The sequence below is a fragment of the Maylandia zebra genome, linkage group LG11 (assembly GCF_041146795.1).
Source record: "Maylandia zebra isolate NMK-2024a linkage group LG11, Mzebra_GT3a, whole genome shotgun sequence".
In the NCBI taxonomy this organism is placed as follows: Eukaryota; Metazoa; Chordata; class Actinopteri; order Cichliformes; family Cichlidae; genus Maylandia; species Maylandia zebra.
In genome coordinates, this window is record NC_135177.1 from 35599230 (window position 1) to 35739058 (window position 139829).

At 40.5% G+C, this 139829-nt stretch overlaps 11 protein-coding genes and 2 long non-coding RNA genes across 21 annotated transcripts; 6 read left to right on the forward strand and 7 right to left on the reverse strand.

Annotated features, from left to right (window-relative positions):
• Window positions 1–434: 434 nt before the first annotated feature.
• Window positions 435–3410, forward strand: LOC143420976 (uncharacterized). The gene is made up of 3 exons (XR_013100714.1): window positions 435–607; window positions 1006–2058; window positions 2378–3410. It is a non-coding gene; the product is annotated as an uncharacterized LOC143420976 (long non-coding RNA).
• A 1050-nt stretch (window positions 3411–4460) lies between these two features.
• LOC143412452 (uncharacterized) lies at window positions 4461–8806 on the reverse strand. 2 transcript variants are annotated; one of them, XM_076890264.1, is made up of 7 exons: window positions 8682–8806; window positions 6939–7076; window positions 6756–6866; window positions 6591–6647; window positions 6102–6269; window positions 5894–6010; window positions 4461–5539 (listed from the first exon to the last, which is right to left on the reverse strand). In XM_076890264.1, exons 2-7 carry the CDS (start codon window positions 7047–7049, stop codon window positions 5468–5470), a joined length of 636 nt encoding a protein of 211 aa, XP_076746379.1. In that variant the 5' UTR covers window positions 7050–7076; window positions 8682–8806; the 3' UTR covers window positions 4461–5467. The 2 variants fall into 2 exon arrangements, with proteins under 2 accessions (XP_076746379.1, XP_076746380.1); XM_076890265.1 differs by having other exon boundaries at window positions 4461–5536; window positions 8682–8802.
• A 526-nt stretch (window positions 8807–9332) lies between these two features.
• LOC143421139 (membrane-spanning 4-domains subfamily A member 15-like) lies at window positions 9333–11993 on the reverse strand. Its single transcript, XM_076890266.1, has 5 exons — window positions 11797–11993; window positions 11603–11713; window positions 10916–10972; window positions 10579–10805; window positions 9333–9899 (listed from the first exon to the last, which is right to left on the reverse strand). Exons 1-5 carry the CDS (start codon window positions 11896–11898, stop codon window positions 9863–9865), a joined length of 534 nt encoding a protein of 177 aa, XP_076746381.1. The 5' UTR covers window positions 11899–11993; the 3' UTR covers window positions 9333–9862.
• Window positions 11994–15096: 3103 nt separating this feature from the next.
• LOC101487747 (membrane-spanning 4-domains subfamily A member 8) lies at window positions 15097–25602 on the forward strand. Of its 4 annotated transcripts, none has more exons than XM_076890260.1 (8): window positions 15097–15478; window positions 16733–17010; window positions 17881–18078; window positions 18881–18997; window positions 22509–22565; window positions 22861–22998; window positions 23274–23396; window positions 23556–25602. In XM_076890260.1, exons 2-8 carry the CDS (start codon window positions 16918–16920, stop codon window positions 23619–23621), a joined length of 792 nt encoding a protein of 263 aa, XP_076746375.1. In that variant the 5' UTR covers window positions 15097–15478; window positions 16733–16917; the 3' UTR covers window positions 23622–25602. The 4 variants fall into 4 exon arrangements, with proteins under 4 accessions (XP_076746375.1, XP_076746376.1, XP_024659945.1 ...); XM_076890261.1 differs by having other exon boundaries at window positions 15105–15478; window positions 16733–17726; XM_024804177.2 differs by having other exon boundaries at window positions 15105–15478; window positions 16733–17500.
• On the reverse strand, window positions 18259–20456 carry LOC143421136 (uncharacterized). The gene is made up of 2 exons (XR_013100895.1): window positions 20048–20456; window positions 18259–18714 (listed from the first exon to the last, which is right to left on the reverse strand). It is a non-coding gene; the product is annotated as an uncharacterized LOC143421136 (long non-coding RNA).
• A 3770-nt stretch (window positions 25603–29372) lies between the features above and the next one.
• LOC105940450 (transmembrane protein 176A) lies at window positions 29373–35216 on the forward strand. 2 transcript variants are annotated; one of them, XM_014412726.4, is made up of 7 exons: window positions 29373–29493; window positions 30906–31103; window positions 32538–32654; window positions 33212–33268; window positions 33521–33727; window positions 34634–34756; window positions 34953–35216. In XM_014412726.4, the coding sequence occupies exons 2-7, from the start codon at window positions 30927–30929 to the stop codon at window positions 34998–35000; spliced, it is 729 nt and encodes a 242-aa protein (XP_014268212.3). In that variant the 5' UTR covers window positions 29373–29493; window positions 30906–30926; the 3' UTR covers window positions 35001–35216. The 2 variants fall into 2 exon arrangements, with proteins under 2 accessions (XP_014268212.3, XP_076746377.1); XM_076890262.1 differs by lacking the exon at window positions 29373–29493 and adding an exon at window positions 29598–29883.
• Window positions 35217–46113: 10897 nt separating this feature from the next.
• Window positions 46114–53995, reverse strand: LOC143421137 (uncharacterized). Its single transcript, XM_076890263.1, has 7 exons — window positions 53887–53995; window positions 51964–52161; window positions 51737–51850; window positions 50700–50756; window positions 47936–48220; window positions 47693–47815; window positions 46114–46961 (listed from the first exon to the last, which is right to left on the reverse strand). Exons 2-7 carry the CDS (start codon window positions 52138–52140, stop codon window positions 46896–46898), a joined length of 822 nt encoding a protein of 273 aa, XP_076746378.1. The 5' UTR covers window positions 52141–52161; window positions 53887–53995; the 3' UTR covers window positions 46114–46895.
• Window positions 53996–58675: 4680 nt separating this feature from the next.
• On the reverse strand, window positions 58676–74390 carry LOC112430042 (uncharacterized). Its single transcript, XM_024804295.2, has 7 exons — window positions 74274–74390; window positions 69146–69352; window positions 68919–69032; window positions 65814–65870; window positions 61662–61907; window positions 61419–61541; window positions 58676–59068 (listed from the first exon to the last, which is right to left on the reverse strand). Exons 2-7 carry the CDS (start codon window positions 69329–69331, stop codon window positions 58994–58996), a joined length of 801 nt encoding a protein of 266 aa, XP_024660063.2. The 5' UTR covers window positions 69332–69352; window positions 74274–74390; the 3' UTR covers window positions 58676–58993.
• A 9490-nt stretch (window positions 74391–83880) lies between these two features.
• LOC101463824 (uncharacterized) lies at window positions 83881–92735 on the reverse strand. 4 transcript variants are annotated; one of them, XM_076890269.1, is made up of 8 exons: window positions 92635–92735; window positions 89602–89757; window positions 89560–89571; window positions 89333–89446; window positions 88680–88736; window positions 86575–86859; window positions 86332–86454; window positions 83881–85610 (listed from the first exon to the last, which is right to left on the reverse strand). In XM_076890269.1, exons 2-8 carry the CDS (start codon window positions 89734–89736, stop codon window positions 85545–85547), a joined length of 792 nt encoding a protein of 263 aa, XP_076746384.1. In that variant the 5' UTR covers window positions 89737–89757; window positions 92635–92735; the 3' UTR covers window positions 83881–85544. The 4 variants fall into 4 exon arrangements, with proteins under 4 accessions (XP_076746384.1, XP_076746382.1, XP_004573597.2 ...); XM_076890267.1 differs by adding an exon at window positions 89915–90692 and having other exon boundaries at window positions 89560–89757; window positions 92635–92726; XM_004573540.3 differs by having other exon boundaries at window positions 89560–89757.
• Window positions 92736–100658: 7923 nt separating this feature from the next.
• Window positions 100659–102051, reverse strand: LOC101464692 (1-phosphatidylinositol phosphodiesterase-like). The gene is made up of 3 exons (XM_004573541.2): window positions 101967–102051; window positions 101750–101822; window positions 100659–101657 (listed from the first exon to the last, which is right to left on the reverse strand). Exons 1-3 carry the CDS (start codon window positions 101995–101997, stop codon window positions 100811–100813), a joined length of 951 nt encoding a protein of 316 aa, XP_004573598.1. The 5' UTR covers window positions 101998–102051; the 3' UTR covers window positions 100659–100810.
• Window positions 102052–103959: 1908 nt separating this feature from the next.
• Window positions 103960–108110, forward strand: LOC143421141 (ragulator complex protein LAMTOR2). The gene is made up of 4 exons (XM_076890270.1): window positions 103960–104182; window positions 105504–105666; window positions 105811–105900; window positions 107567–108110. Exons 1-4 carry the CDS (start codon window positions 104115–104117, stop codon window positions 107621–107623), a joined length of 378 nt encoding a protein of 125 aa, XP_076746385.1. The 5' UTR covers window positions 103960–104114; the 3' UTR covers window positions 107624–108110.
• Window positions 108111–108473: 363 nt separating this feature from the next.
• LOC101465260 (ras-related protein Rab-25) lies at window positions 108474–121769 on the forward strand. The gene is made up of 6 exons (XM_004573544.6): window positions 108474–108584; window positions 108676–108778; window positions 116616–116811; window positions 118877–119070; window positions 119806–119886; window positions 121139–121769. The coding sequence occupies exons 2-6, from the start codon at window positions 108742–108744 to the stop codon at window positions 121252–121254; spliced, it is 624 nt and encodes a 207-aa protein (XP_004573601.1). The 5' UTR covers window positions 108474–108584; window positions 108676–108741; the 3' UTR covers window positions 121255–121769.
• A 3582-nt stretch (window positions 121770–125351) lies between these two features.
• LOC143421142 (ras-related protein Rab-11A-like) lies at window positions 125352–139024 on the forward strand. The gene is made up of 5 exons (XM_076890271.1): window positions 125352–125641; window positions 130599–130794; window positions 132607–132800; window positions 134620–134700; window positions 138615–139024. Exons 1-5 carry the CDS (start codon window positions 125602–125604, stop codon window positions 138752–138754), a joined length of 651 nt encoding a protein of 216 aa, XP_076746386.1. The 5' UTR covers window positions 125352–125601; the 3' UTR covers window positions 138755–139024.
• Window positions 139025–139829: the final 805 nt, after the last annotated feature.

Consider the following 139829-nt stretch of genomic DNA (forward strand, 5'->3'; position numbering starts at 1 on the left):
AGCACACCAATTCAATTCAGTTTTATTCAGTTTCAAATATAGTTGCCTGAAGGTGCTTTTTATTATAAGGTAAATACCCTACAATATAAGAGAGAAATCCCAACAATCAGGCAACCCCTGACAAGCAAGAACTTTGTGACAGTGAAATGAGAAAACCTCATTTTTAACCTCTATAGCTGAACCAGACTCAGGGAGGGAGGCAGGACAAAAGACACTATGGATGAGAGACAGTAATTAATGACTAAATACAGAGTGTTGTATAAACACAGAGTGAGAAGAGGTGAGTAAAGAATAAACATCCAATGCATCATGGAAAAACCCCAGCAGCCTAGATGTAACAGAGGGTGTGTTCAGGGTCACCTGGTCCAGCCCTAACTATATGCTTTACCTAAAAGGAAAGTTTGAAGCCTAATCTTGAAAGTAGAGATAGTGTCTGTCCCCTGAATCCAAACTGGAAGCTGGTTCCACAGAAGAGGGGCCTGAAAACTGAAGGCTCTGCCTCCCATTCTACTTTTAAATACGCTGGGAACGGAAGTAGCAGCAGCCTCAGAGTGACGTGCTCCTTTGGGGTGATTTGGTACTATGAGATCTTCAAGATAAGCCAAGTGTAAGCTCCACAATGCAAGAAGACAGTGTAATTGAAGTTGTGTACAATTTTCATAATTGCTTTCTAGTTCTTGCTTAAAAAAGGTTGGACATAAAGAGTAAAATGTTTGCGTATTTGAGTGATGTGTGTGCAGCCGAGTAAGACAGCCTTAGATACGCTTTTAAGTGTTTTTAGTTACTGGGTGACCATATAATTTTGATTGTTTAGAATTAAATGTTTTAGAAGTGAATTAAATCACCTGTCATACTTACGTTACTGTGCCAGCAGCACATCTGAGGTTAGTTTAGAAAAATTAAAATGGCTAAGTTAGTTCAGCAGAGAAAAAAGGGCCCATGCTTTCGTCTGGGCCGGGCTTTCAAAGTAAAAGTTAAACTGGACCAGAAAACTTCCTGTTTTAGATGCTCCATCGGTGAAGTCCTGCCCGAATCAATGACTGAACAAGCAGACTGGTGACAAGCCACAGAACACCTTGTCATATTGTAAGGTAAAGATTCTAAAGTATTACAATTATTCCATTCACATTCCACATCATTACACCCTGTATTTGCTTAAACATCATTGCCACTCATTTACAATTTGAGAGAAACCAAATGTGTCTAATAATAAATTAAATGCTGCACTGACTTTGCTTTTTTAGGCTTTTGCATTAAAGTTAAAAGCACCACTATAATTATTTTTATCTGACCTGAACACTAACTTAACATTTAAAAAGTCTGAGAAATCAAATAAGAACTCAGACAAAAAAATGTTCCCCCAGCTTCAGTGTAAAAGGCTCAGACTACATCTTTTAAAGAAATTGTGTCAAATTAATGTCATATATCACACATATCACATGTATCTTCCAGCTGTAAAGATGATCCAGCGTAACTCCTGCGTTTCTTAAAGCCTTCTGTGAATGACGCCAAATTAAACAGTCATAGTTCATAGCAGTAACTCATGATTCAGCTGTGGGTTGTTTATAAAATTTCCAACTGTATCAGCAGGTTATGGCTTGGACTGGAAAAGACACAGCTCATATTATGACTGCTAGGCAATGTGACGTTAGTCAGTTGAGAAACCTTCTGAAGCAAATTTGACCCTGTGATGAAAGCCTGTGTAAATTACTACCTTTGTTTTATACAGTTGTATCTGTGCAGTAGATAGTAAATGGTAAATGACCTGTATTTATATAGCGCTTTACTAGTCCCTAAGGACCCCAAAGCGCTTTACATATCCAGTCATCCACCCATTCACACACTGGTGATGAAGCTACATTGTAGCCACAGCCACCCTGGGGCGCACTGACAGAGGCGAGGCTGCCGGACACTGGCGCCACCGGGCCCTCTGACCACCACCAGTAGGCAACGGGTGAAGCGTCTTGCCCAAGGACACAACGACCGAGACTGTCCAAGCCGGGGCTCGAACCAGCAACCTTCCGATTACAAGGCGAACTCCCAACTCTTGAGCCACGAGTATGCTAATTTAATCTACATGTGATTTAATGATAATAATAAGTTTAAGAGTATTGTAGCAGGAATCATAGCAGAGAATAATTCTTTCTTTCTTTTCATTTTTGTGACAGTTTGATTGTGTATTAGTGCCACACAGTGGAAATTTGTGTTTTTATGTTTTATCAATCTGTGTATTGGTACATAGTGTTGATTTTATTGTGATATTTATATTGCATGTTTGTTTATTGATATTTATATTGCATGGTTTTATCCTCATATTTATATTATGTGTGTTAATGTTGTTGTACCATATTCCTTTAATCCACTGTGGACTAAACAGACAATTGTAGGCACCTGTGAGGTGGGGGCGTTCCCCAAGGTGGCCTATCAGCCGCCAGGTTGACCTGTTAAAGGGGATGGTGAGCGGAGAGAAAAAGAAGCGACGCATGAAAGGTGAGCAGGAGAAAAAGGAACGCGTGCAAGCCCACACGTGCGTTGAAGGAACTGCTGCCTGACTGTGGGGTGCCGCGAGTCGTTCGGCGATCCAGTCCCAACGGCAGGAACAGCAACAGCGGGTGGCGATGGCCGCAATTCACAACAGGGCAGGGATGCCCCTCTGCCTGCATCTGACGGTGAGACGAGGGAGGCCGTGTTCAGGTGTGGCGTGGGGCGGGACTGTGCGGCGACATGTTGTCAGGAGGAGACAGGTCTGCGATAGGAGCCTCCTCCCTGGTCTGCTGCTGGCGAGTTTTACCATACCGGAAGAGAAGTTCCCCTCCTGTCTCTTTCAGATAAGGACCATTCGCCCATGAGGCCTCACCAGCTGCTGTTTATCTGGGGCTTTGAAGGGGAGAGGGTGAGCTGCTTTAGATACCTGAGCGTCTACATGTCTGAGGACCTCACCTGGACACTGAACACCATACAGTTGGCCAAGAAGGCTCAGCAGCGGCTGTATTTTCTGAGGCGGGTGAGGAAATTTGGTATGTTGGTCAAGATCCTCAGCAGGTTCTGCAGCTACACTGTGGAGAGCACCGTGACCAGCTGCATCACTGCACGGTACAGCAGCACTACTGCTATGGACCGAAAACGCCTGCAGAGAGTGATAACACCTGCGGAGAACATCACCAGGACCCCGCTGACCTCTCTGCAGAGCATCTACCATCAGAGTCCAGAAGAGAGCTGCTGCATAAGTCTATTTAATACTTCAATTTTTTTGTCTCCGTTTATTTGTTCATACTATTTGTATTTTATCTATTTGTACGTATTAACCGGCATCTGTGTGTGGCCAGCAGAGAAAGAATTTCATTGTACAGAGAAATGCTTTTTCTTAGTACACATGACAATAAACTCTTTGAATCTTTGAATATTCATTACCTGTAAAGTGAAACGTTTCATGTATTTCATTTCGATTAAGGCTCACAAAAATCAGAGTGTGTGTGTGTGTGTGTTCTGGGCTAAGGAGTAAGAACTGAACTGCTGCTTTTTGCTACGAGTTCTGATTTTCAGATTAAAGCAAATTTTGCATTTAATTTAGAAATCGAGGTCTTAGCGTCTGGAGGAAGATTAGAGAGGATCAGGCGTCTTCACAGAATTTACAAACCAAAGCGATGCACTGTCACCTAGTGGGTGGCATCACAGCACACAACATGTAATCTAAAATGTGAGAACAGTTTAAATCAATCAATTCAGAGAATACATATTCTGATTATTCAAATGGGCTTTCAGGAGCCCTCTAGTGATGGTAAGTGACAGAAGGAAACATGGGCCCGCCCTTCTAGACAGAGCCTAGGTGCAGACGGCTTTTACTTTGGTAGCCTCAGACTCTCATCTCTGCTTTTTTTGTGGATGATGCGGTTCTGCTGTCTTCATCAGGTGGTAGAGTCCAGCTCTCACTCAAGCAGTTGCAGTCAAGTGTCAAGCAGCGTTTGGATATCTGACCAGGAGGCCTCCTGGGTAAGATGTACCAGGCATATCCTACCAGGCCTTGGTGTGTCTGGCCTTAGCTGGCCTGGGAATGCTTCCCTCAAATAGTAGGTGGCTGGGAAGAGGGAGATCTGGGCTTGTATGTTTAGGTTGCTGACACCCGTGGCCTGGCCCCAGATAAGCGGAAGAAAATAGATGTGTAAATGCTAATCACAGGTCAAGCAGCTGTGCATACTTGCTTGTTTAAAAAAAAAAGCTTTTCAGTGTCACAGCTTTCCACAAATCATATTCAAACATTCCTGACATTTTGCTAAGTTAAGACTTTGAGATATAACAGCTGTGTTCTCACCAAATTGTTCAGGATCAGCTCCACTTTGAGCTAACCTGATAGCGCTGGTTCACATTTTATTTCTTACAAAGCGTGTCCAGCATGTACGCTGAGACGCCTGCAGAAAAGCTGACTGAATATTATTACTGAAAAAACCCCACAGCGTAATATCACATCTTTTGCAATTTATTTAGGTTTTATTCAATAAATGTAGAAGATTATTTGCAGCCAGAAAACACACTTAACATTTTGAAATATACTGAAACGGGTATCAGAGTAAATACTGTCTTTACTGTGTAACTATTACATGATAGTTACACATGGGGACACTGTGTTAAATGTGAATAAAGTGAATACAACGATTTGCAAATCTCATAAACCCACATTTTATTCCGAGTAGAACAAAACATTTAAATGTTTAACCTCAGATTTTTACTGTTTCACTTAAAATAGTAGCTTATTTTGAATTTGATGGCAGCAATTAAACAAAAAAATGGTATGGGTGCAAGCTAATTAGGTTAATGAGCAACAGGTCGGTAGGATTACTGGATATAAAAAGGATCTCACACAGGCAGATTTTCTCAGAAACAGAGACAGTTGGAGGTTTTCTACTCCACAAAAACTGTCTACAAATTGTGGAACAATTTCAGAAAAATGTTCCTTAATGTAAAGTTACAAAAACGTTGAACATCTAATTATCTACTGTACAGACTGTCATCAAAACATTCAGACTCTGCACGACCGACAAGGCCAAAAATCAACACCAGATGCCTGTGATCTTCCTCAAGAGCCAATAAAAACAGGCATCATTTTAATGGAATCCGTGCATGGGCTCAGAAACACTTTCACAAATCACTGTCTGTGGACACAACTCACAATGACCTCCATGTTGTTGCTGCTATTAAATTGAAAATTACCTTTTTGTTTTTTTCCTGAAATTTACATTTTCTCAGTTCAAACATTTGACATCTATTTCTGTTCTACTGTGAATAAAATATGGGTTTCTGAGATTTACTCATTTTCACTGCATTTTAACTTTACACTTTACACAGAATCCCAGCTTCTTCAGAGTTGGGGTTGTACTTTTGATTACCTTTCACTAACGCATCTTATAGATTTACACAAGGTTTAAAAAGACATATCGCTTTTTCATGCATCCACATGTTAGGGTAGTTGATTTCAGGCACCAGGACACGTCATGAGGACTTCCTTCAATACAGGCTTGTAAATCTCAGCATGTCTGAGATCCTGCTGAGACAAAGCAGAGTAAAAAGTCAATTACAGATAATTGTACAGGCCGTATCTATTTTTCTTCATGTAGTTTTTAGTCAAGCTATATCAGCACATCCAGCAGCCCAGAGCAACTGATACCTGATAGGTCGTTACAAAGAATAGTACTATAAATATTATGGTCTGAGGAGGACCTCGACTCTTACACCTCGATGTGCCGTTGTTTTTGTGCTTTAGAAAATCAAGTCAGTAATTGATGACTTTAGCCAATTACAGTCTTACAAATACACCATCAACACAAGGTTATTCCTTTCATTATACCATAAAGAGAGAGAGTGTGTGTGTGTGTGTGTGTGTGTTTGTCTTAGTTCATACTTTTTCCTTCATCCTGTTACCCAGAGCCCTGATTCCCAGAACCGTGGCACTAATGCAGACGCACAGCTGGAGAACAGTGAGCACGATCAAAGTAATGTCCATGGCTGTCAGCAAACTCTGAAATAAAGGAATAATTAACAAAATACAATCAATGTGCACGATTAATGACAAAAATATGCTATTCTGTATGTTTTAAAAGCATATTTACCTGAGCAAAGAACGCCACATATTTGCAGTTATCGTTGAATTGAGCAGTGGACCAGTTCAAGTCACACATCCAGACAACAGAGGCTTCTGCCAGGTCTATAGCATACAGCACAATACCAGTGATGGCGAAGATGCAGCCAGCTATGTTCATAAACACAGCATACCATGTCTGAGAGGAGAGATTCAATCATTTACCTCACTGTGCTCCATAACAATGTACGTTTCCTTTTAACTTTAGTCTTTAAAGTAAAGTGTGCGTGTTAGTCCCCATAGGGAAATAGTTCCTCTGCATTTAACCCATTCACCCAGTGAAGCAGTGGGCAGCCACCAGTGCAGCGCCCGGGGAGCAGTGTGTAGGGACGGTACCTTGCTCAGGGTACCTCAGGGTAGCCGTTCAGTGGAGTCGGACCCCCGACGTCCGATCATGGGGCCACCACTCTACCTACTGAGCTATCCCTGCCCTCGAGTAGTAGTAGTAGTCTTTACTTACAAAGCACAAGCAGGGGCACTGGCCGATGATAATGGAAAGGATTCCAGCTGCGATGCACTGAACGGGGATCAACGACTCATTAAACAACTCATTAAAGTCAGAAATACTAAATGCATCATTTCTTATTTTGTTTTTATTCTTAAATCAACAGTTTTATTTTTTTACCACTGCACCCAGCCAGTAAGGAGCTCCCAAGCTGGTCAAATCTCCAGGATGTGTGCTTGTGCGTCCGGGACCAAGCCCAATGTTAAACAGCCCCACCATGATCTGTATGGTCTGTAAAAGAATAAATCACACAGTCATACCAATGAAAAATGAATTTTTTAAATGAATTTGAGTTCCCCTCACCCCAAGAACTGCAAATGCCCCATTAGGCATCGCCCCCCTGAACACTGGACAGCTGGTGAAAGCCTTGAGGGTTTGATGCAGTGGTGGAAATCTGCTCTTTTTTGTGGTCATCACAGTGACTATGGATAACTCTCACATCTGCAAAGTGGCAAAGAGATTTTAGGAGGCATGGTTCAACAGACACACTGAAATTATGAATCCCACTATGAAGCCAAAACAGTAAATCACAACTCAAACAACACAAGACTGACATATCGCTATGACTCAAATATATGCAGTGAGAGTGTGTAGTGACATGCTGCATAATGTAATCCTGCTGTGTCATATAATTTTACATAATGATATTTCACAGATAACTTGTCTCTATACACTTAAGCATTTGCACGTGTGACATATAAAGGAATATATAACTATGTTATAAACACCTGTTTCCAAAGAAATTGAGAAGAGATGTAAATAAAAACAATAAAAATATAATGATTTCTAAATCACTGAAACCCTGCTAATTAGATTCATTGGCAAAAGGTTGGCTGATAACATGATTATGGACAGAAGCACATCTGAGAGAAAGTGGATGCATTGGTAAAGGTAGTTTGTTTTTTGGTTTTGTTTGTTATTGTTGTTTTTAAATAACTGTTCTCAAAATAAAATTAGAAAAGAAAATGCATGGATGTCATCATCAATTTTATTGCTACTCTATAAGTACAAAATTTAAAAAGTAAAGAAGAGGTGGGAAAAAACACTCTTCAATCATGCTATGACTGTCCACCAGAGGGCGCTCTGCAACTTCGCTGTTTGCTGCTGTTGGAATGCCACAAAAAGAATAACCAGCAACCTTAGAGCACAAACAAACAAATAAACGGGAATAAAGGGAAAATTGTTCTCATTTTTCTAAAGAATATATATATATATATATATATATATATATATATATATATATATATATATATATATATATATATATATATATATATATATATATATATTAGTCGACATATTGGCATATCGCATTTTGAAATGACAAAATATGTGTATTTTTTAAAATCTTTATTTTTTTTTCTTTTAACAAAATAATAAGCACTGGATCGCCTTAATGTAGGTTTTTCTTTTGATTGTCGTTTGTTATCATAACTACCCAAAGTCCCCGAACTGTCAAATTATAAGTTGTTTGCTTTGTTTATGGCAGGTTGAGTGTAGGAACGCTTGGATTGTTGGTTGAAGAGAAGAAGACGTCAGTTTGCTCCGTGGGAAGTGTTAGTGGTCCTTTTCACTATCATATTACACTTCACAGCTACAAACGCTGGAATTTAATGTGATTGACATGCGTAATTTCAAAACAGGAAGCGCTGCTTGGTATTTGAAAGGGTAACTGTGATTGAATGCTTACGAACGGGTTTTGTCTCTCAGCAGATGAAGTTCTGAGAAATCTTTGCACTTCCTTCAGCCTATATTATAGCAAAGATATGTACTCAAATAAGAAATCAGGGTAATTGAAAGTGACCTTGAAAATCAATTATTAACCCAAAACAGCTAAAATAAAACAAAATCGAACAAAATTAAAACGAATAGGCTACATGATAAAAAAAATTAATGTATTCAAAGTTTAAGTTTAAATTATTCCTTGTCTATTCATTTCTTTTGCAAGCAGTGCAAACATTGAGAAAAATCCGCATCATACAGTCCGCGGCTTCACGTTAAGTATTATAAATGACTGCAAGTGTGCGTTTCGTGCAGATGACTTACCTGGCGAGCTGCCTCAATCCCTGTAACGCCAACAGTTTCGTTCGCTGGTGACAAACTCAGGTAAAAATAAAAGTGAAACTTCCTGTGTCACACTTTTCTTCAAAATAAAAGCCATTTAAAACTGAATGTGCAAAATCTATGACCAGGTTAAAGTTCAGCATTTCTGGAACATAATACAGTGATGCCACCTGGTACTCTGTAAATAATTACTCCCAGCTCTCTTTATTTTGTTCCTGCTGATTCGATACACAGTGGTAACGTAAAGTTTGTTTAACACAGAGACAGTTCTTTGTCTTTTATATAAAGGGACGATTTTCTGCACATGAAAAATATTATGTGCAGACTTTATCTTAACATTAGTTAACAAAAGAGCAGTGACACATCTAAAAAATAATAATATGGTCTATGAATAAAAATACATGTGACGAAGGTTTTTAGATTTTTTTTTAAATAATAAAATTGTCACGTGATGAAGGTATTCCAGAAAAAAATATGTTCTAGTGTTTTGTTTTCCTCTTCTTCTATCGTTTTAATATTAATCATATTAAAAAATGATAAGTGCTGTAACTGAAGAGTCATCATTGTTTTCATTATGCTTTTTAATTAAACGAGTAAGAACAATACATAAAGCTCATTATTTTATTTTTTTTTTATAGGTTGGTTCATTTTACAGTTTCATTTCTAATTCACTGTGTATTCTTTCTGTTGTCATATGCAGCCAAAAGCTAAAACAACATTTGGGCCCTTTTTCAAAACAAACAAACAAAAACGGGGAAAATAAGTGAAAATAACAGTGAAAATATTTATTAATTAAAATTATCATTTTGCAGTTTGCTCCATTCACTCAGTGAAGTTACAGTTTATTAAAAGAGCTAAAAATACGAGAAAAAACAGACAAACTAGTACTTCCATACCGTGCATTGATGTGCTTTGCTAATGTGCAACCGTGCCATTCAATTACTATTATATGTTTGTAGAATAGAAAATCTGCAAGTTAGAAAATGATTAGAATGAATTAATTGAGTTAAGAAACAGCTTTGCAGTAACAGTCATTAAACATTATTACTGCTGTAATGCAGTTTTGATTTGATTCTGCTAGTAGATCTTGAGGATTTATTTCAAGGATCCAAACATTAGAGTGAATCCTTTTTCAGCACCGGGACTCATCATGAGGACTTCCTTCAAAATTGGCTGGGAAATCTCAGTATCTTTGACACCCTGCAGACACAAAACACAGTGCACTTCAAGAACATTACATCATGATTTACTGATGAGTTATTTTTGTTCTGTGAGTTGTCAATTTTATATCTGCACAGGTGCATTCTTATCATTTATTGTACGTGTGTGTAGAACAGAGTCTTCTCATTTGTTTACACAATGACATCAGAAAATTAGCATAAAGAAATATTTCAAGTACTTCCCAACGGTGGAAAAAGCCAGAAATCCTATGAAACTGAAGAACAAAACAAATAGTTTTACTTCTTTTTTAAATTCAAGCATCAAAGAAATCATCTACAAGCAGATGAGGATTTACAGAGAGATACTGGGCGGGGTTATTGTCAATACTTTCTGCTGGAGTTCAGAGAAACAGAAGTAAATGTGCAGCTCATGCATTCATGTGTTCACGAGGTCAGTTTTCATTTCTGGGATGGATCAGGATGATCTCTTCCATGATTTGTGGCAACTGTTCCTCGACATCTTTGTCACCCTGTGGACACAGAGCTCTGATGCCCCAAATAGCATAACGAATATTGACAGCCAGCTGAAGAAGAGCCAGGATGATCAGTGTGATGTCCAAGGATTTCAGTAATTTCTGATGATTTTAGAACACAGTAAAATAAAGAAAAAACACAATTTATCTCAAAAATTGTCATATAGCACTGTCAGAGCAACTCACATGACAACTTTGCTGCAGTTATGGTACACTGTAAATGTGTGTTTAGGCTGGATTACTTGGGCAAAAAGCGCTACATTTCTGCAGTTGTCTTCATCAAGAACAGCATCATCGCTGCTGCGGTCACAAATCCAGAGGAGAGAGGTGTCTCTCAGGTCCATGCCATACAGCACAATGGCAGTAATGGCAAAGATCCCACCAGCAATATTCATGAAAACAGAGAAGCCCATCTGAGAGGAGACATTTAGAAAATTAAAACTTAGAAACAAGTTGTTTAACACATTTTTTATTGACAATCTTATTTACAGCACAGTCTTAAGTCCTTCATGAGTTTTCTTACCAAACAGGATGAACGGAGTTGTCCAGCCAAAATGGACACAATTCCACTAACAATGAACTGGTGAGAGGTCAGTAGACACGATGTTAGAGGTGATCATAAATTCAAGAAAAGTCCTTTTTTTTTAAAAGAAAAAGGTAATAGACCATTTAACAAATTGTTAATGTATTTATCGAAAAGTTATAGACTTTAGTTTCGGGTGATTTTACACCTTTGCTTAGCAGGTGAGTTCCAGCTGGAAACATAAATTCTTTTGAGATTGTATCAGGAAGGAGATCTGGTGTAAAACTCCACCAGAGCTACCTGCTTTGGTGACCCTTGTGACAAAGGGACAGCTTTGGTCATGTCAGGCAAACAGCCCCACCTCACTGCTGTAAAATCAATCAGCAGAAATTTGACACATAGGGAGAGGAGCTACAACACCAAGCCCAGCATGAGTTATGAAGTAATTGATCTGAGCTATTGTGAAGTCCAATTGAGAGCTGCCACGAAGTGTACAGTTGTAGGTTGAAGAATGACTCCCAACATTAAATATTTGGACCTACAAATGACAGGATAACTAACATGTGCATAAAAGACACGTTAATTTAAGAAAGGCCTTCTTTTTTCCTGCAGGTCAAAATAAAAAACTCTTCTACCACAAAAAATGCTAAATATGCAACAATAAAAGGAAAAAGAAGATTATTTTACCACAGCACCCAGCCAGTAAGCAGCTCCCAGGCTGCTGAGGTCCCCAGGATGTGTGCTTGTTCGTCCCGGCCCAAGTCCAATGTTAAACAGGCCCACTAAGATCTGTATAGTCTGTAAAGGATTCAGAACGATTAAAGTAAAAGCTTAAAATTATCTTTTAACAGCTGGATGATACATTTCTTTTACGTTCTCACCCCAATAGCTGCAGCATCAAAGACCTGCAGCAGATGCAAACAGCAGCAAATCTTTGGACTGCAGCAAAGAAACTTCAGGATGTGACACACTGATGGAAGCATCTTCTCACTATTTGCCAGCTTCCTTTTTTTGATGATGGACCGACACCTAAAACTTGAAAGACGTTTCTGTCCTTTTGTTCAGCAGTGGGAATGTGCCTCCCACCAAAGAAATGTGTCGTCTTGCTACTGACTAGAGGTTGGAGCTCACGCAGTTGGTCTCTCATTTTTGGTTCATGTGTGCATGTGAAGGGTGGGTATTTGCAGAGGACCCACATTTGAATGTGCCAAATTCTCAATGCTTAAAGCAAACAGAGTCACAATTATCAGTCAACAAACCTATCAAATCCAAACATGCAGGTGTATTAAAGCTGTGGGTGTGCTCTAAGGCAGTGAGATAATGCTTGTGTCCTTTGCCTGCCATTATTTATTTAGTAACTGTAAAATATGCAACAGAGGACAAAGTAAAGCTTGTTGTGTTTCTGTCTTTTCTGTCTTATTCTTTAATAATACATATTTTTATTAAATACATCTGCTTTTTTAATCTTCCATTCACCTGTGATATGTATATATTATTAAGTGCTGTATGATGCAATGGTGGCTTCAAGTGGGACTTGGGGAAAAGGTCAAAATGTGACATTTCTTCTGTTGCAGCTAATAAAAAAGATAACTTGAATGTTGTCATGGTTACTTGGATTATGTATATGTTCCTTAGCTGTTAGTTTCCTTTTGTGATTCCTGTCTCCCTGGTTGTGTCCTTGTGTTTGTCTGGTTTCTCTGTGTTCCCTCTCTTGTGTTGTTATTATATCTGTAGCCCTGCATCCTGTGTTTCTCCCTATCCTGGTCCCACATTCTCCTCTCTGTGTTTCATCTTTTTGTTTTTCCAGTCTTTCTGTTTTTCTTCACTCCCAGTGTCAAGCTTATGTGTCTGAGTCTCAGTGTGGATGTGTTACTTTCCTATTGTGTATATATTGTCTGTTTCTGCCACTGCTCTTTGTTACATGGTCGTCAATTTTTCCCTCATCCTGGCTGGCCTGTTCATTTAGAAGTTTCCTGTTTAGTTCCTTTTTATTTCTAAGTGTCAGCTTAGTGGTAGTGACAGACAAATGAAGCTTTCTGAAGCATCGGAACTTGTATCCATAAAGGGTTCATTACTCAAAGTCTTTCAACATAATCTTCTTTGGTAGCATCTGGTGGCCAAAAATATGAAGCAGGTTGAATCTACAACTTAAAAGGAACTGTTTCCTCATGGTTGCCCACACAAGAGAGCAGAGTTGACAGCTTCTGTTTAATAAAATGTAGCAGTTCTACCTGAAATCATTCTAATCATTCTAACATTGTGGAGTTTTGTACATGTTTCTTTTTAACAGTTCCAGTAGACTGAGTAGTAGTACAGGCTTTTTGATCTAAATCCAGGACAGCAAACTAACCTGTTCATCCTGCAGTAACCTGCAGAGCATTTTTAAGCAGCCTATAAATGACACAGGTGTTAGATTTGTATTGTTGATTGTCATTTATGCTTAGAAATATTTACTTATATATGCTTAGAGTTTTGTAATTAGTTGTAGATTGGTAGAGGTTTTGATCCTTGATAGTCTGCAAACTTTGTGTGTATTAGACAGCACTTTGGGAGCATGAGAGGTCATACCGTGTCTTATTGTTTTATGGTAGGATTAACGTAGTTGCGTCTGTTCTAGTCTAAGTGCTCTTTGTTTAGATGAACTGCAGGACTTCCTCACCGTGTTATCTAGGATGAACCATCTAGGGTGAGGGGGAGGCTACCCTCTTCCTGACCAAGGATGTTTGACCCTTTGATCAGCAGTCCACACACACACACACACACACACACACACACACACACACACACACACACACACACACATACACAGGCAAGGTACTCTTTGTGTATGTAGACGTCATATGTTAATGAACTTATGCATATTCATGTAACCTCAATAAAAGGACAGTGATACGGGAGAACGGACGAGAGCTACTGGGGTCAAGCGAAGGAACGGCGTTTGTCTGGTTCTCTCCCGTGCACGAGTACCATGAAGAACTTTGCCTATTTGTGTCTTGCTTAGCAGTGTAATTATATTGTCTTCAACGTTCCAGCGGATGGGTTCAAGCTACAAACCTAACAACAGGTAGTCTGCCTCAGTTTGATTTGTAGCACCTTTCACAATCTGAAGAAATATAATGTCACATGTAGCCTACAGACCCAAAAAACAATAACAATCCCCCCCCCCCCCACACACACACACACACACACACACTAAAAAGAAAGAAAGAAAGAAAGAAAGAAAGAAAGAAAGAAAGAAAGAAAGAAAGAAAGAAACACTCAAGTAAACTTCAGATGCCTGAAAATTCTACTTAAGTACAGTGACAAAGTATGTGTACTTCGTTACTTCCCACCTCTGCAATCACCACAAAACACGCAGCGCAAATCCCGTCAGTGATTCATTTTCTTGTAAACTTTTGGAGGATTGGCGCAGTTACGATTTTCTGTCACGTTCACCTGTGTCTTAAATTTTTAGCAATAACGCTGTTTCAAGCTTAATAACAATAGTAGTTATTTAATACTTAAATGCCATCCAAAATTAATTATAATTATGTTGTAATATAACACACTTCTTGGAGGTTTGCTGTGCTTCCACTAAAATCCTACGAACAGTCATTAATGTGCATTTCTACAACAATTTGCTGTTTCACTTAATGCCTAAATAAATAGATAAAAATCGGCGCTTTGATTATTATAATCTGTTTCCTTATCCTTAGGTTAATGTAGTGACACGTCTGATTTCATATGTGTGTCCACCAGAGAGCACCGTAATTCTTTTCAATAGTCCCAAATTTGATGAAGCCTCATAAAAACGTTTATTTGCTAGATTATTGTCAGAAATTATCATCATTTTAGCTAAACTTTTTAGAAAAATTGAAAAAAAAAAACAACACAATGTCAAAGTAATATAAAAAAGTTTTGCAGATGTTTATATAAATATTTATAATATATAGTTATAACCGGAGTTCATTTAAAATATTGCTAAATTAGTCCACCAACGTTTTCCACTGTGTTGTTCCTTTTTGCTAGTGAGGGTAATTCTTCTATATTGGATTATTTTCAATTATCAGTGTGTTTAACTGGACGTTGAGCAAAGGGTTAATTTGTTTATATCTTCCTTGTGGGCGGAAGAACAACGGGCAAAATTTCGCATCCAACAACAGCTGCGCAACAAACATACAACCAGATATTAATTTGATCTTGCTTGCTTTTCTTCTGCTCTGACAAGTAAATCGGTTTTTGTTTTATTTTGTATTGTAATTTAGGTCAATGTGACGTAATCATTGGTAAACAGGGGCTGGAGATCAAAGCGGGCCTGTAGGACTAACTTGGAAAGCTGCAATGCCCTCCCTGGTGCCAGTCACGGGTGGAGCTGTATTACTGTAATAGTTGAATTACGTCATACTGCGCCATATTATAGTGTCCAGAAAAAAGGCTGACCAAAAGCATAGCTCGATTTTCCGGAACAGTTGACGCAGTTTCGCTCCCTGCCGCTGGTAGCAGGGCAGTCACTTTCAAACATTTACAGGAGTAAAGTCGAGCTTCTTCCGCTTTACAGCAGATTAACGTCGAGTTTTCTCTCTGGTAGGTAACAGCACTTTCCTTATATGAGGATAAAAAAAACAAAAAACAAAGGCCAGACGATTTCAAAAATATCAACAAAGCTAATGAAAAGAGAATTAAGTTCAGAATTTTTCATGCAGCTTTACGCTGTTACTTAATTTCACAGGAAGATGGAATTACAGTACAATCTGTCTGATATTTGTTTCATGATTTCTCAGTCTCGGTTTCAGAAATACTCTCCAATGCCACTTTATCGAGTGCATGCTGCTAATAGGAGCCTTTGCCTTCAGAGCTGGTTTAATTCTGCTTGGCACAGATATGCTTGCGATTCTCAGCCTGTTGCTTCTACTCATTCAGACGTTCTATTCAGACTGCCTTGTCCCAGAGAAATGTCACCCTGATTTTAATTAGTTATGATGTGCATGTTTGCAAATCCTTCTGCAACTCAGCACGTCAGCCTCAATAATTCAATTCAATCATAGCACTGAATTGATGCTTTTGACCTTTATTATACAGAGTGCCAACTCTTAATGAGCACAACTGGAATGTGTATAAAAAAACACATAAAAACAACTTATTTAATCATTTTATTCCTAACACCTTTGTTAAAGCTCAAAGCAGTCTGGCCATTCTTCTCTGACCTCTATAATAAACAAGGTATTTTTCTCTCATAGACCTCACTGAATTTGTCATTATGGACATTTTTCTGTAAACCTTAGAAATCATTGTCTAAGTAGATCATCAGTTTCTGTAATATTCAGACCAGCCCATCTCTTACCGAAGACCACTTAAATCACCTTCCTTCACTTTAACCTCAGCAGGTCATCTTTCCAATATCTGCATGTTTAAATACTTTAAAGTGCTTTCATTAGATATTTCACTAACAAGCAGTTTAATGGTTAATAAAGTGACTGTGAGTGTTTTTCTTTAGTACTGTTATTCAGTTAATCATCATCTTTATCTAATATTTAAATGTATAGCACATGGACAGCAAATGTAAACATAACTGCATCACTTTATGTAGTAATTTATTTATATACAAGTTATTTTATTTAATTATAATTAACAGCCATTCAGTATAAGTTACCGTTAATAGAGCTCACCTTCATTATAAGGTGATTTTATAAGAATTAATATAAGACAATAGTGTGACAGGGTGTGGTTGGTAGCTCAGCTGCAGAGGAGGAGTGAAGCAGTGGGTTCAGGGTGTGGTGTCAGGGAAGGCTGGTGTTTACAGTCGACGAGCATCATCTAATCATGCCTTCCCTATTTCAGTAGTGGCCGGGCTGGAGAGGAGAAGAGCTGCTGGAGCAGAGCACTGGTGCAGATCTGGAGCCGAAGAAGTGTGCGCTGGAAAGTGCAAAAAGTGATATTGTAGCAAATAAACAAAGGCAAAACGCACGTTTCTGCATCATGTCGGTGTTTTGGGTTACAGTGGTGCTGAAACCCAAGCTCCCCAGATGACCCCCAAGCAATTCTGGAGGTGTTCCAGGCAACCACGGTCGCATACTAGTGGAAGCCCAGGTGGCGGCGCTGAGCCTTCTCACAACAGTGTACGTGTCCTTTCTGACGTTAGGAGAGCCATCGTGGACTGATTGGGGCCCTCCCCTGAGGACCATCAGCGCCCCTTCCAGATGGGATGGGAGGACTGGCCCTTGGCGTTCAGGAGGCTGCATGGCGCTGCAGCACTGTTTTGAGAGTGTTTTGCAGTTATGTTCTGCCATACAAATCTCATGAAGCATCACTTTGAAACGCAGGCTGGTGTGATGGTGTGTTCGCACCACTACATGTTACTTGAGCACGAAAGACAAATTGTGCAAAACGAACTGGCAGAAATGTTAAAGCTGGGAATAGTAGAAGAGTCGCACAGTGCTTGGTGTAGCCCCATAGTTAGGTCTATGTGGTTCTGTGTGAAGTATTGCAAGATGAACGAAGTGCCACCGTTTGATGCCTACCCAATGACCCAGGTCGACGAGCTCCTGTGTACATCATTGACTGCCCCATTGTGTACATCAGCTGAAAATTGTCGGAGCATGAGGCCAGGTACGGTACATTAGAAAAGGAGTGCCTGGCCATCTGGTGAGCGGTCAACTCCCTATTTCTGTAGCGGCAGGGCCGGAGATGAAGAGAGCTGCTGGAGCAGAGCACCGGTGCAGCTCCGGAGCTGGAGCAAAATTCGCTGGAACATGCAAAAAGTGCTATTGTACAAAGAAAAAAACGACAAAGCACAAGCTTCTGCGTTGTGTCAAATCCTTTGGGTTACAAATCGGTATTGAGGGAATTAGATTTTTTATTTTGTTATTTGCACAAGTTAAATAAATGTTTTGTCTTAACACTTCAATGAGTTCAGCCATTTCTCCACAGCTGGGGCCTTAATGTGATTCAGACTATGTTCATTTTTTTTCTACTCTTCTCTCTTTCAGTCTCCAGGATCTCAATTCAGGATGTCTGTCACTGTGTCCAAGGCTGATGGAGTCACTATACTCACCTTGACCTCTGACCCTAATAGCCCTTGGCCTCCTCTGTGCCAGATCCTCAAGAACCTTTGCAGCAGTCCAGTGTGCTGCAAAGTGTCTCAGCACCTGAGGCGCCTCAAAAGACCTTCTGAGATAGTGCTGGGGGTGAGCTACAACCTTTAAAGCTTCAGATAAGCCTCCAGATGTTCTATTAACTCATTCACTGCCAGCCATTGGCAGTGAATGGGTTAAACCCATTGACTCATGCACTGCAATTGACGGCTGTAGACGTCAATGGCAGTGAATGAGTTAAAAATGCAAATGAACTGCTAACTTAGTCTGATACACGTTTAGTTAATATTCTTTTAATGAGCTTCTTCTTTGCACCCACCACATACTTCTTTAAAGGCTTACAGACAAACTCACTCATCCACTTGTACATTTAAACATTCAGGAGATAAAACACTGTCAGAACTTTTGTTGCCTCCTATTAATGTCAGAAAGCCTTCCAAGAAGACAGAGTAAAGGTAAATTTTATGTGTCAGGGCTGGCTTTGTATCAGTGTCATGTTTCCTTACCCCACGTGAGTCTAACTCTCTCACTGACAAATTTATTGGACTTAAAAGTGAGACGCTTTTATCCACTGTGGTTTAAAAGAGGGCAGCACGATGGTTAGCGATGTTGCCTCCTCCTGACTTCACTTCCACCATCAGGCTGGGGTCTTTCCGTGTCGAGTCTGTCCAGGGTGTACTCTGCCTCTCGTCCTAAGACAGTTGGGATAGGCTCCAGCCCCCCCGCAACCTTGTAAAAGGATAAGCAGAAGAGAATGGATAGATGGTTTAAGAGTTTTCTCATCACACTACAGAAAAAGCCTGAGAGAAAGTGCTCCAGTATACAGCATATCCTATGACTGGTGTTGAACACCACATGATCACATGTTGTTCATTCTGTGCTTCTTCTTTCTCAGACTCTGCAGATTATGATTGGGCTTCTCAATGTTGTCCTCGGATCAATCCTTATAAGCCAACACGATGGATCATGGACCATGAGTTATACCGGCTATCCTTGTTGGATGGGAGGGTTGGTAAGCAAGCTAAGCAGCTTTTTCCTCATGTTTCTGAACTAAGATTGGATCCACATAAGTAAATACTACTCAAAGGAGCTGCTGGAGAAACATTTTGCAGCGTATTAGGTTAACTGGTAACAGGGCAGAAATATCTTCTCTGGGCCAAAGCTAATTTAAAAAGCAAAGTGTATAACTGTTCTGTGGTCAGACGAATCAAAATGTGGAAATAATATCCAAAAACATTTAATTTCTTCGAAGGAAGTACAGGAGAAATATCTGTTTTTTGAAAAGATTTCATTTGCTTTGGCAGCGCTGGACCTCTGTGAAAGCAGCCATGTGACTCGACAAATAACATGACCCTGAATTGGGCAATACAGTTTTATATCCCAACAATAACACATTACTATTATGACTTTCTTCTTCTGGAACTGACGTGGCAGTCCTGTTGTCACCCTTTGAATCTCCTTCCCCCGCTCACGTCTGTTCACATCCCTCATTATCTGCTCCTTTCCTGGAATGACACAGACAAAAAAAACCCTCCCTGCCTTGCTTTGATATTATCCTGATACCGATTTATTATCTAAGTTTGGGACATTCTGTTCGGACTCACTTGGCCCAGAAAATATCATCCTGACTGTTATTTGGTGTGATGAAAGACCCTCTGCGCTTTATGCCAATTCTCAATATTTCAGTCCAGACATGGCACTGACAGAGGCTCCCGACCCTCAAAAACACAGAGCGCCAACAAGTTTATGAGTACATGTGATATGTATATAAAAATATCAAAAAACAGATTTTGTCTGTGAAGAATTTAGCGAAGTCTTTGCAGGCCATGGTCGAATGAAGTTCAGCTGAAGTGAAGGCCAGTTGGTTTCAGAGATTTCAGCTCGCCGTGCCCTGCTTGTGATACGTCCTCCCCCTTCCAGGAGACATGATTTATGTCATGTTTATGTCAGAGTTTTATTTCTTGGTCACATTATCTGTGCTCCTTAGCTGTGTGCTAGCTTGCTCATCGCCATTGTTTTGAATCAATGGCGAGGTTGTTTCATTTCTACACAGTGCATTTACCTCCACGTTTACTTCTAAGCGATGAATTTTTGTCTCCAGTACTGCAATCTTCTGCAGGAGGCTGTGGTAGTCATCTGTGGAGAAGGGAGGCATCTTGTTGCCAGTTAGCCTAGCGGTTAGCACCTTTCACTTCACTGGATAACCGGTGTTCCCAGGTGTGCTGTCAGATCTAGGCAAACTCAAAAAGTCAGGCAGAAGCTCCAGGTGTTGTAGTTTGTACCCCAGTTCTTTGTGATGACGTTTGTAATTTTTGGGCTTCAACTTGTAATTTGTGGTCTGGATCTTGGATTCTTACTTGTCTTTCTTTTCCTCTTAGCATCCAATAGCACATTAGTGATGGGATTTCTGGCTCTTTTTAGCGAACCGACTCTTTTGGCTCGGCTCACTAAAAAGAGCCGGCTCTTTCGGTCGCACGACTCAAAGATCGGCTTAAAATGGGCCAAAAATCGCACAGTGTGAGCCCGGCATAAGAGCCGTTTCATTCACGATTGACACACCACTTTAGCACATATCTAAGGTTGTCATCACGTGCTCTCGCTTCTTGTCCATTTCCTTCCTCCTGATTTTCTCCCTTTTTTCGTCCATTCTGCTTGCTCATATTCTTCATTAGCTTGCTTCTCTATTTGGAATATGGTTGCACTCCTGGCTGTTGCCCCCACCCAAGACAAGATGCTATATATAGGAATAAGGACTCGCTTACTTGCAGGTCTAATTATTATTTATTTCCTTTACTTTGCTGATATGTTTTTTCTCTGTTATTCTTTGAAATTTCTTCATCAATTGCTAAGAATTAGACCTCTATTTGAAAATGATGACAATGCAATGTTTTTCTCTTTTCACAAAACTGCAAACTTCAACTGTAAAGAAAGTAATACTGAAATAAAACTGCAAATGTAATTATTCTAATTTAACGCAAGGAAAATCAAAGCAGTGCAACCCAGCTGGTAAAAAAATTCAAAAACAAACACACTGTACTAAACTAATAAAAGATGAAATCAACAATGTCAAAATGTAAGAATTAACTAAAAAAGAATCTGTATCAATACTTGATTAGAAATGAATCAAACAAAAATAAAAGTCAATTTAGCAATCGACTTAAGAGTAATTATCTTCAGAATCAAAACAAACAAAAATGAAAATTAATTTAGAAATTGACTCACACAATTAACTGTATATATGAATCCAAGAAAATCATATCTGACAAAAATTCATTATAGGATCAAATGCAAAAACACTTGTCATCAACTGATGACAGAAATTAATCCCAAGATCAAATCCAAGGATCAGAAAAAAACAGCAGTTACTCTAAGAGTGTTAACTGATAACTCAATTAAATGATGAAGATACAAAGTCCAGATGCAAAAACAAATAGCAGTTAACTCTACAGCAGTTTACTGATAACAACTAATGACAGATCATTTGTTTCACACTGTAAACTGTAAAGCTGCTACGTTGGTCATTTTGAACCGCTTCAAAGTCAGTTCAAAATTTCAATTGTAAATTTTTAGACTGTTATTAACCAGTTTTGCCTCAAAGTGTATATTTTACTCCTCTTACCTCAGTCTCAAATTGTACATATATTTATTCTTCTCATTCTTACTCTTCCTATATTTATTGTTGTTCTTTTGCACTGTATAGAACTGGAGCCTCTTCGTCTCATCTCTCTATATACTGAACTGTATATAGCAGAGGTGACAATAAAGTTTACTTTGAGTGGAATTGAAAGGTCAAACTGCAAAAACAAATACCAGTTAATGCTAAGTGATTGCCAAACAAAAATAAATGTCAATTTAATATTTATCGTCAGAAACATCTAATTGTTTATCAAACAAAACAAAGTCAATTTCGACTTTGTTCCTCATTATCTGCTCCTTTCCTGGAATGACAGAGATCATGACCACTACTCATGCTAGTTCCTTCATCTGGGTAGGAATCTTCTCCAGGACCCAGGTCAGGTTCTTTTCAAATATTTATCTATTGGTATTACATGCTGCATCGTCTCACTGCATGACTATTATGTAATATCTCCTTCGTCTTCTTCTGTTTTACTGGCAGTTGGCAACCCATTTAATTAGAGCAGGTAGTTGTACTGTCTTCTAGTGGAAGAGAATGTAATTGTTCTGCCCGTTACTCATGCCAGTTGCTTAGAGTACGAATTAGGTGGAACCAGATTATCTTCCACGGCACACCTGACCATTTCTCACAGCACACCTGTGTGCCACAGCACAGTGGTTGAGAAACCGGGGTTCAGAGTATGTAGAGTATCAGACTTGGTGTTTAAGAAAAATCAGGAGGATCTTATGAAATCAAATGTGTTTTATTACTGGAAATCTTAATCCCTTACTTCTATGGTTTTATTGATATATTGCAGTTTCTTGTTGTCACCTTAGACACATGATGTGTCTCCTCATTCAGTTGGAGGAATGTAACTTTATTGTCTTTGTTTTTTTGTCTTGTGTAGTTCATCATGTTTGGAATTGTCAGCATTTTGTCTGACAAGTATCCAAGTCCATGTCTGGTGAGTAGTTCAGATGTACCTTAGAAGGACAACTTGAATTTCGTGTGTCTTCTTTTTCCTGTTTAAGTTGAAGATATGAAAGTAGAAGTATACTATTCTATTTCAATATACAAGTTTACACCAGGTCTCATGTATGCACATCTATGTATATGTATTTATGTAGGATGGAGCTGCAGAGCTTTAATACCAACCATTGCAAGCTTTCCGGCACTGACTGACTGTAAAACTTTTAACCGACCAGCCTTCTAATGTCTAAAATTTTATTTTACACTAACTGACCCATCTTGTATTTCAGGTTATCGTCAATGTGATTCTGAATCTGACTGGCGTTGCTTTTGCCATTGCAGCTATTGTGCTGTATAGCATCAGTGTATCTAATCTATATTGGCCGGAAATGTGTTATGAATGCTACGGCGGCAAAACAGTAATTATGGTAAGTGTAGTTAAGGTTAGTTCAGGTTCAAATACCTAAGTGACAAGTGGAAAATATACGGTTTTAATTGTTTTGTAGATATAATCACAGGTTTCTGCTTCTGAAATCTGTGGATTTGCAGCTGGTAATCAGATAGGTTTTTGACTGTAGGAGGATGTTGCGATCACAGTCACGTCTGTACAGAAGTCTCCGCCCACTCTCCGGTCAAAGGGTCTGAGCCTCTGATCCTTTTATTACTGCAATAAAATTGAGCACTGTTGTTTGTATCCCAACAGATGCTCTACAGAAGCATCATTGCTGTGCTAATTGTGCTGTCAGTCCTGGAGCTCTGCGTCACCATCAGCTCAGTCGTCTTGGGGATCAAGAGTCTGAAGAGCAAAGAAAAGGGACAAACCAAGGTAACAGACTAGCGTCGCAGAAAATGTTGGCTGTAAATGTGGAGGGTTTTTTTGTTTTTGTTTTGAGTTCTTGTGTGGAAGTTTGTGAATATTTGGTGACTTGCTCAAAAGCCAAAAAGATTTAGTGTCATTTTACTTCACCAATCTTTTCTTTTTTAGAGCACTGATGACCCAGAGCTCTACAAACCACTTCTCGAGGAAGTTACCACTAAGCCTACAGTCTGAATGTAATTGTGCTGTGAGGAATTGTAAGCATGTGCCTTCATAGCTTTGACTCTGTACTACGACTATATTGGTCCATGTTACATAAAAATAACGGAATCTGTTGCACGTTTCATCAGCATTTGACTACAGACGTGAGGGCTGTAGGTCTTTAGTCATTGAAGCTGAGGCACTGAGGCAACACTGTCTATATACTTTTGGCAGTGATGTTATTATTTTAGTTGTGACCATCATGGATGCAATGTGTTTTAGTGGCGAAAGCAATCACTTCTAACATTATAACTATGCTTAAAAAAGTGATCACATTTTTAAGCATAGTTATATTTAGAATAAACTTATTTAAAATTTTATAATGATATCTAATTTGAAGCCATCTCTAAGCTTATGAGATCATGCATATACTGTATATAGATCCATGATGTCAAGAGATGGGTTATGAAGCCTTTTTGTGAAGCTGTGGGCTGAGTGTTTTCGTCATCGTAGTGTTTTGAAATGACTCGAGAGTTTTCAAATTTCGTCTCCTTTATTAGTGCTAGTACGACTGGACTGAGGACGATCTGCAGGGCAGTTTGGACAGATACTAGAACCTTTTTGAATGGTTTTGACAACTTCCCATGCTGTGGATTTTTGGATGACATGTATATCTATACCCCAAGTGGAGGAGTTTAAGTATCTCAGGGTCTTGTTCACAAGTAACGGGAGAAGGGAGCAGGAGATCGACAGACGGATTGGTGAAGCGGCCGCAGTACTGGTCTGTTGTGGTGAAGAGAGAGCTGAGTGTAAAAGGAAAGCTCTAAATTTACCGTTCGACCTATATCCTTACCCTCACCTATGGTCAAGAGCTGTGGGTAGTGACCGAAAGAACGAGATCGCGGATACAAGCAGCAGAAATGGGCTTCCTCCGTAGGGTGGCTGGCCTCTCCCTTAGAGATAAGGTGAGACGTTCAGCCATCCGGGAGGGGCTGCCTTCCGGATGAGGGGTCCCGGGCATGTCCCACCGAGAGGAGGCTCCAGGGCAGACCCAGGACACACTGGAGAGATTATATCTCTCTGCTGGCCTGGGTGTTCCCCCGGACAAGCTAGAGGAGGTGGCTGGAAAGAGGGAGGTCTGGCTTCTCTGCATGGGCTGCTGCCCCCGCGACTCAGCCCCGGATAAGCGGAAGAAGATGGATGGATGGATGGATGGATGGATGGATGGATGGATACCTATATACCTGCACTGAACGTCACCAGACGTTTTGCTCCAATGGATTACAACCAAAACATGTCTCTTAAAAAAACAGAAAGTGTGCAGCAAAAATAGTGAACAGATCACAATAAAATCACCTTAAGGATCATAACAGTACTATATAATCATATATACACACACTTTACCTACACTGAAGTGTTCATATATATATATATATTAGAATTAGCATTTTAAGCATTTAACCTATATATATGTGTGTATATATATATATATATAAAAATTGTATGTAACCAATATATTTAGGCCAAGTATTATCCACATCATAAATTTATGCATACTGCTTGTTTTGTGATTTAATAATCAGGATTAATGTCTGACATTTGACATGTTGTGGCCTATTGTGACAAAGCACAACAATGGTTTCTTTTTTTAAATTTATTGATTAGCATTCAAATGTATTCATTAAACGTGATCCATCTGAAGATGGCTCCTGGCCACACCCCTGACCTGCACCTGATCCTGCATCTGCTGTTTTTGGCTGGAGGACGAGTGGAAAGTTACCCAGTAGCAGGAGTGATTCCTGACCCCTATAAAAGATGGGTCAGCGGTCCACCAGGCTCTTTTCTGTCTCTCTTGGTGAGACTCTGCAGTCTGTGCTTATGGCTCTACACCCCAGGGTTTGCTTTGCTTCTTTCTATCTGTTGTTTTTCTATTCTGTCTTAATGTACTATCTTGCTGTTCACATGAGTCTGCTTATTAAATTGTGTTTCAAGAATGCCTGCTACTTCTTTCCAGAGGATTTTGTTTTTTTGAGTAATTTGATTTTCATTGGATTTAAAAAGTTGGATCTCCAAACCATTGGCTAGATAAGGTTATCATGTTGGCTTTAAAACCTGCGACCCAACACCTGTCCTGGAAAATCCAAAGAATTTCACTGGAGAAGATACTCTCAACAGTTATCATACAAGGATACATGAAAATGATTTGATATACCTTTATTAGTCCCACAAGGGGAAATTTCATAAGGCTGCCGACCTATTGCACACAATGGCGGCGCCATCTTACCCTCCGACCATACATACATTACACAAAAACATCACATGGGGAAGACAGGTCAGAGAGGTATAACAATGGAAAATGCACCACATGAGGAAAGATAAGGAGAAAAAATAACTCCCCCCAGACTGAGCTCCAACAGGGAGATCAATTTGAGACTGGAAAAAACACCTCTGCACATGAAAAACTCTTAATACACCAAAGAAACACATGACAAGCAACAGTGGTGGGTAAAGGGTGCAGCATCGGAAGGGAATAAGCGTCGAAGGCGTTTGGAAATGGAGGGGGGATGAGTGTGTGCATATCAGTGTATGTGTGTGCGTGTCCAGAGTTCAGCTGAGACAGTGTCGTTCGCCCTGCTAGGCTAAGTAAACAGTCTTCCAGCCAACCCAGGTGGCCTTGCATGGAATGGGAAGGAACAGACTAAACACAGACCGCCGCTGGCGCCAAAGGGGCTATCCACATGAAGTGATAATGTGGAAGTTGATACATTTTATTAGCCCATAGAACATGAAAGCAGTAAAGTCAGAGACACTGCACTCTCATTAGGAAAGCCTGGTTGTTAGCCAAGTATTATTCCTTGGATCATCCTACTTAACAACTTTTATAATAACCATAATTTACAAAATTAACTCTTTTTTTTCTCAATACAGTTTACATGAGCACACACACATCAAGGACAAACCAGGAGCGGATCTAGAGAAATATTCTTGGGGTGGCATGAAAATCAAATGGAAGAAAATCAAAGCTTTTTCTTTTTTCCAAACACATGCAGGTGGTTACTGCATTTGAATCCTTTTAAACATTTCAGTTACATAAAACAAGCACATTTGGATTTTTTGTACTGTATAGCCTATAAAATAAATAAATATGTAGCTCAATAAATACAAAATCCAGAAAATAACATGAATGGTTCATTTACAAACACAAGTCTAACGTAAGTTTCACACTGTTTTTCTGTTAGAAAAAAAATCAAATTGTTGCTTAAAGTTAAAAGTAAACGTCAGAAATCTGCCCTGTCGTGAATACAAATTTAAACCCATGTTTTCATGATTTTTTGGGTTAACCCTCTAAAGTCCAAAGTATAATTGGCTATTTTGGACTTATTCTTTTCAGCTCAACTTCACGTGTCTGAATTTGGTTGTTTTTTCATTGACATATTAACACAACTGATCTGAAATTACACAAAACACAAAATCCTAGTGGTAGTTTTTTGTTTTGGGGTTTTTTGGGGGGTTTTTTTACAAAAAAACTTCATAACTTGAAATGAAAATATAAACTGTAAATTTTGAAAACGTGTGCACAAATTCTGTAAACATATACAAATATATATTTAAAAATGCAGGCATTACATTGGAGGGTTTTTTTTTTTCATTTTGTGCAACCATTTAAAAACACTACTATAACTAAAATGAAAGAACAATCAGGTGTCACAATAAGATGCCCCACAAATTATTTGTGCCATTAAAAAACATATTTGTCCGCTACAAGACAATCCATTTCCAAAAACCTGTTGAAATCTCAAATGCCATAGCTGGGCTGGCCATCGGGCATACCAGGCATTTGCCCGGTGGGGATGACTTATTTATTTTTTTGTAACGCATGAACAATGAAAGGTGGTGGATTGACCAGATGCTGGCCATGTGTAAAAATAACTCAGTTGTTTGGTGGTGGCTGTGGCAGAGCTTCCACAGAGGCCAGCAGGTGGTGGTCTGAGTGTCAGGTGAACTGAACTTCAGGTAAGAAGTTATGACCTGCAGTCTATCTGGGTCAGATATAAACCAAGTTTAGGTGGAGTTTATTTTCGTTGTGCTAACTTTTTATAATCAGTTACAATAACTCGTACTGCGTACTATCTAGCATGATGGAGTTTCTATACAGCTGGGTGGGTGCTATGATGTTACTGATAGTGAACTTTATTTTATTCATAAGGTTAGTTAGTAGAGTTGCCAACGACTCCTTAAAAAATGGAATGGTTACTTTTACGTGTTTCGTATTGAGCTGAGAAGGGACGCAGTTTGTCCCGGACTTCAGCTAGAATGGAAAAAGGCACAAAGCTGGAGTTATTCTGTGTCTTTGCTGCACAGCTGCATCTTCTTCTGTTATTCTCTGCCCCCCTCCTGTCCTACTTCAATCATGAAACTGATCAATGATCAGCTGATCGGCTTTTCTCTCGTTTGTTTATCGCCCACTTTGCGCCAGAAAGAGGAAACCGGCGGATGTCGTGCTAAACAACAGCAGCATGTTTAAGGTTGATCAGCTGTTGTTATAATTTATTTAATATTAATTTCTAGCAGCTGATGTTTGCTGGAGCCTGTCAGTTTGGATATGTGGTGAGAGGGAAACATGTCCCCGTCCGGCCCTGTGAAATGCCCATGGTTGATTGAAATGTGCTCTGGCACAATCATAGGCATTACCACTGAAAACAAGAAAAAAAAGCGCTAAGGGCTGAACCAGTGCTGGACTGGGACAAAAAAAAATCGGCCCGGCATTTTGGCTGGAGACCGGCCCACCAGGTCTTATAGGAACGGCCATAAAGCCTTTGACAACAGGCATCTCCAAAAACGTTAGAGCACTTTTGCAAATATGTGATGGCTTGATAAATCGAGCAGGTATTTGAAGTTTACACAGCACCATTATCGCATGAAAATATCTTTAAATTTTATTTTGTGACCCAGAAAGAGTAATATTCCAAACTCTGCCACTCTGTGTTCCTCCGCCACTGCCTCCTTTGAGTTTTGGACGAAATGGATTCTGGGATATTGCATTTCGTCATTTCGAGCTGATTGGAGAGCAGAACAGCCAATCAGATTTTTTTGTATCCAAGTCTGTGATTGGCTGGTTTTGTGGCACAAATATAACGGTGTAGAGAAAGAGTTGAGCGCGCATGGGCAGAAATGTTGAGAGCGCGAGCAACACATTGCGAGCGAGCGCAAATGCAAAAACTGAGCTGGAGGGGCTGCTGGTGTGTGTATGTGGATAATAAAAACACTGAAATACATTTTTTGCACGCAGGAATGAATTTTGTTCACTCAAATTCAGCTTTTCTTCGCTCAAAATAAATTTCTCCTCAAAATTCAACACATGCACCTGCAAACTTTTTTTACGTGCGCTCAAATTTTTTTTACGTGTGCTCAGAATAGTGGCACAAAAATAACGCCATAGCTCTCGAGGCCTGGAGTTCCCCCACCCCTGACTTAACACAGTAACCCCAAGTCAATCACACTTCCAGTGAAAGCAAACTGTCCACTTAGGAAACAACCGAAATCCAAAATTCATTTACCTGGATTTCTACAACAATTTGCTGATTCACTTAATGCCTAAATAAATAGATCAAAATCAGTGCGTTGATTATTATAATCTGGTTATTAGTCCTAAATTAGTTTAGTTAAATTAGTCCACCAACGTTTTTCACTGTATTGTTCCGTTTTGCTAGTGAGGGTAATTCTTCCACATTTGATTTTTTTCAATTATCTTTGTGTGTAATTGGATGTTGAGCAAAGGGTTAATTTTTATATTGTCCTTATGGGCGGAGGAACAACTGGAAAATCTCATCCAGCAATAGCTGCGCAACAAACACACAACCAGATATTAATTTGGCTTTTGGTTGCTTTTCTTCTCCTCTGACAAGTAAGTTTGTTTGTTTTATTGATTTTGTATTGTAATTCAGGTTAATGTGACGTAATCATTGGTAAACAGGGGCTGTAGATCAAAGCGGGCCTGTAGGACTAACTTGGAAAGCTGCAATGCCCTTCGTGGTGCCAGTCACGGGTGGAGCTGTATTACTGTAATTGTTAAATTACGTCGTATTACTGTCGAGAACAAAGACTTTGATCAAATACTTTTTTACATACATGTTTGTTTTTGTGGTCGTGGCTCGATTTCCCGGAACAGTCGGCGCAGTTTCGCTCCCTGCTGCTGGTAGTGGCGCAGTCACTTAATTTTTTTGGACTTTCACTCACAGGAGTAAAGTCGAGTTTCGTCCGCTTTGCAGCACATGTCCGTCGAGTTTTCTCTCTGGTAGGTTACAGCACTTTCCTAATATGCGGAGGAGCCCAAAAAAAGTTTAGAGGATTGCAAAAATGTCAACAAAGCTAATGAAAAGAGAATTACGTTGTGAATTTTTCATACACCAGCTTTACTCTGTTACTTCGTTTATATTCGTTTCATGATTTCTCAGTTTCGGTTTCAGAAAAACTATCCAAAGCCACTTTATTGGGTCCAGCCAGGCTTTTGTTTACACTAAATTCTGACCTGCGTCCAAAATTTGCAACGAAGCTTCGACATGTTGAGCGTTCAGAGCGTTCTCTGCATACGTTGGTCGCGGTGAGTGATTATGGGAGTTAGTCTTGCTTCGTTTATTGTCAAAGCAGTCTGGCCATTTTCCTCTGACCTCTATAATCAACAAGGCATTTTCTGCAGGTCACTGAATTCTTTATTATGGACATTTTTCTGTAAACCTTAGAGATAGTTCTCTCATCATCAGTTTCTGTAATATTCAGACCAGCCCATCTGTCACCAAAGACCACGCCCCATTCAGAGTCATTTAAATCACCTTTCTTCACTTTATCTTTTCAATGTCCACATGCTTAAATACTTTAAAGTGATTTCATTAGATATTTCCACTAACAAGTAGTTTAATGGTTAATAAAGTGACTGTGAGTGTTTATCTTCAGTACTGTTATTCAGTTACTCATCATCTTTATCTAATATTGAAATGTATAGCATCTTGTTATAACTGCAAACACAACTGCATCACTTAATGTAGTTATTTATTTATATACAAGTTTTTTTTAAATTTCATTATAATTAACAGACAGTGTAAGTCACTGTTAATGGAGCTCGACATCATTATAAGGTGAGTTATAAGAGTTAATATAAGATAATAGGTATCGAGTGATTTGGATTTTTAATTTTGTTAGTTGCAGAAGTTAAATGAATATTTTGTTTCAATACTTCGATGAGTTCAGCCATTTCTCCACAGCTGGGGCCTTAATGTGATTCAGACTATGTTCATTTTTATGTACTCTTCTCTCTTTCAGTCTCCAGGATCTACAGACAGGATGTCTGTCACTGTGTCTAAGGCTGATGGGGTCACTGTGTTCACCTTGACCTCTGACCCTGATAGCTCTTGGCCTCCTCTGTGCCAGATCCTCAAGAACCTTTGCTACAGTCCAGTGTGCTGCACCGTGTCACAGCACCTGAGGCGCCTCAACAGAACCTCTCAGACAGTGCTGGGGGTGAGCTACAACCTTTAAGGATTCAAATACCTCGCTTCTGTCAGTCTGCCCCAGGGCAGCTGTGGCTACACCTGTAGTTTGCCTCCACCAGTGTGTGAATTAATAGTGGAATTGTAAAGCGCTTTGACGGTCTCGAAAACTTGTTGTTCCTAGAGTATTTAAAAGTAGAATGGGAGGCAGAGCCTTCAGTTTTCAGGCCCCTCTTCTGTGGAACCAGCTTCCAGTTTGGATTCGGGAGACAGACACTATCTCTACTTTCAAGATTAGGCTTAAAACTTTCCTTTTTGCTAAAGCATTTTCTCACCTTTCTCACTCACTATGTGTTAATAGACCTCTCTGCATCAAATCATACCTGTTATTGATCTCTTTCTCTCTTCCACAGCATGTCTTTATCCTATCTTCCTTTTCTCACCCCAACCAATCACAGCAGATGGCCCCGCCCCTCCCTGAGCCTGGTTCTGCTGAAGGTTTCTTCCTGTTAAAAGGGAGTTTTTCCTTCCCACTGTCATCAAAGTGCTTGCTCATAGGGTGTCATATGATTGTTGGGCTTTTCTCTTTGTCTATTATTGTACGATCTACTGTACATTATAAAGCGCCTTGAGGCGACTGTTGTTGTGATTTGGCGCTGTATAAGTCGAATTGAATATATATAGTTATATATAGCTTTTATAACACAGAATATAGTTTGTGTACTCCCCTTTACGCGTGTGTGTGTGTGTGTGTGTGTGTGTGTGTGTGTGTGTGTGTGCGTGCGCGCGCGCGTGTGTGTGTCGAGTAATTCAAATCATTTTAAACATTCAGGAGATAAAACACTGTCAGAACTATTGTTGCCTCCTATTAATGTCAGATAGCCTTCCAAGAAGACAGAGTAAAGGTAAATTTTATGTGTCAGGGATGCCACCGGCTTTGTATCAGTGTCATGTTTCCTTACCCCACGTGAGTCTAACTCTCACGTGAGTCTAACTCTCTCACTGACAAATTTATTGGACTTAAAAGTGAAGAAAAGTAAAAAGTTATCCACTGTGGTTTAAAACAGGGCAGCACAATGGTTAGCGATGTCCTCTTCGGCTTCCTCCCACAGTCCAAAGGCATGCGGTTAGTGGGGTTAGGTTAGGTCAGGTTAATTGGTAACTCTAAAATCGCTCTAAGGTGTGTATGTGGTTGTGAATGTTTGTCTGTCTCGATGTGTTTGCCCTGTGACAGACTGGCGATCTGTCTAGGGAGTACCCTACATCTCGCCCTCAGACAGCTGGGATAGGCTCCAGGCCCCCACAACCCTGAATAAGCAGAAGAGAATGGATGGATAGTTTAAGAGTTTTCTTATCACACTACAGAAAAAGACTTAGAGAAAGTGCTCCAGTATACAGCATATCCTATGACTGGTGTTAAACATCTACATCACCAGTTGTTAATTCTGTGCTTCTTCTTTGTCAGACTCTGCAGATTATGATTGGGCTTCTCAGTGTTGGACTCGGAACAATCCTTGTAAGCCGATATGTTGGATTATGGACCATACGTGAAACCGGCTACCCTTTTTGGATGGGAGGGTTGGTAAGCAAGCGAAGCAGCTTTTTCCTCAACTAGAATCCTCTGAGTCGGAAAAGAAAGGGACAACATTCCTCTTCCAAAAGTCCATCGGCTGCTCTCTACAGTTCCCAAATGTTTTGGGCTGTTGTTAAAAGAGGGGCGCTACACAGTAGTCAACATCAGATAAAAAAAATTCTCCTTTTTCTTTTTTGTAATTGCAAATTTTCTCAGTTTTACTGTAAAATAAATAAATAAATACATAAGGGCATATGAAGTTTACCAATCATCGCATTCTGTTTTCATTTACATTTTAAACCCATTTCAACTCTTCAGAATTGAGCCTGTAGTTCAGAGTATGTAGAGTATCAGAGTTGGCGCTTAAGACAAAGCTGGAGAATCTTATGAAATCAAATGTGTTTTATCAATTGAAATCTTAATCCCTTACTTCTGTGGTTTTATTGATAAGCTGCTGTTTCTTATTGTCACCTTAAACACATGATGTGTCTCCTCATTCAGTTAAATTACACATGGGAAGGAATTAAACTTTAATGTCTTTGTTTTTTTTTTTTTGTCTTGTGTAGTTCATCATGTTTGGAATCGTCAGCATTTTGTCTGACAAGTATCCAAGTCCATGTCTGGTGAGTAGTCCAGATATATCCTAGAAGGACGACTTGAATTTTGTTGTCTAAGTTGAAGATATAAAAGTAGACGTATAATATTTCAATATACACACTTGTGCCAGGTCTCATGTATGCACATCTATGTAGATGTAAGATTAATGCCAACCATTGCAAGCTTTCCTGCATTGATTGACTGTAAAACTGTTAACCAACCAGCCTTCTAATGTTGAAAATTTGATTTTACATTAACTGACCCATCTTGTATTTCAGGTTATCGTCAATGTGATTCTGAATCTGACTGCCGTTGCTTTTGCCATTGCAGCCATTGTGCTGTATAGCATCAGTGTATCTAATCTATATTTGTGGAACATTTGTGGGGAGCCCGACTACTGGTATGGCCGTCATACAACACCAAGTTCGTCTCCTGAACAGATGATACTACAGGAGAGATGCTTGGAGGCCAAAGCTTTAATTAAGGTAAGCGTTAGTTCAGCAGTTTACATACAAGTTAAATTACCTAACTGACAAGTGGAAAATAATTGTTTAAAGTCGAATAATTATTAAATTGTTTTGTAGATATAATCACAGGTTTTTGCTTCTGAAATCTATGGATTTGCAGCTGGTAATCAGATAATAGTATACAGTGGTCCCTCGCTAAAATGCGGTTCACCTTTCGTGGTCTCACTTTTCCGCAGATTTTTTTTGTGCAATTTTGCATGCTCTTCAGAAAAAAAATTTGACTCCTGTACAGAACGTCAAATTTACATAAATCTTTGATCGCTAGCAGTGTAACTCTGAAGTGCTGTACTATATGTTTGTAAGTTTTCTCTCCAACTGACACAACAATGTCAATGAAACGTTTGGCACCATCAAAGGAACCTGCGCTAGCACCCAAAAGGCAGAGGAAGATGCTAACCATTGCACAAAAACTTGGACTTCTGGACATGCTAAAGGAAGGTAGATGTTAACGTAGTTAATTACCACTATTGTGGTACCACTACCATAGAATTTACAGAAACAGTCAGATAAGTCAAACTTTACTCAGCTTCTTCTTGCTTCCTTTATTTCTACACCATTGATTCATTGATGTTGGATTTTCTGGCAGCTTCTCTATTCTCATGTTCTGGACCTGAAAACAGTGTTTGATCTTTGGTTTCATTCTATAATGCTGAAATTATTTTTCTACAAAGGTTTGAACTTTGAGAGCATTTTCAGAACGTTACTCCCATGATAAACGAGGGACCACTATATATAGGTTTTTGATCTTGCGATCACAGTCACGTCTGTACAGAAGTCTCCGCCCACTCTCCGGTCAAAGGGTCTGAGCCTCTGATCCTTTTATTACTGCAATAAAATTGAGCACTGTTGTTTGTATCCCAACAGATGCTCTACAGAAGCATCATTGCTGTGCTAATTGTGCTGTCAGTCCTGGAGCTCTGCGTCACCATCAGCTCAGTCGTCTTGGGGATCAAGAGTCTGAAGAGCAAAGAAAAGGGACAAACCAAGGTAACAGACTAGCGTCGCTTCAAGGTGAAACTGTTACTTAAGCAGAAAATGTTGGCCGAATATGTTTAGGGTTTTTTCTTTTGTTTTTGTTTTGTGTGAGTTCTTATGTGGAAGTTTATGAATATTTGGTGACTTGCTCAAAAGCCAAACCGATTTATTCAGTGTCATTTTACTTTACCAATCTTTTCTTTTTTAGAGCACTGATGACCCAGAGCTCTACACACCACTTCTAGAGGACCACTAAGCCTACAGTCTGAATGTAATTGTGCTGTGAGGAATTGTAACCATGTGCCTTCATAGCTTTCACCCTGTACTGCAACATTATCATGCACTTCTCTTGCACTTTTATATACTGCAAATTGAATGTATTTCTAAATCTCTACTTTTTCTCTTCAGTGTGCCTTCCTCCAGATAGTATGCCACATGCTTTGTTGTTGCTTTTCTTTCTTTCTTTCTTTCTTTCTTTCTTTTTTTTTTTTTTTTTTTTTTTTTTTTTTTTTTGACAATATTGGGCCATGATACATAAAAATAAAGAAATCTGTTGCACATTTCATCAGCATTTGAGGTCCTTTAAAAAATGTTTTCAAAGGTAATTGAGAAGTAAAAATTGTGTGGTAAAATCTGTGGAAAAAGTGTGGGGCTAATTCACTGCAGAACACTTTGTAATGTGCAGCTGTCGAGAACTCTAATCAATAATCAATGGCTGATTGGGATCTTTGATTATCTGCTGTTGTCACTGAATAGAATAGGATAGAATAGAATAGCCATTTATTATCATTTTCCCTGTACAATGACCAACCTTGCCGGAATAAAATATAAACAGTAGACAGCAGGAATAAATGACAAACAGGACAAGTTTATACAATCAAGACGGAAATATAGAAAACAAGAGAAATTTATACAAAACAAACAAATGGTGTTTATTTGCAAATGGACTGATTCTTATATAGTGCTTCTCTACTCTCCTGAAGCACTCAAAGCACTTAAGACAACATACTACATTAATTTTCTTCTATGCTGCTTAAGTACTTTCTATTTAAACATTCACACAAATTGATTCTCTGATGGATGCAACTTGCCCAAGAAAATTTAGCATGCGGACTGTGAAAGCCAGAGATTGAACCACCAACTTTCTGATAAGTAAGCGACCTGCTCTGCCTCCTGAGCTACAGCCATCACCACCGTCAGAGCTGTCTGAACGGTGAGTCTGGAGGTGTGGGAGCAGCAGCTTCTGGTCCAGTTTATTCTTCCTCAGGACTTGGAGGAAGTGCAGCCGCTCCTGGGCTGTTCCAAAACAGGGAGGAGACAAAGTAGACTGAGTCATCAACTAAGATGTTATTATAATGTGTTTGGTCAGTGAATAAATCTTTAGCTTTGAAATCAGCACAAATGAGTTTCAGTGTTATAAACTACATTTAAAGTAGCCTACACAGATACATAAGAAGACACACGTGCGATAAAACACATACAGTTAAAACCAGATATTTACATACAAAAAGACACGAATACCTTTTTTTCTCTTTTTCGTCAAACATCAAATCAGAGTAAACTTTTTGGTTTTAGATCAATAAATATTAACATATTTTTTGTATTTGTGAAACACTTTCATCAAAGTCAGAAGTATACATACACTAAGTTTATTGTGTCTTTAAACAAAAAGAAACCTTCATACGATTTTATGCTGAGCCTAAGAAGCTTCTTATAGGTTAATTGAGTCCATTTGAGTTAATTGGTGGCACACCTGTGAATGCTAATAAAGGCACACCCCAAACACAGAGACTCTTTCTACACTCCACATTAGTTGGTGGCGGTAATGCACCAATTTGTTGTTTGCCAACTGCCAATAAACAATATGAAGAAGGAGGAGGAGGAGGGCCTCTTTCTTTGACATCATGAGAAAATCAAAAGAAATCAATGAAGGCATCAGGAAAAGAATTGTGGACCTACACAAGTGTGGCTCATCCTTAGGTGCAATTTCCAGATGCCTGAAGGTCCCACATTCAGACAACAATATGCAAGTATAAAAAACATGGGGATGTGCAACCATCATGCCGCTCAGGAAGGAGACAGATCCCCAGAGAGGAATGTTTTTTGGTGTAAAATGTGTAAATCAACCAACAAGGACAACAGCATAAGATCTTGTGAAGATGCTGGTAAGACAGTGTGACTATTCACAGTAAAAATGAGTCCTGTAGCACCATGACCTCACAGGGTACTCTGGAGGAGAAAGCCATTACTTTAAAACCTCAATAAGCTGGACTACAGTTTACAACTGCACATGGGGACAAAAATCTCTATTTCTGGAGACATGTCGTGTGGTCTGACGAAACAACTGAACTGTTGGGCCATGATAAACCGTATATTTGGAGGAAAAAGGTGGCAGCTTTGAAGCCTCAGAGCACCATCCCAACTGTGAAGTATGGGGGTAACAGCATCATGTTGTGGGGCTGTTTTACCGCAGGAGGGACTGATGCACTTCACAAAATAGATGACATCATGAGAAAAGAAAATTATGTGGATATATTGAAGCAGCATCTGAAGGCATCAGCCAGGAAATTGAAGCTTGGGCCCAAATGGCTCTTCCAAATGATCAATGACCCAAGCATTCCTCCAAATTATTTACAAAGTGGCTTAAATACAACAAAGTCAAGGTATTGGAGTGATCTCAATCACAAAGGCCTGATCTCAATCTGATAGAAAACATGTGGGTGGCACTAAAAGGTGAGTGGGAGCAAGAAGGCCTGCAAGCCTGACCCAGGTACACCAGTTCTGTCAAGAGGACTGGTCCGTGATGCCCATCAACTACTGTAGAAAGCTGGTGGAAGGATACCTGAAACATTTGGCCCAAGTGAAACAGTGTCGGGGCAATTCTACCAAATACTAAGGAAGTGTATGTATGCTTCTGACTTTAATAAAAGCCATAAAAATACGTAACAGTTCTCTCTTTACTCTGACATTTCACAAATAGCCTACAAAAAATATGTTAATATTTATTGATCTAAAAGAAAGGTTTACTCTGATTTGATGTTTAATGGTAAGAATTTTTTGTTGTTTTTAAAGTGTAATATCTGGTTTTAACTGTATGTGTCAGTATTTATCTTTATTTTTATTCTTTTCTAACTTTTTTAATATTGTCATCATACATTGTGGAATAGCAAAGAAAATAACCCCATATTTCACAAGAATAAACACATTTTTACCAACAAACATAATTGAGTTTAAGGCACTTTTCTCAACTTAAATTTTAATCATTAGCACAACAATGAAATTATCAATCGATTCAATTTAGTATAATGTCTTCCTTTCAAGAAGCACTTAGGAAGACAAAGTCTTAATTATTATAAATCATCAAGACATCAAGTTAGTTGTAGGTCATAAAGGAACATGATTCCTGGTAACTGATAGAACAAAGACATTTAGGCTACAGCCTGTGCAGTGACTTCCTCCAGCAGTGGTTTGGTCAACTCTGAGTCATCAGTGCTCTACAAGAAGAAGAAAGAAATGGGAAAGTACGTGAAATGTGCTGACGATTACACAAAACTGAATGAACTGTGCTTTTGTGCTTTTGTGCTTCGTGCGGGGAGTTTTAGTCTGCGCTTCTGTAACCACTCTTTTCTTTTCGGGTAAATTATGAGCCTCAACACTGTCAGACTTTGCATCAACAAAAGTTCAAAAGAATCCTTCTTTCTGTTATACTGAGCCACGGTGCAGTCCCTGAGTTCATTCCCTGTCTGAACCGGCTGTTTTAGCCTCTTATCATTAAAGACAAATTTAATTTGATTTAATTGAATCTGATTGACTGAATTGAACTCAGTTAAGTTAAATTCAATTGAATGCCTGTTATAAGCAGACGATTTGAACAGCATGTGGGTGGGTCCAGTGTTCTTAGACTAAGCTGTTTTCCTGGGACAACTTAGGTCACTAAGGGTATCCTCTCCATGACATTACAAATAGCCAAGAGTTGAAAAATAAACTGTATGAAACAAAAGGTTTAGAGCCGTTTGCAGACCTATTGACCAACAGGGATTACTTTAACAACAGCAAACATTATATGAATCTCTGTTTGAAATTATGAGATTTGTTTTAAAACCATGTCTAATATGAACATGGGGACATGGAGACAGACACTATCTCTACTTTTAAGATTAGACTTAAAACTTTCCTTTTTGCTAAAGCATATAGTTAGGGCTGGACCAGGTGACCCTGAATCCTCCCTTAGTTATGCTGCAATAGACGTAGGCTGCCGGGGGATTCCCATGATGCATTGAGTTTTTCCTTTCCAGTCACCTTTCTCACTCACTATGTGTTAACAGACCTCTCTGCATTGAATCATATCTGTTATTAACCTCTGTCTCTCTTCCACAGCATGTCTTTATCCTGTCTTCCTTCTCTCACCCCAACCAGCAGATGGCCGCCCCTCCCTGAGCCTGGTTCTGCCGGAGGTTTCTTCCTGTTAAAAGGGAGTTTTTCCTTCCCACTGTCGCCAAAGTGCTTGCTCATAGGGGGTCATATGATTGTTGGGTTTTTCTCTGTACCTATGAAGCGCTTCGAGGCGACTTTTGTTGTGATTTGGCGCTACATAAATAAAGTTGAATTGAATTGAATTGAACATCCACCATCAGAGTTGGATGTATATAACACAAAGGGGAAACACAACATTTTCAAGAAAAAAAAAGAGAGAGAGATTTAAATTGACGATTTGAGAAGAAAAGAAAAAAAAGAAAAGAAAAGAAAACCTTTATGTTACCAGACAAATGTTTGGACACCACTACTCATTACATGAAGACAGAATCAAAACTATGACACATTCTTAAAAGTAATCTTTTAAGAACTCATATAAAACTACTGTCTACTCAACATTTACAGATTAATTAAGATGTTTATCAGACTGTGTTAGTTCATACTGTATATCTTGTACCTCATTTTTTCCCTTGTCCTTCCTCCTCAGAGATTTGATCCCCAGGATGGAAGAGCCGATGGTGATGCAGAGCTCGAGGACTGACAGGACAATCAGGACAACACTGATGCTTCTCAAGAGCATCTGGTGAGACAAACATCAATGCTGCATTTCAAAACAACAATGTCACCTCAAAAACTTCTGAAAATAGTTTATCTTTGTATCGATTTAATGAAGAATTTGTTCTTCATGATTTAAATTGTCTTCTTAGATGTCATATTTACACGTTTTTTGTTTGCTTATTTGGTCCAACCAAATAGTTCATTTGGTTATTAAGTTCAAATTCATCTTCTTTGCTATAACGAATGACTCCCTGCTTGTTTTGTCCAACCAACAGTTGGAAAAAAAACCTTTTAACTGTTGGCCTTTTTCAAACTTACCTTCACCACTGCTTGGCCCTCTAAGCATCTTTCCTTAATGATCATCTCCTCAGGAGATGGAACAACTGCGGTTGTTGTACGCATCCGGTACCAGTATGGATTGTAGTCATTATCACACTGCGATCCCCACCACAGGTATATGTTTGCTAAATGGATGCTGTAGAGCACAATGGCTGTGATTGCAAAAGCAACCCCGGCAACATTTAGAGTCACAGTGAGGATGAGCTGAAATAGGAAACATATCACTTGATGTACAACCAAAAAAATATCTCTGAATATAACCTACATACAATACAACTTTACCTTTTCACATTCTGTCACAACAAAACTGACTTTGCAATTTTTCGGCAGCTACAACTCTGTTAGTCTTGTAAGAAATGTTTCAGGCCCATTCTCAGCTGGTGTACATCCCCACTACTTGTTTTGCCGTCAGTCTGGATCCCTGATATTGAAGATTCCACAGGTCCCTCATCCTTTTTATGTAACCCCTTCCACTAGGATTACTTGCATAGTACCTTTCCAACAGCACAGTCCAATCATAATCTGCAGAGTCTGTGAAAAAGGAAGGACAGTATTGGTGATAAACATCTGTGGTGCAGTGATGCTGTACAGTGGACCACTTTGCCTTTTTGCTTTTCTAAATAAACACCTGAAGCGATTACATCCATGAGGAGTGACAGCAATATGAAAAAAAATCACTAATTATTTCATCAGCAGAAATGATTAACTCAAAGTTTAGGTTTAGAGTTCTGAAAAAAATCTAATACGTATATTAATGTATTAGTAATTATATGGAAACTATCTGTTCTATCTTTGATCTATCTTCTATCTTTGAATGTTGTAGCTCACCCCCAGCACTGTCTGAGAAGTTCTGTTGAGGCTCCTCAGGCGCTGAGTCACAGTGCAGCACACTGGGCTGTAGCAAAGGTTCTTGAGGATCTGGCACAGAGGAGGCCAAGAGCTATCAGGGTCAGAGGTCAAGGTGAATACAGTGACCCCATCAGCCTTGGACACAGTGACAGACATCCTGTCTGTAGACTGAAAGACAGAACAGAATGCATGAAATTAAAATGAAATTCTGGACCCAATCATCCTTTCACATCGAGGGTTAGGTTCATCTAACTAACAGTCTAAGCTAAGCCAACACCACAGTCTTTTGACTGTGAGAGGAAGCCAGAGAGAGAACTCACACAGACAAGGAACATGCAAACTTCACACAGAAAAGCTGCTGTCATATATACACATGCATTAACAAACCAAACTACTAAGTAATTAATATGATCTTATTCCTGCATTTCTGTATTTATTCCTCATTTCTCCATTTTTCCATCCAGAATTATCCAGTGTGTGTCACGATCCTGGGTCTTAGGACCCAGTGTTTTGAGTTTTAGTTCATTTTGATGTTTATAGTATGTTAAGCTCATCAGGTCTCCTATGTTCATTTGCTTATTAGTTCCCCCTTGTGTTTTCAACCCCTGTGAAGTCTCCCTTGCCCTTCGTGTGTTTCATGTCTGTTGTCTTATGTTGTCATGTCTGCCTCTCATGTTTCCTGTTTCATTTTGGAGAGATCTCGTGTTTTTATATTATGGATTATGTTTTGAGTCCTTTGTGGTACTGTTTCGTGTTTCCCTAGATCTCAGTTATTGTTATCTTAGGTTTTGCTCTTTGGCTTTGTCATATGGCTTCCCTGTGTTCCATGTTATGTCTCCCCTGTTGCTGTTAAGTTTGCATGTTTAGAATTCAGTCAGTGTGTTTCCTGTTTTACTTTGTAGGTCCATGCCTCATGTGAGTGTTTCTAGTTTTGCGTCTCTGTCTCGTCCAGCCTGATTACTCCCAGCTGTGCTCCCCTTCTGTGTCTCATTCCCTCGTTATCCCTCTGTGTATTTAAGCTCTGTGTTTCTCTTTGTCAGTGTCGTAGTCTCCATCATAGCTGTGTGATTTTTTTCCCTGTGGCTCCTTGTGCTTTAGTTTTCCCAGTTTAGTTTATTTTGTATTGTTTTTCGTGTCCCACTTCACGCCAGCAATAAAGCTGTGTTTTTTGAGTTTACCTTTTGTCTCTGTGAGTTTGCGTTTGGGTCCTCTCCTGCCTGCCACACAGCCGAATCATGACAGTGTGTAGTTACTTCCACATTGTTTCAACAATTCAAATAAATGCAACCTTTGTTGTTTAGGTTACATTTGCTCACCCAGATGTTGACTTCATAGGTCTCAACAGTGTTGGTCAAGCTACTTGAAAAAAGTAATCAGTAGCGCATCTGCGCTGCTATGTGTTTTTGGGGTCTTCTTTTGCGGCTCATTCAGTGAATTTTGGTCAGAATGTGGTGAAACTTGGTGTTTGGAGTCAGTAATAGCTCTGGAAGCTAACCAGCCTGTCTTTAGCCGGTTACATGAAGTTTGAAGAAGTTCTTGTTCCATTTGGTTTGTTTAGCGGTCTTCTGTGCATTTACATAACTGCTTATTTAACCATGGCTTGTTTTCGGTGTGTTTGGTGGTTGTAGAAATGGTTTATGTGACATTTTAGCTGAGATTCAGAGGGCTTTTTTTTTTCACTGTAAAAAGAAGTTTTCTTCCCACGCAGTGAACAGCGGACGCTAACGTTTTCGTCATTTTTTACAGCATCAAACTCAAACTAAGGTCAGTACTTCCACGCTTTAAATGCTGCACGCTCATACTCTCTCCCGCATTGTTGATCTGCACACAGCTGTTGCCATGATTGTTGCACTCGCTTACGTCATTGTCATGAGACGCTCTCGCAAAAAAATTCACGGTTTTAGTAACGCAGTAGCGCAGCATGCTTGCGGGAAAGTAACAGTAATCTAATTACCTTTTTTGCAATAGTAATCCCTTACTTTACTCATTACTTGAAAAAAGTAATCGGATTACGCATTACTGCCCATCTCTGGGTCTCAATCACTGGATCATTAACATGTTTTCATATCCAGTTGAATGTTGTGATAGCTTCCAAAATGTCCAAGGTGAGGCTACAGAGCAGTAATAAACTGTTATAGCTCATAATTAGGTGAATTCTGTTTTCCAAGAATCAAACAAATACCATTCCAAACTGGATTCATCCTGAGGTTTAACTCACTGTATTTACTGCAGCAAGTGAAGCAATCTAAAGTGACCTTTTGCTGTCAGAGTGAATGAAGTAAAGGCTGAATAACATAAAACAGTCAATTTTATCTGGACATGTGTTCAAAGTGCAAAAACATGAGGAAACTCAAAGCAAATACAAATGATGTATACTAGTGTATCTCAAGATTCAAAGTGTTTATTGTCATGTGTCACAAGAGAAAAGGCATTTCTTTGTGCAATGAAATTCTTTCTTTGCTGTCTACCCACAGATGCTGATTAATATATACAATAGTAATAGAACATATAAATACAAATAGTACAAATAAATAGCTGAAGACAGAAAAGGAGACAAAATATGGAGATTTGAACAGATGTGTACAAAAGAGCTACAGCTTATTATGCTGGCTTAATATGTAAGTGCATTCCAAAAAATATGAAAGTTCATTTGTCATGTAATTTATTTGTCATACCCAAGGTTCATGTACATTTAAAATAAACTTTTCACCTTTACCTTTTATTTTCTCACATATCTTTCTGCAAATCACTTTAGCATAAGCGTAGAATATTCATCATAAAATGGACATCATGGTACTAAATCGCCTAATCTGTAGTTACATAATGAATATCTCATATTTAATTAGGCTGTATAAACTGAATCATTTGAAAGTACCTCTCTGAGAAGAAGAAAAACGTAAACAAATCCTCTTGAGAAAAAAATCAGTCTGAATATTGGCTGCGAAGTCGGGAAACAAGCCTTTAGAGGAAGCACGAAGTACAAACAAACCTCTTAGCAAAAGTGCCTCCTCCCATTCAGAGCATACAAAGACCTTTACCCTTTACTTAACACAGAGTAAACACTGATTAAAAGTGAGCATAAAAAGTCAGGGCAGGATGTTAGCTGGAGAAAAGTATGTGGCAATATTGTTTAGAAATAAACAATATCTGTTTATTTAGATATTGTTTAGAAATAAATCTGTCCAACACAAATGAAATTCATGCTTCCAAATGTTTATTAAATCGTTTCATATTCACATGTTGCTTGTTTATTAGTCAGTTAATAGTTCTTTCTGTATTCATTTATCCTCCAGTAGGAGGATGTCATTGGATCCATGGGCCCACTTTTATATCAGCAACAGAGAACGGAAACAACTTTGTGTGAAAGTGATCTTTATCATTTATGTTATGTACAGACAGGTTTTGTAATCTCCATTTTATTATTTTACGCCTCTGAATTGAGTATGTGGAAGAGGAGTCACATGACCCATAAAACGCCCCTTTTTATGTGACCGTGAACGGATCCTGGAGCAGAGGGTCGCGCTTCCAACCAGCCCTTTTTCCCTATAGTGAGCCAGCTGAGCCAAAGAAAGCCGGCTGTGTTGAGCTTGGTTCGTAGTGTACCCTTTAGGTCTGGCTCTCGGTATTCTGCCCAGCGCCACGCTCCAGTCTGAGCTACATGTCAGTAACCAAGGATAGGGCAGATTAAATTCCATATAACCACTTTATTTTTTCACTTGAGGATTTCGATTCCTTGAAATTGTTCCAGAGATTATTCAATTTCGCTGCAGAAGTGCCTCCTCCCACTTGGCAGCTACATGTAGGAGGAATGTTTGGAGTTGGACTTGTCTAAATGTGGTCCACAGTCCATGTGAAAGTGGGAGGTTGATTGATTGATTGAGGGAAATTGTTTTAAGGGGCAGGAAATCAGAAGATTTAACCTGAATATTGTGCACAATATGCTTCAGAAGAGTTTAAACATAATTTTGTTTTGGACGATAGTTTTATAAACTGAAACGAATTCATTAAAAGTTTTTGAATGTGATATAGAGGGTTTTTTATTTTATTTTAGGGCAGTTCCACACAGATCCGTGTCTTCTACCCGTTCCTACCTTCTTTTTGGTTCTGATTTCTAAATTCCCCTGATCACACTTAAGATGAGTGAAAGGATGAATATCCGTGCTGCTTGGTGGAGAAATTGTGCAAAAGCATCAAATCCAAACTTCAGTTTTCTTCCTTCTTAACCACTTATCCAGTATACTTACAAACAATAACGCCATGTAACAGCTATAGATGGCATCATTTTTGTTCTACATGTTCCAAAATTAAATTATTTTTAATAAACAAACAAAAAAAACCCTCACTGGTAGCAATAAAGAAGAACACCAACAATGGTGGAAAACTGACTGTGTCAGAATCAGTAAATGCAAGGTTTGAAAAATACAAGCACACAGCAGGAATGCAGTCTTTAAGCAGCACTTCAAGAAGAAAACTTTGTATAACTCAGTGATGTTAAAGGACAGAGGCAACACATTTATGCTATAAGCTGTGCAGTGACTTTCTCCAGCAGGTCTTTGTAGCGCTGTCAATCATCAGTACTCTGAAAGTGAAAAACAGCATGGGTAAAGTGCATGAAAAGGTGCTGACACATTCAAACCATGAACAACAGCAGTGACCACTGCTCTAACTACTGCGACGACTGCACAGACTGACTAAGTGTGGTGTTTTAAACTGAGCAGACAGTGAGCAGGACAGTCACAGCTGATGCATAGAATCAGAGATCCACCTAATCATTCCTGCTTTTTCCATTTCACAATTTTTGCTGTTAACTATTTAAATATTAAAATAATTATGTGAGTGAAATTTAAATGGTTTCTATCCACTGAATATGAACCTCTCACTATCTCAGTTGACTGACATTGTATGTTTCCATGAATCTTCTAATGAGTTTGAACTTTAAACACAGCATGTAACTTTTAATAAAAAAGTCCTAAACTAAACCTAAACTCAGACTGGTTGCTTGCTGTGCAGTTTGGAAAACAGAAACCAGGAACTAAATGCAGACCTGTTACAATTAGTTCTTCCTCATATTTGGCAGAAGTGAGAATGTGGTTTGGTCTCCATCTGATTCACAATTACAAAATCTGAATAAACACACAACGCACAACAGCTGAACCTTTCATGTTTTATTCAACATGCCAAGAAATACAATACAATACAACTTTATTTGTATAGCACATTTAAAACCAGAGATACACCAAAGTGCTTCACAAAATCCATTAAAACAGTAGCAAAATACAAAAGCAGATACGCTAGCAAGTGGGAGGCATTGATTAACCAAGTATACAAGTATGCAGATAAGCAAGTAAGACTTAAAAATAAAACTGATAAAACAATATAAGCAAAACAGAGGAAAATGGGGAGGGCAAGGAAGTACACTTAAAGGGCATGCTTTAGGAAGCTGGGAAGGCTAAACTAAAAAGGTGGGATTTCAATCGAGCCTTGAAGGTCTGGATTGAGTCAGATGCGTGAATAGCATGAAGGAGGTTGTTCCAGAGGTTGGGTGCGACTGAAGCGAAAGCATTTACAGCACAGGCTGGGAAAAGTAAATTCTTGAGTTTCTTAACATTTCAAACCTCATTTAAAAGTAAAAACCTCCACCTGACATTCCCTGTTTACACATTAAAAAAGAAAGAAAAGAAAAGAGTTACCAGTTTGTATTTTGACTGAATAAACTTCAGGTTATTGCACAGCGTCTGAGCTCAGGACTCTGACTTATAACAATAATTTTGTTGTTTATCAATCACTTTTTACCAACCCGGTGCTGGGATCTAACTAAATATAAGATATATGTCACTACATTAACACACAGTCATAATTTGTATATTATCAGTTAGCTGTTAGTAAGAATGTGTGTAAATCGCAGACATTTCCAATCACAGAGCCAAGATGTTTATGCCACAGGCTGTGCAGTGACTTCCTCCAGCAGAGGTTTGTGGAGCTCTGGGTCATCAGTGCTCTAAAAGAGAAAAAAATATTTGTGAAGTGTTGACTCCCTCCAATCAAACAACCATGACTGCGCACACTTTGATGACAATTTCATGCAGGAATACAAAAAGGAATCAATGTTTAATGAAATATTTAATGTAAGTCAGCATTAAAAATAAAGTGCAATTACAATTTATTTTATTGTTATTAAAACAAACTGTGGTAAGCTGTTGTTGTCCACACTAACAGAAAGTTGGGCACAGCTGTTCAAACTTCCTCTGGTCTATTTTTTTATTAGTCCCAACAGCTCTTCTTCCTCATGGCTCTCTCTCTCTCTCTCTGCAGCAGTTCCACCATGAAGCTCTGATTCACACAGTCTCTCCCTAAAATCTGCAGCCTGAACTCTGGACTTGCTGTCCTGGGCCGGTCCACGTGGGAGCCAGTTTCTACAAAGAGTTTGAAGTTCCACAAATATTCTGGACTGACTGAGCTTCATGCCTTAAAGTCATGATGGGCTGTTGTTTTGTTTTATGTTGTCATCCTGCTCTCTGTCTGTACATCAGATATAAACTTTAACTGACTCACTCAAACTGGTAGAGAGCATGAGAACACTGCACAGACTCACTGTTACCTGGTTTCACTGATATTCAGACAAAACAAACAGAATTCCTGCAAGAACACTTCATGTGTTCAGCCAACATCTTCTACTATTTAACATGTTTATCAGAATGTGTTTGAACCATTGTGTTGTCCATTATCTACCTTGTTTTGTCCTTTTTCTTTGTTCCTCAGAGCCTTGATTCCCAGGACAGCAGAGCTTATCATAACACAGAGCTCCAGAACAGACAAGGTGATCATCACAGCATTGATGCTTCTCAGGAGCATCTGATGGGACGCAAACAACAGCGTTTCATCTACAGTCTCAAAATGTTATATACTGCAGTATATAAGATAGTATCATATAGTGTATATGTGCCATTTTTCTTTCTGCTTTCCCTAACTTACCACCAGCACTGCTCGGCCCTCCAAGCATTTCTCCTGAAGGAGTTTTTCCTCCAAAGATGGAGACCTTATTGTTTCCCTGCCATACCCGTAACCATTGTAGCCATTGTAACCATTGTAACCATTGTAGCCATTGTAACCATTGTAACCATTGTAACCATTGTAACCATTGTAGTATTCATAACAGTTCCACCAAGAACGAATGTCTCCTAAATTAATGCTGTACAGTGCAATGGCTGTAATGGCAAAAGCAACTCCAGCCAGATTCAGAATCACAGTAAGGATGACCTGAAAAACAAAAATGACCAGTTAATGTACAAGAAAATATCCAAACCATAAATGACACTTAGTGCATTCTTAGACTAAAGTATCATAGCCTCTGTGAGTACACATGTTTTCATAGTCATGTCTGGATTCCTCATTAATCTAAACGTTGGTTTCTGTCTAGTTGCTGCTTTAGGATATGATGGTTGTTATTTTCATGTTAAGTTTGGGGTTTCTGTTTTTGGTTTGTTAATGTTATTCTTCACTTCAGATTAATGAAGTATCTGATTCTGATGATTCTTCAGATTTGGAATCTCTGTCGTAGATGTCATGGTCCGGAATCTGGTGAGTCCATGTTTATGTTTTGTGTTTATCAATTTTTAGTTTTCTGATTTTTTGTTATTTTCTTCCAGTGTTTAGGTGTTCACTGTGCTCCCTTGTGTTCATGTCTTTTTACTTTGACGGTCCCTTGTCTCATGTCTGTGTCCCTAGCATTGTCTCCCCTTAGGCTACATCCACACTAGCCCGGATAGATTTGAAAATGGCGTTTTCATCTGAAAACTCTCTGCGTCCACACTAGCGCTTTCAGTCATTTTCACAGAATTGTGCGTCTACATTGAAACGGCCCAAAACGCATACGCTCCAGTCCTGCGCAAAAGCGAGTGAGAATTAAAGAACTTAAATAAAAGCTATCTGGAGCACGTACAAACTGATGTTAATCTTTTTTTAGGGCTGTCAAAATTTATACAGCAATCAAAACAACTGCTGTATAATGCACTCCGCTATCTTTGTTTAATTGGTCACATGACTGCATCACATGACTAAAATGCATCATCGTTTTAGAAAGTCTGCGTTTTCAAACATCCACACTGCAATGGGACAGCTCTGTTTGGAAATATATGCGATTTCAAGAGCGTTTTCAAAATGCTTTGGTGCAGTTGTGGATAGTTGTGGACTTTGCTGTTATTCTTTGTGATTTTTTTTTTTCTAATGTTTTTTGATTGTTTTGTTTTTTTGTCTGGCAGCTGACACAGTCTCTCAGAGGATGGGATTTTTCTTTTTAAGGGGGTTGACAGGAGGAGAGAAGCTGCAGAGACACATAATAAAACTGCAACTCTGCTTCCTGGTCCCAAGTCTAGATAATCACATTTGTGGAGGAGGGTTCATTAATTTGGCCAGATTTCTAAAAATTTGAGCTTCTTCAACGTGAATTATAATTTTACGGAAGTTACGTTTAAACTTAGGCAGCAGTTTTTTAACCTTAGCCAGCTAATCTGCCTCTTTTTCATTTTCCTCTTCCTTTATTCTTCTTGACATAATGAAATATAGAAACAGAACGAGTTCTGGATCACATCCCCTATTCAGTGTAATGTTCAGGAAATCTATTGTGACTGTTGTCTTCATGAATGCTCAATCATCCAGGCAAGGAAATCCCAGAAAGCTGGTTCAGTGGGAGAAACGTTTGGTCACTCATCCATCCTCTTCAGTCTCATTTGCATACTTACTGAAACTAGCACCACTGATGAACAATGGGCTGTGAGGTCAGTTTCTTGACCATTAGTATGCAAATTGTCACGACCGGTGATCTACAACTACTGATCAAAGACCATTGATCAGTGGCCATGAGTACCATTGAATATGAAAAGTTGCAGGTTAGCCTTCTTAGACTGTAAGATTTCCATCAGTAACGAGAGACATTTAAATGTTGATGTGTACCGTAAAACCACGCATACAGATCAGTATTTAAGGTTTGACTCTCACCATCCAGTGGAGCACAATCTGGGTATCACCAGTGCGCTACAACACAGAATGAACACCATCCCCACAGACAAAGTGGTCAGGGAAGCAGAAAAACATCACATCAAGAAGGCCCTGAGTTAATGTGGTTATCCCAGCTGGATGTTTGTCAAAGCTGGGAAGGCTCCTAAAGAAAGCTCCAACTGATCCAGGAGAGAAGGACAAGTGCTGCCTAAGTGAAAACCCTTTGTGATCCTGTATGTGTCATGAGCATCGGAACAATTAAGACTCATTTTTTCTAAACACCGTGTCTCTGTGGCTTTTAAAACCCTGAACATGTGCCGCTCTTCTGTGTTGCGCCGGATGGCACAACACAGAAGAGCTACCTCATCCGGTCAGGACTAATCACACCTACAGGCCAGTGGACAATCTTTCCATGATGAGGATGTAACATCCTGATTGTTGTTTGTAATATAAACTGTTTCAAGATGCAGTGCGAAAAGTTGGAGGTGGGGTCAGGAGTGGGAAATAATTTTTATCAAAGTATTTTATTTGCTAAAAATAATTTAGCAATTATATGTAGACTAGAGGGGTGTTAAGTCCTCCTTCAGCAAACTTCCCTCCAGTATTTATGTAAGTGTGTGTATGCTGTAGGACATACTGTACATGTTTAATATATTTATCATGAATGCAAATAAGAATAAGACATGACAACAAAAAGTCCTTTAGAGATCATATGAAAATGTTTTACAGCTGAAATACTCACCAAACATGGACTTGGATACTTCTCAGACAAAACGCACACAGTGCCGAACATGATGAACTAGACAAAAGACAAAATAAATAAATACATAAATAAAGTTCACGTCCATCTTTTTACTGAGTGCAACAGAGAAAACAGAGGGGTCTTTATGGACATTTTATCCCCTCTTCTTGCAGGATATGTTGTAAATAAAACTTTTCACCATGAGAGAGCAATTGTTTGTTTGTGTGAACTGCTATTTTGAACTATAGCTAATTTTTAATGTAACCTAGCAAAACTATGAATCTGTGTTTGTAAATGTGCACTGGTGTCATCACACTTAAAAAGATCTTGGACAAAACTTGGCAATTAAGCTTTCTGTCACATATTTAACTGTGGAAAGATATGTTTGACCCCCAAAATGATCTTCTCGTAAAGATTACTCAGTTGATTCCTATTCCATTACTGTGACAGGTTTGGTTTACATGGCTCTTTTTTGGCATTTCATTTCTCATCTTGTGTATCCAGTATGACCTGATGTGAAATGGAAAAACAAATCTGGTCATCTTTTTTTCATAACCAAATCTCACTAACAAGGGAGCAACACAGGTCACCCATTTATGACAAACAGACAACCACACACTCTCATTTCCACTCCTAAGGACAATTTAGAATTACAAGTTAACATGAAACACATCTTTGGGCTGTGGAGGAAACCGGATCACCCAGAAATAACTCGCACACAACTGACACCCAGTCCAGAACCTTGTTGCTATCAGGCAACAATAACAACCACTGTGCTGCTTATTAGACAATGTGTATATATATATATATATATATATATATATATATATAGATAGATAGATAGATAGATAGATAGATATAGATATATATATATATATATATATATATATATATAGATATATAGATATATCTATATATCTATATAGATATATATATATATATATATATATATAGATATATCTATATATATCTATATATCTATAGATTATAGATATATATATCTATATATATCTATATCTCCATCATTATTTACTTACCAATGCACCCAACCAAAATGGAAAGCCTAAGTAGTTTAAGTAAAGGGAGTTCCAAGTGCTATAGAGTATAGATCCCAATCCAATGTTGAGAAGCCCGATCATTATCTGCAGCGTCTGTGAAAAATGAAGTACAGTATGAACAGTGAACATTGTGCAGTTTAAGAAAAAACTACAAATTAAAAAATAGGCATAATATAAAATGTGATGTGTAGATGGTTGTAGCTCACCCCCAGCACTGTCTGAGAAGCTCTGTTGAGACTTCTCAGGTGCTGAGACACAGTGCAGCACACTGGACTGTAGCAAAGGTTCTTGAAGATCTGACACAGAGGAGGCCAAGGACTTTGGGGGTCAGTGGTCAGAGTGAGTACAGTGACCCCATCAGCCTTGGACACAGTCACTGACATCCTGTCTTGAGATCCTGGAGACTGAGAGACAAGAAAAAACTGAAATAAGAATCAGATTAAAGTCTTAGCAGCAAAAACAATTTGATCCACACACCTCACTTCCCTTCACTTTCCACCAAAGGAGCTTTAAACAGAATTTTAAAAGTAATTTGTTAATTTAATTAAACCGACTTGATGCTGGGACGCTGTAACATCACTGCACGCTCTCAAGTTGGCTTTAACAGGTGACACTGGTTCTTCATATGGATAACACTGTGCTGATACTAGTTTACAAGAATGTTTTACATGGAAAGGCAACCTCCAGGTGCTGAAAATGGAATCCCGCAGTGATGTACCCAGTCCCTTTACTGTGTCGGCTACAACAGCAGGTCACTGTATGTTGTATGTTTTATTGTAATATGTATTTATTTAGATTGTAAGCCCAACAAGGGACAATTGTTGAAAATTAGCAGTAGCTATAAACCTATGTGCAGTACATCAGTCTCATGTCTTGCACTTGAACTATGTTAAACTGCACTGTCCCTTTTAAATAAATAAATTCAAATTCAAACTTGTCATAAACTTCTATGTTAAAATTTTCACTTCACAGCAGAAAAAAGTTTGTCGTGTGCTACAAAAATGACTTTGGTCTCTATAGATAATTTCTGGCATAATAATAATAACAATTATATTCATAATAAAAGTGTGATGGTCTGTAGTAGGGTGACTCCATGTTTCGGTTTTTGTTTATTCAATGTTCTGGGTTTTTCATGATTTGTTTTTTTGTATTTTCTGTTCCTTAGTTTTTCTTTAGCACTGCTGTGATTTCCTTTAGGTTTTGTCTCTGTGCCTCCCTTGTGTTCCTTCTGTTGTGTCTTATTTTCCTGGTTCGATGTTTGTGTTATTTCCTGTTTTACTTTGACAGTCCCATGTCCAATGTCAGTGTGTCTAATTTTCTTCCCCTTGTCTTGTTATGTCTAATTAATCCCAGCTGTGTTTCCCTCCTACATCCCATTCCCTCATTATTCCCTTGTATATTTAAACCCTGTGTGTTCCTTTGCCTTTTGTCCTGTTGTACCTCCTCATGTGTGTAAGTCTCCCTGTGTTTCTGGTTTGGAGTTTTAGTTCTAGTTTTCTAGAACTAAAACTAGAGTCCTGTGTTTGCATCCCCTTCCTGCCTGCCTCTGCCTCACATGACAAAAAGTTGTCATTATAAATTTTTTAATCTTTCATTTCTGCTGAATTGTTTCTACTTCCTCCCTCAGTTGTTACATGAAAAATCTCTTTCTCAATAATCGTTGCCACATTTATATCAACAAAGCTAAATAAAAGAAACCTTTTCTATTTAATGCAACACATTTCAAAAACTCCAGAAATGTAGTTAAATCCACAGTTTTAGCAGATAAATGTGCAGCACATAGTGATGTCAGCACCATGCCCCAGCTTTATTTACTGCACGCTCTTGTTCAAGGAACAAGGAAGTCATGTTTTTGTGTTGTTTTCCACCCATAACCTGAAACCCCTGTACCAATCAATAAATATATGTACTATATTTTATATTTATTATTAGACTTCTTACTGTATAAGTTGTATTTTTGTCTTCCAGAAATCATAAAATCAGTTTCAACTTGATGTGTTTTCTGATGTTGTTAAAACTTACAACATGGAGATAAATGAACAACGATTAGATTAAACCACATTTTTTACATAAATACACAACTCTTAATTAGTCTGAATTACAAGCTGAATCAAACATGAAAGACTTACCTGTTAGTGAAGAACAAAAACTTAAACACCTCCGTTTGAAAAGCAAACAAGTCTGATCAAGTAAGCGGTACACTGGAAAGAGGAAACCAAGAGCTGGCCAAACCTGTTACCAATAGCACCTCCTCTTTATGCTCTCGGTTGTGAGAAAGGTGAGCATAAAAAATATGATGTATAAGGTAACACCTGCAGAAAAGGTAGCAGTGACATGAGAGGAGCCACAAGTTTATGTTCAGTTCATGTCAAGAGTTAAAGAAATATTTTCAGCAAACATGCCAAACTTAAACTTCAAACATTCATCAAATAAACTTGATCAGCAACTTTATAATAAAGATTTTTATTACAATTAATTAATTGGGACGTATGTCTGTGAAGGTTCTCAGTCATCCAGGTCATCGTAGTCAAAGGAGCTTGCAAAGAAAAGCGTCTGGACTTCTTTAATTAAGTTGCTTGAAAGCAACTTAAAGAAGTCCAGACGCTTTTCTTTGCAAGCTCCTTTGACAATTAATTGGGACAATCAGTCAAACATAATTAAAAGAATCACCTGTTAACAAACTTGGTGCGTTTGCTGCACAGTTTGGAAAAAGTAAACAGGAAAGAAATACAACAGCACTCTCTGGTGGTCACAGCAACACTCTTACTACACCTTTATTGTACAATTACAAGAAAAAGGTTATGAGCCGTGTCCACTTCTCCACAGGCAACCAGTGATGAATAACAGCGTTCTGCTTCTGTAATAAAACTGTTAGGGGCACACAACCATTTTGAGAACCGCGGCACCGTGTCATGCAGGACGCATCTCCCTTCGAGAAGTAATTGTGTAACAGAATAAAGTGTGAAATGGTGTACTGAGCAGGGTTTTGTCTTCCATCGGATGCCTATGAGAAATCAAAAGAACTCAGTGAAGTGTTGATATTCAACACTAATTACTATTTCTATCGTTACAATGTCGTTACCGTTACCAACAAGAAAATGCGGGGCGGTCGCGTTACAATTTTTCAACAACGGTTGAAGCTGTCTTCAGCTTACTGCACCTTACATCAGTTGCACAGACTTAGCTCTCTATGTAAGTAATCTGGGCGCTACAGCTTTAAGCAGCTGCGCGCGCTCCCGCAGACAGCAATCACTTTCTACCAGATGATCACTTTTTGGCACAACACCTGGAGCTCAGGGGGGGCAAAACAATTGCACGAGTGCTGCTGTTTGACTGAGGAAGAATAAAGTAGTCGTGGTAAGCCAATCACATGACCACTTCAAGATGACAAAGCAACAAGGTGATATATACCAGTTTTTAAATGGTGTTGATAGGCCACGTAAACCCAGAGTCATGATAAACAATATATACGCAGCGTTTTTTCCTGAATAGTTTCGTCACATTTACTGTCTAAAGACAGCGCTAGCAAGCACTCTCTGCTTATGAGCAAAAAATAAAAACAAAACAAAAAACAGCCCTTTTGTATTGGTGGAAAAATAATAATAATACATTTTATTTGAACGCACCTTTCAGAACACTCAAGGACACTGTACACGGTAGAATAATAACAGCAACATAAAAGCAAGCAGTTTACACAATCATAAAAGCAAAAGACATAAATCAAATTGAAAATAGCCGAGTGGAGAAGCTATGTTTGATAAGCTATTTTGAACAAATGAGTTTTGAGTTATGACTTAAAGAGAGAGAAGGAAGAGATATTTCTTAAATCAGGAGGAAGGGAATCCCAGAGTCGAGGAGCAGAGTAGCTGAAAGCCCTGCTACCCATGGTGGCAAGACGGGAGGAGGGGACAGAGAGAGAAAGGGAAGAAGAAGATCTAAGACACCGAGATGGGGCGGTGATCTGAACCAGATCAGAGAGATATGGAGGAGAGAGATGATGAATAGCCTTAAATTTGTGCAAGAGTATTTTGAAATTGATGCGATATTTGACCAGGAGCCAATGAAGCTGCTGCAGGACAGAAGTGATGTGGTGGACAGAAGGGGTCCTGGTGATAATACGGGCAGCAGAGTCCTGGACACGTTGGAGCTTGTGGGTGGATTTTTGAGTAAGACCAAAAAGAAGTGAATTACAATAATCAATCCGGGAAGTAACAAGGCTATGGACAAGAATGGCAGCGACATGTGGGGTGAGAAAAGGACGGAGATGATTAATGTTGTGCTACTCAAAATATTTGAATTCTAATTTTGCTGAAAATTTCATGTCATCTTGGTCTGATTCAATAATTCAGAGACAAGTTAAAAATATAATTAATAGGAATAAAAACAAAAAAAACCCCATATAAAACATTGCACGGCCATGATGTGCTAATTATATATTTAAAAAAATAAATGTAGAGGTAGGAATTGCAATTAATATAAATCTCAAAGTATTCACAACATTCCTGACCAGAAATAGGCCTCTGCACCTGGGGTGAGGGTGTGGCCATGAAAACAATGTGACATGCCATTGGATGTTGGGACACATAATAACATGAAGCTAAGCATTGGCCAATGGATGTGAACTAACAACCACAAGGTCGCGGGTATGGCTGCACTGTGGGAAAAAATCCTAATATGAAAGTATTTTATTGTTCATTTTACAGTTTTGTTCTGTTCTTCTAGAATATCATTAAAGTTACGTAAATAGACTGTGATTCCACATTTCAAATGTAAATTAACGTTAAATCACTGTAATGTAATAAAACATAATTTTCATGATTATTAAATGTATCTGTCTGTACATATGCATATTTAGATTGTTAAAATACATTCACAAATGTATCGTGATTTCACAAATATCTGTCCGTTATTTGAAAGATTGAACTGTTGAATTCAAATGTAATGCTATGGAAAAGTATATAACACGATTCCTATAAGCTTGTGTTACTTCACATAAGTATTATTATCATTGCTGTTTAGGGCGATCGTGGTTCAAGAGTAGGCAGTTCGCTTGTGATCAGAAGATTGCCGGTTCGAGCCCCGGCTCGGACACTCTCTGTATTGTGTCCGTGGTCAAGACTCTTCACCTGCTGCCTACTGGTGATGGCCAGAGGGGCGATATGGCAGCCTCGCCTCGCCTCGCCGGAAATTGGCGGGTCATTCCCCTCATCCCCAGACTCTGCTTCCTCCTCGGAAGACGTGTCAGTGGGATTAAGGAGGTCCTCGAAGTATTCCTTCCACCGCCTGACAATTTTCTCAGTCAACGTCAGCAGCGCTCCGCCAGCACTATACCTCCTCTCAATTTTAAATGCATGTAGACATTGAGGGTTCTGAGGAGGGCTCGTGCTACACCTGCTGCTCTCTGGCAGGAAGCACCATGCCCTCCCGTGTTTTAAATGCACTTTAGAACAACACGCAGCACACTACACATGAGCGGGAGGAGGGAGGTATGGGGTCTTCACACACTCCCGTTCTCTGTTAGCCATCGGGGCGGAGGGGCTGGGAGGAGATATTGGCTGTCCGACTGGGGTCTGGGATGTCTGCTTGCCTCCACCCGAAAGGAGAGGGCAACATCTCCTGGGTCTATGTGTGGTTTCACCCTCGGGGGGTGAGTTTACCTGGACATGGGGTATAGAGTATGTTTGGGGAGTATGATTGTGTGTACAGTGTCCATTAGTGTCTGCCTTTACATTGGGTGAGTGCTGAGTATTTGTATATGCGTCCATGGGGGGGAGGGGGGGGGGGGGGGGGAATGCATGTTTGTGTCTGTGTCTATATGTCAGGTCGGGTCTTAGACTCCACGTCTGGGAACATCTCAGGCCCTCCAGAGTATGGAAGCCTATCTCCTCTCACTACACTCCCTGCTGGTTGCTGATGCCCTCAGGTGTCGGTTGGTGGTTTTTGGGCTGGGCACTCAGGTATGTACCAGTTCACTCCTGGTGGCTCCTTGGAGGGGCCGGGCTTGGTCAGGTCTCCTCCGGGGGATGGAGGGCCCTCAGGCCTCTGGGCCTACGGTTTGGTTCACTTGGGCACAGCTGGCGGGAACGCCACTGCAGCCCCCTCTGGTTTCTGCTCCATGGCTGCTGGTTGGCCTCTTGTCTGGGGCTCTACTCAGTTATTCCCAGGAGGGTGGCAAGGATGCCCCTCCGATGGTCCTCCTTGGGCTCTTGGGGCCTCTGGATGTCTCGGGCCTGATCTCCTCAATGCCTGCTTCATGACCTGGGGGACGGGGCTATGGCTCCCCATACCCCCTAGAAGATGATTATATGGAGAAACCATTTGAATAATAACACGCTCATCCATACAGGTGTGCACACAGGTGTACACACGGGTGTTCACTGTTCATAGACACAAACCACACCTTTCTTGTGTTATGGAAATTTTAACAATAACCTTCAACACACCCAGTGAGCTTGAGTTGAAGTGGGTTTAATAAACACATTGCAATGTGGAGAGAGCATCCCAGTGAAACACCAGGACCATCTCTAAATTGTGGCCATCGCCCTTACATCTTATATACAGAGACACAGACAAAGAACATTCCACAAACTCTTACACGCTGGCCCCTCTCACGGGGGGACTATGACCTTGTTTTTTGCTTGGCCGTCACCTAAGGATTTACATCCTTTTTTTTTTTCTCTTTTTTTTTTTGCCTGTCCCGTTTGGCTCTTTTTCCATCAGAATTATTGTCTAAAGACGAGGGAAGATGCCCAACGGATTTACTTTACCACATTGACCATCCCAGCCTTACCGTAATGGTCTATTTGATTCACCTTTTATTGTTTTTCTTCCAAATGCAATGAGAATGTGTTTTGGTCTCGATCTGATTCACAATTACAGGCAAACAATCTGAATTTTTAAAAAAAAACGCACAACAGCTGAACTTTTCATGTTTTATTGAACATACCAAGAAATCCTTTACAGCACAGGCTGAGAAAAGTAAAAATTTGAGTTTCTTAAAATTTCAAACCTCATTTAAAAGTAACAACCTCCACCTGACATTCCCTGTTTAAACACTTCTGTAAAAAAAGAAAGAAAAGAAAAGACTTGTAACAATTATTTTTTACATACGCAGGTGCTGGGATCTAACTAAACATAAGATATACATCACTACATCAAAACACAGTAATAATTCGTATATTATCAGTAAGTTATTAGTAAGAATGTGTGTAAATCGCTGATATTTCGTGAACAGAGTCAGGCTGTTAATGCCACAGGCTGTACAGTGACTTCCTCCAGCATAGGTTTGTAGAGCTCTGGGTCGTCAGTGCTCTAAAAGAGAAAAATAATATTTGTGAAGTGTAAACTCCCTCCAGTCACAAACACGACTGTGCACACTTTGATGACATTTTCATGCAGGAATACACAAAGGAATCAACATTTAAGGTGACATTAAAAATAAAGTGCAATTACAATTTATTTTATTGTTATTAAAACAATAGCTCCGGAGTCAGCCGACAGGTATCGACAGGCGAAGCAGAATGCGGATCGGGCAGTGGCTGAAGCAAAAACTCGGGTGTTGGAGGAGTTCGGAGAGGCCATGGAAAAAGACTTTCGGACTGCCTCGAAGAGATTCTGGCAAACCGTCAGGCGTCTCAGGAGGGGAAAGCGGTGCTCTACCTGCACTGTGTATAGTGCTGGCAGAGCGCTGCTGACGTCGACTGAGAAAATTGTCAGGCGGTGGAAGGAATACTTCGAGGACCTCTTTAATCCCACTGACACAGCTTCCGAGGAGGGAGCAGAGTCTGGGGATGAGGGGAATGACCCGCCACTCTCCGGGGGCGAGGTCACTGAGGCAGTTAAACAGCTCCTTGGTGGCAGAGCCCCTGGTGTTGATGAGGTCCGCCCCGAGTTCCTGAAGGCTCTGGACGTTGTAGGGCTGTCCTGGTTGACACGCCTCTACAATGTTGTGTGGAGATCAGGGGCAGTACCCCTGGACTGGCAGACCGGGGTGATGGTCCCCATCTTTAAGAAGGGAGACCGGAGAGTGTGTTCCAACTACAGGGGGATCACGCTCCTCAGCCTCCCTGGGAAAGTCTATGCCAGGGTGCTGGAAAGGAGAGTTCGTCCGCTAGTCGAACCTCAGATACAAGAGGAACAATGCGGTTTTCGTCCTGGTCGCGGAACACTGGACCAGCTCTTTATCCTCTCGAGGATACTTGAGGGTGCATGGGAGTTTGCCCAACCAGTCTACATGTGTTTTGTGGACTTGGAGAAGGCATTCGACCATGTCCCTCGGGGTGTCCTGTGGGAGGTGTTGCGGGAGTATGGGGTGTCTGGCCCATTGTTACGGGCCATTCGATCCCTATACAACCGTTGCAAGAGCTTGGTTCGCATTGCCGGCAATAAGTCGGACTCGTTCCCGGTGGGTGATGGGCTCCGCCAGGGTTGCCCTTTGTAAACAGTTCTGTTCATAATTTTTATGGACAGGATTTCTAGGCGCAGCCAAGTGGCGGAGGGCTTTCACTCATTGTTCGCGAGTGATGGGAGAAGGGAGCCGGAGATCGACAGACGGATTGGGGCTGCGGCTGCAGTGATGCGGATGCTGCACCGGTCCGTCGTGGTGAAGAGGGAGCTGAGTGTAAAAGCGAAGCTCTCAATTTACCAGTCGATCTATGTCCCTACCCTCACCTATGGCCACGAGCTGTGGGCAGTGACCGAAAGAACGAGATCGCGGATACAAGCGGCAGAAATGAGCTTCCTCCGAAGGGTGGCTGGCCTCTCCCTTAGAGATAGGGTGAGACGTTCGGCCATCCAGGAGGGGCTCAGAGTAGAGCAGCTGCTGCTCCACATCGAAAGGAGCCAGCTGAGGTGGTTCGGGCATCTGACAAGGATGCCTCCTGGGTGCCTCCTGGGTGAGGTGTTTCAGGCATGTCCCACCGGGAGGAGGCCCCGGGGCAGACCCAGGAAATGCTGGATAGATTATATCTCTCAGCTGGCCTTGTAACGCCTTGGTGTTCCCCCGGATAAGCTTGAGGAGGTGGCTGGGTGGAGGAGGTGGCTGGGGAGAGGGAGATCTGGGTCTCTCTGCTTAGGCTGCAGCCCCCGCGACACGGCCTCGGATAAAGCGGATGAAGATGGATGGATGGATGGATCTTATTAAAACAAATTTTGGTAAGCTGTTGTTTTTCAAACTAACATAAAGTTGGGCACAGCTGTTCAAACTTCCTCTGGTCTATCTTTTTATTAGTCCCAACAGTTCTTCTTCCTCATGGATCTCTCTCTCTCTCTGCAGCAGTTCCACCACCAAGCTCTGATTCACACAGTCTCTCCCTAAAATCTGCAGCCTGAACTCTGGACTTGCTGTCCTGGGCCGGTCCATGTGGGAGCCAGACGTGGGACTGACTGAGCTTCATGCCTTAAAGTCATGATGGGCTGTTGTTTTGTTTTATGTTGTCATCCTGCTCTCTGTCTGTACATCAGATATAAACTTTAACTGACTCACTCAAACTGGTAGAGAGCATGAGAACACTGCACAGACTCACTGTTACCTGGTTTCACTGATATTCAGACAAAACAAACAGAATTCCTGCAAGAACACTTCATGTGTTCAGCCAACATCTTCTACTATTTAACATGTTTATCAGAATGTGCTTGAACCATTGTGTTGTCCATTATCTACCTTGTTTTGTCCTTTTTCTTTGTTACTCAGAGCCTCGATTCCCAGGACAGCAGAGCTTATCACAACACAGAGCTCCAGAACAGACAAGGTGATCATCACAGCACTGATGCTTCTCAGGAGCATCTGATGGGACACAAACAACAGTGTTTCATCTAAAGTCTCAAAATGTTATATACTGCAGTATATAAGATAGTATCATATAGTGTATATGTGCGATTTTTCTTTCTGCTTTCCCTAACTTACCACCAGCACTGCTCGGCCCTCCAAGCATTTCTCCTGAAGGAGTTTTTCGTCTAAAGATGGAGGCCTTATTGTTTTCCTTCCATACCCGTAACCATTGTAACCATTGTAGCCATTGTAGCCATTGTAACCATTGTAGCAATCATAGTTCCAACGAAAGCCAATGTCTTCTAAATAAACGCCGTACAGTGCACTGCCTGTCAGGGTAAAAGCACCTCCAGCCAGATTCAGAATCACAGTAAGGATGACCTGAAAAACAAAAATGACCAGTTAATGTACAAGAAAATATCCAAACCATAAATGACACTTAGTGCATTCTTAGACTAAAGTATCATAGCCTCTGTGAGTACACATGTTTACGTAGTCATGTCTGGATTCCTCATTAATCTAAATGTTGGTTTCTGTCTAGTTGCTGCTTTAGGATATGATGGTTGTGAATTTGGGTTTAGGGTTTCTGTTTTTGGTTTGTTAATGTTATTCTTCACTTCAGATTAATGAAGTATCTGATTCTGATGATTCTTCAGATTTGGAATCTCTGTCGTAGATGTCATGGTCCGGAATCTGGTGAGTCCATGTTTATGTTTTGTGTTTATCAATTTTTAGTTTTCTGATTTTTTGTTATTTTCTTCCAGTGTTTAGGTGTTCACTGTGCTCCCTTGTGTTCATGTCTTTTTACTTTGACGGTCCCTTGTCTCATGTCTGTGTCCCTAGCATTGTCTCCCCTTAGGCTACATCCACACTAGCCCGGATAGATTTGAAAATGGCGTTTTCATCTGAAAACTCTCTGCGTCCACACTAGCGCTTTCAGTCATTTTCACAGAATTGTGCATCCACATTGAAACGGCCCAAAACGCTTACGTTCCAGTCCTGCGCAAAAGCGAGTGAATTTGCGCAAATTAAAGAATTTGAATAAAAGCTATCTGGAGCACGTACAAACTGATGTTAATCTTTTTTTAGGGCTGTCAAAATTGAGACAAATCAAAACAGCTGCTGAATAATGCACTCCGCTATCTTTGTTTAATTGGTCACATGACTGCATCACATGACTAAAATGCATCATCGTTTTAGAAAGTCTGCGTTTTCAAACATCCACACTGCAATGGGACAGCTCTGTTTGGAAATATATGCGATTTCGAGAGCGCTTTCAAAACGCTTTGGTGCAGTTGTGGATAGTTGTGGACTTTGCTGTTATTCTTTGTGATTTTTTTTAAATGTTTTTGGATTGTTTGTTCTTTTTTTTTTATCTGGCAGCTGACACAGTCTCTCAGAGGATGGGATTTTTCTTTTTAAGGGGGGTGACAGGAGGAGAGAAGCTGCAGAGACACATAATAAAACTGCAACTCTGCTTCCTGGTCCCAAGTCTAGATAATCACATTTGTGGAGGGGGGTTCACTAATTTGGCCAGATTTCTAAAAAATGAGAGCTTCTTCGACGTGAATTATAATTGTACAGAAGTTACGTTTAAACTTAGGCAGCAGTTTTTTAACCTTAGCCAGCTAATCTGCCTCTTTTTCATTTTCCTCTTCCTTTATTCTTCTTGACATAATGAAATATAGAAACAGAACGAGTTCTGGATCACATCCCCTATTCAGTGTAATCTCTCAGGAAATCTATTGTGACTGTTGTCTTCATGAATGCTCAATCATCCAGGTAAGGAAATCCCAGAAAGCTGGTTCAGTGGGAGAAACGTTTGGTCACTCATCCATCCTCTTCAGTCTCATTTGCATACTTACTGAAACTAGCACCACTGATGAACAATGGGCTGTGAGGTCAGTTTCTTGACCATTAGTATGCAAATTGTCACGACCTCTGATCTACAACTACTGATCAAAGACCATTGATCAGTGGCCATGAGTACCATTGAATATGAAAAGTTGCAGGTTAGCCTTCTTAGACTGTAAGATTTCCATCAGTAACGAGAGACATTTAAATATTGATGTGTACCGTAAAACCACGCATACAGATCAGTATTTAAGGTTTGACTCTCACCATCCAGTGGAGCACAATCTGGGTGTTACCAGTGCGCTACAACACAGAATGAACACCATCCCCACAGACAAAGTGGTCAGGGAAGCAGAAGAACATCACATCAAGAAGGCCCTGAGTTAATGTGGTTATCCCAGCTGGACATTTGTGTTACGGCCTCTGGCCTTCCTCTATGGAAATCAAAGTGCTCCAGGACTCACGGGGGATTGGCTGGCCCGGACCTATGCTCGCCCCAACTTCATGCAGATCAGAGCGTGTCAGACCACTCACACCATTGGCTGCTGCAGGAGCCTTGAGTACGACAGACCAATGACACAGCTGCTTGCAATTATGACACAGCTGCCTGCAATTACCTGAGAATATAAAAGGCTGAGGATGCTTCATTCGAAGAGGGACTTGTTGACTCGAACAGGCTGTGTAGATTGTCCCTCCTTTTGCCTTCATTTGAGCCTTTGTTTTGAGTTGCCTCCCGTGAGATGTTTAGATGAATAGTGTTCTACTGGTGTTAGTAGTGTTACTTGAGTTGTTTGTTATGTTTGTCTAAAATCCCTCTATTGCCTAGTGAGCTGTTTCACTAACGGGTCAAAGGAGCTTGCAAAGAAAAGCGTCTGGACTTCTTTAAGTTGCTTGAAGACGTTTCACCTCTCATCCGAGAAGCTTCTTCAGTTCTAAGGTCAAATGGTGGAGAGTCCCAGATATAAACCTAGTGGGAGTTTCCCCCCACAGAGGGACAAAAGGACCCCTGATGATCCTCTAATCGCCTGAGCCAAGGTGTGAAACTGGGTGTGGGTCCCAATCAGCCAGAGTTTCGGGTGTGTTCATTGTGAAACCTGGCCCCACCTTGTCATGCGAATTCCTGAGGTCAGATGGCCCAGGATGTGAGTGGGCGTTAAGGCGTCTGGGAGGGATCTCAAAACTGGATTATAGATGGCAGAGAGTTGGTGTCGTAAACCCCGCCTCTGTTCAAAGATGGTCGCTCACAGTGGACTCCTCTTTCAAACCATCTGTCCTCTCTGTCCAAAATGTGAACATTGGCATCCTCGAAAGAGTGTCCTTTATCCTTAAGATGCAGATGGACCGCTGAGTCTTGTCCTGTGGAGGTGGCTCTTCTGTGTTGTGCCATGCGCTTGTGAAGTGGCTGTTTGGTCTCTCCAATGTAGAGGTCTGAGCATTCCTCGCTGCACTGTACAGCATACACCACGTTGTTAAGTTTGTGTTTTGGCGTTTTGTCTTTCGGGTGAACCAGTTTCTGTCTGAGTGTGTTGCTGGGTCTGAAATACACTGGGATGTCATGCTTGGAGAAAACTCTCCTGAGTTTTTCTGATACACCGGCTACATAGGGGATGACAATGTTGTTGCGTCTGTCCTTCTTATCCTCCTTCGCTGGTGTCTGGTCTTCTTTTCTGTGCCTCTCACTAACGGTTTTCAGTTGTGTTAATAAACCTCGTGTGTTTCTTTTTATCTAACCTCCTGGTCTCTGGGCTCATTTATGTTACATCCGCTGTCGCCTAGCAGCGCCGGGTCATAACAATTTGTCAAAGCTGGGAAGGCTCCTAAAGAAAGCTCCAACTGATCCAGGAGGGAAGGACAAGTGCTGCCTAAGTGAAAACCCTTTGTGTTCCTGTATGTGTCATGAGCATCGGAACAATTAAGACTCATTTTTTCTAAACACCGTGTCTCTGTGGCTTTTAAAACCCTGAACATGCGCCGCCAAAAATTGGGGAATCAGGGAAACCAAACAACCTTTGGAGAAATGGATGGCACCACACAGAAGAGCTACCTCATCAGGCCAGGACTCTGCAGTCTATTCACACCTACAGGCCAGTGGACAATCTTTCCATGATGAGGATGTAACATCCTGATTGTTGTTTGTAATATAAACTGTTTCAAGATGCAGTGCGAAAAGTTGGAGGTGGGGTCAGGAGTGGGAAATCATTTTTATCAAAGTATTTTATTTGCTAAAAATAATTTAGCAATTATATGTAGACTAGAGGGGTGTTAAGCCCTCTCTCCGCAAACTTCCCTCCAGTATTTATGTAAGTGTGTGTATGCTGTAGGACATACTGTACATGTTTAATATATTTATCATGAATGCAAATAAGAATAAGACATGACAACAAAAAGTCCTTTAGAGATCATATGAAAATGTTTTACAGCTGAAATACTCACCAAACATGGACTTGGATACTTCTCAGACAAAATGCACATAATACCGAAGATGATGAACTAGACAAAAGACAAAATAAATAAATACATAAATAAAGTTCACATCCATCTTTTTACTGAGTGCAACAGAGAAAACAGAGGGGTCTTTATGGACATTTTATCCCCTCTTCTTGCAGGATATGTTGTAAATAAACTTTTCGCCATGAGAGAACAATTGTACAGTTTAAGGAGGTTGGAAAGACTATATAATTTGTTTGTTTACAAAAACAAATTGTATGGTTTGTTTGTGTAAACTGGTATTTTGAACTATAACCAATTTTTATGTAACCTAGCAAAACTATGGTAAATGACCTGTATTTGTATAGTGCCTTACTAGTCCCTAAGGACCCTAAAGCGCTTTACACAACCAGTCATCCACCCATTCACACACACATTCACACACTGGTGATGGCAGCTACATTGTAGCCACAGCCACCCTGGGGCGCACTGACAGAGGCGAGGCTGCCGGACACTGGCGCCACCGGGCCCTCTGACCACCACCCGTAGACAACGGGTGAAGTGTCTTGCCCAAGGACACAACGACCGAGACTGTCCAAGCTGGGGCTCGAACCGGCAACCTTCCGATTACAAGGCGAACTCCCAACTCTTGAGCCACTATGAACTGGTGCGTGTAAATGTGCACTGGTGTCATCACACTTAGATAGATCTTGGACAAAACTTGGCAATTAAGCTTTCTGTCACATATTTAGGAAAGATATGTTTGACCCCCAAAATGATCTTCTCGTAAAGATTACTCAGTTGATTCCTATTCCATTACTGTGACAGGTTTGGTTTACATGGCCCTTTGTTGGCATTTCATTTCTCATCTTGTGTATCCAGTATGACCTGATGTGAAATGGAAAAACAAATCTGGTCATCTTTTTTTTCGTAACCAAATCTCACTAACAAGGGAGCAACACAGGTGACCAATTTATGACAAACAGACAACCACACACTCTCATTTCCACTCCTAAGGACAATTTAGAATTACAAGTTAACATGAAACACATCTTTGGGCTGTGGAGGAAACCGGATCACCCAGAAATAACTCGCACACAACTGACACCCAGTCCAGAACCTTGTTGCTATCAGGCAACAATAACAACCACTGTGCTGCTTATTAGACAATGTATGTATGCACATATATATATACGGTTCAATATCAATACGAATATCGTTGCACCCCTAATATATATATATATATATATATATATATATATATATATATATATATATATAGATATATATTAGGGGTGCAACGATATTCGTATCGATATTGAACCGCTCGATACAGTGCTTTCGGTTCGGTACGCATATGTATCGAACAATACAAAATTTGTAATTTATTTTATCAACTTTCCTTCTGACGATGCTGTCTGTGTTGAGCGCTCAGTGAATCTGCGTTCGACTACTCCGCCTAGGGTCGACAGTGCAGCCTAGGCGGAGTAGTCGAACGCAGATTCACTGAGCGCTCAACACAGACAGCATCGTCAGAAGGAAGAGCGCAGGGCAAGCTAGCGAGACAAAAGTTAAGCTCTCCTTACAACATGGACCTCCCCCACCCTCATTCAGATCTGGCGTTTGGAATTATTTTGGTTTTAATGTGACGTATGACCCTGAAGGTAAGCGAGTCATGGACTAAAGTAAAACAGTATGTTGGATGTGCCATGCAATGCTGAATTACATGGGTGAGAACTAGTGTGTTAGCGCAGTTAGCTCGTTAACGTGTTGGCCGTCTAGCCCCACGCACGGGGCGATCGGCGGTAGCTCGTTAACGGAGATTTGCCGTGTTGTGGCGTTAAGGTCATTTCAACGAGATTAACCTGACAGCACTAGTGGGAACACAACGAATATGACTGCACATTTACGCCGACATCATCCTAGTGCAAAGACAAGTGGAAGCAGAAAAAAAACAAGCAAGCATGCTACTAACTTTAGCCGAGTCATTTAGACAGCTGTTTAATATGCTGCTGAGAATATAGCCCGGAAGAAGCGGATAGTATAGCTTTTATTTTGGAAAGAGACATTTCTCTGTAATAAACTCTCTTTTCCAAAGATGAGTGATTCCTCAATCAGATACAGGGCTTGCAATATCGCTAGCCCGACGTCCCGAAGCTAGCGATTTTTTCAGTCGGGCTACCAAAATCTATCTCTTCCCTGCCCGTCGGGCTATTGTAGGAAGGAAAAATATATGTCAATGCTTTTGCATTCTTTCGGAAATGTAGCTGGGTAATTATGTCATTGGCATCGGTGAGCCACTGTCAATATGTGACATATTGAAGTCGCGTTTGAATTTGCGCTTGTTTTTTTGCTTTCACTTTGCAATGGCGCGAACTGTGTATAGAGAGCGACAGCACTGATCTGTGAGTGATGATAATTTGTGCACCAATTCCTCTGACATCATCTTATTAATTGTTAGCTTACTATGCAAACATGACAAGTGAAATCTCCCGCAGCAAGCTTAAACATGTGAGAGGTTGATCGCGCAGAGAATCGCTGAGCTTATGTGAGTGCGTGTTTAAAAGCAGCAGGATATATATTTGACTATGACCTGGATGACTGAGAACCTTCACAGACAGATATATATTTTAGTTCTGCTGAGCCAAATAAGACCGGTCAGGGTGAAGAAGTGACAGCCAAAGAAAAGCTTACCACAAAACGGAGAAGTTATGACAAATCAGACTATAAGGCAAAAATAAAGTGCAGCTTTATGGTTTCATGGACAAAAGAATTTCTGTGGCTGCAATATGATCAGATAAATAAACAGGGCTGCACATAAGTGGTCCGCAGGTGCGTATTCGCTGTCAAAATAAAAAACACGCACAAGGGTTAGGGTTAAATTTAAAAACTGTACTTTTGAGTTAAAATATATATTTATAATTTTAATAAATGACAAATTAAAAAGGCATGAACATTTTTTTTGTATCGAAAAAATATCGAACTGTGACACCAAAGTATCGAACCGAACCGAACCGTGAATTTTGTGTATCGTTGCACCCCTAATGTATATATATATATATATATATATATATATATATATATTCATTCATTCCATCATTATTTCCTTACCAATGCACCCAACCAAAATGGAAAGCCTAAGTAGTGTATGTAAAGGGAGGTCCAAGCGTTATAGAGTATAAGTCCAAATCCAATGTTGAGCAGCCCGATCATTATCTGCAGCGTCTGTGAAAAATGAAGTACAGTATGAACAGTGAACATTGTGCACTTTAAGAAAAAACTACAAATTAAAAAATAGGCATAATATAAAATGTGATGTGTAGATGGTTGTAGCTCACCCCCAGCACTGTCTGAGAAGCTCTGTTGAGACTTCTCAGGTGCTGAGACACAGTGCAGCACACTGGAATGTAGCAAAGGTTCTTGAAGATCTGACGCAGAGGAGGCCAAGGACTTTGGGGGTCAAGGGTCAGAGTGAATTCAGTGAACACAGTGACCCCATCAGCCTTGGACACAGTCACTGACATCCTGTCTTGAGATCCTGGAGACTGAGAGACAAGAAAAAAACTGAAATAAGAATCAGATTAAAGTCTTAGTGGAAAAACAATTAAACCCACACACCTCACTTCCCTTCACTTTCCACCAAAGGAGCTTTAAAAAGAATTTTAAAAGTAATCTTTTAATTAATTAAACCGACTTGATGCTGGGACACTGTCACATCACTGCACGCTCTCAAGTTGGCTTTAACAGGTGACACGGGTTCTTCATATGGATAACACTGTGCTGATACTAGTTTACAAGAATGTTTTACATGGAAAGGCAACCTCCAGGTGCTGAAAATGGAATCCCGCAGTGATGTACCCAGTCCCTTTACTGTGTCAGCTACAACAGCAGGTCACGTGTCATAAACTTCTATGTTAAAATTTTCACTTCACAGCAGAAAAAAGTTTGTCGTGTGCTACAAAAATGACTTTGGTCTCTATAGATAATTTCTGGCATAATAATAATAACAATTATATTCATAATAAAAGTGTGATGGTCTGTAGTAGGGTGACTCCATGTTTCGGTTTTTGTTTATTCAATGTTCTGGGTTTTTCATGATTTGTTTTTTTGTATTTTCTGTTCCTTAGTTTTTCTTTAGCACTGCTGTGATTTCCTTTAGGTTTTGTCTCTGTGCCTCCCTTGTGTTCCTTCTGTTGTGTCTTATTTTCCTGGTTCGATGTTTGTGTTATTTCCTGTTTTACTTTGACAGTCCCATGTCCAATGTCAGTGTGTCTAATTTTTCTTCCCCTTGTCTTGTTATGTCTAATTAATCCCAGCTGTGTTTCCCTCCTACATCCCATTCCCTCATTATTCCCTTGTATATTTAAACCCTGTGTGTTCCTTTGCCTTTTGTCCTGTTGTACCTCCTCATGTGTGTAAGTCTCCCTGTGTTTCTGGTTTGGAGTTTTAGTTCTAGTTTTCTAGAACTAAAACTAGAGTCCTGTGTTTGCATCCCCTTCCTGCCTGCCTCTGCCTCACATGACAAAAAGTTGTCATTATAAATTTTTTAATCTTTCATTTCTGCTGAATTGTTTCTACTTCCTCCCTCAGTTGTTACATGAAAAATCTCTTTCTCAATAATCGTTGCCACATTTATATCAACAAAGCTAAATAAAAGAAACCTTTTCTATTTAATGCAACACATTTCAAAAACCTCCTCCTCGAATCGCTACCTTATCGTGGTGGAGGGGTTTGTGTGTCCCAGGGATCCCAGGGGCTATGTTGTCTGGGGGCTTTTGCCCCCTGGTAGGGTCTCCCATGGCAAACTGGTCCTGGGTGAGGGACCAGACAAAGAGCGATTCAGAAGACCCCCATGAAAAGAATATCGAGGGAACAGTTTACCCTGCCCGGGATAGGGTTACCGGGGCCCCGCCCTGGAGCCAGGCCCGGGGAGGGTGCCCGAGGGCGAGCGTCTGGTGGCCGGGCCTTAGTCCATGGGGCCCGGCCGGGCACAGCCCGAAGAGGAGACATGGGCCCATCCTCCCGCAGGCCCACCACCCGCAGGAGGCGCCATAGGGGTCGGGTGCATTGTGAGCCGGGTGGCGGCCAGGAGCGGAGGCCCTGGCGGACCGACCCCCGGCTGCCAAGACTGGCAATAGGGACATGGAATGTCACCTCTCTGGTGGGGAAGGAGCCTGAGTTGGTGCGTGAGGTTGAGAGGTACCGGCTAGATATAGTTGGGCTCGCCTCTACGCATTGTCTGGGCTCTGGAACCAGTCTCCTGGAGAGGGGCTGGACTCTGTCTCAGTCTGGAGTTGCCCCTGGTGAGAGGCGGCGGGCTGGGGTGGGTATTCTTATATCCCCTCGGCTTGCTGCCGGTACGTTGGGGTTTTTCCCGGTGGACGAGAGGGTTTGTTCCCTGCGCCTTAGGGTCGGGGAACGGGTCCTGACTGTCATCTGCGCTTATGCGCCGAGTGGCAGTTCGGAGTACCCAGCCTTCTTAGAGTCCCTGGGGGGGGTGCTGGAAGGTGCTCCACCTGGAGACTCTGTTGTCCTGCTGGGAGACTTCAATGCTCACGTGGGTAACGACAGCGAGACCTGGAGGGGCGTGATTGGGAGGAACGGCCTCCCTGATCTGAACCCGAGCGGTGCTTTGTTATTGGACTTCTGTGCTAACCACAGTTTGGCCATAACGAACACCCTGTTCGAACATAAGAGTGTCCATAAGTGCACGTGGCACCAGGATGCTCTAGGCCGTAGGTCGATGATCGATTTTGTAATCGTATCACCAGACCTGCGACCATATGTTCTGGACACTCGGGTAAAGAGAGGGGCTGAGCTGTCAACTGATCACCACCTGGTGGTGAGTTGGATCAGGTGGCGGGGGAGGACGCTGGACAGACCTGGTGCACCTAAACGCGTAGTGAGGGTGTGCTGGGAACGTCTAGCAGAGGCCCCAGTCCGCGAGATCTTCAACGCACACCTCCGGCAGAGCTTCAACAGCATTCCGAGGGAGACTGGGGACATTGAGTCCGAATGGACCATGTTCAGCGTCTCCATTGCCGAAGCTGCTGCATTGAGCTGCGGCCGCAAGGTGGTTGGTGCCTGCCGTGGTGGTAATCCCCGAACCAAATGGTGGACACCAGAGGTGAAGGGAGCCACCAGGCTGAAGAAGGAGGCCTATCGGGCTTGGTTAGCCTGTGGGACTCCGGAGGCAGCCGACAGGTATCGACAGGCCAAGCGGAATGCGGCTCGGGCAGTGGCTGAAGCAAAAACTCGGGTGTGGGAGGAGTTCGGAGAGGCCATGGAAAAAGACTTTCGGACTGCCTCGAAGAGATTCTGGCAAACCGTCAGGCGTCTCAGGAGGGGAAAGCGGTGCTCTACCTGCACTGTGTATAGTGCTGGCGGAGCGCTGTTGACGTCGACTGAGAAAATTGTCGGGCGGTGGAAGGAATACTTCGAGGACCTCCTTAATCCCACTGACACGTCTTCCGGGGAGGAAGCAGAGTCTGGGGATGAGGGGTGTGACCCACCGATTTCCGGGGGCGAGGTCACTGAGGCAGTTAAACAACTCCTTGGTGGCAGAGCCCCTGGTGTCGATGAGGTCCGCCCCGAGTTCCTGAAGGCTCTGGACGTTGTAGGGCTGTCTTGGTTGACACGTCTCTGCAATGTTGCGTGGAGATCAGGGGCAGTACCTGTGGACTGGCAGACCGGGGTGGTGGTCCCCATCTTCAAGAAGGGGGACCGGAGGGTGTGTTCCAACTACAGGGGGATCACACTCCTCAGCCTCCCCGGGAAAGTCTATGCCAGGGTGCTGGAGAGGAGGGTTCGTCCGCTAGTCGAACCTCGGATACAGGAGGAACAATGCGGTTTTCGTCCTGGTCGCGGAACACTGGACCAGCTCTTTGTCCTCTCGAGGATACTTGAGGGTGCATGGGAGTTTGCCCAACCAGTCTACATGTGTTTTGTGGACCTGGAGAAGGCATTCGACCGTGTCCCTCGGGGCGTCCTGTGGGAGGTGTTGCGCGAGTATGGGGTGTCTGGCCCATTGCTACGGGCCATTCAATCCCTATACAACCGTTGCAAGAGCTTGGTTCGCATTGCCGGCAATAAGTCGGACTCGTTCCCGGTGGGTGATGGGCTCCGCCAAGGCTGCCCTTTGTCTCCGGTTCTGTTCATAATTTTTATGGACAGGATTTCTAGGCGCAGCCAAGTGGCGGAGGGCTTTCGCTTTGGTGGCCTCAGAATCTCATCTCTGATTTTTGCGGATGATGTGGTTCTGTTGGCTTCATCGGGTGAGGGCCTCCAGCTCGCACTGGAGCGGTTCGCAGCCGAGTGTAACGCAGCGGGAATGAGGATCAGCACCTCCAAATCTGAGGCCATGGTTCTCAGCCGGAAAAGGGTGGAGTGCCCACTCCGGGTCGGGGATGAGTTCCTGCCCCAAGTGGAGGAGTTCAAGTATCTCGGGGTCTTGTTCGCGAGTGATGGGAGAAGGGAGCTGGAGATCGACAGACGGATTGGGGCTGCGGCTGCAGTAATGCGGACGCTGCACCGGTCAGTCGTGGTGAAGAGGGAGCTGAGTGTAAAAGCGAAGCTCTCAATTTACCGGTCGATCTACGTCCCTACCCTCACCTATGGCCACGAGCTGTGGGTAGTGACCGAAAGAACGAGATCGCGGATACAAGCGGCGGAAATGAGCTTCCTCCGAAGGGTGGCTGGCCTCTCCCTTAGAGATAGGGTGAGAAGTTCGGCCATCCGGGAGGGGCTTAGAGTAGAGCAGCTGCTGCTCCACATCGAAAGGAGCCAGCTGAGGTGGTTCGGGCATCTGGTAAGGATGCCCCCTGGGCGCCTCCTGGGCGAGGTGTTCCAGGCATGTCCCACCGGGAGGAGGCCCCGGGGCAGACCCAGGACACGCTGGAGAGATTATATCTCTCGGCTGGCCTGGGAACGCCTTGGTATTCCCCCGGACAAGCTGGAGGAGGTGGCCGGGGAGAGGGAGGTCTGGACCTCTTTGCTTAGGCTGCTACCCCCGCGACCCGACCTCGGATAAGCGGATGAAGATGGATGGATGGATGGCATTTCAAAAACTCCAGAAATGTAGTTAAATCCACAGTTTTAGCAGATAAATGTGCAGCACATAGTGATGTCAGCACCATGCCCCAGCTTTATTTACTGCATGCTCTTGTTCAAGGAACAAAGAAGTCATGTTTTTGTGTTGTTTTCCACCCATAACCTGAAACCCCTGTACCAATCAATAAATATATGTACTATATTTTATATTTATTATTAGACTTCTTACTGTATAAGTTGTATTTTTGTCTTCCAGAAATCATAAAATCAGTTTCAACTTGATGTGTTTTCTGATGTTGTTAAAACTTACAACATGGAGATAAATGAACAACGATTAGATTAAACCACATTTTTTACATAAATACACAACTCTTAATTAGTCTGAATTACAAGCTGAATCAAACATGAAAGACTTACCTGTTAGTGAAGAACAAAAACTTAAACACCTCCGTTTGAAAAGCAAACAAGTCTGATCAAGTAAGCGGTACACTGGAAAGAGGAAACCAAGAGCTGGCCAAACCTGTTACCAATAGCACCTCCTCTTTATGCTCTCGGTTGTGAGAAAGGTGAGCATAAAAAATATGATGTATAAGGTAACACCTGCAGAAAAGGTAGCAGTGACATGAGAGGAGCCACAAGTTTATGTTCAGTTCATGTCAAGAGTTAAAGAAATATTTTCAGCAAACATGCCAAACTTGAACTTCAAACATTTGAAATAAACTTGATCAGCAACTTTATAATAAATATTTTTGTTATATTCCCTCTATGGTGTCAGTACACTATTAGGGCTTATACAGAGTCAGACTGATACACACAGTAGCTTGTTTACATGTTGACTTCTTCTCTTTATTAACATAACACAGAAGTTACACACACACATAACTGGGCGTGGTGCCCCCTACTGTTGATAGCTTGTACAGCATACCATAAATCTTGGTTCATACATAATATCTCAAACCCAAAATACAGGCAGTTGACTGGTGATGAGCGTGACGTTTATTTACAGAAGTGGCAGTGACAGAACAGGCAGTGAGGAATGACAGATGACTGGAGAAACCTAAACTGGGAGAACTAAATGACAAACCTGAGAGCAAAAGAAACAGGGTGCGGTGCAGAGAGACGCAGACAGAGGAACTGAACACAGATGAACCAGCAACAGGCAGGAGAACACACAGGGCTTAAATACACACAGCAGTAATCAGGGGACGAGAGACAGGAGGGCAACACACCTGTGAGAAATCAGAGCTGACGGGACAGGGGAAACGTAAAGTGAACACACTCACATGAGACGGGGACCTTCAGAATAAAACCGAAACTCAGACACCGAGAACCAGACAAGACACTGAACTAAACAGACAGATTCACAAACAGACAGTGTGACACCATAGACAGACAGAACACAGAAGTGGGACCAGGGCAGGCACAGCACACAAACCTAACAAATGGCAAATTATAAAAGAATATATACTCAGAATAAACAAAAGCATAAAGAAACACAAAACACTGAGTCTGCAGACTCAGGACCATGACAATGTGACCGTGGCACATGACGTTTCCACACTCCTTGTGCTCCCACATTCACCTTGTATGACACTGGCCCAGTCTTCTCCAGTACGACACCGTGCATCCACTTGTCCTCTCCCTTCCTATAGTCACACACACTAGGACAGGCTCGCCAACAGTGAACCATCTGTCCCTGGAGTGTTGCTGTCGACGCACTGCTCCGACCACACTGGGCTTCAGAAAATCCAGCCGAGAGCGCAGCTTGCGTCCAATGAACAAGATAGCTGGCGTTTCTCTAGTCATTGCATGGGGAGTGTTGCGATATGTCAAGAGGAACGCATCAAGGTGCTGCTGCACAGGTGCTGTACCCCTGGAAGCTTTCAATGCATGCTTGAATGTATGCACAAAACGCTCAGCAAAACCATTAGTGGCAGGATGGTATGGCACGGAGTGGATGTGTTTGACTCCATTAGCTTTCAGGAACACCCTGAATTCCTCAAAACAGAACTGCGGTCCATTATCACTCACCAGGACGTGAGGGATGCCATGGCGACTAAAGAGACCCTGTAGCACTTGTATGGTTTTACCAGCTGTGGTGCCATCCATAATATGCACCTCAGGCCACTTGGAATATGCGTCTACCACCACCAGGTACATGTGACCTTCGAATGGACGCGCAAAATCCACATGGATCCGTTCCCACGGACAGGAAGGCTACAGCCAAGGGTGCAAAGGTGCTAACCCAGGCTCTTTTTGCACACGCTGACAAGAGTAGCAGGCTTTAGCTTGAAGCTCAATTTGTGACTCAATGCCAGGCCACCAAACATAGCTGCGAGCTAAGTTCTTCATCCTTACTATCCCTGGATGTGCTGTGTGGAGCTCTTCAGGACACGAGAGCGCAGCTTAGGTGGCACAACCACCCTTACGCCCCACATGAGGTATCCCTGCTGTATTGTGAGTTCTTGCAGCAGATAAGGTGACAGGTCTTGATCTGTGTCCTTTGCTGCTGGGAAACGTCCAGTTGTTACCATTTTCAGGACACGAGACAAAGTCACATCAGACACAGTGTCACATCTGATCTCTGTAACACTGACCGGTAATGTGTCCAGTTGAGATGCGTAGAATACCTCAACCGCTCCCGGTTTCTCTTTTTGTGCAAGGGGCAGAGGTAAACGTGACAGACCGTCAGCATTGGCATGATGTGCACCCTTCCGGTACTGCAAGGTTCAAATTCAAATTCAAATTTTTATTTGTCACGTACACAGTCATACACAGTACGATATGCAGTGAAATGCTTAGACAACTGCTCGTGACCTAAAGAGAAAAAGAAAAAGAAAAAAGGGCTATGAATAAGATAGGAAATAAATATGAAAAATTAAAGTGTAAATTTAACTAGGAAGGAATAAAATATAAAAAATTAAGGTTAAAAATGAAATAACTATACAACACAAATTAGAATGAAGGGTAAATTTAACTGGGAAAGAATAAGATAAAATATATAAATTAAAGTTGAAAATAAAATAACTGTACAACAAAATACACAATACACAGTATAGAACTATATAAGAATGTATGAGGAAATATAAATAAATAAATATATGCACACACACACACACACAATAACAGCAGCTGTACAAGTATTAACTGGAAATGAGGAATATAGTGACCAGTGTTGTGCAATCCACATTATGTCTTGTGCAGTGCAAATATGCTTAAAGTGATTTAAGTGATAACAATGTCCAGAATGTCCAGTGTGTGTGTAAGAACTATATGTGTGGGTCAGTACTGTGTGGTGGTGTGATTGTGATTGAGAGACCGTATCGCCTGCGGGAAGAAGCTCCTCCTCAGTCTCTCTGTGTTGGTCTTCAGGGAGCGGAATCGCTTTCCTGACCTCAGCAGAGAGAACAGTCTGTTGTTGGGATGGCTGAGGTCCTTCACGATCTTCCTGGCCTTGGTCCAGCACCGCCTGCTGTAGATTGAGTGCAGGTCAGGGAGCTCGGAGCGGATGGTGCGCTCAGCTGACCGCACAACCCTCTGTAGAGCTCGTCTGTCCTGCATGGTGCTGTTCCCGAACCAGGTTAAGATGTTTCCCGCCAGGATGCTCTCTATGGTGCACGAGTAAAAGTTCCTGAGCACCTTGGAGGGCAGTTGGAAGTCTCTCAAGCGTCTGAGGTGGTAGAGACGCTGACGGGCCTTTTTCACCACGGTGTTGATGTGACAGGACCATGACAGGTCCTGCGTGATGTGAACTCCGAGGTATTTGAAGCTGTCCACTCTCTCCACTGGGCACTCGTTGATGACAGGGGTCTGGTAGTTCCTCTCCTGCTTAGTGCTGAAGTCCACTATCAGCTCCTTTGTCTTACTGACATTTAGAAGGAGGTTGTTCCTCTGGCACCAGTTCTCCAGATTCTTAATCTCCTTCAGGTAGGCCGTCTCGTTGTCATCAGAGATCAGGCCCACCACGACGGTGTCGTCAGCAAACTTGATGATGGTGGTGGAGCTGGTAGTGGCCATGCAGTCATATGTGTACAGAGAGTACAGCAGGGGGCTCAGAACACACCCCTGGGGGGCTCCAGTGCTGAGAGTGGTGGAGGCTAAGACATGTCCGCCCATCCTTACTGCCTGTGGTCTGCCAGTTAGGAAGTTGGAGATCCACTGACACATAGATGAGCTGAGTCCCAGATGCTCCAGCTTGGTGGTGAGTGTGGAGGGAATTATGGTGTTAAATGCAGAGCTGTAGTCTATGAAGAGCATTTTAACATAATTCCCCCTTCTAGTGTCCAAGTGAGTGAGTGATGTGTGGAGGAGATGAGAGATGGCATCGTCTGTGGAACGATTTGGACGGTAAGCGAACTGTAGTGGGTCCAGTGTGTCTGGTAGTGAAGAAATGATGAAGTCTCTGACCAGGCGTTCAAAGCACTTCATCACTACTGAGGTGAGGGCTACAGGGCGATAGTCATTGAGAGAAGCAGGGTGGGGTTTCTTCGGGACAGGAACAATGATGGACTCTTTGAAGCATGTGGGGATCACCGACTGAGATAAAGAGATGTTGAATATCTCAGTGAACACAGGAGCTAGCTGGTATGCGCAGTCTCTTAGGATACGACCTGGGATGCCGTCTGGTCCTGCTGCTTTCCTGGTGTTCACTCTCTTGAAGGCTCTCCTAACTTCATGCTCGGAGATGACGAGCACGTTTCCGGTGCTGGCAGTAAGGTGTAATTATGTGCTGACAGAAGGAGCACCCAACGCTGCATCCGCACAGCTGCCATTGACCTTGTGTGTACCTTTCACTGGACTCAGAATGGAGGTCAGTGGGCGATGATCAGTGAGCAAGGTGAACTTGTTACCATGGAGATACTGGAGAAACTTGCACACTCCAAAAACAATTGCCAACGCCTCCCTCTCGATCTGAGCATAGTTTCGTTCTGCTTTACTGAGAGTTCGTGAAGCATAAGAAATTGGCCGTTCGTGGCCATCTGGCTTGACATGTGAGAGCACGGCTCCAACTCCATATGGTGAAGTGTCACACGCCAAACAGAGGCAGTTAAGGATTGTAGTGGGTGAGTATTTCTTGTGAGGCCAGACGTTCTTTAGCTTTTTGGAAAGCTGACTCACAGGCTGATGTCCACTGCCATTTCTTCTCTTTACTGAGCAGCTAATTCAGCGGCTTCAGGACCGTAGCTAAATCAGGTATGAAACGTCCGTAATAGTTGAGCATTCCAGGAAAGGATGTTACTGGCTGACATCATCTGGTGCTGGAGCTTCCATAACAGCACGCACCTTTTCTGGTGATTTGTGTAACCCTGCCGCATCAATTATGTGGCCCAGGTATTCCACTGATTCCTGGAAAAACAGGCACTTCTCCTGTTTGAGATGCAGGCCATAGTCCTCCAGCCTGCTTAAAACTGCCTCAAGGGTTCTCAGGTGTGTCTGTTTGTCAGGACCACTGACGAGGATGTCATCCAGATAACAATGGGTGTATGGCAGGCCGAGAAGCACTTGATCCATAGCCTTCTGAAACAATGCAGGTGATGACGCTACTACAAAAGGTAAGCGATTGAAACAGAAAAGCCCCATTTGAGTCGAAATAGTCAACAGCTTCTTAGACTCCTCTTCTACCTCCATCTGTAGATAGGCATTTGCTAAGTCTTGCTTACTGAAATGCTGACCCCCTGCTAGAGAAGCAAACAGGTCCTCAATGCGTCGAAGTGGGTACTTATCCACACCGAGCTGCGAATTAAGAGTGACCTCGAAATCGCCACAGAGTCTCACTGAGCCATGCTTTTTGTTGACAGGGACCACGGGCGTAGCCCAATCACTATGCTCCACTGGTGTGATCACCCCAAGCTCAGTCAGGCGTTTCAGTTCTGCCTCCACCTGAGGGCGGAGGGCATAAGGCACGTTGCGTGGTGGACAGAATTTGGGGACACTATCAGGCCTAAGAGTCAATCTGGCTTTAATTCCCTTCATTGTGCCCAGCTCCTTAGAGAAAAGGGCCGAGTGTTTCTTTAACACAGCCTCCAGATTGCCATATCCACTTTGCTCTCTGGCATGAACCATCTTTAAGTCTTTCCAGTTCAGCCTGAGTACTCTCAACCACTCCCTACCAAACAGTGGTGGAGCATCCCCCTTTACCACGTACAAGGGTAGTGTTGCACACTGCTTATTCAGTTCAACTTGCACCTTGATGACCCCTTCTGGTGCCAGCTGTTCCCCAGTGTATGTTTTCAGCATGATGTCATTGGATTTCATGTCATTGGAGCGGCAACTGACTCAGCATACTTTTGTATTGTTCCCATGGGATCAAAGATACAGCAGCCCCTATATCCATCTCCATTTTCTTCCCGTTAACTACAGGAATTAGGGAGATACGTGAATATTTCTCTTTTGGAGACAAAGAATACAGCTCAAACTCACTATCAGTGTCGGGTCTGGTTCCTTCACTTTCACTCTCCTCTGCAGCAACATGATGAACTCTCCTCTTTTTGTCTTTTCCTCTGTTTTTAACTGCATTGCCTTTCAGCTCAGGTTTTCCCTCTTTCGCTTTCCTGTTCCAATCTTGGCTGCTTCTGGCTCTACCTTTACACATGCATTTCGTGTGGCCCTTCCTCCCACACTGGTGACAGTCACGGTCTTTGTACCAGCAGTCATCATCAGTATGATTCATTTTCCCGCAGCGGTGGCATTTATGACCTTTTTGTGACAGCACCGCATTCAATGCTCAAAACGTTCAATATATGTTGCCCATTGCTCACCAACATCATCAAAGGGGTCAATCTGCCCAATCATTCCAGCCATGATGTATCTGCTGTCCACAGCCAACACTGTCGCTTCTGACTCGTCGGAGAAAAAGCAGCTAGCTGCATCCACAGCTCCGATGCTAATTCACCACGCGATTGTCCATTTTCCGTCCAAACTCAGCCACGCAGTCAAAACATGCTCAGTAGACGGCCAAGTCTTCCAGACGTCACAACTCGTCGCCAATTTATGTTATATTCCCTCTATGGTGTCAATACACTATTAGGGCTTATACAGAGTCAGACTGATACACACGGTAGCTTGTTTACATATTGACTTCTTCTTATTATTATTATTAACATAACACAGAAGTTACACACACACACACACACACACATAACTGGGCGTGGTGCCCCCTACTGGCGATAGCTTGTACAGCACACCATTAATCTTGGTTCATACATAACAATTTTATAACAATTAATTAATTGGGACAATCAGTCAAACATAATTAAAAGAATCACCTGTTAACAAACTTGGTGCGTTTGCTGCACAGTTTGGAAAACGTAAACAGGAAAGAAATACAACAGCACTCTCTGGTTGTCACTGCGACACTCTTACACCTTTATTGTACAATTACAAGAACAAAGGTTATGAGCTGTGTCCACTTCTCCACAGGCAACTAGTGATGGGAATAACAGCGTTAGAAGTAACGGTGTTACTAATGCCGTTACTTTTTTCAGTAAGGAGAATACTGTAGACTCTCGCTCACGCTTGCCTGGGATAAAGTAGATAAGAGGGGACCATCTCTAGTGGAAAGTTACTGAGACACTGTTGTTTAGACTAGAATGAGAGAGCTTCTGTAATAAAACTGTTAGGGGCACACCACCATTTTGAGATCCGCGGCACCGTGTCATGCAGGACGCATCTCCCTTCTAGTAATTGTGTAAGAAAATAAAGTGTGAAATGGTGTACTGAGCAGGTCTTCCATTGGATGCCTTTAAGAAATCAAAAGAACTCAGTGAAGTGTTGATATTTAACAGTAACTAATTACTATCTCTATCGTTACAATGTCGTTACCGTTACCAACAAGAAAATGCGGGGCGGTCACGTTACTATTTTTCAGCAAACAGACGGTTAACCTGAGTAGCGAAAGACCGCGAGGGTTTGAAAACGATGTGCCGGGAGTTTGCTCTTCTCGTCGGCTCACATATTTGAAGTTTGAACAGCTACATTCTCGCCTGAAAATATGTTATAGGTTTATTTTGTGACCCAGAAAGAGTAATAAGAGTAATATTAAAACTAAGTAGCTGCAGTAATAGTAGCCATTGTTGGAAACTGGAATTGGCTGGGCCAATCTGGGATATGGTTTTTCATTTTTGTTGTCCGGGTGAAAAATTGGGAGAAATTCGGGAGAATGGTGACTCCGGGAGATTTTCGGAGGGGCACTGAAATTCGGGATTCCCCCAGAAAAATCGGGAGTGTTGGCATGTATGAGTGGAAGTCACTGAGTGACTGCTGTTCACTGGAGGAAATTTCTTCAACGCTGTTCTACACAATGTGGGTGCATATATTGTATAGGGCTATCTACTGCTACACATATCATGTACAGAATTATGCTGTGATATCTACACCAACATTTTCGCAACAGGTCCATTAAGGTCCTGTAAGTTGTGAGGTGTGGCTTCCATGAATTGGAATTATTTGGCCCGTAAATCCCACAGATGCTCGACTGGTTTGAGATCTGGAGAATTTGGAGGCCAAGCCAACATCTCAAAGTCATTTTTGTGTGGCAAACCATCCCTCAACCATTTCTGCTTTGTGGCAGGGTGCTTTATTCTGCTAAAAGTGGCCACAACCACCAGGGAGCACCGTTTCTATGAAAGAGTGTACATGGTCTGGGGCTTGGGTAAGTGGTCTGTGTCAAAGTATCATCAACATGGATGGCAAGGCCCAAAACATAACACTACACCCACAGCATTGCTTTCTTCCCATAGTGCATCCTGGTCCTACATGTTCCCCAGGTAAGCACACGCACCTGGCCATCCATGTGATGTAAAAGAAAATGTGAAGATTATCTGGTTCCACCTGATTAGTACTCTAAGCGACCGGCGTGAGTAATGGCCTTTTGTCAAACTCACTCAAATCCTATTTTTGCAGCTAAACACAAATTCAAATCCATTCTTGAGTTTTCCTCCATACTTAGAAACAATAACACCATGCAACAGCTAAAGATGGCATCAATTTTGTGCTACATGTTCCAATTTTAAATCATTTTTAATAAAAACCTCACAATATATGACACATATTTGTGACCTTCACGAATAATTAATATAAAACACTACCCACAAAAAACCTCACTGTAGCGATAAAGAAGAACACCAACAATGATGGAAAACTGACTGTGTCAGAATCAATTAATGCAAAACGTCAGAAACACAAGACACAGCAGGAATGCACTCTTCAAGCAGTGCGGTGGCAGATTCCTTTTCTCATGTATTAATCACATATTTTCACTTTAGTACAGCAAGACCACTCCTGTCACCAGTTTGTATGCATGTGGAATGTGATCACAAGTAGGGCCCAAGTTTTATTGCACCTTCACAGCAGACTCATTTTCCTCTTGAGGGCTCTGGACATCCTGTTGCAGATGAGGTGACGGTTGGTTGGAGCTTTTCTTAGACTGAACAGTTAAGGATCTGCTAATAATTGATCTGCTGTGGAATGTTCTTTGTTTAAGAGTGTCTGCGTCTGCGTATATAGGATGTAAGGGCAACAATTCAGAGATGGTAGTGTTTCAGTGGGATGCTCTCTCCACACTGCAATGTGTTTATTAAACCCACTTCAAATCAAGCTCACTGAGTGTGTTGCAGGTTATTGTTAGATTTTCCACAACAGCAGCACATCAAGAATACTGATACTAAGAAAACTTTGTTCAACTCAGTGACGTTAAAGGACAGAGGCCACACATTTAGGCTATAAGCTGTGCAGTGATTTTCTCCAGCAGTTCATGTATGTTTCCATGAGTCTTTTAATGAGTTTGAACTTAGAACACAGCATGTAGCTTATAATAAAAAGCTTCTAAACGAAACTAAACTAAACTCAGACTGGTTGCTTGCTGTGCAGTTAGAAAAACAGAAACCAGGAACTAAATGCAGACCTGTTACCAGGAGTGGCTCCTTGCATTTGGAAGAAATGAGAATGTGTTTTGGTCTCGATCTGATTCACAATTACAGGCAAACAATCTGAATTTAAAAGAAGAAGAAGAAAAAAAGATAACAGCTGAACTTTTCATGTTTTATTGAACACACCAAGAACTCATTTACAACACAGGCTGGGAACAGTAAAAACTGGAGTTTCTTAAAATTTCAAACCTCATTTAAAAGTAACAACCTCCACCTGACATTCCCTGTTTAAACACTTCTGTAAAAAAGAAAGAAAAGAGTTACTAGTTTTTATTTTGACTTAATAAACTTCAGGTTATTGCACAGCATCTGAGCTCAGGACTATGACTTGTAACAATTATTTTTTTCCTTTGTCAATCATTTTTTACATAACAGGTGGTGGGATCTAATTAAACATAAGATATACATCGCTGCGTCAACACACAGTCATAATTCGTATATTATCAGTCAGTTATTAGTAAGAATGTGTGTAAATCGTTGACATTTCAGTTCAGTTCAGTTCATTTTTATTTCAAACATATACATTCACCAACATTTCATAATATCATTCCATGCAGTTGTTTGAAAAGGAGTAGGCAGAAGTATATACTTATTTAGCTCTACCCCCTTAGGTTTACATCTTAATCATTTCCTCATCATCTAAATTTGAACAACAAAAACTTATACAATGGTTTCAACTTAGAACATGACGTCACAAAAAATATTTTCTCATATTCAACCAATACTATGTTTAGATTTACTCATTTGCAAAGGAAAGCAAACATCACTTTGACTGCTTTCTTGGGTTAATTGCGTTTTCTTCATTCTTATACTTATTTAAAATTTCTTTTTTGAGTTTTATTTTAAACTGGTTTATATCACTACTGACCTTTATTTCTTCTTCTAACTCGTTCCAGAATTTAACTCCCGCTATAGAAATAGACATTCTTTCCAAAGTTGTTCTTACTCTTTGTAATTTTAAATTCCACTTCCCTCTAAAATTATATCTCCCTTCTCTCTCTAAGAACCATTTACTTATTTCGATTGGGAGCATCCCTTTCCTTGCCTTATATATTATTTGCACTGTTTTGAACTTGACCAGATCCTGGAATTTTATAGCTTGCGTCCTAATAAAGAGTGCATTTGTGTGAGCCCTATACCCCTCCTGATTTATCAATCTAATAACCCTTTACTGCATTATGATTATAGTCTGAATATTACTTCTATATGTATTTCCTCAAACCTCTACACAATAACTCATGTACGCTAATAGTAAAGCACAATATAACATATACAATGTTTTCCTATCCAGAAATTGTTTTGCTTTCCCCAAGACAGCAATGCCCCGTGCTAACTCTCCCCTCAGTGATGTGTGATTTCCAACAGACCTTATGATCAATGATCACACCAAGAAATTTTATAGTATTAACTCTTTCTAGATATATATTATCAACACAAATTTCAATGTTAATGTTTTTTCTTATAATTTCCAAATAAAATAAATTTTGTTTTATTTAATGTTAATGACAATTTGTTTCTATCAAACCACTTCTTTAATATCTTTAACTCCTGTGCGATCACATCCAAAACCTGTTGCAATTTCACACCTGAACAAAGTATATTGGTATCATCTGCAAAAATTACTTTAGTATAAAACTTTAGTATCTTTGATACATTACAAATATCATTTATATACATAATAAACATTTTCGGACCCAATACTGATCCTTGAGGTACTCCACATTCAATATCCATCAATTTTCCATGCACAGAGTGAAGATGTTTATGCCACAGGCTGTGCAGCGTCTTCCTCCAGCAGAGGTTTGTAGAGCTCTGGGTCGTCAGTGCTCTAAAAGAGAAAAATAATATTTGTAAAGTGCATGAAGTGTCGACTCCCTCCAGTCACAAACCATGACTGCGCACACTTTGATGACAATTTCATGCAGGGATACAAAAAGGAATCAACATTTAAGGTGACGTTAAAAATAAAGTGCAATTACAATTTATTTTATTGTTATTAAAACAAACTGTGGTAAGCTGTTGTTGTCCACACTAACAGAAAGTTGGGCACAGCTGTTCAAACTTCCTCTGGTCTATTTTTTTATTAGTCCCAACAGCTCTTCTTCCTCATGGATCTCTCTCTCTCTCTGCAGCAGTTCCACCATGAAGCTCTGATTCACACAGTCTCTCCCTAAAATCTGCAGCCTGAACTCTGGACTTGCTGTCCTGGGCCGGTCCACGTGGGAGCCAGTTTCTACAAAGAGTTTGAAGTTCCACAAATATTCTGGACTGACTGAGCTTCATGCCTTAAAGTCATGATGGGCTGTTGTTTTGTTTTATGTTGTCATCCTGCTCTCTGTCTGTACATCAGATATAAACTTTAACTGACTCACTCAAACTGGTAGAGAGCATGAGAACACTGCACAGACTCACTGTTACCTGGTTTCACTGATATTCAGACAAAACAAACAGAATTCCTGCAAGAACACTTCATGTGTTCAGCCAACATCTTCTACTATTTAACATGTTTATCAGAATGTGTTTTAACCATTGTGTTGTCCATTATCTACCTTGTTTTGTCCTTTTTCTTTGTTCCTCAGAGCCTTGATTCCCAGGACAGCAGAGCTTATCACAACACAGAGCTCCAGAACAGACAAGGTGATCATCACAGCACTGATGCTTCTCAGGAGCATCTGATGGGATACAAACAACAGTGCTTCATCTAAAGTCTCAAAATGATATATACTGCAGTATATAAGATAGTATCATATAGTGTATATGTGCTATTTTTCTTTCTGCTCTCCCTAACTTACCACCAGCATTGCTCGGCCCTCCAAGCATTTCTCCTGAAGGAGTTTTTCCTCCAAAGATGGAGACCTTATCGTTTCCCTGCCATACCCGTAACCATTGTAGCCATTGTAACCATTGTAACCATTGTAGCCATTGTAACCATTGTAACCATTGTAGCCATTGTAACCATTGTAGTATTCATAACAGTTCCACCAAGAATCAATGTATCCTAAATTAATGCTGTACAAAGCAATGGCTGTGATGGCAAAAGCAACTCCAGTCAGATTCAGAATCACAGTAAGGATGACCTGAAAAACAAAAATGACCAGTTAATGTACAAGAAAATATCCAAACCATAAATGACACTTAGTGCATTCTTAGACTAAAGTATCATAGCCTCTGTGAGTACGCATGTTTTCATAGTCATGCCTGGATTCTTCATTAATCTAAACGTTGGTTTCTGTCTAGTTGCTGCTTTACGATATGATGGTTGTTATTTTCATGTTAAGTTTGGGTTTCTGTTTTTGGTTTGTTAATGTTATTCTTCACTTCAGATTAATGAAGTATCTGATTCTGTCTGTGAATGGAATTTTGTATTTTTAGTTTTGTGGGGGTTAACTTTGGCTAACTTTAATCTTAGCCAAACCGATCTATTCAGGAACAAACAAAACACTGAAAAAATTCAGTTCAGTTCAATTCAATTCAATTTTATTTATATAGCGCCAAATCACAACAAAAGTCGCCTCAAGGCGCAAAAAACAAACAATAATATTTTTAAGTTATCTAAATGATTTGTATATCATGTTTAGCGAAAGACCATGGGTGGGTTTAAAATGATGTGCCAGGAGTTCGCTGTTCTCGCCGGCTAACCCTAACCCCCGGCTAGCTGTCAAGCTGGTGGTAATATATGTCTTAAAAGTTTAAAACTAAGTGCTATGAATCCTGGGATAGGTTGGGCCACGAAGGATACACCCGACCCATCCTTCAAATCTGGGGAAAAGGAGGACGCATTTGGAGGAGTCTTTGAATTTGGACAGTTTTTGTTGCATCGCTGTAACGTAATCGGCCTACAAATGCAGCCTCTGAAGGATGTGGCCCCTAAATTTGGACACAGCTACTTCTTCTTGTTCTTCTTCTTTGGCATTTAATGGCAGCTGGCATCCTTGTACATACAGTGCTGCCATCTTCTGTTCCAGTCCATTATTACACTCTTAAATCCTACTACTTATTCCTACGTCTTTCAGGATCTTACAAAGTTTCAAACGACGTGCCCACTATTAAATTAGTTGACGTAATCATGACAACTCGACTAATCATGGCAGCCCTAATCTGGATAAATGTTTTTGTCATGTAATTGGATTGCACTTTTTAAGGCCTCTACCCTAAGACCTGGTGTCATGGTCCTGGTTCGGTGACCCAGTGTTTTGAGTTTTGTATCATTATTGAATTTTGATTTTGTCATAGTTTATCTTTTCTAGTCTTTTGGTTCCTCTGTTCTATGGTCTGCTGTATTCCCTAGTCAAGTGCGCATCTGTTATGTTTCCTATTTTACTTTGGAAGTCTGTGTCCAATGTCAGTGTATTTAGTTTCACTTCCCCTGTTCTGTCTTTAGGTTCATGTGTGTCAGCTGTGCTCCCATGTGTGGCCACTTCCCTTGATCATCCCTTATGTGTATTTAGTCTCTGGCTGTATCCCAATTCAGGGTCTGCAGCCTTAAAGGCCGCATTTTAAGGCCAATTACAGCACAGCGACGCGACAAAGGCTGTCCCAATTCGAAGGCTGCTTGAAATGCGGCCCTCAAATGCGTCCTTCATTTCACTGAATTTTAAGGATGTGGCGGTGTAGACTTCGTGGCCCAACATATCCCAGAATGCTTAGCGCGTCGGTGGGTGTGGATAATTTTGCCGGAAAAAAAAACGGCGGAAAAGGGGCGGCCGAAGAGTAAACTTTTAAAAGTAAGTACTGCATATTATGTTACTTATTTATGTGCGAATGTTTAATAACGAAGAACATTAAAACATTACTGCTGGCCACATGTCGGCAAAGTTATGTGACATTAGTGATGTCACATGACATCAAAAAGTCCTTTAGAGATCATATGAAAATGTTTTACAGCTGAAATACTCACCAAACATGGACTTGGATACTTCTCAGACAAAACGCACACAATGCCGAACATGATGAACTAGACAAAAGACAAAATAAATAAATACATAAATAAAAAGTTCATGTCCATCTTAAGAACAGGAGAGAAGTTTCTTCAGTTCCGGAACTGAAGAAACTTCTCGGATGAGAGGTGAAACGTCTTCAAGCAACCTAAAGAAGTCCAGATGCTTTTCTTTCCAAGTTGTAAATAAAACCTTTCATCATGAGAGAACAATTGTATAGTTTGTTTGTGTAAACTGCTATTTTGAACTATAGCTAATTTTTTAATGTAACCTAGCAAAACTATGAATCGGTGTTTGTAAATGTGCACTGGTGTCATCACATGTAGATATTACTTGGACATAACTTGGCATTTAACCTTTCTGTCACATATTTAACACTGTGGAAAGATATGTTTGAACCCCAAAATGATCTTCTCTTAAAGCTTTCCAAGTCTATTCAATGCCTAAAGGTAACCAATGAGTGAGCAAATAAAGAGGTTCAAAAATCATCCTAGCTGGAACTTGAAGATCAATCTAAGAGTTTCGATCATCCACAAACAGAGTACTGACACTTTTTTTTTTGTCTTCAGATTTTTTTTTTTATATATACATATACCCATGATTATTTACTTACCAATGCACCCAACCAAAATGGAAAGCCTAAGTAGTTTAAGTAAAAGGAGGTCCAAGTGCTATAGAGTATAGATCCCAATCCAATGTTGAGAAGCCCGATCATTATCTGCAGAGTCTGCGAAAAATGAAGTACAGTATGAACAGTGAACATTGTGCAGTTTAAGAAAAAACTACAAATTAAAAAATAGGCATAATATAAAATGTGATGTGTAGATGGTTGTAGCTCACCCCCAGCACTGTCTGAGAAGCTCTGTTGAGACTTCTCAGGCGCTGAGACACAGTGCAGCACACTGGACTGTAGCAAAGGTTCTTGAAGATCTGGCACAGAGGAGGCCAAGGACTTTGGGGGTCAGTGGTCAGAGTGAGTACAGTGACCCCATCAGCCTTGGACACAATCACTGACATCCTGTCTTGAGATCCTGGAGACTGAGAGACAAGAAAAAGCTGAAATAAGAATCAGATTAAAGTCTTAGTGGAAAAACAATTTGACCCAAACACCTCACTTCCCTTCACTTAACTTCACTTTCCACCAAAGGAGCTTTAAACAGAATTTTAAAAGTAATCTTTAATTAATTAAACCGACTTGATGCTGGGAGGCTGTCACATCACTGGACGCTCTCAAGTTGGCTTTAACAGGTGACACTGGTTCTTCATATGGATAACACTGTGCTGATACTAGTTTACAAGAATGTTTTACATATATAGGCAACCTCCAGGTGCTGAAAATGGAATCCCGCAGTGATGTACCCAGTCACTTTACTGTGTCGGCTACAACAGCAGGTCACATGTCATAAACTTCTATGTTAAAATTTTCACTTCACAGCAGAAAAAAGTTTGTCGTGTGCTACAAAAATGGGTTTGGTCTCTATAGATAATTTCTGGCATAATAATGACAATCAGATTCATAGTAAAAGTGTGATGGTCCGTAGTCGGGTGACTTGGTTTTTGTTTATTCAATGTTCTCAGTTTATGTGGGATTTTCATGATTAGTTTTTTTTTTTTGTATTTATTTTTCCTTATTTATTCTTTAGCACCGCTGTGATTTTCCAGCCTTTAGGTTTTGTCTCTGTGCCTCCCTTGTGTTCCTTGTGTTGTGTCTTGTGGTCCTGGTTCATGTTCATTTTATTTCCTGTTTTACTTTGACAGTCCCATGTCCAATGTCAGTGTGTCTAGAGGGGTGTCCAAATTCATGGGCTGCATCCTCCTGAGGACCCGTCCTTCGCGGTCTTCGTGGGCCGGGTCCTCAGAAAGTCGGGTAGGCCGGAAGTAAACGGCTGTGAAATTGGACCGTCTAGCCTTCAGATTTACGTCACCGCTGTCTCGGTGGAGTTTAATAAACTCGGCCGTCTGCTCCTTGCTATCTAAAATATAACAGGACACTGGTGTAAATTCCCGACCATCTCACACTTCTGTTTAATCAGTTTTCTGTTTGACGTTTAGTCAGCTGTGTGAAAACCAAGGAGGAGGGGGATTAATAAAGTTTTATTTTATCTAATCTAATAACCTTAATCTCAGCCAAACCGATTTACTCACGAACAAATAAAACACTGAAAAAAGCCAAAAAATTACATTTTTAGGTTGTCTAAGTGACTTATATATTATGTTTAACCTGAGTAGCGAAAGACTGCGGTGATGTGAAAATGATGTGCTGGGAGTTGTGCCGTTCTCGGCGGCTCTAGTGACCCTCGAGCTCCCGACTAGCTATCGAGCTGGTGGGTAACAGATGTCTCCGAAAACGTCGAAGCACTTGTGCAAATATGTGATGTCTTGATAAATCGAGCAGATATTTGAAGTTCACACAGCTACATCCTCGCCTGAAAATATGTTAAACGTTTACTCTTTCTGGGTCACAAAATAATAAGAGTAATATTAAAACTTAGTAGTGGCCATTCTTGAAAACTGCAATTGGCTAGTTTTGTTTCCCCTTGTCTTGTTATGTCTAATTAATCCCAGATGTGCTTCCTTCTGGTTCCCCATTCCCTCATTATTCCCTTGTATATTTAAACCCTGTGTTTTCCTTTGCCTTTTGTCCTGTTGTACCTCCTTGTGTGTGCAAGTCTCTCCGTGTTTCCGGTTTCAGTCCTATGTTTCTAGTTTCCTGGAGATTTAATTTTAGTTTCCAGTGTTCTGTTCTTATTTATTCTCAAGGTTTTTTGGTTTGTTTTTCTGCGAGTTTATTTTTATGAAGGAGTTTCCCCACCAATAAACCTGCCGACCTAAGTTACTTTTTCGTGTTTGAGTCATGAGTTTGAGTCCACTTCCTGCCTCTGCCTCACATAAAGTTGTCATGATTATTTATTTAATCATTCATTTTTGCTGAATTGTTTCTCCTTGCTCCTTCAGTTTTTAAATTAAAATCTCTTTCTCTCTCTCTCTCTCTCTCTCAATAATTTTCACCACATTTATATCAGCAAAGCTAGATAATAGAAACTTTCTATTTAATGTAACACATTTTAAAAACTCCAGTGAAGTCAGCACCATCCCCCAGCTTTATTTACTGCACGCTCTTGTTCAGGAACAAGGAAGTAATGTTAAAATTGGCCAGTTGCCTCTTTTGTGTTGTTTTACATCCATAACCTGGAACACCTGTACCAATGGATAAATATATGTACTATATTTTATATTAATGATTAGACTAATATTAACTTTAGAAGTTGTATTTTTGTTACCCAGAAATCATAAAATTAGTTTCAACCTGTGTCTTTTCTGATGTTGTTTAAACTTACAACATGGAGATCGATGAAAAACGATTAGCTTAATCAACATTTTTTTACATAAAGACACAACTCTTAATTAGTCTGAATTACAAGCTGAATATTACCGCGGAAGCACCCGCTGCTAGTCAGACCGTACACGTGTTCTTGGGCAGTTGAAAAATAATCCACAAAGTCCGCTAGTTGAAAACAAGCATGCAAACATTTATTTCCAAAGTCTGGAATTCACCGTAATCACCCTGAATGTCCCTGTACACTCCCAAACACTGTGAGAAAACTGACTCCGAAGCAGTTTAACCCTCCATTACTACACTCCACAATGCCGTCGCCCTGTGCGCAATTAACATGTATTAACAGAACCATATGTAAAAAATTAAATAAGGCAAGAAAACACTACTTAACGGTAAATATTACACTAAACCGAATTGTAAAGTAAAAACTGAAAATCAGCATTATCTTACACTTTATCCTCATCCAAAATAATTCAAGTCAAAATATTACCAAATACACATTCTGCGAAATGCGAGTAAAGTAAGACAAAATTTGGACTTTTATCTTTTACTGAATCAAACATGACTACAAGACTTACCTGTTAGTGAAGAACAAAAACTTAAACAACTGCCTATGAAAAATAAACGAGTCTGATCGAGTAAGCGGTACACTGGAAAGAGGAAACCAGGAACTGGGCAACACCGCTACCAATAGCACCTCCTCTTTATGCTCTCCGTATATTTAAAAAAAAAAAAATGATGTATAAGATTAAACCTGCAGAAAAGGTAGCGGTGACATCGGAGGAGCCACAAGTTTACGTCAGTTCATTTCAAGAATCAAATATGTTCAGCAAACATGCCAAACTTAAACTTCAGACATTCACCAAATAACAAACTTGACTAGTTTAAAACTGTAATTTTATGGTAAAGATTTAATAACAATTAATTAATTAGGGCAATCAGTCAAACATGACTAAAAGAATCACCTGTTAACAAACTTGGTGTGTTTGCTGCACAGTTTGGAAAAAAAATAAACCAGGAAAGAAATACGACTGCGCTCTATGGTTGTCAGAGCAACACTCTTACTGTACCTTTATTGTACAATTATAAGTAAAAGCTTATGAGCCGTGTCCACTTCTCCACAGACAACACAAACAAATCTTTTGATGTTGATTTGATTTACGTTCATACACAAACACAATCTGACTCAAATAATGAAACATTTGTATTTTTAATGCTTTCTTGAACACGCCACGTTGTTTCTCTTTGTTCAGCCCAGGCTGGTCAAAGTAAAGGAACTCTTTGACTCTGCACTTCCAGATATCAACTATTCATTAGATACCCAGCAGATATCTTTTAAAGTTTTCTATAAAGTTCACTGGAAAAAAAATCCAAGCATTAATGAATTATGTAAGAGTTACAGATGATTGCAGTTGAAGTGCTGGAGGCTGTACAGTCAGAATGTAAGAATGTAAATCGCTGATATTTCAGTACACAGAGTCAAGACGTTTATGCCACAGGCTGTGCAGTGACTTCCTCCAGCAGTGCTTTGCAGAAAAGATACTGAAAAACTTCCAAACCACAACCAGCATCCTTTGTCTTCATTGATGTTTTCATTATGAATGTCCGCTGATATTGAGCTCTATCTTCATCTTTAAGTCAAGTCAAGTGTTTTTATCGTCACTGCAGCCATGTAAAGTGATACAGTACGTTGTGAAACAAAACAACGCTCCTCCAAGACCACGGTGCTACAAATCACATATAACAGACAGTCAACACGGGACTACATAAAGTGTAATGTGCAAAAATTGCCAAAAATAAAACAATCAGTTCCTTTCCTGTGCTGGTCCACATGAGGGCAGGTCCCAGCAAGTTTGAAGTTTTTTCACTTCACCTAACTGAGTGCTACTCATCCTGTAATATGGATTACTTGATGTGCTGGACAGCTGACCACAACTCGGCTGTTGTCATGGCTGGGTAGCCAGTGTGTTGAAGTGTGGACTAAGAAGCAGACACACGAGAGGCAGGACTGAACTTGACAAAAAGTGAGCCTTTATTGTGGCAAAAAAAAATACATAAAATAAACGAAAACACAAACAGGACGAGAACTAAGAAAACCCTAAACACTGAGAAACTAAAACAATGAAACCTGGAAATATCTGAAAACATGAACCATGGAGACAGAGGGGAGGTTAGCAGATGAACCCAAAAAAAGAGGAAAACAAACTGGAGCACAAGAATCCATTAAAAACAAAGTTCTGGACAGCTGGGAGAGCAGTTCAGCCTCCGGACCTGCTCCGCCGCTGCTGCGGTCGCTCCCCTTAACTCTCTCCGTGTGCCTTCAACCTCCAACCTCATTACAATTGTGACAAGAGAACAGTGCTCCCTGGTGGACAAATTGTGTCACAGCAACAGTGTCGCAAAGGTTTGATCTCACATTCTCAGGCAAACATTGTTGTGTGTTTATGTCTTTACTGAACGGGTCGAGTAATTGATTACAATAAAAAGTAACTAAGTCTAAGTTCGTCAGTAACAGAGTAAATATACACAGTGCTATAATTCATATATTCTACACCATGACACCTAAAAATGTTAGTAACGGTAATCTTCAGACATGTTCCTGTTTTCACACAAAAAGCTTAATGTTGAAGTTTAATATAAAATTCTCTAAAAATAAAATTTCAAAAATACAAGCAAAATGAATTATATAACAGTTACAGGGGACTTCTTTAAAAAAATTAAATATGATTATTTTTAGGAACATTTAGAAAACTCTCAGAAGTTGGAGGCCGTACAGTCACAATTTTTGTTGATCGCTGATGTGACATTACACAGAGTCAAGATGTTCAGACCACAGGCAGCGCAGATACTTCTATCAGCACTGGTCTGTGGAGCTCTGGGTCATCAGTGCTCTAAAAGAGAAAAATAATGTGGGCTAAGTTCCTGACAAGGTGCTGACACACTCAAATCTCAAAGAGCAGTGACCACACAGACTTCATGTAGAGATACACACGTCACTGTTTGTTGTCCACTGTCCATATTCATTCAAAACTCAGTGAACTAGGCAAGGCAAGGCAAGTTTATTTGTATAGCACAATTAAACAACAAGGTGATTCAAAGTGCTTTACAGAGACATTAGAAACAAAAACAAAAATGAGATACAAAATCATGTTGAGTATGACCTAAAATACAAGACTTGTGTCACTTTATGCACAACAAAATATGCATTTAACACTCAGACAACTTAAAAAGCCAACAAATGCTTCAACTTTAACAGTTTGTCTCCACAGTGGAAGTCACTGTGTGACTCCTGTTCACTGGAGGAAATTTCTTCAACGCTGTTCAACACAATGTGGGTGCATATTTGGAGATATCTACTGCTACATGTATCATGTAGAAAAGATGATGGTGTAATATTTGCACCATCATTTTAGCCACAGGTCCCTTAAGGTCCTGTAAGTTGTGAGGTGCGCCTTCCATAGATCGGAATTGTTTGGCCAGCAAATCCCACAGACGCTCGACTGGATTGAGATCTGGGGAATTTGGAGACCAAGCCAACACCTCAAACTCATTTGTGCTCCCCAAACCATCCCTCAACCATTTTTCCTTTGTGGCAGGGTGCTTTATTCTGCTGAAAGTGGCCACAACCACCAGGGAGCACCATCTCCATGAAAGCATGTACATGGTCTGAAAGAATGCTTAGTTAAGTGGTCTGTGTCAAAGTATCATCCACATGCATGGCAAGACCCAACACAGAACAATGGCCAAAGCATCACACTGCATCCCCAGCATTGCTTTCTTCCCATAGTGAATCCTGGTGCTACGCGTTCCCCAGGTAAGCACACACACCCAGCCATCCATGTGATGTAAAAAAAAAAGAAAAAAGATTCATCATACCAGACCACCTGTGCAGCCATGCAGCTCCATATGCAACAAACAGTGATGCACTGTGCATTCTGACACCTTTCTGTCACCTTTTGTAAACACAAATGTTATGCTTGCTCAGTATATGTATATATAATAAAGCTGAATTACTCACCCCAGTTGGGTGCTTATCAAACAAGAGGGCTTTGATGCCAAGCACAATGAACTAGAAACACACACACACAAAAATCAATATTTAATCAAGTTACATACTTCCGTTTAAATACTCTATACAAGTAATTCCTTTATTTTTCACTGAGTAAACAGCAACTTGCGCACCAACATGGCCCCCAGGAGGTACCGATGGAGGCAGATGGTGAACCTCAACTGCTGCCCTAATTGTGTGTGATTAAGTGTGTGTATAGTAAAATGATATGAATTTTAACTAGTTGATAACACTATGTAAATGCATTATCTTCCATGTTCTCATTATCCACTTGTCTCTAATGTTGCCTGAGAACTAAAAGATTTAGCTCAGTTAAAGGTGATTGACTCTGATTCGCATGTGAAAGAAAACACTGGCCAGGTAGGTTGACCTTTGTTTGATAAAGCGACATCTAAATGATTTTAATGACATCTGAAACTGCAAACTGAACCTAGACATGGAGAGTGATTTGTACAACTGGCTGTAAATTCTAAAAAGTTATTACAATACATTTTTACAGCCCTTGAGTTAAAATTGAATGTCTACACTTCACTGATTACAGAGGCAACATTACTGATTTTGTGCCTGTCCACATTCTTATGGTCCTCACTTTATGTTGTCAGTACTATGTTCCTGCATGAGAGGAGGAGTCAGATGTGATTTAACAAAACAGCCCCAAAAAGCTGTAGGGGTCTGGGAAGGAAATGCTGTTTGGTTTGATGGTCACACAAAGTTTCTGAAATAAATAAAACACTAATTAAACATTAGCTTTCTTACCATTGCTCCTGACCAATATGGGAAGCTAGAGAAACCAAGATAGTTTAGACTAGTACATGAAAAGATAACGCCGAGTCCAATACTGAGCAGCCCAATCCTAACCTGCAGAACCTGTGAAACAGGAAGTAAGATAACTGTTTATTGTCACTGAACAGTCATACATGGCATAATAGTACAATGAGCACTACTATTAGTAAACGTACAGAATGAACAGCAAACATAAGCATACTTCTTATGGCATGTTATTTTCTTATGTTTCCATGCTGTTTGTTAAGGTGGACCTATTACTTCCATCTTTGTTGGGACACCACTAGGGTAGCGTTGCAGGAGTCATGGTTCAGGCTAAAAAATGTTTATCTTATTGGCCTTTATTCAGTCCTTTGGTTAATCTGCTGTATAAAACAAACCATTTTAGCTCCCTTTAAGCTAGAATAAAGACCTGCAGGTGACTGCAGTTTCTGTGCTTACAGCCAGTATGTATGAAATGACCATATAAGTGATATCTATTAGAGACCAAAAGTAAAACAAAAAAGCGTAACATTAAATCACTCAAAGTTTTAAAAGTAAAAAATTTTACACAATAATTTGACTGTTTGAGGTTTTCTCAGAAGCTCTCTGAGCCCCCTCAGGTGCTTGGACACAGCGGAGAACAATGGCCTGTAGCAAGGGCTCTTGAGGATCTGGAACAGAGGACGGCAGGGACTTTGGGAGTTGGAGGTGAAAGTAAACATAGTGATCCCAGCAGCTTTGGGCGCAGACATCTTGCATAGAGATCCTGGAGACTGAAACTGAAAGACAGTGATAATCATTTGAATTTGAAAGTCAGCACAGCACAAACTTTAACTTTCTGTCCTTTCCTGTTTTACTCTGATCATCTTGTGTCCTGTGTTCAGTGTTTTGAGGTTTGCTTCCCCTTTGTCTCATTATGTCTGTGCTCTCCTCCTGTGTCTCATTCCCTCGTCATCCCTCTGTGTATTTAAGCCCCGTGTCTTCGTCTGTTTATCGCTGATCCATCTGCTTATTACCAACTGCATGTCCCATGTCTCAGGTTTTTATTTTCTTTGTTGTTGTTTTTTCAGGTTTCTCCCAGTTTAGGTTTGGCTTGTTTGGTCTCTGTCCCCTTTTGCTTTTGTTTGTATTCTGCTCCGCCGTAATAAAGGCTCACTCTCAGTTCCAGTCCATCTTCAGTGCATGCTGCAATCTGCTCTCCATGCCTCTGCCACAGCAGACATGACAACTTTTGGCAATAAAGTGTAGATTTTGATTCGCTGCGTCACTTTACAAACAAAAATCTACTAAATTAGAATTAAGATTTTCAGTTATTGGTCAAAGTGCAGACTCCTTTAGATATAAAGAACAACAAGAAGGGATGTGTGTAATTTAGATTGCCTGCTATTTAATTGATTTGCATTGTAACCCAAAGTAAATATGAACACTTAGCTGTTAAAGTAGAAACAAAACAGAAACACAGTGAGGAAGGAGCTTAACAGGCCAAACCTGTTACCTGAAGTTTCCTCCTCTGTGGGAGTCATACAGAAACTTTATCAAGTTCAACTGAACATTCAGCTAAACACAAAGAAAAATAAACATAATAAATATCATGGCATAATGCATTTAGTCTTTATTTTTTACTAGTTTTTATTTGTTTTACAATACTTTTAATTATAAAATGGGCATATTTGGTGTGAGATTAGATGACAGCTTAGAGGCTAAAGTGCAAGATTCCTTTTGACAACTATCAGTATTTGAAAACTATAATCTCCGTATTAAATGTCACATAATAACTTTAAAAATATTTTAGTGCCCCATTAAATTTAGGATGCTGAAAAGAAAAACAGCAGCGCTCTCTGGTGGAAAGAAATATTACAGTTTTATTCAACTCAAAAAAAGTTGAATACATTGATTGATTGATTGATATTGATTATTCTTAAATGTGTTTGAACTCAGTCTGATTAAACTCACAACACTCTGTTATTGTTGAACTTTTCAGGCTGATACTTTGAATTTATGCAGCAACATCCTCTGCCAGATATTTCCTGTTAATTATGAGAGTTGCACAATGAAAATACATGTTGGGCCATTGTTTTATAAAAAAAGATGGTTCACCTCATCAGTATTTTCATTCTGTCTCGATTGAAGATCTCGCTTCAGGTTATGCTACAGAATCTCAGCTGGGTTGTGGTAACCTGGGTAAAACTAGGACCATGTCAGGGACACAGCAATGACAGTGTCTACTTTCTACCTCGTTTCTTCTCTGCTGGAGAGCTTTGATTTCCAAAAATTAAGAGCTTACGGTAACACCCGTCACCAGATCTGAATCAGACACTCAATCTGTTCTATGCATGTGTATAAAACGACCTTCTCTTGTTCTTTTATTTCACACTGATATGAAGGACAGCGTGACCTGCACTCAGGCAGGAGTGGAGTGAACTCTGCTCAGTTGCTGATCAGAACCTAAATAAAATATCTCTGAGAAATTTAAAGCAGATTTGAGCATTTAGGTAGAATTTTTCTTTGGTTTTATTAGCTGTGATAAATGTAACTGTTTCCGTTTCCTAGACGATGTTTATAAGGTTTTGTTATTTTTGTGAACGTCTATAATAAAATAAAAGACTACATTAGTTTCCCTTTCGTATATGAAGATAACTTTGCATGAAGTTTCATGAAGAACTCCCCCCCCCCCCCCCCCCAAAGTAAAAATTACAATTAAAATGTTCAAAAAAAAAAAGAAAAAAATTATGAAACTAATTTATGTAATGGATATATGTTGTACAGTTGATTGAAAAACTCACACTGAACACTTTAGTAATATTTTTGTTTAATTTCCAATTATCAAAATAATTTGCAACTTTAATTCAAGCTTTTCCTTTTCCTCATCTTGTTCCTTTCTTTCACTCAAACACTAAATTAAAAGTAAAATATGTCATTTACGTCTGCTTAAGCTGCTTAAGCTGACCCAAGAGGGTCATTAGGAGGTACTTACAGAGGTAGAGTACGATGCTGAACCCCAAAAATTCCCTACTGTATCAAAAGTTTGTATTTTTGTGTGTCATTGTTAAAGGACTGTATGTTTATGGTAAAAGTGCTTCTGAAATTCTTTTTAATAATATCCCCAATTAAGTGTTAGCTTGCTTACTAATGATCCTGACCAAAATGTGAAGCCTGTGCAACCAATTTGCCACAAAAACCCTGATTCGGCACATGAGTGGATAACTCCAAGTCCAATACTGAGAAGCCCAACCATAATCTGCAGAGGGAGCACTAAATGAACAACAAACAGTACTTTATTCTACACCTCGTTCTCCTATGCTTTTAAAGAAGAGCGATTAAGCTCACTTCCAACTTCTTTTTAGTTTGGGGACTCTGCAAAGTAAGTTCATTTATCTTATGAACCTTTGTGCAGCCCCTCAGTTTATTCAGGCAGAAAATCTACAAATTTGCACTTTGAGCTGGTGTAAAGATTTAAACAGTAGGTGTGTGGGGCTTATATATATATATATATATGTGTGTGTATGTGTGTGTGTGTGTGTGTGTGTGTGTGTGTGTGTGTGTGTGTGTATGTATTTTTGCACTTTTGATCTTTGTATATACAATAGTTTGCAGATACCTTTACTGATTTTTGAACTATGCACTTTTCTTTACACTTATAGTGTTGCTTTTACCTACTATAAAAATCAGATTAAACCATATTCAACTGTCACTGAGATGAAACAGCCTGAAACAGGCTTCACTGAAAAACAGGCAACAAAATAAGATTGATTGATTTATTGATTTCACTTTCATCAAAGTTAACATCAGAGGTTGTTGTGCTGTTCAGGAAACACTGCCTTACAGTGAAGAATGACAGAAATGTCATAGGAACAATTTCATAGTAATGCATGTCATTTTAGCTCTCGATCTTTTGATTAGGAGTTAAAGCTACTTAACCTCTACCACCAGTTCAAATTGATAACAGTTTGAATGAGGTCAAAGCCAGGGAAGTCCATGGCAATAATCCCAAAGCATGGTCTGGGATGATTGGGATAAAACTGCCTGAGGTACTGATTGAGCCATGGGTTCACCTTTTCTGCCACTCTTTTTGGGGTCAGAAACATTCCTAGGAAAGTCCCAAAGCCAGTGCCACTTGTGTAAGTCAAAACAACGTTATCACCCCCACAAGCCTCAGTGGCTTGGGCCAGCTGTTTGATTAGTTTGTTGTCCTCTTCTTTAACTCTGCTAACCTTGTTGCTGCTATTCTCATCCGTCTCTGTGAGGGGAATTCCTAGTGTGAAGGTGCTTTTCTGCAAAAAGACCAATTTCCCCCTCACCTGGCCTATATTCGGCATGCCAGAGGTCACCCACACGTGCTGGTCATTGCTAATCAGATTCTGCACCATTTCATTTACCTTATTCTTGTTCAAAATCGCTGGCACCACTCTAATGAGCACAGCCTCACTGTTAAACTCAGACAAGAAAGCTTTAACAGTGTCCAGAACATCTCTGAATGTGCTGCGCTCATATATCACCCCATGCATGACGTAGAGGGTGCCTTCCAGTTCCAACACTTTGAGATCCAGGAAACGAATCCCAGCTCTGAGCTGGTCACTCAGAGACAGGACCTGGTATTCTGACTCAGGGCCTCCATGCCGAGCCATGCTGCTGTGACTGCCGGGGATGGTGATAAGAGACAGGGGGCGGAAATCCTCAATGCCAGCCATCCACGGAATATTGTAGGACGCCGGAAGTATGAGGTTTTTATTATCATTGAAGAAAGGATTGTTGCCATGGCATGAAACCCTGAAGATTTTGAAGATTTGTTGAAGTTACAATAAAGCCAATGCAAGTTAAAAATAATGTATTCCTGTTTTTATGATACATATGATACCTACATGGCAGACAGAAGAACACAATGAAAAAGAAGACGCTTGTCACCAGCACTCATCTTGAAGAAATGTGAGCCAACTGGAAAATTGCAGAAAATACAAGAATAAGTTATGCATTTTTTATGTTAACATCCCATTTTTTAAATAAAAAATACCTATGCAACCAAATTAATTGTGCAAGATAACTGAAAGATTTCAGTTATGTTACAGGTTTCAACTGTACCTTGTAGCCAGGGAAATTTCACAGCCAACATCCAGAGCAGCAAAAACCTGAGACTTATATGGTTCAGTTATCAGAAAAATTCTAGGTGTATGCCACAGATTGACTGATCTCGATAGGTCTTTAAATGTTTGTTCAGATTGTGATGTTTGAGAAGGTGTTCCCTAAAATCCAAGCAGTCATCTGAACAGATTGTTCTCTTCATAAAAACAGGGTTAAAACTGATAAGATTACAGGGCATTTTAGTGCAGATCGAGGATTTGAGTAACTCCAGTGAAGGTAGTGTTTGCAAAGTTTAATCAAAAGCGATACCAAGTCTGTTGTTCAGAGAGGGAGGTGGCTGATGACTAAACTTATCACTGACTGGGTGTAGCGCTGTTGACCGAGCTTACTGAGCAGATCTGTTGATAATCATCACCCACGCTTTGAAAATATAGAACTATTTACTGACCTTTTGCACTGTAAGTGAGTCCCTCTATATGGTCTCAGCTGCTTGAATGATCTTTAAATAGATATCTGGCAGTTCAAAGCATGTTGTTTTAAAGACATGTTTATTCAGTACGATTGAATGACTAAAATCAGTATCTCCTGTGAGAATATACAGAGGAAACTGCCCATAACAAAAACAAAATTCTAACAGGAAAAAAAACAAGAATGTTGAAGATCAGGGTGAAAATGATGTCGTAGCTATTTGGGCAGAGAAGAAAAATACAATAAATGTCAGCTCTTACAGGTTTCAGAGAGAACTTGTGCCAATAAAATGAAGACCTTATGGTAAATGTTGCTGTAGTCTGGCAGACTCGTTAGGTTGGCCTTGATTTAGAGTTGATGTTGCAGGAAAGTTGTCCTGACTGGACTCGACTGTTTATTCTTTCAGTTTAGTCTTCCTTTCTTTGTTCTGTTGATAGGAAAATGAACCCAAGAACAACTTGATTAGGTAAAATGTGTAGTAGCAGAACATGGGCAGGCTTTCTTTGTTCTTCAGATCAGGTGTAGAAGGTCACTACTATGACAGGAACACCCAAGAATACCTCACCGGTTCCTGTCCTCTAAGAAGAGAAATAGTGTGTTACTAATGACATTCAGATTGATCCCAGTGTTTGTAATTTTCCATGAAGATGCAGAAATCCAAACTTTTAGCAGACACTGATTCTGAGAGCACTGTTGATGTTGACCAACCCAAGACTATTGGTGGATGCAAGCCAAGTCATACAGATTCAAGGAGCAGGTACCAGCTGGACCTCTAATGTGTATTATTATTTAAATCAGGAAAAGAAAAATGTTATGTATATACCACGATCTTTGTAATCTTATCAGTGTTAGACATGAAATTGTTAGAATCAAGGCTCTACATGTCAAAGTGAGTAATAAATAGGCAAATTAAGGGTCTCTTTAATATTGTAATGTTGGTAAACATGGGATAGCAAGCATGGTAAAAAAAAAAATGCATATTTTACAAGTGTGTAACAGGACACTGAAAAAACGGTTAAAACGCCATAAACACATACACATTTATGAGGGTCAAAGACAGCATAAAGGATATTACTGGACAGGACTATTGATGGTCTTCTAATTTTGTTTTCTTTGAAAATTGAATTGAGGTATTCAGTCTAGTGTCGGGGGGACGGTTCATGGGGCGAATGACAGGATACCCTTGGACAGATTGCAAAGCTCATCAAATAAAAAAAAACAACACAATTTTCCATGTGTTTTTTCACAAATTTGCATCTGATCTAAAATCTGATTTTATGATATTTATATTTATCAGAATATTTGATATTTTGTTTAAAAGGTGTTTTAAAAAATTGTATTAAAAAAAATGAAAAAATAATTTTCTTAATGATTTTGCTCCCTCACGACGTCCATCCACTCACTCCCTTTTTCCCTGGTCTTTTTTTAACCTTCACTGACCCTGACGCATGCGTTGTGGTCTGTGTGTGGTATTTATAAAAGAATTTAGGGGTGAAATAAGGTTTTGAAATACCTACATTTCCCGTGATGCATTGCGATCGGACCCGGAAATGAAAACCGAATCAGCTGACTTGGTTGTGTGTTTCTGAGCAGTTTGGGCACTTTAAAGCTCTTTGTCGCGTCCCGTAAATTCAATAAGTGTTATTATATTCGATCTCTTATATCAGAGGGTGCACAGCCATGTTACGGCCGAAGGCGCTGACGCAGGTTCTCAGCCAGGCGAACACAAACGGAGTCCAGAGCACTCTGTGAGTACGGCGAGCTAGCCGCAAGCTAGCCACATGCTAACTGCTGCTGGAGTTTCAGCGGTGCATTTTTTGACGATTACATATAAATTTAAAGGCAATACACATGATAAGTCTTCTGAATATTCGATAAAACTGAATATAACCCCTGCGGGGCGACTAAAACGTAATTATATGAAACAGTGTGCATCCTGCATAAAGGAGCTTCTAATGTTTCACGACCAGCACAGTCTGTTTGAAAGTGCTCAACGCAAACTTCAGGGTACTTTATTATATAGTCAGTGTATCGGATCATCATCTCCGTCTCAGTATAATGTCCCAAATAACTGATAAGGGTTCATGTCAGGCATTTTCCCCCACAGGGGTTTAATTTCCTTAAGCATAAAATAAACAGTTGTTTGTTTACCTACTTAGTTTTGTAAATTTGACAATGTTGTCCTAATTTTATATCAAAATAATACACAGTTACAAACTAAAATAACCGTTTATGTAATGATATTTTCCACTAAGAGGAAAAAGGGCATCAGATATGTACTAAAACGATTTTTTTGTGTAAGATAATACAGACGGAGACTATATGTTGATCAGTTGTGTTTACCTGAGTAGGTGTCACCAAAATTCCTCTTTGAAAACGAAAAAGAAATCACACCTATAGAATCAAGTAGTCATCACTATTTCTGTCATTAGTTGGTATATGACACCATTTATATACGCTTTTAATGGGGATAATAATAATTTAAAAAAAAAACTCTTGCCACTGCAGGGGTCCTTCAAGCTCCCAGACCTCTACCCTGGGAGGCCTGGGAGCTTTTAGGGTCCTGCACAGTATCTTTGCTGCCCCGAGGACTGTGCTCCTCTGGACAGAGATCTCCGTTGTTGTTCCTGGGATCTGCTCCGTTACCACTGGGACCACTGTACAAATTCAAATTCAAATTTTATTTGTCACGTACACAGTCATACACAGTACGATATGTAGTGAAATGCTTGGACAACTGCTCGTGACCTAAAGAAAACAAAAAAGGAAAGGCTATGAATAAGATAGGAAATAAATATGAAAAATTAAAAAGGGTAAATTTAAATAGGAAGGAATAAAATATAAATTAAGGTTAAAATGGTGTTTTTGTCCTAACTTTCAAAGTAGTCCTAAACTACTTAAACAGACTTGCCTAGTAAAATGGTGTAGTAAGAAATCCTATACAAATAAAATACATTTTCGTGTAGTATACACCTTAGAGTATATATTCTGTTTAGTTGGTAACTTTGTGCTCTGAAAGTTATTATATTAATTTAATATTAATCTGCTGGTTATGTGGTTTCTCATCAGCTTACTGAATAATGAAGGCTCACTGCTGGCGTACTCTGGGTACGGGGACACCGACGCTCGAGTGACAGCTGCTATCGCCAGCAACATCTGGGCAGCTTATGACAAGAACGGCCATCAAGCCTTTAACGAAGACAAACTCAAATTCATTCTCATGGATTGTATGGTGAGACATGCTGTTCCATCATCTTTTATTACTTTTTTTCAGGTATATGTGAAAGATTTGTGTGATGTGAGAAAAAGTGGAGCGATCATTAAGTAATAAACTGAGATACTGTGGTCTTCTTCCCTTTAACATTGTCGTTCTCAGGAGGGAAGAGTGGCCATTACTCGTGTCGCCAACCTGCTGCTGTGCATGTACGCCAAAGAAACGGTGGGCTTCGGGATGCTTAAAGCCAAGGTTAGAGGTTAAACTCCGCCTTTTCATGAGATAATGTTTCATATCCTGAATGTGGATCATCAACAACTGTTACTGTTTCTATTAATGATTTAGGGCCAGGTTTGAAAATACTGGAAATTTACTCATATAAAGTAAAAGTTCTCTTTGTTGCCAATTTGTGAGTTGTTTTTTTTAAGTTAAAAAAAATCAGAAATGTAATTAATTAATATTAATATTTATTAAATCCATAAGTCGTTAATTATATTATTAAGCATCTGAGACAATAACTGATTTCCCAGCATGTTGTTTTACTATTTTAAGTGGACTTTACGCGCAGACTAAGTGTTCTAGTCAAATCTAAATGGACAGAAAAAATAGAAACCTTAACATCTGTAGCATATTGAATTTGGCAGCCGGCCGGTGTCTTTGACGCATTGAATCAACAGTTTAATATACTGATTCTGTAACTGGCAATTATTGCCTGTCATGCTTTTCTAAAGCCTGTGAGATGTCACTAAATACTTTTATTTTTTCCGACTGGCAGGTTTAAATTCAGTTTACTGTAAAGTTTAAAAGAAATCTTCTTAAATCAGCGTAAACATTGTAATAGTAATAAGCAGCTTCTTTCAGTAGCTGCTTATTACTCTTCTGCTATTGTCAGTACCTGTGACTGAACATGAATGATCGCAGTACTTTTATGTCTCTTTAAATCATATAGAAGCTCTCGCATGCAAAGACAAAATAATGAATAATAACTCTTATTTTGAGCCTCCAGACCAGCTGAGAATGGATTTAATATAGAAACAGCTGAGGGTAAAGTGTGGCTCATTATTTGTTTGCACATAAATACATGAAACAACAAGGATTTTTATTTATTTTTAGCTTTTTGTGTTTTTAATTTTACCTCCGCTTTACTTCAGAGTTCTGTTACGGAGGCAGAGGATTTCTGCTAATGAAGGAAGTTCAGCAGTTTGATGTAATTTGGCAAAACATGCTTTTAGTTTAACAAAAGTCTGACTCAGAGGTAACAGTGAACTAGTGCCTCTTATAATGAGTTCAGTATGACTGAGCTTTGTTTTTGTTTTTTTAAGACTATGTCCATCTTTTTGAATGTGCTTCCAATTTTTCTTAGTCAGAACTTTAGCCACTTTTCCCAGTCAGCTAATCTGCTGACACAGCCTCCGGAGGCTGACTAATCTCGTGTTGTATTCAGGACGTCCGGGTAACAGATAACAGATGTCTGAACAAGGCAAGGCTTTCTGTTCCATTTGTTTTCCATTGTGGATAGATTCAACCAAGCTGATTTATAAAAATTAATTAATTAATAAATACTACATCACTAAATTTTCTTCTTCCAAGAAAGCAAAATTTTCTTGCAAGTTCATGACATGTCACAAGAGACATTTAAAATTTAGTCTCAATCACATTCTCAATGATAATGATTAACATTTATAAGCATCATAAAACATGTCACCCGCTCATCATTTAACATTTATGTTGATCAAAATTAAAATTTAATGTATTGAGTCAAATATCATGTCACAACGAAATACAGGTTGTCCTGTTCACATCAGAAGGTTGTTATGCAAGTAGAATTTATATTGATTATTTATAATAATACGTTGTTATGCTGAAAAGATATGTATTTATTCCAAACATAACTGTGCTGTGTGTGTTGTGATTGTAGGCAGAAGCTCTGGTCCAGTATCTGGAGGAACCTTTAACTCAAGTGGCAGCGTCGTAGTCGAGATGTGACTCACGCTCTTCTGGATGCTTATGTCATGTGATCCATGTGATCCATTCATGGACTACTGTGCCACTCTGCTTGTTCACTAAATGCATAATGCATATATGTCAATGAACGGGCAAGCTTTTGTGTGTGTGCGTGTGTATATATGTATCTATGTGTGTTTGTACTAAAAAATTACCAGCTTGTATGGTGCGTAACTCTTTCCGCTCGCTTGTGAATACGTTCCCTTCAAAATTTGGCTAAATTTGTCTGCTGAAATGATTCCATTATCAAACGTTCCCACAGTCGAGTTGTTCATTTGCAGCTTTCGCTCAGGCATGCTGATCAAGGCTACACAGAAATTTGAGCATTTTGAAACTTGTCAGGAGCTCAAATCTCATGAAAAGAGAAATATGTGTGGAAACTTTGAACTTTCTTGAGCTGCAGTTAAGAATGATTGTATTATTTCAGAGGTGTTAAATAAAAGAAATGTACATTCAAATTTGCACAATCTTTGTTCTCTACGCTGACGTGACAGAGGAATGATGGAGGTGTAGATGTATATTAAAACTAACAGTGTGATGTACAGAGGGCTTTAGAAAATAAAAATGTGGTCACGACCTGGAAACAGCATGCCAAAAGAAAAAAAACTTTAAAAATTTCCCTGGAAAAAACTAAAACTAATCCCTGGAATTAGTTTTAATGACAAATTCTTAAAGGGCAGTTTTCGCTTCCTGGAGCCGTCTCCTCCACCAGGAGGCGTTTGAGAGTCCGCCTCTGCTGTACCTGCCACTGGCCCCACCTGTCCAACCTGCCCTGCAGTGACTCCATTATTTGGACACACCTCCACTGCTGCTCTGCCTTTTCCTGACTCAGGCCCCGCCTGCTGCAGGAGAACGACCTGGATACGCTCCACATGTCCTGTTTAAACAAGTCAGCCTTCTCTTAACTCACACGGGAGGGGAAGGATGTGAAGGTCAGGAAAGCTGTTGACTGCCACTCGTGTTAAAACCTTTTTTGCTGCCAGTTTCTTCCCTGAAGTCAAGCTGATTTTGGTCTCTGCTCAGTGTCATCTTACATCCTGTGATCAGACTGCTGTAAACTGGGAGGAGGCAACACTGAATGGACAAAACATGGGGTCAGATGAGGCTTACAACTTTGTCTTTAAGGGTGAGTAAATATCCTTCTGCACGCTTTAGTCAATCACCAGGCATATTCCCAAAGTGTCAGAAAGGTATCACACAGTAATGTCCAGTTGGACTCTAATTATACTTCCTTGTTTATGATTAACTTGGCAGTTTCCAGGAACAAGAGCAGAGGAGTATGCATGATTGTGTGTCAACAGAATGCCACAGATCAGTAATAAACGGTACACAGTGATGCACGACAGTGTGCACGTACAGTAGGTCTCTGGATGCAGCTCAGTCAGCTGTTTGAAATATTTGCTCCAGGTGAAATACAACAAAGCCGAGCAGTACTGTAGTGATATCATCATTTCAGCATATTGTTTCTGTGGGCGGACATGCATAATAGGGGCCATTGTTTAAATCAGGATGTGAACTTTCATTCCTGCTTGTCAAGCTAGAGTGTCAACAAGAGCCAGTCTGCAGATGTCACGTTAGTAAATCTTCACTGTAAACAAATTATTTTCTGTTATTAAAAAAATCACCCGCTTTAGCTTTGATAGCACATTTTAATAATTTTATTTAGAATTCAGTCTGCACAACAGAGGAAGTATTTGCTCTATCGTGCTTTTCCACATGGTAGCATTTAAGGACCAGCACGTTTCAACCAAGTGGACACAACCGGGGCTATAATAATAATATTAATAATAATGAAGACAACTAACAGCCAGACCAAAGCGCTAATGTAGAAGCTTGGAAAAGCAGAATGGAAAACCAGTGGGTGACCTCACCATGCCTGTAGCCATCTTTTATATACAGTCTGTGGATTCAAATTTACATTGAAAATTTACATTCAGGAAGTTGGGGCTGTTGCTATGGGCAGAGAACTTTTTCTCTTTTTTTTTTGCTTAAGTCATTTCCATACACACTGACTTCATTTATTCCAACTTTTGATACCGTCTACTTTCACAGACTCCCAATTAATGGAAAAACTAATATCCTGCTGCTTAAGGTGCTGAATTTCTCTTAATGAGCTCATCTTTATTCTTGGAATTAAAGTAGCTTTGCATGAGTCATGCTTGGGCCTTGGATCAGCCCCTCAGTTTTAGCTTTAATACATTTTTTTCTGAACGTCTCCCCTCTCGGAGGAGGGTGGAACAGCACAGTGGGTCTCCTGCATCCACAGCCAGAAAGAGCAACCCACTCTCTGTGACATCATATCCAAAAAAAGAAAAAAAAAACCCAGTCTGAAACGTACTGTCATGCTAGTGTGAGTTTCCACTTCCATGAATGTGAGAGTCCGAATCAGCTAGTGAACACGAAGCCCTGCAGACGCCCACGCTTTTTGTGGCCAGATGGACGCGACTGCAGAACACTACAGTGCAAAATATACTTCACCTTGTACTTCAGTATAATAGGCAGGACAAGTCATAATAGCAGGCTTTTTATTTATTTAGATGCTACAGCAACTATTCATTGTCCACACACCGACCCCCTACCTCAGGTCTACATTTGCCTCCAAAGGCACTGGGATCACACACAGACTCACCCAGCAAATGGTATTATTGTGGATTATAGAGCATTGTGGTGTATGTCCTAACGCTCTGTGTCCATATTCCCAGATAAAATCAGAACAACCGAAAAAGAATCTTAAAAATCACGACACAGCTTTGCCACAAAAACTCTGTCGGTATGATAAAGACTTTAATCTTTAAACACTTCACAGGACAAAGGGGGCTTTATTGTAACCAAAGCATGCAGGCGTGTGTTGGCTACTCCTTCCACAGTGTTTTCACACCAAACATTTTAATTTATCAGCACGCAGCCACAAGTGAATTCATCACATTAATGACTCCTGTCTTCTGCTTAAGGAGAGCCTCAGCACTGTGAATGCTGGCTCACTGGACCAGTTTACTGAAACACTTAATGAAGCTGGGGTCATTGTTGGTGTAGTGAAATCCATACCTGTGCTTTTCCTGCTTTGACAAGACAAATAATCTGTTGTGAAAAAGGCCTACAGGCAATGAGATGCAAATGTGACTCATAGTAACTCTTACAAAGGGGTAGCACGGTGGTTTGTGCTGCCGCCTGACTGCATCAGTGATCTGGGTGTGAACCTGCTGGTCTGTATTGAGATTTTTCCAGGTTCCCCAGATTTCTGCCAAAGTCCAAAGACATGTTAGTCAATTGGTTAATTGGCCTAAGGTGTTAGCAAACGTGGGTGTATCTTCAGATATTCACCAAGTATCATTATACCCTAAATAGTGCACTAAAAGTATCTAACTGTGCCTCATAATAAGTAGTGTGCAACCAGTGGTCACCATCCAGACACTGTAAACCATCATACATCCTGCTGTAGGACAAATTACTGCATGCACGAGGAGCGAGAGCAGCACATCACCACCAAGTTTTTGTGTTTCTGAAAAGAGCTCTCACCAAAATGAGGTTTTAAAAATCATTTTTCCCTGGAAGTTTTGCTTCTAATGGACACTCGTTATTGCAGTATTGATCTTGACAGTGAAGGGATGTTTCTCTGGCTGATAAACGTTAACAAACTTCCCAGGAAACCAAATCTACCAAACCAAAACTAGAGGCCTTTTTCAGCATGTGTGCAGGCCTCAATCCATCCAACGATAGCTCAAAGAAACTAATCAGTGAAATCAGTTTGAGCAGATTTTTGGAAAAGGAGGTATTGTATTAGTGTTCAATTCAATTCAGTTTTATTTATATAGCGCCAAATTTGGTGTTCCTGTCTCTTCATTTTGCCTAAAATGCTTTGCTGTATAAATTTAAATAAAATTGAATTGGTAATTAGATATTAAAATTAATTAGCAGGCTTATGTACATACTAATATTGACTCTTTCAAATGAACATGTAGGATGCCATTATGAACATTTAATGTGGTTTTGGTATTGTTAAGTATAACTGTAGATCTGAAGGCAGGGTTGAGGTGACACGCACACATTTGTCCCCCAGTAAAATTAAGAATTATGATTACAAAGGTGCAAAAGTAAATAAAACAATATACAAGAAAAGAACACTACATGCACTGTATACATGATATTTGGGTTACAGGAAACATTGTAGGGTGTGTACCATGGCATCTTAATAAAATATAATAAATAATGTGGTGGTGGAAGCGCTATTACTGAACCTTTTGTGGAAAATGTAGTTAGTAGAGTAAGTTATGCAATAGTTTTTTCTCTTTGTTCAGAAGTGTTTTTGCTAGGTTGCTGACTAATCTTAAGATAATGTTGCCTGTCCTCCTTAGATTTAAAGCCAGTTGAAATGTAAATGATTTATAAAAATCATCCAAAGCATTTGCAACTGCAGAGAGTTTTGAGCATGGACACAAATCCTGCAAAATCGTATTTGAGCTATAAAGTCCAGGTGTTTAGAAATGACAGCAGGTTTGGCTCTACGTGCATATTGAAACAGGCTGCTGCTCAAACAAAATAAAACTGATATCGGACAGAAGCCTCAGCTCTCACAGGGACCAAAGAGTTAATCATACCCACATGTGTGCTAACTCGGGAGGGACAATATTAAATAGAAAAGCTGAGAATAATTATATGAGACTGCATACAGAGCTGAAGTTCAGAGGCTGTCAGATTGGTGTGCAGACAACAACCTGGACCTCAATACCACCAAAACAAAAGAACTGGTAGTTGACTTCAGAAGGAGGAAGTCCGAGCTGCAGCCTGTCAGCATCAACGGGGAGTGCGTGGAAAGGGTCTCCAGTTTCAAGTTTCTGGGTGTGCACATAGACACAGACCTCCAATGGAGCTCTAACACCTCTGCGGTCTTAAAGAAGGCCCAACAGCGTCTCCACTTTCTGAGAATCCTCAGAAAAATGGACCTGAAGAAGGAGCTGCTGACCGTCTTCTACCGCTGCTCCATTGAAAGTGTGCTGACATATTGCATCGGTGTGTGGTTCTCCAGCTGCACCACAGCACACAGAAAGGCACTCCAGAGGGTCATCAACATGGCCCAAAAAATCATTGGACATCCTCTTCCCTCCCTGAAGGACCTGTACAGCACTCGCTGTCTCAAGAGGGCACGCAACATCCTACGGGACTGCACACACCCAGGACACCGGGTGTTTAAGCTGCTGCCGTCTGGCAGGAGGTTCAGGCTGCTGAGGTCCCGAACAAATAGACTCAAGGACAGCTTTTACAACAGGGCAATAGCCCTGATCAATGTAAATAGCTGACCTGACTGGATACCTCCCTGGACTTTTTAGGGGGAGGTAACAATGTTTAAAGCGATAACAATAATATTTATATTTATAACAAGGTGCAATAATAATTAATGTGCAATAATAACAGTGTGCAATACACATACACTTATTCTTCTTTTTTATACTAAGTTAATATACTGTGTTGTGTTGTTTGTTACGTTGTGATGTGTCATATCGTGTCATGTTGTGTTATATGTAGTGCCGACGTAGGACAGTTTTTCCAATTTCATTGTACTACTGTACTATGTATGACTGTGCAATGACAATAAAGAGTTATCTTATCTTATCTTATCTTATCTTATCTTATCTTATCTTATGACAATGGTACAGAATGCCAGAGAGCTTCACGCCTGATTTTTATTTTTCTTAAAGAAAGAAACAAACAAAAAGAAGCCTTTCCACCATAAACATGTAAAAGGTCCTAACTGGTGTATAAGACTTCAGCAAAATTCCCCAAATGAAGTGTTTCCTGGGGGATGACCAGCAGACCACAAGCTCCTCCCACTGCTGTAAGTGAACCCTACATTCACCCGTTAAGGTGTTTAGTTTCAACCTGCAGCAGAACTGTGTACATTACACCAACTACATTTCCAGGCCTGAAGGTCATGACAGCAAAGTAAAGCAAAGAAAGTGAAAATTTAAGCTTTTGGCCTCCTCAGGATCAAACCAGACTGGCCACATGCTCGAAGGCCGTTTGTCCTGTGTTGCTATGGAAACATGAGGCATTGTTTGATTAGAAGTTACTCAGTAGACAAGGAGAAAAGGGGGGAGCAAAAGCAGCGCACTTATCTTGGTGAACAATAACCTAAAATATTCTTCAGCAGGACCTCAGACTTCAGGTCAAACATAGGCACAGCTTACTTATTTGTCTTTTTAGATTTTATGGGACTCAGCCGGTGTTAAGGTGCGGAAAATAGCACTTTTTATGTCCTGTGGCTCAGAGAGTTTAAAAAAAGGAAAACAAATTATTTTCAAACCCTGACTGATGTTGATTCAAGGAAACAGCAGTGTGGAGAAAACAATCTCCCAGAATTTATTTGCTTTTCTGCAGCTTTCAATAAATCCAAAACAGCAGATGGAGTTTTGCTCAGTTGTTGTTTGGTTTTGTTGGAGTTCTTTTTCACATTTTTGAAAGCTGTTGGCCATGTTAGACAAGGTTCAAAGTTCATTCGCAAGACTTAGAAAAGAAGATAAGTTAAAAAAAAGTGTCACTCCACAGTTAAATTAGTAACTGCTCTGACATTGTAAATCACACCGGCTTTTTCAGCAGATGGAAGTGGAAAATTAACACGTTGCATTAATGGGCAACCCTGATGATGAAGAACAGTTACGAAGAACTAGATCTTATGGTGAGATTGTTTTCTCAGCATTTAGCGTGGTAATGGAACATTGCTACAGCTCCAATAGCGTGTTCATGCAGTCAACAATTTACTGCTATCAAGGTGAAGAACTGATCACGTCTTTACTTTAAATATCTTCAACCCTGCTGAGAGTCTGTCTCTAAAAATAACAGTTTTCAGCATATGTGAGTTTAAACTGGCAAATGCTGAATTTAGTCTCGTGATAAAAATCTTTAAGTACTTTAGATTTCCCGGTAACTGCACATATACACAAAAAAATTTATCTTTTGCTATTTGAGAATTCTTGATTTAAATTTTCCATGCAGTTGCAGGGAGAAATAAGCTCTTCACGTTTGTAATAGTTAGACTGATGAACGGGGGTGGGGAATTAATGTTTCCAAGGAGCCATATGAGAGCCTGGGACTGCTGTGGAGGGCTGCACCACTAAGCTGAACTCAATTCTGCCCAAATTTATTAAATTGAACTTGTATAAGCTTACTGGTATGGCCCTCCTGGGACAACAGTCCCAGTTTACTTCACATCCCTGTTTCCAAAGGCAGACTTACCACTCAGCAGCTGTCTGTGTAGAGCTCCATGGAACTTATTTGCGCAGTAATTTTAAAACATTATTAAAATGTAACTTTTACTTTAATATTCACTGGGACATCATAGACTCACTAGTTATTTATGTAATAAATAAATAATACTTTTGTAGAATCCTCTTATTCTTGGACATGTGTACACCCCGACATCACGCATTTCTTTGTTGTGGACGGCTGGTCACTATAGCGGTCGGTCCAGGCTCTGGTTGCCCAGGTAAACCATCTCTGTCATTGGTAGGGTTTTTAGCTCACCTCAAACTTAAAAGTTTCACTAAACCACTGAATAACTTCTTGCATTGATGTTTTTTTATAATGTGCATGGATAGAAATTGCTTGCCAGCTGACTCTATCCAAAAAATCTATTCACTACCACATCTAAAATTTCACTGATTTATCCCTTAAAACACCTTTAGAAACTCTTTACAAAATGACATTTGATGCACTGAGTAGGTTTAGTTTTATGGGACAACATTGCCAGGCTAGTTGTTTGCCTCTTCAGTATTTATTTACACTAATCTAGATAAAGATAAATACAGATAAAGATACAGAAAAACTACATTTTTTAGAGCCACATCCGGGCAGGAAGTATAGACATCAGGCTTGTATTTCCTCGTTAATAATGAGCTGAAGCTGAGATTAGGAACAAGATGGGGTTAACAAATATCAAAAACAGTATGTCATAATTAATGGCTTTGAAGATGTCATAACACCTTGGCTCACTGAATCTACAGCAGTTACATGTAACTTCATCTTATCCAGTTATTCACTGGTCTCATTTTTTCTGTTTTCTTTGTGTGGTCATACTTTTTTATCTTTGTCAATTAAGCCAAGCCTCTTTTTTCTCTCTGAGTCAGCTACTTAACAACTGAAACCCAAATATTAGTCACTGACATGTACACAGGGGGTGTCTGTGTTACTTCTCCTGTTTACTCAGTAGGTAGGTTGCTCTGGCAAAAAGGAAGTAGCAGTTGAACTCGTTCCACCTGATTTGGAATAACTTTGCAGATGGTTTTATTTCCAAAAACAACGGCTTGTTCGTGGAAAAGAGAAAAAGACCCCAAAGGCTTTCAGTTTTCCAGGAGGGAAACGTGTGTTTCACAGAATTTATAAATGAAGGAGAAAAAAACACAATCTGCAGCGCATTAAAAGAAAATACATTTTAAAAATATTAATCAGTCACACCAAGAACAATGAACGGCCCAGAAAAAGGTTAGGATCTGTGTGCTGCACAGCTTCACTCAGAAATAAAAACACTGCCTAAAGCCAAACTGTGAAAGAAAAAATAAACTGTCACACTTATTTACTGCTGTTAATAAATCAAATAAGCAGCTGATTGTACAGCCACCCTCTCGTCCAGTGTACACTGAGATATACTCAAACCCCACAAACTACAACTAAGCAGAGGCGTTTAACTCTGTTTGCCCTCTATCTGCATTCTTTCCTCTGCGTGCTTTAGCTCAAATAATTAACTCTTTCACCATGAAGTTATTTCCTGATTGTGCAATTAGCCCAATGTCAGACAGCAAATACTGTGGATTTATGGAGCAACTACAGGAGACACACCTAGGCATAAGACAAAAATGGTTGTAAAGGATGAAGTGGATCTCGGGGGATTGGCTTTGTTAGTTTTGCAATGGCTGAGTGCAGGCTTTCAACAAAAAAAGAAATGTCTAATTAAAATTTCTCTCTGTCCTCTGCAGTGGTTCTAATAGGAGAGTCTGGTGTAGGAAAGAGCAATTTGTTGTCCCGCTTCACCAAAAATGAATTTAACCATGACAGCCGCACAACCATCGGGGTGGAGTTCAGCACACGGACAGTGCTGCTCAACAACTTCACCATCAAAGCTCAGATCTGGGACACTGCTGGGCTGGAGCGATACCGGGCCATCACATCTGCGTGAGTATATACTACTAATATCCCACTAATAAATGAGAATAATTACAGAAGGTTATGGTAGCTCACTACCCAGTAATTATATTGTAATTATAAAATGCACATGCATAATAGGGGTTATTGTTCAAATCAGGATGTGAACTTTCATTCCTGCTTATCAAAATACAACGTCAACAAGAACCAGTCTGCAGATGTCGTGTTAGTAAAACTTCACTGTGAACAAGTTATGTTCTGTCATTTGTTAATTGACAGAAAATGTCCTTTTTTAAACTGTTGAGTTGTAAAAAAATCACAAATTTCTATAGTAGATAGTGAAAAGCACTTTCTTTAATTGTTTCTCTAATATTTAATTACTTTGGCATAGCCTAAATGGCTACAGGGGAAGTCTTTATCAGTAGGAAAATCTGCACAACTTATGAACATCCAGTGTGCCGGATCGAAGTCTGTGCCAGGCCAACTCCGACCCCCTGGCTTCATGTTTGCTTTACGTCATTTTGATCAGGTTCCTGTAGGAACTACTTTCTTTCTACTCAACTACGCATACCAACTGTGTCCTTGTGCAGGAGCAGGCGTGACAAAAATCCTGTGCTTAACAGGACACAAAGGCAACTCCCTCAGATGATCTGTATTGACAGTTTGCTTCCCACTTGGCCAGCGTAGTTGGGCTGAAACAGCTAAATTCACTAATGAATAACGCTACAGTCCAGAAAAAAATCATTACATTCTTTTTCCAGGATGTCACATAATGCCTTCTTGTCAGCTGTCACCACAGTCTCACCATTATGCACAAGGTGTCTGTCAACATCAGTGTTGTCATACAACAGTCCCATTTTATAGACCTACAAAGTCCACATTAGGAGGCTGTAACCTAGTCATGTCATCTTGCATGACCCTATTTTATCTAGGTCATTGTATCAGTCCATATGGGATAGGGGGAACTAGAGACTCCAGTTTTCATAGGTCAGGGCAGGTTGCCATTCTATCTGAATGCTAGCACATGCAGAAAACTCTGCTGCAATCAGTGTTTGTTAAAATCAACAATCAGTATGTGCAACTCTTGTCTTAAATCAAGTTTATTAATCTAAACTGGTGGGTATAAAATAATGGTTCACATTGCAATCTTCTTTTGTCACTAATATGTGTTCTTCATTAAGAATGCATCTTAAAAATGTGTGACTTTTATGCACACCTGCAAACCGACACGCACAATGCTTTTGCAGTCCACATGCCTGTTTTCCTGCTGCTTAGTTGTTGAGCAAACCTGTATGTCGACATCTTAAGGCGGTGCTGTTATCAGCCAAAACAGCCACGAGGACAGGTGCTGATCCTCGGTTACCTCCCGCATTACCTGAAAAACCACAAGCACATTCTTGTCTCCATTTTCTTTCCAACTGGCACATTTAAAATCCACTTGTTAGGACAGTGATGTTCCTTTGAACACTCAGTGCTTCTCTCTTCCAACTGATTCAGTATTTTTTTTCTTCCCTAATTAAACTAGAAGGATTAAGAGTGTGGAAACGGGTTTTAAAACAATAGAACCATGTCCGTTTTATTTTTAAGACACGGGGAAATCTGAGGATATGCTACACCACTGGATTAGCTCTTTTCTGACAGCGTGGCTTTTTGAGTAATTACTGGCCAACTTATTCCAGTATGCAAATTCTCACTCCCATGGAATTTCCCATTTGTGCTGTAACAAGCAGCTAAAACCTATTAAAGTGGAATTAATTATGCTGCTGGAAGAGGAGAGCAGAATTGTGATTGTCGGGGAAGTATTGACTGGTTCGTAACTTCAGAGCAATCAGAAGTCATTAATTAATTTTTTTCAATGGACGGCGGCAGGAGCTGCCTATTATGCTTCCATACTGGCGACAGCTGAAGCTAATACCATAAGCACTTGAGTACATATGTCCATCTACTCCCTCCTTATGAACACGATGTCACTCTGATGATTTTTAATCTGATTTTTTTTTTTTAAATCACTTCATAATTATCGCTGTCATTTAGCTGCTTAGTTCAAGCGTAAAGATTTCTGTGTGCAACTGTAAAGGCTGCCTCATCCTAACAGGTATTACAGAGGTGCTGTTGGAGCCCTGCTGGTCTATGACATCACCAAACACCTCACCTACAAGAGTGTGGAGCGCTGGCTAAAGGAGCTTTATGAACATGCTGACCCCCACATTGTGGTAATGCTGGTAGGCAACAAGACTGACCTGGAGTCAGAGAGATCAGTGCCTAATGAGGAGGCCAAAGACTTTGCAGGTACAAAGTCAACAAGTGCTAAACCTAGAAATTAGTGCATGTGTTCTGTTCTATTTACCGTTAATGGGAATTTTTTTGTGTTGCCCCAACAAAACTGAGAACAGCATTTCACTTGAGAGAAAAGGTACAGAAAGGATCTCTGTGATTTCACAGAACCTGTCAGCTGCATGTTTCCTGTTTTTAGCAACAACTAAAAGCAAAAATATGATTTTTGCAAGAAGAGGAGATTGAGATTTTAAAGAAGAACATGTTGATACAGAGTGAAATTCTATGTTTCCAACATATAATGATGTTCAAATGCAGCTTCAAACCCCAAGACGTATGTCAGAGAATTATAAAGACTAAGAAATGTTACTCAAAAATGTTGCGCCTGCATTTCATTTCCAAAGCAAAACATCTTTGATGTTTTTGAAATGTTATCAACTTTTGTGAAAAATGATTATGTTTTCACTTTTGTGCTTGCTTTATTCACATCCAGGACTGCAGCAGAATTTAATTTCTGATAATTATGGAGACTATTACTGTGTCTATGAAATCAAGTCAAATTCCTGTTCAATCATTCTTTGTGGCTCTAATTTCCTATTATTTGATTAAAGCTAGAGTATGCAATGTTATTACAGAGCGCATTTCAAACACCCCAATGTTAAAACTAGAGACACAATTTGATAAAAGTGAAAAATAAAATAAGCACAGATGTGAATTTAATCATGAATGTTTGTATCATTATTAATACAGAGAAGAAAGGCCTTTTCTTCCTGGAAACCTCAGCCTTGGATTCTACAAATGTAGAAGCAGCATTTACCACTGTCTTAGCAGGTAATATATATATTTATTTATGTTTACACATGCTTCATGTGTTTTTATATTGCTGATATAAATGAATGCCATTTCTCCTTGCCTTTCCTTTTCCTACATTTTGTGAATATTTACTATAAATTATGCATCTGTTACCCTTACTCTTACCAATTTTTCCACTCCTGTGGTCAGTTCCTCTTTCCAATATAGAATATGTTCCAGAAACAGCAGGAAATCCAGTGATATCTATTTATATCATGCTTTTCACAGGCAAATGTTTTACAGAAGACAAACGTAACAATAAAAATTTAATAAAGAAAAAGAAAAGCAGGAAGGTAAGGGATTAAATAATCTAAAAGAATACATTAAATATACAATAAAAAAAGGATGAAAATGATCCCAATTAGAAGAAAAGAGACACAGTAAACAAAAGCCAGTGAAGAACAATGATAGCATTATACGACAAAAGTGTAAATATAAGCAGAACTGACAAAACTTAACCCGTACTGCTTTTATAGGAATTAAGAGGTTGTTGCTACTCAAATGCACTTCAGCTGTCAGCTATCAGCTGATCATCGGCGAGTGTGAGCACCTGTATAAAAGGCTCGCAGGCCTGGAGCATTCAGCTGCCATGGAGGAAAGACATTTTGGAGAAGCAACTCCTGAGAAGGGCTATAAACCCGTTTACAAACAATTTAAAGTCCATCATTGTGCAGTGGAAATAATTCAAGGCAGTTACCAGATATCCCAGGAGGATAGGTCTCATCAAATTCACCCCAAGATCAGATCATGCAATGCTAAGAGAAACCACAAAGGACCAAAAGCTACCTCTGAGACTACAGGCCTCAGTTAGCATGTTAAAGGTTAAAGTTCATGACAGTACAATTAGAACAAGAGTGAATAAGTGTGTCTTGTTTGGAATAGTAATCAAAAGAAAGCCTCTTCTCTTGCATCTGGACAAACCACACATTTTCTGGATCAATGTGCTTTGGACAGACGACCCAAATCAAACTCAATATATGAGCACAAACACCTCCGACCAACTGTCAAGCACAGTGGTGGAGCCACATTTTTGAAAGGTTTGAGCGCTGCTTATTACATAGCATAGAAAATCATGGTGGACGTGCCAGTTATTAGTAAATTTCTAATCATAGCCTTCTATACTTTTGTGCGGCCCAGAACCATGGTATTACTGTGTTTTATTTTGTTAACCACTTTTCTACTTTTTCATTCTTTCTGCGCCATCATATATATATCAATTTCATGCCATTAGAGATTCACAAGAAGGTAAGCAGTAAGGAAGTGGTCCGAGGCCCCATGAGTGCAGTTACCCTGAACAGCCCTAAAGCAGAAGACACAGAGAAGAAGTCCTGCTGCAAGAACATCTGACCCCACCATCCTTCAGGACTCGGGCGTCACGGTGGGGAACTCCTCCTTTTGCCCCAAGCTGGAATTTGTTGGAGGCAACCTCAGGCACCAGTATAAATGGTTCTGGCTTGAATGCTGCAACTTTGAATTGACTGATTTAAGAGTGGTAGAGCCGGCATGGTGGTAAGATGCATTAAAACGACAGTTGAAAATGTGAACAGATGGAGCTGGAAACCACCAGCAGTCTTTTAAGTTACTTCTTCACTACTGAACAAAGGTCAAAGGTGAAACTAAATTGTGTTACCTGTCAGATTATTCATAATCCATTCAGGGAATTGAAAACACATCATAGTGTGTATGATGTCTAAAATATGAGGACGCATGTTTCAATGTTTTTTCTTATAATCAGCAGCTTGATTGGTGGAAATGTTTGTATTCATTGTGAGTGTTGCTGTCACTGCTGAGCGTGTGCTCCAGCTGGTTATCTATGATGAGACTGATTACATATCTGTTAAGAAATAAATGGAGACAAATTACCCACTGTGTATTTTTGTGTCTGTCCCTTTGTGGGTTTTGTGCACCCATCTTCTGATGTCTGCTTCCAGCAAGATAACCTGCCATGACACACAGCTCAAACCATCTCAAACTGGTTACGTGAACACTAAAGGAATTCACTGTACCCAAATCCCTCCACAGAGGAATGGGAGATTAACATCACTGCTGTGGAGCTGACAAATCTCTTGATGTTATCATGTCAATATGGATCAAAATCTGAGAAATGTTTGCAGTACCTTGATGAATCTCTGCCGCACCGAGGCAGTCCAAGCTAATACTCACAAGGTGCACCTAAAAATGTGTCCACTGAAGCTCTAAGCTCTGGAAACAATGAGTGAGCAGCTCTGAGGGCTTTACCGTATATGTAAATCAGCAAATGACAATAATTTACAGAAAGCACATTTACATTGTTTTCAGTTTAATTTCAACTTCAGCTCGAGACTGAGACCATAAAAGCATCACAGAAATGTTTAAGGTTGAACTAATAACCCAAGTGAGCAGCAGGACTATTTTCTTATAAAGGTTTTCTAACCAGAGGAGTTGCCTCCTGCTGGCCATTAGACAGAATGCAGGTTTAAGGACCCTCCATATTGACTTCACTGTTTAAATGCTGAGCCACATCAAATTTTTGTAAATGTTTGTAACATCTGTGGTTTTCCTTAACGTCTTCAGACTATATTGTGACTATCCAATTCAGCTTTGCCAGGGCGATGGAGCTTATTCCAATCAGGCATGAGTCAGGGTACATCCTGGACAGGTCACAAGTCTATTACAGGAGTAGCACAGAGGCAGACACCATTAACACCTACAGTCACTTTACCATCATCAGTTTACAGAATAGGCATGTCTTTGGGCTGTGGGAGAAAGCTGGACTACCTGGAGAGAACCTCAGAACAGAAAGGCCAGCCAGAGGATTTAAACACTTACTTTTTATTTATCATTGTAAAAAAAAAGAAGAAGAAATAAAAAAAATTTAAAATAAGATGAATGGAGCCACTGTGATGTCACCCACTAGTTGTGGACCTTGCATTTTAAGGTGCAAAGTATCCACAGAGATCCTGACTCCTTCTTGTACCGCTCTGTCAACAAGAGTTTTAATGCTGTTTAACAGGAATAACTGATGAGACTGTGGGGGCTGACCTGCTTTTGAACACAGAGGAACTGCAGTCATTGAATCTAAAGGTTGCCACTTGCAAAAGCATTAATAACATTTATAATTTCCCAATAAAACAGTAGTTTTTAAATCACAGAAGCACACTCCAGTAAAGTGAGATCATTCCTTGTAGTGAGCTCAGCTCTCTTGGAAACTCTGTGAGCTAGAGTACTAAAACATTTGGCTGAAGTCTGTGTCCGACTCGGACTTGCTCATTGCTCCACATGAAATGCTTAGCCGCACCAAGGGTCATAACCTCTGAGGAAATCTGTAATGAGGTCTGAAAATTTCAGAAACTTCAACACATTTGAAGACACTAACACGTGGAAAAAGTTCTGGGGGAAAAACTCAAATGAATTTTAGATGCACAGCAGCACGTCCGTCTAGCAGAGCAGGTCAGGGCAACCTTTTCAACCGTGACATCGTCTTTCCTCTCACTGGGTGCAGATAATTAACTGGCCCAATCAATGATGGTCAGATGATGATGCATGGAGATTAAAAGGTGATTTCTTTCCAGATCAGCTGTTGTATGGGAAGGTAGGGGATTGCCTGATAAACAATGAGCTGAACCAGCAATGACTCTTTATCAACCACCGAGTATCAGCTGATCTGTGCTGTTAATGTGTGGATTCATGTCTCTGACCACATTGTTGAAACAGTATGAATAAAAAACAATGCAGTGAAATCTTATCTGAACATATTGTTGATTAGTACACTGCGGAATTTCACAAGCTTTCTCAATCTGAGTGTTTCATTCTTTAACTGGTGGTTAATGTGCTTAGGCTATGTGGTCTGTTTATTATTATCAAGTCTCTTTTGGCACTGAAGTTTATACAGAAAATAAATGTGGAGCAAATCTTTATATCTTACACATGCAAGTGGATTGAGCTTTGTTAGATTAGGGGTTTGACGGGCCATCATAAAATCAGGATATTTGAGTAGAAATAGATTTAAAATGTGACTTTCAGTCTTATGAGTAGCCCCATACCCTAATATATAAGGAATTACATGAAAAAAGAGAGTTAAAATATTTTTGTCTATTGACTAACCATTTTTCAAAGTAGCAAAATAATGTATTTTTAAAGACCATAAAAACTTGAGAATAAGTAGAAAAGTCATGATTCTACTTGAATAGCCTAATTGGGTGAACATTTTAGCATCAAAAACTCCATACATACAGTAAAAATTTTCATTATGCAGAATGATATATAGTACCTAATCACAAGTACTGATTAATGTATGCAGCATATCATGTTAATATTGCAGCTGGAGATTATTTTAGTTACTTTTCTGTAGTTTTATCAATAATGATACCATATAAGGTATCTGTCGATTTGTATTTAACAAGTAAAGCTTTCAACTAACTTATACAGAGAACAAATTGCAATATTTGCAACCAAAAGGCTGTACCTGACTGGATCTCTGAAACATGAGGCTTGATTATCTTCCATATATAAAATTTTTTTTATTAAGAGTTAGTACCTGGTACCACGGACTTTTAGCACCTACTTGGCTTGGGTTCCAAGCAACCTGAGTCCGAAAATGTTACGTCTACAGACTGCACGCCTCCGATAGGCCAGTCAGTGTCGTTGTTGAATGAGTCATGAGACCGACTCTTTCACACAAGTCCAAACCATCATTTTTGACCCTACAAACAAGGGAAATGGTTGCACAAAAACCAATAAAAAAGCCATAGACTGAGCATCACCTCCACATCCTACATTGTTGTGTTTTTTGTCACATACAAATGACCCCACACAGATTGAGTTGGTAATGGGAAAACGATTGAAATCAAGCAGAGTCAAGTGGAATAGAGGCTTAAGATTTCATAATGCCATGGTGTATGTTGCAGGTGTTTTAGTGAACTGTAATAACCTTTCTCCATGCTCCCCCTTCATTTCTTCTCACTCATCAACCAACCCAGATAGCTGCCCCTCCCTCAGCCTGGTTCTGCTGGAGGTTTCTTCTTGTTAAAAGGGACTTCTTCCTTCCCACCATTGCCAGGAGAATGCTCATAGGGGATTATATGACTGTTAGAACTCTTTCTGTAGTATCATAGCATTTTAACCTTACAATATACAGGCATCTTGAGAAGACAGATGCTGATGTAAATAAAACAGGATTTAACTGAACTGGATTTGGTTATTTAAACTAACATTTTAAATACCTATTGGGGGAAAGGTTATTTTTGCAGGCTAAAACTTCAACTGTCAGTGCCTGCTTAAAAGTTACCTTTGTCTGGGGCTCGGTATTACCTGTTGAGGCTTGGGGCTGCAGACGTCATCCCAGTTAACGACCGGCAACTAAATCGTGAACGACAGCACAGCGGACCAATCACATCAACGGCCGTGACAGGTGTCGAGCAGCTATTGACCATTGGGAGAGAGCGGGGGGCGGGACTGATGACTCGACGTGACGTCACAGCTTCGGTTATGGCAAGTGACAGAGAGTGAGGAAGAGGAGGCGAAACTTTCCGAGCTCGGAGTTGTGCTCGCAGCTATTCATGTGTGACACGAATCGAGCCTCGCTGTCGTCGGAGTGACAACTAATCGCTGGTCGCGCGAGGTCGGAGTCGTGAGCGGGTGCTGGGTCGCTGTCGAAGTAAAAGTGAATACGCCAGAAGTTTGTTCGACTTCGAGTAAAACAGCAGAGGAGACACTATGACCAACAGAGAAGACGAGTATGACTACCTCTTCAAAGGTAAGCGGCCGCTAACCTGTAGCCTCCTGGCTCTGTTTTCGCGTCACCTGTGAGCGGCTGTCATTTGATGCCGAGCGGCGTGCCTAACAACAAGGTGAAAGGAGACGCAAGCCACACGTCGACTCGACGGCACCTGAATCGACCTGTAACTTCGAGTGCTTTTAGTTATAACCCAAGTTATGAAGTGGGCTTATAGCCTCACTCGTAGCCGTGGTATTGGAAGAATGGGAGGCAGCTCAGAGCTCTCATGTATGGCGTTAAGCAGCATCTGCCGGGGAGTCATCATCTTGCAGGCCTATGATGCAATCGTCTTGGGATGCGGCGTTGGTCAACAGGGGGATCGTACGATGTGGCTCGGAGGTCTCTTAGAGTCAGGGCTGAATACTTGAGTCTGAATGTACACAAAGTTTCGGAAAATCTCACCAAACCGCTTTCTGTGACAATCACACCCTTTCTGTGATCACTAAAAGTTGCTAATATGCTCTGGTTCCTCCCTGGATACCTTGAAATTACAAGTCTTTGCTTCATTTGTTGTATTTGTTTTGCTCTGTCCGACTTCTGAAAGCCTTAATTAGGCACAGAGGACATGACTGAGACAGACAAGACAGTTTCATTTTCAAAGAGTACAATTTAGTTTTGTATATTGGAACAAAATGTCTACCCACCCCACCAAGGATGAGCAGGAAATGCTGATCCTGTATTTCCTGCAGGTGTACAGATAATATTTAAAGTGTATGTCACTGCTCTGCAGATGTCTGACAGACTTGATTAAAAACAGATTAACAACACATCCTTATTTTCATATATATGTGTATATATTGGCACAAAATGTCCGCCAACCTCTAGGAAGAGGAGGAAATATGACCCCTGTTTTATTGGCATGGCCTTCACTTCCTGCATGTGTGCTTATGCTGCTGTTCATAGGATTTTAAACATATATTTCTTAAAATTAAATAACCTTAGAAGTTGTCTGCCTGAAAGGCACCAAGGCCGTAACAAAGAAATCAATACAAACATTGATACTTGAGGATGGGACAAACGTTCATGTTTGCTGGCACATCATACAAAGCAAAATGTCACATTTTTAGATTTGATTTCTTGCTTTAAATGCCAGCAGAGCTGTTAAAAGGCGTGAAGAGTTAAAAGTACTCGCAGCTTATAAAACTGTAAGCTTATACACTTTCGTAGATCGTGTCACCAAAGTGCCAAATGCATTGTAACTGGAACCAATTGTTTAAAGTTGTCTTGTCATCGCCCGTGATAAACGACGCACTCGCAGGCTTATTTAAATATAGAAGACCAACCATGCACGTGTTGTCGAACTGGAAATACCTGCACGAGTGGGCCTCAGAGAAACTCCTCGTCAAGGACGAGGAAGCAAAGACTTGCGGGCTCACTCACCCTCCTCAGAGTAGCCGTGGTTTTTGGTGACCAAATTTATCTGAATAATGAGCAGCAGTGTGGGAACACTGATAAGTTTATCAGCCGCCACTTAAACCAGGGAAGGGTTTTTACTGCACTGCTTTCTTTTCTTCTTCCCCTTACAAGCTCCTGTTGCACCTTGCTGCTGGACAGCGTGAGTCAGGTTGGGTGAGCTCGCAGTGAGTCACATGAGCATTGTCATACTGACGGAGACATCGGCACAGGAAGTCGTCCTGCTGTCCTGCTGCACCTCATCCTTTCACAGACATTTTGACACGTATGAGTCTGAATTCTGGGGTTTTCTTTGCACCTCGTGCTACTTCACATCTTCACCTCATGTTCACGTTTCATATGTATTCTCTCTTTTTCTTATCTCATCCACTGATTTCTTAAAAATACTGATGAAAAAAGCAATTATCCTGCTGGCCTTCAGCATTAAACACTACATTAACTTCGTGTATGATAATCTAAGCAGGACTAGTTCACTTATGTAAGGTTAAGTTTGGGGTCTGTTATCATAAATGTAGGCCTTTCTTTCATATTTCCAGGCATTTAAAAACAATAAATTAACTTCTGTTTAAAAAAAAAATACAACAACAACAAAAAAGAAAAGTATTTTTAATACTATCATTTTATGGCAAGAACAAGCCTGGCAATCCTAATAATAGTCATTTTATTCTGTGTATTGGCGCTCGAGGGGATATCATTACATTCATTAATGTCTCTGAACAGACAGACTCGGGTTCTCAGTATTATTTTAGCTTCGTTCTTCACTCCCACATGTACTGGGTACAGTATAATAGACGGCTGTCATATCTTTTTTTGGAGGAATTTGAGCTCAACAATAGGTGAGTGAATGGGTGTGTAACGCAGCCATGGAATTACCTGTCTGTTGGCAGAGAGAGGCCTTGAAAAGGTTGCATAATGATTTCTTGTCCTCCGCCCAAGATCCTTTGTGCAAGACAAAATGGAGTAACACCGTCATCTTTTTTTTATTTTTTTTATTTGGATGCTCGCACTGTTCTGATGCATAGTCCTTGTGTACTTCTGAAATTGTCATTATTCCCGAGTATCTAACTCAGGCAGGAAAACATGGAGCTGTTTCTACTTCTGCCTGTCACGTGCTGGTAAAACTTGAATACACGGTTTCATTTTTGAAAGAACAGCATCGCTTAAATGCGAGTGCAGATGCAGCGGTTGATTGGTTATTGCAGTTTGAACTTTCCAAACAAGTTCCTGTTACCTAAGAGTAGGAGTGGCGAGCTGGGGTGGTAGGTTCCTTTTGACAGAGTGACGCACCTGACAAATGTGGAAGTGACAAACAAACAAACATCCTGGTTCCACTTTTTTTTAAAGTATAAATGAAACCCTGTTTAGTGGGAAAGTTGATCTAATATGCTTTTCTTTATTTTCTGTCACGTGTCTGAAAACTGTAAGTCAGTAATCCTTGTGAGCCAAAGACTCGGGCTTCAAAACGCTCAGTTTCTCAGTTTTTTTTTTGTTTTTAACACTCTTCAATCTTCATGATGTCACAGAGAGGGTGTCCCGAATGGTGTGTTCACACCAAACATGAAGCCTTGTGTTATTCACACAAGTACAGTCACTGGAGGGTTTTTGGAGACGATCAAATATTTACCCGTAACAGCCAACAAGAGGAGGAGGAGAGTACTGCCAGTAGCTGGAGTGGAGTTACAGTAGACTTTCACTTTTCACCAACATCTGCTACAATTTTGATAATTTTTTTGTCTTTCCTGTGCAGCATGAAGCATTTTTTTTAAACTTTTGTTGGTTTGCCTCCGTTCGTGTTCTTGTTTGGTGTAAACACATCATTAAGACTCCACCTGAGACTCGCTTGTTTTCAGTTCCTAATTTTCTCCAACGAGACATTGAAGTTAAAAGCAGTTTTCACACCTGCACTGCACCACTTCTGAACTTTTCTAGATATCACCAGAGACCGATGCATAAGAATGTGCTAGATCTGACATTAACCACTCTATAACCTGCCAGCTCGCTAGTACAAAGTCTCAGATGTGCGAGTAGTAGAGCAGATACTGTGGTGCAGTTATCATATAGCAAGTCAGCATCATGTGTGGTGCCTTCTGCACACCCTACTGTCTACTGATGTGTGCGGCATGTGAGAAAGGACCACTGTGGGAAATTCTGATAGATCATCTGCAAGCGCTCCCGTCTCTGCTTTCACCTCTACAGCACAGACACGGAGGAAAGCTTCACTTTCAGCTTCACCTTGAAAAAGACAAGAGGAGATGAATGAATGTTGGAAAGGTGTTCAGCTGACTTTAAGATTTAACTCTTTAGGTTCAACTGTTGACAGTTTTGCTTTAACTGTAGTTTATAATGTTTGACTTGAGCAGCGATTCCCAACGTACGGGCAGTGAAGGTACTGCAGGTGGGCCTCAAGAAGCCATTCGCCAAAAATACACTTTACCTTTAAAAAGAAACAGAGCCATGAAATTGAAACATCAAATCATATATCGTAAATGTTTCCTTTGACTCTGATCTTATCTTGTATATTAGTATGAAGATTTTCATATTTTCAGTCATAAGTTTTGTAGTGGCTCAGTGAAGAGGTCTCTTTCTTCACGTTTTCATTCTGATTGTTTGGCACAGATTTGATTTGTCAATGTTTGGGTTTTGTAGTGTTCACGCTGTGTCCATTAGTTTATTTGGGATATTATTGCACCGTCTTCAAGGCTCAGAGACACAGAGGGGAAGGTAAAGGACAGAAAACCTACTTTCTTGTCTTAAGTGGCTCATTTCTTTGCTTTTGTTATGTGTTGTAATTGTCAGTTTAACTTCTGTTGTTATGTACTCATCTTCTTGTTCATCTATTTAGGATGCACCAGCCACCAAAATTTGTTCTACATCTCTTATGTCTAAACGTTTACTTTGCAATAATACTATTAAAGACGATCGGGACAGCTTACTGATGCAGTGAATGCTACACATGTGTGCTGTAACGCATGTTTCAGCTCTGTATGTTTAAAAGTGTTCTTCTGCCCTTCAGTCTAATGCTGCTGTGCCTGACGTGTATTTGATGAGTGCACGTCAGCGGTTTCACCTGGATTTCTGTGCTCAGCCTGCGTGTATTTCCTGAAAAGAGCAGGTGGTTCTGATATTTTGTGTACTCAGTGGGAGTCCCCTGAGTTTCTGCTGTGCTTTGCCTGGGAGCCACACATGTGCGTCACTGGCGAGGAAGGCCATCTAACAGAAATGAGGATCAAATGTAATTAAGAAATGAAAAAGAATCACTCCATCTTGTTCAGTTTAACGTCTTTATGGCATAATGGACTATTGGCCTTCTGAACGTTTGCTTTTCCAGCTGCAGCTGTAAAGTGAGCTGTGGTGCTAAAACACGCCCACCTAATATCCACTTATAGAGTAGTGTAGTTTATTTTCCTTATGCATTTTTTTTACTGTAGCATTAAGACGAGCACAAACAACCCCCTGCAGGCAGACTTAACAGTACACGTTGTGACTCTGCTGACTGTTCCTCTTGTTCTTTATTTCCCTGCAGTGGTGCTGATTGGAGATTCGGGCGTAGGGAAGAGTAACCTGCTGTCCCGCTTCACCCGAAATGAGTTCAACCTGGAGAGCAAGAGCACCATTGGTGTGGAGTTTGCCACACGTAGCATCCAAGTAGAGGGAAAGACCGTAAAGGCTCAGATTTGGGACACAGCTGGACAGGAGCGATACCGGGCTATCACTTCAGCGTGAGTTCATCACACACACATGCAGAGATGCACACTTCACACAAGTAAAAACCTTTTTCTTTTTACCTGTACACACACAGGTCCACATGCATCAGTTAGAAGAATCATATAGAATTAAGTGGCACAGGAAAGAAAAAGGCTTTTTTAAATGTTTCCTTCCTTTTAACTAGGAAAACATGATCTCTTCACAGCAAGTGTCTCTGTCTAATCAAGTGGTTACTTAGACCAGTGTCTCCCAAAGGGTGTGTCCTGAGACGAGTCTAAATGTGCTGTAGCATTTTGTGACACCTGCAGTTTATTATTGCAATAAACAACTGCACAAAACATTATAACTGAAGGGTTGATTTATTTTATTGGTACTGTGAATGCACTTGTTTCCCATACAGAGGCAGAATCTTATACCCTTGAACAATGATTTTTGCTTACCAGTTGCTGAATAGTAGGAACCTAAATAGGCACTGGGAAACAAAGCGGCTCTTCTGAGGGAAACTTGTCTAATTTAAGAGCGTTGGATCTGAATCAGAAGCAGAAAACCATTTAGGAGATTTGAAGTATCTGAGAAGGCGACAGAGACGAGGTGCGCGGTACAGGAGTGTGGAAAACCTCGCTGAATAACTGCAGCAGTCCAGAAACAATCGCATGTTCATGCTTTGTCCAGATGCTGCAACTAGGCTTTAAAAAGTGCTTTTGTGTTATGATAATCTGAGAGCATGTCAGGTGATGTGAAGGCTATTTTGGGCAGATGTTACTACAGGTGTGCCTTAATATTTTGGGTTTGATGCAGGGTGTGTCCTAGACACACAAAGTCAGACAAAGTGATTATACACATGAGTGCACACGCAAATGCATGTGCACAAGAAAGCGTGATGCACCGAATCTGTAGTAGTTCCCTAAGATTTATTTAATTTTACTGCTACTTTCAGTTTTTTTTTCTTTTCTCTAAATTACAAGCTACAGAGCTCAAAGTCTGTAAAGACAGAGTGAATAATTCTTGGGACCAAACATCACAACTTCTCATACTTTGATGGCTGTAGGGGAGTAAGAGAGACGGGAGAAGATCAAGAATAGCCTTTTAAATAAGAATATAGCAGCGGTTGAGCCCATGGAAGGACATTGAACCCAAATATATAAAGTAAAGTGGTGAGTAAGTAGGTTTAACTTTAGTGCCCCACTTTTTTTATTTTTTTTAATAACATTCTCAAAATCCTGAACATTTGTAAAGAGATGGTGACAAGAGTGTTTCTTGCCTCATTAGAAATGCAGTGCTGGGCTCTAGAATACAAACGTTAAAAGTTTTAACTTGTGACTGAACTTTTTTTCTCGAAACCATCATCTACAGCTGCATGACACTGGACTGCATTACGAGTGTGTTATCAGGGCCATCCATGAATTCTGTTTAGTCCGTTTCTCAATTTTAAAATGGCTAGAAAGTGATTATCAGAAGTAATTAAAACTCCAAAATGTACCTTTGTTTGCCTTCAGACAGGAAGCCTGTAGCTCGTCATCTCTGTTCCTAGTGGGGTTTTTTTAAAGTTATCTTCCTTGATGCTGCGCTCTTTACCAGCATGAACTTTGTGAAGACCCCACAGGCTGTGAGGAATCGAGCGCACTGAGTCTTTTAAAACAAGAAGTCAGTGCTCATTTGCATTATGGGCTTTGTGTGCAGTCGCTGTAGCTTCACAGCTTATTTCTTTGTTCAGAGCTGGCTGAGTCAGTGTGACACACACAGTGAATCCTGATAGCTACAGGCTGCTGCGACAGCGAGTCGCGTCCTGAGTTTCTAACTTGTTTGTCTGATCTCACGTTGTCCAGGTACTACCGTGGAGCCGTCGGAGCTCTGTTGGTTTATGACATTGCCAAGCACCTGACGTACGAAAACGCAGAGCGCTGGCTGAAGGAGCTGCAGGACCACGCAGACAGTAACATAGTTATCATGCTAGTGGGTAACAAGAGCGATCTTCGCCACCTGAGAGCGGTGCCCACGGACGAGGCCAAGGCCTTTGCAGGTAACGTAACTGTAACAGCGCTGCAGTGTTTCTCCCAGATTCTGTTTGCAGAAGTCATCTGTAAATATTTTCCAGGATACTTAAAACACGAGAACCAGCTGAAATCCACAGGATGTTCACAGATGCAGATCAGCTTCAGCTCCATGTGTCAGGACACCTGTCAGTCTAGGTGGTAACTCCACCTAAGTTCCCCCATCATATAGTTGTTATGAAGGGGACTGTCCATAGGGGGTAAAAGTGTTTTGTAGCAGGGTTTAAATATATTTTTTCTAATGTAAAGTTGAGGAGAATCTGCATTGTTGGCACTTTACTCAGAAAGCAGCTCAATGATATCCATCACTTCCAACAGTCATCTGGTCAGTGAGCTATGTCTCTTCAGGTGTCTGCACTTTCAAAATAAGAGTGAGAGGTTTGTCCACTAGTAATTGAATAATGCTGCTAAAAATAAATTTCCAGTATTTCTAGGAGGTCATTAATAAATGGCAGGCTGCACTAGTGAAGTGTTTGTGTGGGGAAATGCTACACCTTGTGTGCACAGAGCATGTGTGCTGTATTGATTTGTGAGGTTCTAGGACACGGCCTCATTAGATTATTATCAGGTTAAAGCTGCGATAATGAATGCATGGGATGAAGTGATCTCTAGCTGCTTTAATTGGGTCCTTAAGTACTTTTCAACATGCCGTCTGTGTTCCTGACGGTTAATATTTTTACATCTGTCAAAGGTTTTATTTCAGTTCTGTTTACACTGTTTGTGTTTTCTTTTTTTTCTTTTTTTTTTTTTTAAACCCGCTCTGCCTTTCAGTGCACACGTTTGTTTTTGCCCATGTCTGCAATGCTTCTGATGCTGTAAATTCTTTTACTTGGATGTGTTTAAGTACTTTAATGAAAGAACACAAAAAGGATTTGTTAACACTGAAAATGTAAAGGCTTCTGTTTGCTTTTGACATGCTGATTGGTTTTCAGCAGCTGGAGGTTTCTTTACTTCTGAACTTGAACTTGATGAATTTTTTTTTAACCTGTGTTGCTGCTTTCACTGAAGACACTAATCCTGTTCCTGTCTGTAGTCACGTAAAGAGTGTGATTGTTGCTGTGAGAGTTTTAACAGTCAGTGCTGCTACTTTTGTATGCAACTCTGACCTAATTTATGATGCCTCGTTTACATGAAGACCATGTGGTTTACACATGCATGCAAAGTGTGATAGTAAAGGCTTCTCTCAAAAGAAGACAACACACAGACTAGGTTGCCTCTTATTATTATTTAACTATGTGTTTTATATCTGTAGCTGATCAGATTGGCAGTTGATTTACCCAGTAAACCACTTTGCATGTTAGCTGACATGATTCATTTCACTTTTTATAATGTAAATTCAACTTATTTATAGAGGCTAACATTTTACCACATGTACAACATTCAACACCCTCTGTTCTTAACTGGAAGGAAAACTGGAAGAAGACTTGAAAAGGACTGAATGTACCGTGTGCTCACGCACAGAAAACAGATTTGTGTCATAGACGAGCTGGATTACAGTTACAGAATTTATCTGACATATTCTATGTATCACCAAATGTTGGATAAACGGTTATCAAAATAGTTAATTAATATTCGTCAACTAATAAATTTAATCAAAAACATCAAACTACGACGTGAGCCGTCAAACAGGAAGTGGCTGAAAGAACTGCAGAGGCCCTGTAGTGAGCACATAATGCAGGGGAAAAAATCAGTCCCAGTAAAATAAACCTAAGCTCAGTGACGATGTTGAAGCTAGAATGGTGTTGGCCTTTAACACTAATTGGTCTTTTGTACATGTTTGTTTTCCAGAGAAGCACGGCTTGTCTTTCCTGGAAACGTCAGCGTTAGACTCGTCTAATGTGGAGCTGGCTTTCCAGACGATCCTCACAGGTGAGTGTCACGTTTGTGGATATTTTCTACTGCATTTACCTCATATCAAAATGTGTTCTGGTACTTAAGAGAAGCACCGTTTAATAAAAGGTTTTGTATGCAATATACGAGAATACGTAAATATTCTCGTCTTTGAGTTTATCTAACAATACCTTACCTTTGCCACTAGATGGCAGCAAAATCCATCTAATCAGTCCTTGGCATCCACGCCTGTGTGCAGAAATACCACCTTGATCGTTTTTTAAGGTCAAAAACAGGAATAATTGCTACACTGAAAGACCAGTCGGTTTTGAGAGATGGCACAAATGCGCCTTACCAGATGCATCTACAACTTGTTCAAGAAAGAAAATGTGATGTGGGTTCGCAAATGTTTCCCTAAGTGAATGTCTATGAGCCGTTTCCCTAGGAGGCATATGGCCACACTAACAAGTGTAAGATTGGATAACATGGAGAAAAACAGCAATTGTTGTGACTCAGTCAACCCCTGGAGTGCCTAAAGGGACAATCCAACAGTGAGTGGTGCTTCCACTTGAATTGCCCCAAGGGCTATCAGCCTGCACGTATGCGCCTCTTCCAGTTTGTATTCTTACTCTGCTCAGGCAGTTTGAGCCTTTCTTCCGCTTTATCAGTAATTTCTAGTTCACGTAAACTTCAAACCAACAAGCCCCATTTAGGTAACATTGGTAACTGGCTCATTAAGAGAGAAGAGTAACCGTGCATCAGCAAGCTAGTAAGAACTGAAGTTTAGACCCACTGGAGCAAAGAAGTCATCGCTCATGTAGCAGAGGATAGTTCTTGGGTCATCATGTGTATATGCACTGCAGCTGGGGCTGTGTATGGTTCGTAGTAATCAGTTGTGTTTTTGCCACCTGACACGTCACATCAGAGCGCCGAGCCTTGCTTTGCTTTAAATGTTCTTGCTTCATAGGCAGTTTTTATTTCAGGACCATTTTGTTCCACATCTGGGTGCAGTTTAGTTAAAGAGGGAGTATGCAACAGCAAGCCAGAGGTGTTTGCACAAGTCCTGACCACTCCAGTGACATCCAAGTCAATGTTTGGTTGAAATATTTTCACGTAGGCTTGATTGATTGTGTTCAGAAACCATAACTATGATGCTTTTGGTCAATAATTGTTATTGTGATTATTCAACACAGTGATTCATAAATTAAACAAATGTCTTACATTCATTGAACTTTAAAAGCATGGGACTTTTTGCACGAGTTTTCCTTGGAAATGAAAATGAGGGGGACGTGATATGGGGGTTATCTGGTAGGGAGTATGTTAGATTCGTATTGTTGATTGTCATTTATGCTTAGAAATATTTACTTATATATGCTTAGAGTTTTGTAATTAGTTGTAGATTGGTAGAGGTTTTGATCCTTGATAGTCTGCAAACTTTGTGTGTATTAGACAGCACTTTGGGAGCATGAGAGGTCATACCGTGTCTTATTGTTTTATGGTAGGATTAACGTAGTTGCGTCTGTTCTAGTCTAGGTGCTCTTTGTTTAGATGAACTGCAGGACTTCCTCACCGTGTTATCTAGGATGAACCATCTAGGGTGAGGGGGAGGCTACCCTCTTCCTGACCAAGGATGTTTAACCCTTTGATCAGCAACACACACACACACACACACACACACACACACACACACACACACACACACACACACACACACAGGCAAGGTACTCTTTGTTTGTATGTAGACGTCGTATGTTAATGAACCTATGCATATTCATGTAACCTCAATAAAAGGACAGTGTATGGGAGAACGGACGAGACCAACTGGAGTCAAGCGGTTGTCCGGTTCTCTCCCGTGCACGAGTAACATGAAGAACTTTGCCTATTTGTGTCTTGCTTAGCAGTGTAATTATATTGTCTTAACGTTCCAGCGAATAGGTTTATGCTACAAACCTAACAGAGTAAGTTTTGACTAAGCCCGTGTTGTAAGAGCACTCACTGTTCCCTTGCAGCCTCTGTAGAGAGATATCTGTGGGTACCAATGGGACAAGAGGCCCACGTGCTAACAAACTATGTAGAGCCTATTATATAGCCTGTGTATACTTTAATTCAAATGTATGGGGGGGAAAAATGGGAGGTGAATCCTGTAGGAAGTTGGATCCAAACTTGCAAGGCCCACTCCCTTCTGGTCCTCTGCCTCCATGATCCGCGCACATGGGGAGAGCCAGCAGCCGACCAACACCTGAGTTCCACACTGGTGAAAGTGGACCACATTAAAAACCCTCGATAATCAGACAAAGAAAGCTGCAACCATTAATGATCTCTCCATAGCTTCACATACGGAAACCAGACTGAAAGACCACTCAGCCAAACAACATTAACTTCTTTAAGAAGGATCTTTTTGTCCAAACATTCCCTTCCATCATATTGGTTCACGATGAACAAAGTGAGCGTTTAGGAAGGACACACCAAAATGAGGCCTTTTCTTAACGGCTTATTTAGGTTTTTGGCCCTGGAGCCTAAAGGTGCCAATATACCCTCTGCAGTGGTCACTTCACTCGTTGCTGTGCCATCGTCACAAAGATTCAGCCATGTGTACCCACGTTAAGGCACAAGAAGCCGCTCCCTCCTAAACGATAGGCGTCGCGTCTCAGACAGTATCGCATCACACACACTGATAAAGAGGACAATGTTTTTTTGCAAAGTTCTTTTTACAAACTCAGGTTTCCAAAGAGTTGCAAAATCTCCCTCTGTGTGTCAGTGTGTCTCTGAGCTTCTCTGCAGGAGTATCATTAAAATAATGGTAAAAACCTGCACCATTGTAGAGGCGCGCCACAAAGATTGTGCCTCACAACACAGGATATGACGTGAAAATCATCACGAGACAAGCATGAAAACGGCCTAACCCAGCTGTCACGGGGTGAAAGACAGTTCACTAGTCCTTCACACTCATGCAGTGACAAGAAAACCACTCACACCCACATCCACACCTGTGGCCGATTACCCTAGCTAACATACACATTAGCTACAAGAAGAACAAATAAACGCAACAAAGAAAGGGTCTGGGTGGTAGGAAGGTTTAAAACCAGGAAGATGAGGTGACCACTAAACCACTTGAGCCTTTAAAAGGATAAATGAACTGCTATAAAGATTTGTTACTGCTCTTTAGGAAACCTGCCCCCCCAAAACATTTCTAGTTTAAACTATTCATCCATCATCTTCCCCTTATCCGATTCAGAGTCGCTGGGAGGCCTAGAGCCTATCCCAGCCGTGAGGCGAGAGGTGGGGCGCACTCTGGACAAGTTACCAGTCTGTCACAGGGCTAACACAGGAAGACTGGCAACCATTCACACTCACATTCACACTTATGAACAAATTAGATTCACCTCTTAACCTAACCCCACTACCTGCATGTCTTCGGACTGTGGGAGGGAAGATGGAAACCTGGAGAGAACCCACGCAGACAAAAAAAATCTGAATCAATTATCTGTTAACTTAAACACATAAAGTTAGTAACTGAAATTAAAATCTGATTACTCTCACAGCCCTGTTTTGAAGTGTAGTAGAAGCAGATGGATGAGGAGAAGAACCGATGCTCGCTGTGTGTTGGAACGCTTCTTGTGTATCGCCTGTGAAACTTGGTTGCATTCTCTGCTTCTCAGCATGAGCATGCAGGATCAGAGGAGCAGATCACAGTTCTTGCAATTTTAATATAAAATGTATTGCATCTTGCAGCTTTGGGGAATGCCTAAATTGAGACTTGATTCTGCCACATGACATAACGATGCCAGTTTAGGATGGAAAGAATCCGTCAGTGCTGCCAGGAGTCTGGATAGAGCAGTTGTTGTTCAGTTTGCCATGCTGCTTGTCCTTATCACAATATGTCCCACTGTTGGCTGGATTTATAGGCATCTACACGTAACTTACTCCCTCTCGCTCTCTCTCTCCCATCACAGCCATCTACAACATCGTGTCACAGAGGCAGATGTCAGGACGCAGCGACTCAGACTTCTCACCAGCCTCCAACGTAGTGCCCATCACCGTTGAGCCCACCCAAAACTCATCCAACAAGGGCGCTTGCTGCCAGTCTAACTGAGACTTTCCCGCTGACCTCCTCCTCCTTCACCTCCAGGCAAATGGGGGAAACAGCCAGATAGGAAAGACAGGCAGATGGACAGGGAAAATGGAGACAGGTAGAGAGAGTCACACGAGGACACTTGGGTCTGATTTGTCTGTTTGATACAGTGAAGAGGAGGGGATGGTGAAGTTTAAATAAGCAAGCGGGACGTTTTCTGAGGGAGGATTGGTGTCGATGGAAAGAAAACGGGTGACTTGCACTGTTCATTAAAGACGCACATGATCAGAATTGATTTGCAATCTAAGAAAAAAATTTTATTAAGGTTCCTTTCGTGTCCTTCCTTTGAAAGCTCTATTTTACAAGCTATTAAATGGTTCCTTTCAGTTTCACTCTAGCGGGATATTGGGCTGTAAAAATCCTCTTCCAAGAGACTGAATTGCAACCACTGTCCTTCCCATTTTTGCAAAATGTAGATTCTTCCGAAAAGAATGTCCCCTTCTAATATTTATTGAACACTAGATTGATGTCTTGTTTGGCCAAAGGGTTTAGTTGGTTTATAGTTTTCACTCTGATTTCTTCATAGCAAGGGGAGCTCGCTCGTTTTATATATGTTTTGTTTTTTTAATGCTTTTGCCTACAATCCTATTTGTGTATGTTTAAGGGTAATGCTCCCTCACTGATGTAGGGGCAAGGGGCTCAGGCCGTTTTTCCTAAGTGCACACGCTGGAATTTGGTTGTGTTCCACCAGGCCTCTCAGAGCAATAACATCCCTTCCCAACACTGACATGCAATTTCTTTTTTGATTGCTTTTGATCTTTGTTTGGAAGGCTTTCCTGCTCTGTGCACACTTTGTACTCCACAGATGAGTCATGCTCCAAGCTTTGCTAAGCGTTAACTCTAAATGAGATGGGATAGCTGCGTCGCTAGTGGACGGGTTAACTTCCTCACACGGCACTGGCTCTGCCCGTGACCATTTCACCCCTGCCCTGAACCCGTGGAGAGGGAGAGATCAAGGAATTGGTTTTAAATGCACGGACAGCCCTGTGCTACCGCTGCCTGCTAGCTAGGATAGATGGCTGGATAATATTTCAGG

What these genes read in the sequence shown, in the direction of transcription:
- LOC143412452 (XM_076890264.1), bottom strand. Translation starts at nt 7,049, where the DNA reads ATGACCACAAAAAAGAGCAGATTTCCACCACTGCATCAAACCCTCAAG. An exon ending in AGTGCCCCTGCTTGTGCTTT is followed by an intron (nt 6,270 to 6,590) that starts GTAAGTAAAGAC and finishes CTCTCCTCTCAG; the next exon opens with ACATGGTATGCTGTGTTTAT. An exon ending in ATGTGGCGTTCTTTGCTCAG is followed by an intron (nt 6,011 to 6,101) that starts GTAAATATGCTT and finishes CCTTTATTTCAG; the next exon opens with AGTTTGCTGACAGCCATGGA.
- LOC143421139 (XM_076890266.1), bottom strand. Translation starts at nt 11,898, where the DNA reads ATGCTTCCATCAGTGTGTCACATCCTGAAGTTTCTTTGCTGCAGTCCA. An exon ending in AACTCCGTTCATCCTGTTTG is followed by an intron (nt 10,806 to 10,915) that starts GTAAGAAAACTC and finishes GTCTCCTCTCAG; the next exon opens with ATGGGCTTCTCTGTTTTCAT. An exon ending in AACTGCAGCAAAGTTGTCAT is followed by an intron (nt 9,900 to 10,578) that starts GTGAGTTGCTCT and finishes TTGTGTCTGCAG; the next exon opens with GGTGTCAAAGATACTGAGAT.
- LOC101487747 (XM_076890260.1), top strand. Translation starts at nt 16,918, where the DNA reads ATGACCCCCAAGCAATTCTGGAGGTGTTCCAGGCAACCACGGTCGCAT. An exon ending in CTTGTTGGATGGGAGGGTTG is followed by an intron (nt 18,998 to 22,508) that starts GTAAGCAAGCTA and finishes TGTCTTGTGTAG; the next exon opens with TTCATCATGTTTGGAATTGT. An exon ending in GCGGCAAAACAGTAATTATG is followed by an intron (nt 22,999 to 23,273) that starts GTAAGTGTAGTT and finishes GTATCCCAACAG; the next exon opens with ATGCTCTACAGAAGCATCAT.
- LOC105940450 (XM_014412726.4), top strand. Translation starts at nt 30,927, where the DNA reads ATGTCTGTCACTGTGTCTAAGGCTGATGGGGTCACTGTGTTCACCTTG. An exon ending in CTTTTTGGATGGGAGGGTTG is followed by an intron (nt 32,655 to 33,211) that starts GTAAGCAAGCGA and finishes TGTCTTGTGTAG; the next exon opens with TTCATCATGTTTGGAATCGT. An exon ending in AGGCCAAAGCTTTAATTAAG is followed by an intron (nt 33,728 to 34,633) that starts GTAAGCGTTAGT and finishes GTATCCCAACAG; the next exon opens with ATGCTCTACAGAAGCATCAT.
- LOC143421137 (XM_076890263.1), bottom strand. Translation starts at nt 52,140, where the DNA reads ATGTCAGTGACTGTGTCCAAGGCTGATGGGGTCACTGTACTCACTCTG. An exon ending in CTTCTCAGACAGTGCTGGGG is followed by an intron (nt 51,851 to 51,963) that starts GTGAGCTACAAC and finishes CATTTTTCACAG; the next exon opens with ACGCTGCAGATAATGATCGG. An exon ending in AAGAAAAAGGACAAAACAAG is followed by an intron (nt 46,962 to 47,692) that starts GTAGATAATGGA and finishes TTTCTCTTTTAG; the next exon opens with AGCACTGATGACCCAGAGCT.
- LOC112430042 (XM_024804295.2), bottom strand. Translation starts at nt 69,331, where the DNA reads ATGTCAGTGACTGTGTCCAAGGCTGATGGGGTCACTGTGTTCACTGAA. An exon ending in CTTCTCAGACAGTGCTGGGG is followed by an intron (nt 69,033 to 69,145) that starts GTGAGCTACAAC and finishes CATTTTTCACAG; the next exon opens with ACGCTGCAGATAATGATCGG. An exon ending in CATTTTGGTTGGGTGCATTG is followed by an intron (nt 65,871 to 68,918) that starts GTAAGGAAATAA and finishes TCTTTTGTCTAG; the next exon opens with TTCATCATCTTCGGTATTAT.
- LOC101463824 (XM_004573540.3), bottom strand. Translation starts at nt 89,736, where the DNA reads ATGTCAGTGATTGTGTCCAAGGCTGATGGGGTCACTGTACTCACTCTG. An exon ending in CTTCTCAGACAGTGCTGGGG is followed by an intron (nt 89,447 to 89,559) that starts GTGAGCTACAAC and finishes CATTTTTCGCAG; the next exon opens with ACTCTGCAGATAATGATCGG. An exon ending in AAGAAAAAGGACAAAACAAG is followed by an intron (nt 85,611 to 86,331) that starts GTAGATAATGGA and finishes TTTCTCTTTTAG; the next exon opens with AGCACTGACGACCCAGAGCT.
- LOC101464692 (XM_004573541.2), bottom strand. Translation starts at nt 101,997, where the DNA reads ATGTTGGCTGTGAAATTTCCCTGGCTACAAG. An exon ending in GAAATTTCCCTGGCTACAAG is followed by an intron (nt 101,823 to 101,966) that starts GTACAGTTGAAA and finishes GCAATTTTCCAG; the next exon opens with TTGGCTCACATTTCTTCAAG. An exon ending in TGTGTTCTTCTGTCTGCCAT is followed by an intron (nt 101,658 to 101,749) that starts GTAGGTATCATA and finishes CAAAATCTTCAG; the next exon opens with GGTTTCATGCCATGGCAACA.
- LOC143421141 (XM_076890270.1), top strand. Translation starts at nt 104,115, where the DNA reads ATGTTACGGCCGAAGGCGCTGACGCAGGTTCTCAGCCAGGCGAACACA. An exon ending in TCATTCTCATGGATTGTATG is followed by an intron (nt 105,667 to 105,810) that starts GTGAGACATGCT and finishes TGTCGTTCTCAG; the next exon opens with GAGGGAAGAGTGGCCATTAC. An exon ending in TCGGGATGCTTAAAGCCAAG is followed by an intron (nt 105,901 to 107,566) that starts GTTAGAGGTTAA and finishes TTGTGATTGTAG; the next exon opens with GCAGAAGCTCTGGTCCAGTA.
- LOC101465260 (XM_004573544.6), top strand. Translation starts at nt 108,742, where the DNA reads ATGGGGTCAGATGAGGCTTACAACTTTGTCTTTAAGG. An exon ending in TTACAACTTTGTCTTTAAGG is followed by an intron (nt 108,779 to 116,615) that starts GTGAGTAAATAT and finishes TGTCCTCTGCAG; the next exon opens with TGGTTCTAATAGGAGAGTCT. An exon ending in ATTTACCACTGTCTTAGCAG is followed by an intron (nt 119,887 to 121,138) that starts GTAATATATATA and finishes TCATGCCATTAG; the next exon opens with AGATTCACAAGAAGGTAAGC.
- LOC143421142 (XM_076890271.1), top strand. Translation starts at nt 125,602, where the DNA reads ATGACCAACAGAGAAGACGAGTATGACTACCTCTTCAAAG. An exon ending in TACCGGGCTATCACTTCAGC is followed by an intron (nt 130,795 to 132,606) that starts GTGAGTTCATCA and finishes CACGTTGTCCAG; the next exon opens with GTACTACCGTGGAGCCGTCG. An exon ending in TTTCCAGACGATCCTCACAG is followed by an intron (nt 134,701 to 138,614) that starts GTGAGTGTCACG and finishes CTCCCATCACAG; the next exon opens with CCATCTACAACATCGTGTCA.